This window comes from Solea senegalensis, linkage group LG4 (genome assembly GCF_019176455.1).
Source record: "Solea senegalensis isolate Sse05_10M linkage group LG4, IFAPA_SoseM_1, whole genome shotgun sequence".
In the NCBI taxonomy this organism is placed as follows: domain Eukaryota; kingdom Metazoa; phylum Chordata; class Actinopteri; order Pleuronectiformes; family Soleidae; genus Solea; species Solea senegalensis.
The window spans coordinates 14,390,302-14,533,498 of NC_058024.1; the positions used below are offsets into that span (position 1 = coordinate 14,390,302).

General features: G+C 39.9%; 4 protein-coding genes across 12 annotated transcripts; 2 read left to right on the top strand and 2 right to left on the bottom strand.

Moving 5' to 3' along the window:
• Positions 1–14,893: 14,893 nt before the first annotated feature.
• Positions 14,894–21,393, bottom strand: LOC122767622 (ADP-ribosylation factor-like protein 8B). The gene is made up of 7 exons (XM_044023012.1): positions 21,143–21,393; positions 18,375–18,455; positions 18,100–18,173; positions 17,502–17,595; positions 16,817–16,884; positions 16,420–16,490; positions 14,894–15,290 (listed from the first exon to the last, which is right to left on the bottom strand). The coding sequence occupies exons 1-7, from the start codon at positions 21,263–21,265 to the stop codon at positions 15,241–15,243; spliced, it is 561 nt and encodes a 186-aa protein (XP_043878947.1). The 5' UTR covers positions 21,266–21,393; the 3' UTR covers positions 14,894–15,240.
• A 387-nt stretch (positions 21,394–21,780) lies between these two features.
• LOC122768770 (N-acylethanolamine-hydrolyzing acid amidase-like) lies at positions 21,781–25,624 on the bottom strand. The gene is made up of 11 exons (XM_044024984.1): positions 25,349–25,624; positions 24,687–24,851; positions 24,173–24,296; positions 23,965–24,055; positions 23,479–23,564; positions 23,227–23,399; positions 22,864–22,926; positions 22,704–22,770; positions 22,582–22,610; positions 22,271–22,340; positions 21,781–22,140 (listed from the first exon to the last, which is right to left on the bottom strand). The coding sequence occupies exons 1-11, from the start codon at positions 25,531–25,533 to the stop codon at positions 22,120–22,122; spliced, it is 1,074 nt and encodes a 357-aa protein (XP_043880919.1). The 5' UTR covers positions 25,534–25,624; the 3' UTR covers positions 21,781–22,119.
• A 1,935-nt stretch (positions 25,625–27,559) lies between these two features.
• On the top strand, positions 27,560–31,116 carry LOC122768771 (zinc finger and SCAN domain-containing protein 21-like). Its single transcript, XM_044024985.1, has 2 exons — positions 27,560–27,907; positions 29,204–31,116. The coding sequence occupies exons 1-2, from the start codon at positions 27,640–27,642 to the stop codon at positions 30,001–30,003; spliced, it is 1,068 nt and encodes a 355-aa protein (XP_043880920.1). The 5' UTR covers positions 27,560–27,639; the 3' UTR covers positions 30,004–31,116.
• Positions 31,117–59,923: 28,807 nt separating this feature from the next.
• On the top strand, positions 59,924–120,978 carry nfasca (neurofascin homolog (chicken) a). Of its 9 annotated transcripts, XM_044022873.1 has the most exons (34): positions 59,924–60,177; positions 77,320–77,380; positions 80,914–81,084; positions 84,473–84,490; positions 85,214–85,319; positions 87,745–87,941; positions 88,380–88,502; positions 89,485–89,655; positions 90,485–90,532; positions 93,283–93,394; positions 93,516–93,700; positions 94,162–94,293; positions 94,562–94,705; positions 94,889–95,000; positions 95,100–95,266; positions 96,026–96,173; positions 96,499–96,623; positions 97,447–97,488; positions 97,938–98,039; positions 98,470–98,667; positions 99,284–99,354; positions 99,436–99,658; positions 99,849–99,964; positions 100,066–100,276; positions 100,498–100,620; positions 100,855–101,028; positions 101,417–101,443; positions 105,043–105,330; positions 105,965–106,087; positions 109,336–109,485; positions 110,594–110,722; positions 111,032–111,067; positions 111,625–111,694; positions 118,397–120,978. In XM_044022873.1, exons 3-34 carry the CDS (start codon positions 80,991–80,993, stop codon positions 118,623–118,625), a joined length of 4,194 nt encoding a protein of 1,397 aa, XP_043878808.1. In that variant the 5' UTR covers positions 59,924–60,177; positions 77,320–77,380; positions 80,914–80,990; the 3' UTR covers positions 118,626–120,978. The 9 variants fall into 9 exon arrangements, with proteins under 9 accessions (XP_043878808.1, XP_043878803.1, XP_043878802.1 ...); XM_044022868.1 differs by lacking the exons at positions 105,043–105,330; positions 111,032–111,067; XM_044022867.1 differs by lacking the exons at positions 90,485–90,532; positions 111,032–111,067.
• Positions 120,979–143,197: the final 22,219 nt, after the last annotated feature.

Here is a 143,197-nt window from a genome sequence, read left to right on the forward strand (position 1 = left end):
ACAGTGGATGCTCTGCATCTCAGCAGCTACAACGAGAGTAGTTCTTCTTCTTCTGCGGTTGAATGTACGCAACCGGATGTGTCCAGACTACTGCCCGCACCAGGAGGCGCTACGGTGGTGAGAGGAGTTGTTAGGATTTCAGATGACGACATCAAATTAAGGAAGTGCCGATCCGCTTCGCAGAGCCCAGGAAAAAAATACAACACTTTTCTCAGCAGTGGCTGAACTGTTTGTTCTGAAACTTTAGGGTTTCATAAACGAGGTAATGACGCAGATACACACACACAAACGCAGAGTTAATTGGAGCTTCCAGCCTATGTGGGCTTTAAAATAAAAAATAGATAAACTGATTTTTTTTATTTTCTTGAAAGTCACCATGATGCTTGCAAGCAATGGCACGTAACAGCTACAAGTGTGTTTCCTTCACGGGCCAACAGTCTGCAGGGACCACCCAGGAGGACATGTTAGTCTAATATTGTGTGTGTGTTTTTTTAACCACAGAAAAATTGCTGCTATGATAGTTTTTGTATTTCTGAATAGTCTGGGACTGTGTCTTGTGTAACTGTCTCCTGGGCTGCATATGGCTGGAGGACAGAGGTTTCCCACCCCTGCTCCACACTCTACTTTGTTGGTCATTGTTTGTGAATCTCATTAGTTTTGCAGATATTTAGTCATAAATCAAAATACAGGATACATAACCATGGTGCCATGTGGTAACCCAAGGGTTCACCAAAGTTATTACTATTCACCCCAAGGGAGACATGAATGCTTTACCAAATTTCACGACAAATCAAGACATTTCACATGCCACGTTGCTAAAAACGATCACACACGTAAAGGTAATTAAAGATTTGCAGACATGCCTCCAGGAGATACTGAGGATATTTCAATTATTTTGTCATTTATCTCTTCATTCATCTTGAATGTGTAATATTTTGTCAACTGACAAAAAAATCAGAGGTGAGATCTAGAGATGATATTCTGGATTCGATCTTTCATACTTGGCGCAAAACCCTGACGATACCACATAAACATATACAAGCTTAGAACTTATTTAACAACGGTACAGTATAAAAACATTATGTCAAACTGCGTCTGTACAAGTGTGGTGAAAATGAAATAATAAAGAAAATAAATAAACACATGTCACTTGTTTGTGGCTACTAAAGTCATTGATACAATGTGGATCACTTGCTTGCAGACAGTCAAACAAAAGCTGCTCTGTTTGAAACAAAACTTGAGAATGTGCAAGAGGCCCCGACATCACAAGGCTGCCCCCCTCACCCCCCCACGCTCTCCAATGGCTCATCAAAGTGAGAAAAAGGAAAGAACTCCGCTGTGGTTTCATGGCAAGCTGAAACATGGACATAGCCTTTGAGAGAATTTTTGAAAAATTGCCACCCTCGTCATTTTATCATTCAGACACAGAGGCAGCGCTGTTTAAAGACGTGATGTCTTGTGCACACGCATGGAAAGGAAGATCTTGTTGTTTGAGGGCACTCTGATCTATATCTATGTAATAAGAACATCCACACCTCGTCTGGTGTTATTACCACATGGCAAAGGATTGGCTCTTACAACACGCTGCATAATATCCAAGAGCTGATCAATCAATGCATCTGTCCCTTGGCGGGTGTGAGGCAGGCGTCAGGCCAGTGAAGCAGGCCAAGGTCCATGGGTGGCAGCGTGATAGACAGGAATGGGAATGGCTGGACAAGGTGCCTGGGAACCTTGCTCCAAGAGGATGACAGCTCTATAAGTCAGACCCTGATAAAGCAGTCGGGAGTGACAATCTGTGGGCCCCAGCCAACGCAGCGTCCGTCCTGCTCAGATAAAGTCAGACAGCCCATCCATCAGTCCGGAGACAGAGCGCTGGACCCATGCTCTCCTGCTTCAATGGAGTCCACTCAATGACCAGCTCCTGCAGGAATGCACAGAGCCTCTTGCTCTCAAGAGGCAGCAGTGGGAGTAACAAAGATGGCTGTGCACCCTCTCTCAAGGAATCGTGCATAAAGATTAGCGGGGCTGTGTGATACTTGTTAAGACTTCAAGGTGCCAAGTCTCTGAATGAAAGGGTGGAGAACGCTGTTGACAATGGCCGAAACACAACACGTCTCTATTGCTGAGAGGACCACCACGGCTACAGACAACAGGCCAACACTAGAGAGCCGTCATACCACTGTGAGAGAGCAAGAAGCCATGGAAAACTGCAAATGTCACATGATGCATTCCACATGTCAAGACTGCCCAAAAGCAGACAAAGCAAATGTCAGGGGGAAATGAAAGACAATTGTATTTCCATGTCATTTTCAGAGAGGGACGTGTGCGTGATACACATCACAGAGGAGATGCAATTTCAGATAAAAGCCACAGGAATGGACACACAGAACAAAAATCAGCAAAACTTAAGAACACGGTTGTAAAAGTTAATTATGCAATGCAAACATCTTCATTTGGAAATCCTCTTCACTGCCTCCACTGTACACACACTCCAGGAACACAGGGCCAGGAACTTGTCTGTGCATCGCTCCAATGTAAATAAAACCAATTTCACATCAACAAACAATCATTTCCCTCAATCTGTTTACTCTGAATTAGTTTAGAATGACACAGAAGGTTTGTGAAGGTTAACAACTGGGCTGAGCATGGTTGGATTGAAATATAAAAGCATTTTAAGAATTTTACAAGAGGCTATGAAATGCATTGGTATACCAGAAGCAATGCTTTGCTTTTGAATAATAATAATATCCCACTGCTTGCGTCATTGTTGTCGCTGCTTAATGTTTCTGATACAGTAGGTCCTGTGTTTGTTTAAATGACACCAGCACTGGCATCTGCTTTGTGTCTTTAACTCTGTTTAAAAATCATTATTATTATTATTATTATTATTATTATTTTATTATTGTTCTATTATTATTATTATTATTGTTATTATTATCATTATTATTATTATCATCATTGTTATTATTATTATTATTATTATTAATAACAATAATAACAACAATAATAATAATATTAATAACATATTATGGGAAAAATCCCCAGCAGTGAGCACATCTATCAAAGACACCAACCTCAGTGTGAAGCAGCTAGTGCTACACTTAGCAGCTGGGGTGCCAGACTTACCATGAACATGAAACGGAAAAACAGCCATAAAGAGCAAACTGCTCGCTTGGCTCTGTCCAAAAGTAACATAGCTCTCATAGCTTAATCCATAAAAATATTTCAAGTTTCAAAACAATGTGTTGCATTTTTATGAGGTGGGGACAGAACAATTTCTTCTTTCCTCCCTTGTAACACCAAACAATCTTTACACTTCCTTGGTATGGGAGTGGAAATCCACTAAAACTTGTTAAATAGTGACCATTTTGAAGTGGCAGTGAGGTTTTTGGACAGAGCAGTGCGTAATGTCGTGTGTTTCCACCTACTGGAACAGTTCGGTACAGTAGATATTTTTTAGGGTATCAGAGTAATGGTACAGTAGGGTACGGATGCAGCTAGACCCATGACAGTCAACTGATTGCCCGCAGTTCTCATACAAAGCTTGACATTTGTTGAGACAAACAGCCAAGAACCAAGCAGGAAGAAAGAAGCTGGATGTCCTCCAGTGTTTTCTGTTGTGTCGCGGCTCTCGGGGCACAGTGCATACCCCGCCTACCCAGTAAAGGTACTGTGCTCAGTCAAAACGGAAGCTTGACCAAGGGCTTTATCATTCTAAACCGTACCACACTGTACCAAACTGAACTGTACCCTGAGGGAAACACGGCTTAAATGTACATCTCATTTTTTCTGAAACATTTTCCTGAGGAGCTGATGGTCTCAATCACTAGTTTCATGTCAATTTTGTAAATGATGTTTCCATTTGTATAAAAACATGACTTGGATGAGTGGACACCAGTGTGATTCACAGCTGGTATCGTCGAATAGGTGCATGGTTTTAGGTGAATTTCTTGGTGCAAAACCTCGACATGGCACTCGTCAAACCACCAGTCTCGAGGCTATAAAACGGGAGTTCAGTTTTTTATGGGTGACGTGACTTCATCTGACGTCCAGATGATTCCAGTTTGTGTTTACTAAGGTCTCAGGAGTAAAGCTGCATCATGGAAACACATATCCGGTGTGTCAGTTTAGGGAAAACGGAATTAATGGAAAAATGGAAAATGGAATTAACCACAACTATGGTTAATTATGTGTTCCCATTCCCTAACAGGCAAACAAACGTTTTTTTGTTTGTTTTTTTAATTGAAAGGAATAAGGTATAGTTTTCATAAACAAATATGTTATTACCACTATTAACTTGTCACATTTTCTCCACTTGAGTGATGTAGTTATGTAGAAAAAATGGTATTTTTAGAAACCAACCTATTTTTCCTTGAACCCAGTGACGAGGCTAGATCAAGTAGATCAAACTGAAGCCACTTTTCTTTTTCTTTTCTTTTTTATCTGAAATGGCCTTTATTTGTGAATCTTCTCTGCTAAAACTGGCATCCATTGTATCCACTGAGCCTCTGTCGGATGTGGCCTGGAACACCAGCTTAATGTTTACCAAAATAAATGATCTCTAAGAAGTACCACCGTCATGAAAGATGGTGGTAATTGTGGCTTGGCACGACGACACAGAGTTGTCCTCCACCACAAATAGCAACTTGTCCTCATTTCAGCGTCAAATGTGAACGGCACATAAATGACATTCCTAGAAAACAATAGCATTCCAGTCCTGCTTCATCATGCTTCTTTACGGAGGGACCCTCCGCTCAAAGACATGCTGTGCACAAATGCTGTTGTGTAAGAAACCTTTAATCATGCTCTCAGAAATGCTTTTAACTTGGCAGCAGAGTGAGTGTGAAGGACACGCTAAATATGTCAAAGAATGTGATTCTCTATTCAGCTGCGATTGCCGTGCCTCATCTCTTTTCCTGTGTATCCAAACACTTTCCCCCATCAGATCATGTTCAAACAATCCCTTAATTAGATCAGAACACACAAAGGTGGTTGGGTTGTTGATGTTTCACGCAAAACATGGCAACAGAATTACTGACTGGAAAGTTTGCTTTGGAAGAACGTCAACGACAACATGCTAAGGCAAAACTGCCACTTGGAAACCACAGCCAGCAAGTCAGTGAAATGAAAATGGACAATCCAATAGAGTCGCATAGAGAATACTTTGTGGAAAACATGAATGTGTTACAGGGAGGAAAAGAGGACGTCATTGTGAAATTCAGCGTCTAGCGTGCATTAGTAAGACTTCACTGTCACACAGCAAAGTTTGCTGGATTTCTCTCTGCAGGCTGCTTGTTGCTGAGACGTGCGTATGTTCAGGCAGGTGGTTAAAAGTTGTTCAAGTGCTATTTTTCATGTTCCCGTGACTGAGGTAGCTTAGGCTACAGCTGTTTCTCATCAGCGAAAACCTCAGCCCCTCTCGTCGTTTATAATGGAGCGCAAAACCACAGGGGAAAACTGTTGCTTGTACAGTACGAGCAAGAATAAATCATGTTGCCCAAGAGACATCGTGTGGACATTTCCCTCATGTAATAAAAAAGACCACTGAGGGGAGAAAAAAAAGGATTCTAACAAATGTAGTAAAGGGGATTAAGCCAGAAGAAGAGCAGCAGATCACAGCCGGCCTCTCACAATGACTTCACATGCTAGAGGCATCCTCACAAATCACATTTCATCTGGAGCCATGCTAACTCCATCAGTGCTGCATACTGTACATAGTGTGACGCGTCTTAAGGATTAAACTATGATTGCTCCGACGCTGGCAAAATTGCAGGGGCTTTTTTGTCAGGAGACTATCCCTGGATCTGACTGGTCTTGACAAGGCCAACTACCTGCAGAGGAAGGGATCTGCCCATGTCAAAGCCTGGTTACCTGGTCTGAATCCAGCTGTCACTGTGTTCCCTATTCATGTGGCCTGAGGGAACATCTAAATCCTCATTAAGGCTCTTATTTAGAGGAATGGGGATGTTGGGAGTAATGCTGAACTCTTCCTGGCAGTCAGGCTCATCATTAAGCGGAAAAAGAACATAAAAATAAAATATCCCCTCGCAAAAGTCTCACTGTGTAAACCGAAACCCACACCTATAGGTCCAGGCATGAAATAGCAGAGTTAACTTTACACAGTGAAAATAGCCTGAGCCTTTAGGTTGCTACACTATTTGCGATACTTTATTTGGTTCCCATTGTTAATCTTTTTCCCCTGTGCATTCCAGTCTGCCGTGCACCATTTGTCCTGCCAGACTCTTTATTCACAACCCACGGGGTTTTCAGGCATTGATGACCTGAAACCACACTGACTGGAGGATAAAGGGACTCACTCGGCCCCTGTGAAGTCCTCTCAACACACTCATACCTGATGCTGCCTGCAAACAAAGAGCAGCAGATTCCTAAAGCCCACAGCCTGTGATGCTGTTAGCACACAGGAGGAGGACTTCCTTAGGGCTTTGGACAGCATTTATCAGAAAAGACACATTTTATTGTCACATATTGCTGTGTTTTTCTCTTTCTTTACAATTGTCCTCTGCAGTTTAAAGACCTCCCAGGGTCCAGTGTGTATGTTAATGTATAATTCAGTTTCATTGCAGTGTGAGACTCTAGAATAAGTATTGTTCACCGTCAACAATAACATTAGTCTTATGTCTGCCCATAAGCAGCCAGTGGCTTAGCCCAGCATAGAGTAGAAGTAGGTGTATGTTACAGGTTTAATATCAAAAACAAGTCAATCTTTCTTTGAAATTCATTTAAAGTTTGAATCATTGCGTTGTGTTGTGTTATTTGTTGGAGTCCTCTTTACATCCGCATTGCCATCAGTAAATACAAGTTGAAAAAAGAAGTGGTGTAGTGGGAGTGGAACAGCTGGGAAAAGCAGCAACTGATGGAACTGATACATCCCACCCCCCACTGTCCACGCTCTTTATATCCCCTGCAATATATTTGTGTGTGTTTGAAACTGGTATGAATGGTGCACTAATGGACTGGATATAATACATGAACTTAGTCCTGCAGTTGCAAAACAAACTCCCGTTGACTGACGCCATGTCAGATTTTGAAATCAGACGTTCCAGCAATACCAGCTGTAAATCACACATTGTCTACTCACTTATGCCATCATGTATTTCATACACATACAAGCATGATTTACAAAATTAATGTTATGTTTTACTGAAGAAGAAAACTGATTATAAATCAAGTGAGAGGTAGGCACATTTTCTATAGACTTTCATTTAAACAAGATTATTTTTGCAATCAGTCGAGTTGCCCCCTGGTGGCTAACTGCTACTTCCATCCGACCTCAACAGCACTTGTTGAATCCCATTTATCCTCATTTTCCACTGTACGAAGGCAACAGAAGCTGATCTGTTCCATTTTCTACTCTATTCTCTCTCTCATCAATGTAAACCCAAAACATCAATTGCCTGGAAAAACGCTTGAAGATGAGAAGAAGAGAGAGCACTGTGTTCACGCATCATATCTGAATCAAGGCACGTTTATTCCAATATTGCAATTCCCAAACCAAATACTCAAGCATCAAACAGCTTATCAGAATGTCCCATGTCACATGTTTTCATTACGGTGAATGTAGTATTTTAACCATCTTGTGAATGAATGAATGAATGAATGAAGTGAAATTAAAATAAAGTATAAACGGCGAGTATAGCAAACGAAACCTACATACCAGTACCTGTAAAGCTCACTCATTAACATGATTGTCGTTTAACCTATACAGTTTGTGGTTTTATGGGAGGTTGTGCTCTGGACTATTAAATGGCCAGATGGAGTGACTGCCGGAGGTGCAGGTAGACTAACTGTCTCCTGGCTCTGTATTCCACGCACAGATGTGACCTGTGCTGGGCACGAACACATGTACTTATACAGACGCCACACATATGTGATGTTGTTTTCAGTAACAATAATTGGAAAAATATTTGAAATAATCACGTGTGTTTCAAGGATAGAAGGATGAGAATAAAATACAAAGGCATGCGAGTATCAGACCACCAATATCAACATTTCCCTCAACATTCTATGCATGTGGGGTGACGGTAGCTCAGTGGTAAAGTGAGTTGTCTTTCATATTGATGGTTGTGGGTTTGATTCCTTAGTCTACATGCCGATGTGTCCTTGGGCAAGACACTTAACATCACATTGCTCCTGATGGCCGTTCTGGCATCGTGTGAATGGGTATGAAAGATGAGTGATAGAAAAATGTGCTATATGAAAGTGTGAGTGAATGGGTGTGAATGGGTGAATGGCAAAACTGTAGTGTAAAGCAGGTCTGAATGGTCATCAAGACTAGAAAAGCACTATATAAATACATAAAGAGAGCATTTATCATGTTATTACAGCACATTACCTCACAACCCAACAAATAGTAAACTAACACACTTCCAAACACATCAATAAAAACACCCAGCAGGTCTCATCAAGAAGGGAGCGAACGCTACAACAACACTAATGCTCTTTAGTTGCTGTACACACAGACTGATAAAGTTTTGATATCAACACACACACACACACACTCACAAAAGAACTGACCAAACCAGAACATTTCAAAAGTTCAGTTGTTCACATCCCCTGCATTGCCATTCAACACCACCGACCAAGTATCCTCCCTTGTTGAAAGAATTACACTCCCTACATCAACTTTTCATTAAATATACATAAATCCAACATGGTTTAATAAAGTGGATCTGCCTTAAAATGCACACTGATAAATACTCAATCTATATGTAAATATGAGGTACGTTGAAGGAGAGAGTAAAAAAAAAAAAAAATCAAAACGCTGGAAAATGCATTAGCTGGAGCCCCAGGAGCTGAAGTTATGATTTTTAATGGAATCTGAGGAGGAGAGAGTGTCAGAGCCGAGGCAGTGAGGTGAGAGCATGAAAGCGCTCACAGGGGAGCTGGCTATCTGAGAGGACGCCGGATGACAAAATGGACCTAAAAAAGATTACTCTCACTGAGTGGAAATGGAATTATTGCATTTGGAGGTCTCAGCAGCTTTTCTGCACTCCTACAACAGTCACAAAGAAATAACAGAAAGTCATGGTTTACATCAACTGAAAAACATAACTTTGTGCCGCTCAAACAGAGGTTTTCTGCTGAGGCTATGGGGTATTTTCTTTTTCCACTTCATACACCCAAATACATAACATCAACAGAAAAGACAAATCACAGGTGCTTAAATTCTGACTCAAAATAATAATGCTAACAGTCATACAGTACATTTTATAGGTTTGCTCCAATCTTAATTAAGCCAAAAAAAGGAACGCAGGCATACAAAAAAAGAAGAAGACAACATAATGTAAAAAAAATAAAAATAAAATAACCATCAAATTTAACTGGAAACAGCAATAGAAAATGACAGCAAGGTGAAACACTCACCTACAGTAGTAAGTGGTCATGTTTATCCAATCTATATGTCTATGGAGCCTTATTAACGACAGTATGTGTGCAAGCATGTGTCATTTACAGGGTGCAAATGATATGTGCCTCGCAGCTCCGTATGAATCATGTGACATTCCACACGCACTGATTGGAGCTAAATTATGGTCCTTGTGGGGATCTTGAATGAAGTGTTTGCAGATGCCCGTCGCCGCTGCCTCGCCTCCAAACCTCTAATCCCTACTCTGTAGTTTAACGACATTAGGAACAACTTATTTACGTCTCATAAAACAGAGGCTTTAAGATCCCGGGACAAATTGCCCAACACAGCGCAGCTGAAGATGAGAGGGGCTCTGATGTTTATTTCAATCACCTGAACTAAAAAGGACTTAGTGGTAAATGGAGGCAAATAATGGTAAATAAGAAACACAACTGACTGTGTCAGTGTCCAGTTACAGACATATTTAACATGTTCAGTAAACTTTGCAGTGTGGAAATAACCTGAATCACAACATGCATTATTATTACTACATAGTGAAGTTTTACAATAGTTATTATAGAGAGAAGAGAAACCTAACAGTTCACACAATGAGAACACTCGAAGAACTTTGCAGTGTGGAAATAACCTGAATCACAACATGCATTATTATTACTACATAGTGAAGTTTTACAATAGTTATTATAGAGAGAAGAGAAACCTAACAGTTCACACAATGAGAACACTCTGACAGAACCCGACTCGAAGATGTGCAGCCACCTGCCTCGACCGATTGGGGTGAAAGGAAAAATGGGGGACAGAGGAGAGGTGGGGGACAGCAACAGGGGACAGAAGAGAGACCAGGAGCAGATATATAACAGTTCAGTATCAAGTTACAGGTTTAGACAGAACAGTTCTGACATGTTTATAGCACTACAATGTCATTTATACACGCACTAGTATAGTTGGTTGCAATTTTGATAATAGCATAATAGTGAATACGCTCTGGATTGGAACAATGTTAAATGTAATGTCTTTTTGTCACATTTTAACACTAAAAAAAGTATAAATGCACTCTGGAATATTGGTAAATTGAATACTTTTAATATAAGTTTAACACTAACAAAGTTATATTTAACACTTTTGTGTAACTTTAATACTGCGGATTTTTGTTGTGATCAGCTGTACATATTTACATGTACTCCTTTTATTCTTCATTTTACATTCCATCACTGCTGCCCTTTTCGCGATCCTCTGCTGAATTGTAAATTTATTATCCTGCTGTTTCAAACATACCGATGCAGGTGCTGTAAATCTGACATGAAATGGCCTTCACCTTTACAACCACATGTTGGCAGCTTGGGGATTTAGTGAGATGCTGCGTGGGCGCACTGCAAATGCTGCGCATCATTAAAGTGATGGCTTAAATTCCTAAAAGCTAGTCTTATTATGAATATTGCAGAACTTTTTTGGGCCATCTCTTGACAGGGATAGCACAGGAGCTGCTCGTGTTTTCACGTGAGTAGGAGATTGTTTTGTATGTGTCAGTAGTAGAAATTGATGGGACAGAGTTAACAAATTACTTCAGAGGATAAAGCAGTTAAACATTTAAAGAGAAGGAGAGGACGAGGCAAAGGAGGGACAAGAAGAAAACATTACAAATGCCAAACTGCTGAAGAAATTCAACAAAAATCTCTTGCACTGCAAAAAGTTTATTTTGTAACTCATGCAGGTGACAGTGTGACCTCTAGTGTGCACATGCTGTTGTAGCTTTCATTTATGTTTTATTTGTAACTTCCCTTTACTATTTTGGACATATTATCGATTATCACCAATTGCTTGCCACTGTGTTTTCTTTTAACATCTTTTCACTATTGGTATATACATATTACTATATGTAAAACACATGTATTTTAATGTAGAGTGTGTGTACATTGTTGCTTTTTGTTGCACCCATTGTGAATAAAATCTATTTTGCTTAACATTTTTCTTTTTAAACTTTTGATTATTTTTTTTTTAAATCAGTTCTATTTATTCATATTTTAGTTAATAGTTTTCATGATTATTTATTAAATAATGAGGTGGAGGTGGTCATGTGGCAGTCACATGACTGGTCATGTGACATGGTTGCAGGTGTCCCAGTTGTCAAGGCTGCATCCTCTCAAGTGTGAATGTGTCACAGCACTGCGATGTGGGCTGTCCCGATTTGTCACATGAATCGTCTGTTACTTCTTTCACTGATGTGTCCTTTATGGTGTATCCTGCGTGGCTGACCATAGCCCATAGATGGCAGTAATGTACATTTCAGCCGCTTGTTTGTTTTGGGGGGTTTTTGGTAAAAACTGTAAAAATCAGGCTTATTATTCCTCAAAATGTAAAGCTTTTTATCATCTAATATTGACTACCGACAGGGACTTATTAAGTAACTGATTCTACATCCAAACAGGGTTTAGTTAATAATAATAATAATAAATATAGAGTTGCCTTAATAGTTAACTTACATATAAATGATTGTATAATGACCGCAGTTGTAGCCGTTGTTCATTAGATTTTTTTTTTTACACACAAACACACACACATATATGTGTATATGTATATGTATATATACACATATACATACATATATATATATACATATATATACACATATACATACATACATACATATATACATACATATATATACATATATACACACATATATATACATACATATATATACATATACATATATATATATACATATATAAATAATAAAGAGTATAATAAAGAGTGGTAATAAAGAGTGTTTTCTGGGAATAACTCCTGGTGAGCGGACATTTAATTGCTAACAGTGTGTAAGAATCAGATTATAGACCAGGTGCGATATGTTTATTGGTTTATTACCTCACTGATATACAATTGAGTGAGAGTAAAGTGCAGGTGTCCTAAAGCGAATGTAGAGTGAGACCAGGCCTGCAAAGACAGACATGTGCCACTCTGTAAAAGTGACAGCAGCTTTAGTCTGGAACTGTTTTTATCCATTAGACAGGGTGGCACTTAATAAACGGGGGAAACAGGGTGGATGAGGACAGCATGAACTCCACTGCAGGCATCATTAATTTCTTCTCTTTTTTTTAATGCTGAGGCTAAATTGCTATGTAGATGGGAGTCTAATTGTATCATTATGAGCTGCTGTTGACAGCTGAACGTATCGTCATTATTTAAGGCATCCTTCAAAGTTTCATTAAACTATGAGAGGGTGAATCATGCCATGATTTGCAATTTACAGCAGCTTCTGTAGTTTTGGTGTCAAATGTCAGTGGACAGACTGAAAGGTGTGGACAGTTGATGTGTGACAGGTGAAAGTTGCAAAACATTTACATTATATAATGAGTGTGTCGGAAATGGAGTGTATCTACATGAACAGTATGTCAAACCTTTGGGTCATTTCCTTGACCTCCACGCTACGTAAATCGTCAAGACACTTAATCCTGTCGCGGTCATGACATTTATAAACCACACATACACTTAAAAATTCCCATTCCGACACACACTTGCTAGGGGTCTCTGCTGGCCTATGGAATTCATCACCTCACAACTACATCTGTCCACACATTCTAAGCACAGGTCTGGCATACAATAAATGCCAGCAGCTGTTCATTAAATGCTACACTTCAGAAACGATATTAATTAAGATGTTCTAACTTTAACACAGCTAACACGGCACCAGCTGTGAGAACACAAGTCTGTTTTATGGCCTCCAGGTTTGCAACATGCTGTGCACTTGCTTTAACATTAGCAGAATAATTATGTGGTCCTTTTGTTTTTGGACCAAGAAACACTAAAGAGGTGTTGATCATCTACTGTGGGGTCTGGGAAATTCAGATCGTGGGAGTCGTCTGAAATGGGATCAGTTATGGATGAGGTTGTGTTGTGAGCTAGAACTCATTATCCAGCTTATTCACATTCAAGACTACACCATACAGTTTTTGAAGAGGGAAGCATGATCATAGTTCACCACAACTTGAAATCTCAGTGTGCAGATTTTTTTGTAACTCACTTTCAAATGATCCTTCCAAAGCCCTCTGCCTCCACCTAGTGGTGATAAGCTTGGCTGAAACTTTACAAACGAATTTGAAGACGACACAGAAGCTCCTTAAAAATAAAAACAAATTTATTAGCAATCACAGCGATAGAATGCAATACGTCTATAGGAGCATTTGTGGGAATAAAAATGCTAACTTCTTATTTACAAAGCTTGCAATTGAATGTGGATAAGCACATGCACATACAAATTGCAAATAGGCTATAATATTACACAGGTAACAAAGCTTTCCCCAGATTACCCCACACAGTCACCCAATTATACAGCCCCTCACTGCTGCTGTGGTCCCAACAATCGACATCTAAGATTACGGCGATCACAGACAGACACGGCACAACAAGTGAGATAAGTCGAGTGTGTGTGCACGATGGATTTGTAAAACAAGCACAAATAAGTACATAAGGCCAACGTGTAGTATTGTAGCAGAAGGGATAGCTCGCCTCGATCTACTGACACACTAAGAAATGTATCAGGGTGTCCTGGTCAAGCAAGGAGCAGATTAATGTTCAGTGGCTGAACCCGGGGAGAAAGCATTTTCTTGTCACTGCAAAGGAAAAGACGAGTCAATCGATTTGTCGCTTTTAGAGCAGCGAAGCTTTGTCCTTGAACTGCTAAGACTTGTTCAAAGAGACACCGGGATTCAGACCAGGGGTGAGGCGAGGCATGGAGCACATTAAGCATCCACCGCTCTGAACTATGAACTACTGCCACGTCACCTGCTTCCCCTTCGTCGTGACTGACACTGGCTTTCTGTTCTCCGACCCAAACACAACAGGGATTAGCAAACACGCCCAATGCGCTGTCCAGACAGATTCAAAAACAACCTGAGAAGTGCAAGCAAAAGCCGGCCCACATGTTAAGCTACATAACAGTCACAGGCTACAAGTGAAGAAAAAAGAAACATTTCAAAATGATCCAGCAGCCACACAAAATGTAACAGTTTCTCACATCGCCGTCATCCATTTTCTCATTTTTCACAATTTTGGTACAGGACTGTCATTGTATTTATAGGATTAGAGAACATTAGATGAATTTGTCAAGAGGTGGTCGTAATCGAGGGATTTCTGCTGTCTTTAAAAGCTAAGTTTTATATAATGGGCTTGAGGATGTATTCAACAACAACGGTCAGCTTGGGACTCTCACTCAGCCAAAGGCACTTAAATATCTCCTCCTGTTCCTCCTGTTCATCTGCCTCAAAAAGCACAACCATTCACATTCAACCTCTGTTGATCTTTACATTTGGTGTAAACTCTCATTAATGTCACTTAATAAAATAGACACTTCAATCTGCTAGCAAATAAACACAGGCTACTTTGCCATGGATTTATCACGGATTGCAGGCATTAGCTGATGCACAACCATCGTTGTTTGGCAATTAAATGTAAAAAAAATCACAATCTCTCAATGTCACATATACAACAAATGTTGACAGGCAACATGGGGATATTTGATTGTGGATTAGGAGGCACTCCATCCTAAATTGGATTCCTGCACTGGAGGAAACAAGAGGATAGTGAAAAAATAAACCAAGAAGCAAGTCTGTAATGACAGGCAATAAAGGCATGATTGACAAATCCAGCTCCTTGCACGGCGCCAAGACAATGTTTTGAGACTCCATATAGTTGGGATGGTGGTAGTGCTGTGCAGAGACGACGCATATATGGTAGTGTACTGGGTGTTGAAAGTAGTGAGCAAAGAGAGCGCTGGATTACTTCATGGAGGCAGTGGAGGGGATGACTGTTGAGGACCCATGACCATAAGAGGGGTGAGGCCAGAGCTGCAAGCTTCACCTTCAGCTTCTCCTGGACTTTGAGTGCTGGATGAGCCACTGCAGTGTGATGTCTTCAGACAGGAGAGGCAGATGTTAGTTTTGGCTTCACATAAGTATAATTGTGTGCAACGATTCATGCTACTGCTTACTTAAATTACTTCGTAATACTTTTATCGAAACCAATTCCGAACCATCCTGACTGAACATGCAACTTATAGTGGTATATCACCCCTTTCCTCTCCCCACCATTCTGTGCCCCATTTTTCCTTTCACCCCAACTGACCCGAGGCAGGTTCTGCCAGAGATTTAATCCTGTTAAAAGGTAATGTCTTTTCCTGCATTACCATGTAAAGTGACTTGAGATACTGCGTGATTTGATTTTGCACTGTACAAATAAAATGTGATTTGAAGCACTGCACTGTTCGTCTAATCTATTTAGTTATTCTGCTGTATCTGCTTTACTGATTCCAATATTGTTATTTTTGAATGTGTAAAACACTGGTATAGCAACTGCACTGCAGCAAGTAGCCATTATTGAAGTCTTTGTCTAGAGACACGAGAACCAGTTAATGATAACTGAAAATCCATATTTTAGGCCAGCTCATGCAGAATCATGACTTTTGTTAAATACTTCCAGACTGGGTGTGTGCCTTCCTTCAGTGTAATACACTGACGTTTGGGTATTAGTTCTTTAAATCTTATGTGGCATTTAAAGAGAGAAAGTAATTACATTTAATGTGAAGCAATGAACAACACTGATTGCACTTTAACTGAAAAGCACAGGAGTAAAAAGAAGACATTATTCTAGGAATACACTAATTGCTGCTTATTTTTGTAAACAAAGTAGCAGTTGGCACATCATTCATAGACCAATCTACGCCTGCTAATGGTGTGCAGATCATCTGCAGAGGTCTGCTACGCTACCGCACACAAGTATAAACAAGGCTTCCACCTCTGTTCGTTGAGACATACAGTATAAGTTAGTCAGAAAGCCAAATTGCCATAGTCAGAACCAGCAAGTGCTCAGTTAAAAAGACTTAGAAGTTATCAAGATACCACTTTCATCATGGCATGGTTCACTGCAGTGACAGCACATCTAACAAGTGTTGCATTAAAACCTCCTTGGACAAAACACCTTGATGTCTCCTGAAAAATCCTGATTTGCAAACCGTCTTCCTGAACCTCCCTTCGGATGTTTACCTATGTTGTCTTTCTCTTTGCAGGAGACAGAGTAGCAGCAGATCTCTCGGTCCTGAATGGCAGACAGGTTCCTGCAAACAGAAAATGGGGATATGTGAATTGAATATCTTGAAATGTCTAGAAATGAGACGCTTGATTTTCTTTTAAGAGCACAGAATCCCATCGGTATTACATGAGATCATTGAACATCTCATTAAAGTAGAATGTAATAATAACAGGCCACATTGTGACAGCTAAATATAGTTGAACTTTATAAAAACAACATTAAAATACAAAGAAATCTGACTCATGACACACTCGTTAAGAGTATGACAAAAAACATGAGAATTTTTCTGAAATACAGTATTTACTTTTGTTCACTACACTGGATTGTCAACATAGAAACAAAAGGACTCACATTTTCTCAATAAGCTGCTTCTCATCAAGTGCACTGGGCAGGTCTCGTTTGTTGCCCAGAACTAAAACCTGGGAAATGAAAAGGGGGAGAAATTCAGAAATTTCACTATATTATCACACAGTGTGATAATACAAGATTTCATGTCTTCACATGCTTCAAACTTTAGGGAATAGCATGTGGTGTCAAGTCACTGTAGCTAGAAACCTATTGATTAAACCTTTTCAAAACAATCGTCTCGTCCGATAAGATATTGAACTTTTTTTTTTTTTTAATCCCATATTGGGTTCAAATAACAACTGCAGTGTCATCAAGTCTGAGTCACTGCAAGCTATTAACTGCAATTGTTGTTACTGATGCTAATTGTGAGTTCAGTCACTTCAACAGCATCAAATGATGAACCATGTTGAGGAGAGACCACATGTCTCCTGTGCTTAAGTTTTAAAATTTATTTTAAAATCCTTTTAGTGGTTTATAAATATCTTAATATCTTTTTTTCTTGTTCTACGGGTGAGGACAAAGAACTTCAAGGAAACCGCATGTAGCATCTATGGTCCTTGTCTCAGTAACAGACGGAGTAGCCGAGCCACTACTCTATGTTGCATTAAAAAGTGCTGTTAGATTTGATTTCATGTTGAGGCTGAAATATCATGAGATTTAGGTCCAACAGCAGCAAGTTTCTTCTTACAGGAATTCCCTGTAGTTGTGGTTTGTCTAAAAGGTTGTGCAGTTCATTTCTGGAAGCTTCTATCTTGTCTCGGTCTGCTGCATCCACCATATAACTGCAAAGGAAAAATAAATAAATAAAGACCTTTACCAATGAAATAACTGCTGACATAAAATACTTGGCTGAAATATTCACATAATACCCACAAAAGTAAATAATGATAGCACTATATCACTAAAATTTAAATTAGTGATAATAAGTTTCAACAACGGATCATTTTTAAAACTGAAATCACATTTTGAATTGATGTAGCATGTGACCCAGGGTTTATACTTAACTGTCAGAAGTTTAAGTAATGATAATTCATCATAATTTTCATTCTTGTTGTGGAATGAAGTGCATTTAATATTTGTTTGGTATCTCACTGGACTAAAGCTTCACTTAAAAAAAGTTGATGAAGGAAAAAATGTATATTTTATATAATTAGTTTTCAACAAATTGTTTAATACCCATCCAAATGTAAACAGGATGATGAGCAATAGTGTGAAATTTCAGTGTATTTTTCAGTTCCACTTTCCACAAAAGCCCAAAGACTCGAGAGAACCACAGGAGAACTTACACGATTGCATTGACTCCTCTGCAGTAACGCTCCCACATGCTTCTGAAGCGGGGCTGTCCACCTATATCCCATATCTAAAGAAAAAAAGAAGCACAAAGTCAACCATACAGTTCCAATACCAAGCAAAAAAACACCCTGTGTAACCTTTTGATACCTTTAAAAGAAGCCAATCATTACAACATTACAACCGTACACTCTGCACTTCAGTCCGGCATAAAATTGATTGTCAGTTTAGAAGTGAGAGCATCAAGCTGGACCCTGACTTTTCAGCCTACCTTTATTGTCACATTGCCTTTAGTGACCTTCCGCATGTTGAAACCAACTGTGGGAATCATGTCTTCACTGAACTGGCCTGACTGTACAAGACAAAAAAAGACATTGTTAAAAACACATTAAGCATTGAACTGAGAAAGCAATAAAACAACAAACTGTTTGTCTCGGCTTGAGGGTCAAACTTTCTGCATTTCCATAACAAAATGGAAATCTGTCCACATTGTTTTTAAGTCAGTTTCATCTCACCCAAGTCACATGAAAAACCAAGAGGATGTGAACCACTTCAGTGCATGTTGACACAATGAACACAATTATCACAATAGTATTAGCTACTGGAAGACTTAAGGTTATTTGCCATTTATGTAGCATTGGCTTCCAATCTGGCTTTCTACAACCAGCCAGAGCTGTGAGTAAATGTTTCAACATTGTGTCATCCAATCATAGAGCCTATGTATTCTGCTTAGATAGGCACAAACAATGTGTACACATAAACAACGTGATCGGACATTGGGCAAACGTACAGTAGACAATTTGTGTGACTCATATTTGACATGGGCCTTGTTGAACAGCTATTGGAATGTGTGTGTCTGGAGGACGAGGCGGCACGTAATACCAGTTCACCTGACACGACCGCAACAGGGACGGGAGTCAACAGTGCAAAAGTGCTTGAAAGCTGTCTTCAACTTTAGAGCACAGAGTACACAACCATGAAGAAACACACATCAAAACACATTATAACTCTCAGGCGTGGCTGACCAAATAAGCAGGAGCAAAGCAGCGAGCTAAATTATCACAGAATATTCCAAGTCTGAACAATAAAACAGGACTGACAACATGCTGTTAACAACAGAGGAAGAACAAGCATGAGCCTGTGGCAAAACTAAACTCTGTGCAGACTTACGGTCATGACATTTAAAACCAGTCTTCAGTTATGAAGATGTGGTCGATGAGACTAAAATGAAGAAAATTATTTTCATGGTGAGAAAAGAATCCCTTTTTCTTGTGTAGCCATTTTATAGTGTCTAGGAGGTTTTTTTTGTTGGTGCCTGAGGACACAGATCAAAATCAGGTGAGCAGCTGATGATCAGAGAATCATCGAAATGGGGGACTATTTTATGCTTCCTGTAAGTTTTTAATGTTATTAAACCAAAATTTAGATTTCATTTAAAAATCCTTTGATTTATAAATGTACATTTTTTGAAGTAAAGATTTAAAAACAACCAGGGTTGACCAAAGTGCTTTACAGTAAAATAATAAAACAGTAAAAATCTCAATCGAAGTGCCCGGGTTGACTACTCGTATCCTGAAGTATCCTGAATAGGCCGGTCTTTAAAATTGATTTAAAATGTTCAATGTCCTGGGCAGATTTAATTTCCATGGATAAATCACTCCAAAGAAAAGGCACAATCGCCCAGAGTTTTTAGTCTGGATTTTGGCACATGTAAAAGCAACCAGGGATCTCAGGATACAACTCAGGATAGGGTGTGAAGGAGGAGGAGTTGCAAGAGGTTAGATGTGCCAAAGCTTTAAAAACTAATAGGAAGCTAGAGGAGGGAGTGCAACACAGCTCTTTTCCTTTTTTACCCTGTTAAAATAACATTATTTCATTCATAAATTATATCCTGTTGAGTTCTGAAATTCAATCCTACCATAAAAAGTGAAGGGATACTGGGTGGAACAGTGGAATCTGTTAGTTAAAATAGCTTATGTTAGTTATAGAGTTGCAGGACTTTCATGTGTCAATAAAATAATATTCAAAGGAGAAGTCCGCATTTGATAAAAAAGTAACCAGTATATTCAAAGAAATAAAGCACTGAACATATATTTTTCTCCATACAGTCCTATTACCGTAATATTATTTTTCTTATATATTATTCTTTATTGTAAAACATCTTTTGATACGATTCTTAGTTGGTTAGAGGTGGGTCAAACTATTGATTTGGTGATATATTCCTCATGCAATATGATAAGCAATACACCAAATAAAATATCAGTATTTTAATTAATAAATGAAGGTAAGTAAAGAGTTCCTGCCAGTCTCACCTGACTTAATGCACTTTGATTCACTGTGTCTTGCAAGTTTTTGATTATCAAAGAAACGTTGTATTGACTGTCTGTTTCTGTATCTGTTAAAAAATAAACCACGCATAAATGAATCGTGGACCATGTATCGCGTATGGTCTGGTATCGTGAGGTACCCTGTGATTCCCAGCCTGAGTGGAGTTAGTGTTAAGCACCACTACCTGTTATATTACTTCCCTTTCCTTTGCCCGTTTGTTTATTAATTGTAAAATCTGATAATAGCCTCTTACTTATTTGCACACCCATCGGCCCCAACATCAAGACAGATAACTACAGCATTGGCTCAAAGCTTCACAGGTTCCTTTACAACCAGCTAGATGACGTAGGTAAGGCGAGGGGTTTACTACACACAGCCGTTGTAAACGTTTGTCAACATGTTTGCTGGTGTTTGTGACACATATTACAACACGACCGCCCCAGTTTCATTATTAGCACGCGCGCGCGCACACACACACACACACACTGTCACAACTTTGTCATGTTAGCATGTCCAACAACAAACTACTACAGCAGCAGCAGCAGCGGGTGTGTGTTGTTTGTAAAGCAGCAGACATTATTTAGCCACCGACTCATGTCGTGTTGCTGAAAATGCGGAACTCTAAAGTGTCACTGTAACACAGACACAGTAGGAAAACAACAGCCAGCCTCAGGCCCGCTCCCCGGCTCAGCAGGTGTGCTAGCTTCTCACCGCAATCACATTGACGAATGTGGTTTTCCCGGAGGACTGCAGTCCCACTAACGTCAGCTCCATCTCCTCCTTCCAGAACAGGGACCTGAACCAGTCCAGAAGTCTGTTGATGAGGGCCAGCATCTTGGATGACACAGCAGTCGCTGTGGGCGTGTGGACGTAGACAGTCGATTGTGGAGTGGCTAGCAGCAGTTGAGTCTACACATGAAGTGGCGAGTTGCTTTGTCATGTCATGTGATCGCCTGACAGTCGCGTCTCTTCTTCTTCTTCTTTTGGATGTTTGTTTGATCCATTAGACGCTGGACTGGCCTAGTGCTGCCACCTACCGTCTGTATATAAATATTTTAAATAATACACTAATTAAGTGTGGAATGTGGCCATTTTAAGATACTGTAAAACAACTATTTTGTATGTACAATGTACAATCATCTTTACTTTTTTTTAAGTAAACAGAGCTTTTTACTATCGATCTGGTTTCGTTTTTTTGTTTGTTTTATACTTGTCTGTTTTTAGTCACTTGTTAATGTGACTTTCCCCCATGGCTTAATCAAAAAAGTCTGCATGTATAAAGCATACAGTATATGTATATATTTTTTTAAAAATAAAATACAAGCACTCACAGTTAGATAAAATGGTTTGTTTTTATTCATTTCTAGCTTGTATTTGCAGTGTTTCAGTGTTAGACACATTACATACATTAGATATACAGATCTGAAGGCACTCATCAATTCCATAACATTTTAAAATTCCATACCATACATAAGTTTTATACTCCTGACATGGTCCTCATCTCACCCACATAATATTAAGATCGGCATATAAAAAGAATTACAAATTGATTTTAATCAGTGCAGAAAAGCACTATGATGCACGCGGTCCATTCAACTCTGGTGGCAAAGCTGCATAAAACAGTGTTGTGCAGTCCAGTTACACATGGACAATGAAGAAAACAACCAGTGTTGTAGACTGCAGTCAGCTCAGTTACTCCAGTGACAGCCCTTGAAAGAAATTAGAAAGAAAGAGATAGAGAGAGTCCCAACATTTTCACTGCCATTGTTAATTATTCTACAATGAAATGACTGTGTATGATCAAACACATACAGTACATTTAAGATGTGCTGTCATTACCTGTGGCCTGATACGGGAGCTGTACTTCTGTGGGCTGGCTGCACTCATTGTTGTCGTGTAAACAGTGATTCTGAGAAGGATACAAAGAGATGGATGCACATACTGTACCTTTAAAAGATTTCATAAAAGAATTATATCATTTAGTATCAATCAAAATTGCTGTGAAACTCGGCTGTGGTTGTTTTGCGTGCCACCTGACACAAGTATGTACGTCAAAACAATGGTGTCAAACAAAGATGTACTGATTCCTGAGGAGAAGGCATTGGAGAACTGAAAGTGACCTGTCATGTGTTTTAGTGCACTGCACTTACCCATTACATACTGGAAACAGTGACAGAACCTGCAAAAGAACAATCTGTTACACATCCACACTTTCAGAAATGTGCACTGTAGATTTTCTCCTAGGTTCCCATGTACTTTTCTCCATACTTGCCTGATAAAGAGTATCCATGTTGATGTGATCCTCGCCAGTAGCATTCAGTGCTTTGTTGGCTATTTCTCTAAAGAAAAGAACATTTGTGTTATAACACTAGCAGCAACACGTGTGTACATACAATATATTATATTGTGTGTGTATTTGTGATATGACCCACCTTCGATGATCCCTGGTTGGAGGAGGAAGCCAGTGGTCAAAGTTAGTCTCCACTCTGTACCATCTAAAACAGGAACACACTGGTTTATGTCTGGATGCAGTTGTGTAATCACACTGGACCAAGGCTTGGTATAAACATTCAATTCATTAAATGTTCAATACTGTATTCATATCAATATCTGGACTTTAATACCAATTCCCGAAAGACACTTTTTTCAATATTTATTTTATAAAATCGGTTTATAAAAAAAATGATATTAGATTTAGTCATTTTTGCACACACACCAATTAGTGACAGTGAATTTGTCCTAATTTTTCAGTCGATACCACACTGGACTGGACTCAGATCCTGTATTTTCCCCACCTCCCATTCAAGGGATCCAGAGGCCAGATGTCAGCAGGTCCCGTTCGGTCTCTGGTGATGACGACCCCTTCCCCAGCTCGCACGCCACCCACAATGTAATACACCCCAGTGATGATGGGGATTTTAGAGAGACGTATGACTGCGTCCTGAAAGTCCTCTGCTTCCTCCAGTGTCTGCATCAGTTACACATTATTAATTCATTTAATTATACTGCAGTTTTCTCATTATACTCGTTTCCGCAAACCTACTCACCTCCCTCACCAGCCAGCTGACCGGGGACCTCCGCAGGAGCAAGGCAGACACAACATTCTTCCACCAGTTCCACCAGCGGTGGCTACCTGTGGAGAAACAAAGTAAAATAGTGCTTCAGGCGCTAACACTTAAAGCTACAGTAAGTTAAATTTGGTGAGTTTTGTTGTTGTTGTTAGTATTCTGTCTCTGTGTGGTATTAGTGAACAGAAATGATGTAACATTATTTGTATGCTGTTGCCTCTGTCTGTCTTGATATGAAACAAATTTCACAGAGCAAAACGCGGTCTAAACACCGCTATACTGAGACGTCGTGTGGAGCTGACAGGCTAGACACACACTGCACCTTTAAAATAATATCATGTCTTGTGACATAAAAACAATCCAAAAAAGTGAATCCTCAGTTCAGTAGTTGAGAAAAACACTAGGGAACTATTGGTCTATTGGTTTCTGAGGAAACACGACTATTGAGAGGAAGTGCGATCTTACCTCGTTGGTCTCCAGAGACAGTAAACTTGTTAGGACTCTGTCCCGTCCACAGTCCAACATAGCCAGCAAAGGAGGTTCCACGGTACTTTACCTGGATAACAACAAAAGAAGATCATATTGTATCAGGGGAAAAGAACTTCCACTGTGCACCAGCTTGCATCATTTCTTTTAAAAGTGCATGGAGGCCTGTTTGGAATGAATACGGTACCTCTCCATCCTTGAGGAAAACTACGTTGATCGTCAGATTCCTCAGAATAGAATGTGGATAATCAAGATTCCTGCCATGGTACACAGTCCCATTTGTGTCTTGAGCTACGATGCTGGTGCAAAATCTACAAATAAATACATCAGTAGACATTACTGAGTTGTGGGGTAAATCGGGTGAGCTTTCTTAAAGGACGACTCTAGGTTCATATTCCAAACAGGGGGTTGATTCCTGAACCTAAAGTTCTCATATCACCTAACTAATGTTTCAGAGAACCAGGGACAATTCCTTAACCTAAAGATTGCTGCTGTCTCACTTTAAAAGTGTTGCTATTATTATTATTCCTTCCCTCCGTCAGTCGAGACAGAAAACTAAAAGGCTGATAGGCTTAATCAGCATTGTGTGAACTTATGTGACAATGACATGAGGGTAACGGACATTTGTTTACATTTAAAAGTTACACACTACCGCTTTAGGCTTGAAAGTGAAGAAAGTGTTACAAAGAAATTCTACGTACGCAGATATTTCATAGGCAAAGTTGAGAACGATGACATCTGACAGGCTGCTTCCAAAGTTTGAGGCCATGCCACGGATCTCCCCGGCATAAGGTTGAGGGATGTACTTGTCCAAGGCTTTCACCACGGGGGCCAATGCATGGTGCACCCATTTTGGAACTGTGGAGCTGACAGAAATAAAAAAATTAAGTAAATAAATAAAAACATTTGTGTGTGTGACACTAACAGCAGACAAGAGCTTAGCCAAAAGACGACATCGCTGACAGGAGCTTTAATTTTTATCTATGTACAGTCTATGACCACCACAGATAATTAACAGAAATGTTAACTTAATTTGTTTTGAATTATTGGATGTACGTGGCTTTTTATTTATTTTTTGCTACTTTTTGAAATGTACACTGTGTAGAGCTGTAACTTTCAGAATGTTGTTGTATTGAGCAAAATGACAAACGAGTTATTGTTTACAATTACGTCAATTGAGATCACACTGAGAGTTCTTTTGCTATTTTACTATTTTGAAAGTGTCACTCTAGTATCACTCTAATGACTAACCTCTGCACACAGCTGACACACGTAGCATTACATGATAACGGAGACACAAGTCATCACAATCACTCCCACTGTGTGAGTGATTAGGTGGTAACGAGAGCAGTGGAGAACTTACTCAATGACCTCTGCTCCGGCTTTTTTCAGGAAGTCTACGTCAAAGATAGTGAGCAGAGATTTCCAGCGAATCTCTGGATCGTCATCCAGGCTGATGTTCAGTGTCGGAGCAGCGAACTCCGCCTGGCACAGACTCAACACTGCGAGGAGCAGTCCGGCGGCCAGCGGCATCGCACACCGCGCCATTTCCCCAAGCAGCTACCGTCTGCACTGCAACCCGAGCCCGGAGTCTGACACACATATATACACACACACACACGCTGCAGCCAGGGCGGAAGTGCAAAATAACAGTGTAGTTCTCTGAATGGCCACAAGAGGCTCTATTGACAGCAAAACTAAACATGTTTACAACCTTTAAACTTCAAGTTTGTTTAGACTGAATGACTAATTTGACCTTTGTACGACAACTGTACAATGAGTGATGTTATTAGGTCTTAAAGGGGTAGTCTAGATAGTTTGAAGTGTGGTTCATAAAACCACTCTTTCTTCACTGACTTGACTATTATTGATAGACATGTAACACTATAAATTGCATTAATTATATTATAGTTGTGTTGTTTACTCCAAACTAATGTCAGTCTTGTTTTTAACATTAGAGGTAGGTTATTAAAATTACAAAAAAATGGCCTAGTTTTTATTTGCATTTTCATATTCAAAGTGAAGCGCTATGTGTGACGATACTGACGGTAAATTGAAAAAAAAATGCAAATATACAACAGCAGGCATTGCATATGCTGCAAACTAGTGAACTAGTTTAACAGCCTTGGTTTTTAAAACTTTAGATTTAATACAGATACAGAAATTAAAAATAAATGTGGAATATTCAACTACAAAATCAAACAAAGTAAGTTATGATAAACACTACTTAGATATATGAATGTATATGAAGACATCTAGATTTCTTTAATATGTTAATATGTGTTTCTTCCCACACACCATTGGGGGCTGCCTGATGACACAATGATTACATAATTAAATCATTTCCTGCTTTAGTCTACAAACATGTTCACAAGTACATGTTCACAGCTTTTTTTTGCCATGAGGAAGCATTTCCAAGCTGGAACCTGAAGTTTGTAAACAGCTCACTTGCCACACCACGGTGCATCAAGAAAAGTGTACATTTCTGTATTATTATTGGGGATCCACATCCACAAGCTGATGTTCTGAATTCCTGATGATGATGACCCTCCAGGTTGGTGTCAAATGGAGCAGGATTTTGAGTAATCCTGATTCCCTTCACTCTTTAATTTGCTCCCCACCACCCCTAAGTAAATGATTTTGGACAAACAAGCCAATTGTTTCTGGTTGTCTGAAGATATGGTCTCAGTTCAAATATAAACAAGCACTAATCACTTACTCTATTTTGGCAAACATCAATTTTGTTCATCACTTACAGACTCAAAATCCATTTGTGGCATAGGAGAGGGGTTACGTCTGTGAAGGACCTGTTTAAGGAAGGGCACTTTGTTTCTTTTGAACAGCTAAAGAAGGACTTTAATATCCCCCCAGTCAGATTTCTTCAGATATGTGCAGGTATGGAGTTATGTGAAAACATACTTCTCTCTAGAGATTCAAGATTCATCTGTCAGTTCTTTTGGAGTCTGATGGCATTGGGAAATAAATTGTTTTTAAGTTGGGAAGAAGAGAGTTTTTAAGTCTAATAAAACATTAGGGTACGTGGATAAATGAATGTTTGAACATAGATCCAGTTGACAGAGGTGTGGTGTTGCAACTAGCCTCAGTCACATGTTTTTGGTTGTGCCCTAAACTTGTCCATTTTGGACAGGTATTTGAAGATGATTTTTTTCCTAAAATATAGCTATTTCAGGTATTTTTTTCTGAATTGATGAACAATGTAAATTTAAATTGATGTATTTGCTTCTTAAGAGCTCTATTTAACTGAAGCAAATGTGCTGCTTGTTAAGATTAATCCCACTTTACTTTTTTTGGTATGAGACTCTTTGACTTCCACTGCATTCCAGTGAAAAATTAACTCTTTCTATTAATTCTTAACTATTAACTTAAATTTTTTAGATGAATGCATTACACTTCCTACTGAACTGGTTAATTTAATTATTTTATTATATTAAAAAAGGGGGGAAAAAGAACTGTTTTTAACCCCTTTAGGTGACTTTCCTGTAATGTATTTGAATATTCGGTGCTGTGTAGTCTCCCGTCCAGTAGGGGTCGCGCCACACAGGTTCTCTGTGAGTAGTTGCTGGACGGAGAAGCCGGCGCTGCTTCTGTTTCCTGGTGAGTGGATGTAAACAGAAGGAGGACGTTCACCTGTGGATGGTAGCAGCAGCAGCAGCAGCAGCAGCAGTGGTAGCAACCATGAGCAGACTGGAGCTGTTGAACGTGTTTGTGAACGACAGGCTGGCGGCGGCCGGGGAGGAGATCGTCCGCGCCGTCAAAGACGCGCTGGTCGAGTATCAGAGTGAGATCCTTCGCTCCAAGGAGGAGAACGAGCGGCTCAGACGACTCCTGAATGTGGCCGTGCAGCGGCTGCTGCTGCAGCAGACAGGTGAACAGCAGCGGACAAGTGAACACCAGCGGACAGGTGAGCAGCAGTAGCAGCAGCAGCAGAAAAGGGCTACGTCCCATGAAAAACACCCCTGTTTGTTATGCAGCATGGCTGCTGTCAGTATTGTAGCTGTCACTCAGACACTCCTTTCCTGTATGACGTCATTTTAGATACGATAATGGTAAAAGTACAATAATGACAATGCCCAACGATAAACTGTCAATATTTGTCTTTGTTTAACAATCAGCAACATGATGACACTTGACATTCAGTGGCCACTTTATAAGATACACCTGTAAAATGCCTTGTCCATGTCAGAGGACATTGGCCAAACTTTTTTGTTTTGAAATAAAAGAGAGCTACAGTCCCCACATGTTGGTACTGATTCAGTGACTTTTGGATTGAAAGCCAACAGCAACGTATTAATAAATAGGCACTTGTTTCAAGAAAATCTCTGAACTCACAACACAATAACATCATGGAGCTGGTGGGCTACAGCAGCAGAAGACCACACCTGACACTTAATTTGGTATTATGTGTACCTACAGAAGTAGCTGGTGAGTGTATCCGATTGAGAGCTGTAAATTGTTATAGTATTTACATTCATCATAGTATTTATTTATTTTTTTTAAATGTTGTGGTTGTATGAGGTACTGTTGCATACTACTCCCCTGCACCAAGAAGCAGCCTGATACTCGGAGGCTCATTGTCACTGAAGACATGGCTGCCAGCGAGGACAACTTAAAAAAAATTATCAAAAGGTTAATTGACAAAATATACACCTGATGAAGTCTATATTTTTAAGAATATGTTTGTTGCTTTATCTCACTTTTGGAGTATCTGTTTTGACTGGTGGTTGAAGTCTGTGTTGCTTTCTAAACTGCTTATTTCTCACACCAAAGTCCACAGACTTATGCTGCCTCCATTAGTAAGGTAAATTTCAAATGTGTTTTTTCTTTTTTTTACTTAATGTTTGAAATACTTTGTTTCTATTTGCCTACATAACACAAACTTAACAAACAAGGCAGCAGTAGAACATCAGCTCCTGTGTGCTCTCAAGCTAAAAATATTGACTGTGGTGCGAGACAGTGAGCATTTTACACACTTCACTTTCCAGTCAGGAAAGTACAGAAATTGGTGAATCGCTGAAGCTCTTTGTAGTAGACTACTGTATGTTTGATACCTGATCAGATAAGATTAGCAGGTTTTTGAATGGCGTCAAGAAGAAGAGAACAGCGAAAACCAATGCAGGCCAGGACAAGATAGCAGTTGAGACAATAATATTTTACTTTATCTGCACCAAGAATGACTATGATGTTGTTCACTTTTCAGAACCTGTTCCCACTGTCCATCCCCAAGATGATGGCCAGCCCTGTGAGTGGAGGAGCAGTGTGGAGCTGCTGCCTCAGGTTAAAGAAGAACCAAACCTCAGAAACATCCAAATAGATTGTTCATATGAGGCAAGAGACTCAGAAGAAGGGAACTGCAGTCACACAGAGACAGTACAAGGGTCACTTCCTCTGCCAGCTGAGACTGTGTGCAGCAGACAAAGTGTCTCCCCACCTCAACTCACATCCCATGAGTTTAAGACAGAGGGCGACAGGAAAGAGCACTCTTCCAACAGCTTAGCATCCTCTCTGACTGATCACACAGACTGTAGCCTGGCTCAGAATGACTCTTGCTCCAGTGCAGCAAAGAGTCACAGAACTCAGAAAGCAGAGCACCAGGTTAAAGGGTTACTCTGCTCAAATGGAAAACAGAGTGTACACGTCCTGCAGATAAAGAATGTGAGATCCCTAAAGCCTCCGCTGCCTCGCGCCTCTCACCCAAGCCAGAGCATCCAGAGGTGGCACAGCTGTAAAGAGTGTGGGAAAGGCTTCAGCTTCGCCTGCCAGCTGGAGGTCCACATGCGTTGGCATACTAAGGAGAAGCCATACAGTTGCACGGTGTGTCGCAAGAGCTTCACCACAGTTAGCATGCTGAAGAGGCACCACCGCATCCACACTGGAGAAAAGCCCTTCCGCTGCCACGTCTGTGGGAAATGTTTCAACCAGTCGGCACACCTCAACACCCACTTCAGGCTCCACACCAGAGAGAGGAGCAGCTGGGGCCGAACATCGCACACCAAGTGATTCCGAGCAACAGGAAATCAATTCGTCAACTAATAATAACTTCCCGAAACTGTGGAAAATTGAAACTTTCTGGCTCACACAGTGTACGAAACTGGTGTTTGATTGTGTGTTATTGTTCAACATTGTTATTGTTGTGCAATAAAATGTGGCATACGACATTTTCAGTGACACTGATTGCACTTAACAGAACATATTTGTGCCACATTTTACTCACCTGTGTCATAGTCAAATACAGACAAAGCTGTAACAAATCACAAATACAGGCATTAATAACAATAAATAAAGTAAAAGTATGAACTTTATGAACTCTTTCTGCTATGACCAACCAGAAAAGGTCCGACTCTATTATTGTTATAAAGTATAACATAAATATCCCTTTTGATTTATATTTGACATCGTGCTGTGTTGGTTAGCACTGCTTCCTCATAACAAGAAGGTCAATGGTTTGACCTTTCTGTGTGGAGTTTGCATGTTGTCCTGAGGCCAGTGTGGTTTCTCTCCCACAGTCCAAAAACATGCAGATTGTGATTATGTTAAATGTGGACTCGAAACCGACCGCAGGTGTGCACGTGGGTGTGAGTGGCTAAAAAGGGTGACCTCTCCAGGATATCTCCACACTGCCTCAAACCCACTGTCGGCTGAGATTAGCTTTAGCTCACTCTGGGGGCTTTCATTTGCCGCAGCACAACACACTATGGTTTCATGTTTTATTTTTATTTTTTTAAATGAAGCTACACAACAGATTTCAACTGTCATTATTGATGGTTCAGAATCAACTAAAAGATAAATGAAAAGTATTTTGTTGTGTGATGAAGATATGGTGTACATTTGTGGACAATGAAACTGTTGTGGAAAGAGTCAGAGTCACATCCGGTTGCCTTACAGTAGTTTCATATGGAAGTCAGGTTATGTGACGTAAAACATCCCACTTGATTCCACGTAATGTCATAATTGCATCAGAAAACCTTTTTTAAAAAAGAAGAAGAAAACCACATTACAGTGTAATTTAGTTCAAAGCCCAGAAAAAGCGTTTTCCTATGATTGATGTCACAATCGCAAGGTCTTGGTCTTTCTTGGGAACAAGGATATTTTATATTAAAACACTATACTATGTGCTTTTGCAAGCGTTCTTTTTCAAATGACAACTCATTATGAATGATTAATGAGGTCTTTTCACCACATTTATTGATGCATTAACTCGCCTTTGTATCATCACATCAGCTTCTCGATGACTGGATTAACTAGACACAACACTATTGGGGATTTATGATATAATTTCAGATTCGACTGGAACAGATTTCTTTTGCCTTATATGATGTACATGATAGCTTGTGATATCTCATATAGACAAATATGTGGTTTGTGACTGGTGAAAACACAGCCACAGAATCACAGCAGGTGCTAATTATCCATGTCAGACTGTACCAAGTGGTCAGGGAAAGGAGAGGGGGGTCTGGAGAGGACTTTTTGTTAAGTTTGACCTCAGCTGACCTTTGCTTTGCTTATTTGTTTATTGTGAGCTCACTTTGAATTAGTGATAAGAGATTTGTACAATATTTGGTAAGGTAAAGTTGTAAATATATGAATTAATTAATAATTAATGTTCCACTGGACGTGTTTGTGGTTGTGGCGGGTTTGTGGTACAGACCATTTATGCCAAGAGGAAAGCTATAATGTCAGTAACTGGTGAAAGTACAAGAAAGAAAAGAGGATAATGTAGAAGACGAGTTACATGTTGTTTGTTTGTTGAGTTCAATAGAAAATTTGATCCAAACAAGCTCAGTTTGTGGCTCAAGTAACCGCCACAATTATGGCTCGGCCCGGGAGATACGACCGCCCACACACGCGGTACACCTGCCCGCCAACCTCTGGTGACGCTGGGTACGTATGCACGCAACGTCACACCGGGACTGAGGCTCAGAGAAAGTGGGAGAAAGTGAGAGAGGGGAGGAGTGGAGAAAGTCCACCACACACATATACAGAGAAAAATAGAGAGAGAGAGAGAGAGAGAGAGCAAGAGAGCACGCGCGCGCTGCACTGCACTGACAGGAAACACGGAGTCAGAGCTCCGGTAACGGCACCAGCGCTGAGGAGGCGGTTGTTTTCTGATGCCTCTGCGGAGCTGACGGTGCCCGGTGCTGCAGCGGGGGAGAGGAGCGGCGGAGCAGCGCGGGTAAGAGGACACTTTTTTCTACTTTATACCGTGACTCATCCTTATATAGCTGAAGCTGCCATGGCAGTGACGCATACCGGGTGGTGTCTCGGCTCTGGCCCAACTCTGTCCCGGCCCGGGTGATGATGATGGTGATTTGATAATGATGATGATGAAGAGGGGAGGCTGTGTTATATGACAGTGGCTGAGGAATGCTGCTGCAGCTCCAGTGTTGTCCACCAGGCTGTGAGCGTCTGTCCGCAGTGCTCATGGTGCACTCCTGGGCCCCCGCCTCTCTGCGCATCTTCTGGATGATGCTGCGGTTTTGTTGGATTTTTGCTGCTGCTGTGCACAGATTGCGTATAAAGGCACCAAAGTCCGCTGAGATGAGCGGAGCCAGGCTCTGCGTCTGCAGTGGCCTTTGTGGGACGTGTCATTGCAGAGGACGACATATGTTAATAGGTGGAAAGTTGGTCTTGTTTGTGGGAAGGCCCCAGGCTGCAGGCAGGCAGGTCTGTGCAGCACACAGGGTGAGTCAGGTCTCATCTCTGGGAGTGGATCACAGATTATATCACTGATGGAGGTGACAACAAGATCAAAAGTCGTCTTATATTTCCCATGTCATGTCACCCAGTGGAGTACACACATCTGTGTCACATGTGTTTGTGCCTGAGTGCATCCCACAGTGACCTTGTTGTATATCATCACTTGTAAATGTATGTATTCCTTTTGCTGATTTATTTAAAGAAGTAGAGAAAACACCCAGAGAGCCAGTCTCCACCATGCAAGGCAAGGCTGCTGTTTCTCACAGTGTCCCTACACTCTCCTCCTCACTAGCAAGGTTAACATTTAGCTTAAAACAATCCTAAAGCTGGACACTGTGATGGGAGAACAGGAAGATGACTCTCAAATGATCCAATATATTTGTCACACTCACCTATGCATCCCATAAGCGCCCTATATCATCACATGATCTGAAACTGAAACTTCAGTCAACCATTGTATGACCTTCTTAATTTCCTTTCTTCTGTCTCATGCATTTCCTCCTTTAGTATCCTCACCTGTGTCAACTGTAGTCCCAGTCGTATATAATATTGCCAGTTTTTTAGCTCATTATCACTTTGACGATGTTGTGTTTTCTTTGTATAAGACTTTTTATGACGATTGGATGTTGGTCAGGTTCACCCATTGTGTGTTGAGTTTGGAACTGTTGGGAAAAAGTCAGCAGTTTCAGAGTGTTTTCTCTTGTTGAGCATGTTGTGGTTATTTTACCTTTTTGTGGTTGATCTCCTACAAAACACTGCAATTAGAGTTTTGAATTGTTAAATTGTGTTTTCAGGGAATATCAACAATGATAAGCTTGAGTGACAAGTTCCAGTGTTCATAATTAGACTCCTCAGTCACCAGTGTCAGTCACACTATATAAATAATCCATGAAGTAAATGTAAATTATTCACACTTTTTATTTTGGAAGTGGAAGATGAAGTCAGCAAAAAAAAGAAAATGTGTAGTTAGTCTTCATATTGCATCATAATAACTTTACACTTATAAACTATGAATACAGTATATATATATATATATATATATATATATATATATATATATATATATATATATATATACACATACATATATATATAATATGTATTTATAGTGAACATGTGATCTTCAACTTTCGAATATTCGTGATGAGATAAGTGTTTACAATTTAAATTTGATTTTAATGCATTCTGGAACAGTTAGTGTCACCATGTTTGGCACTGAATGGGCTGATGATAAATCGTGTCTGTGGTGTTTAGCTGAGTGTTTTAATGGCCTGTTATTCTGTTTATTAATTCTCCAGTGTTATACCTGTTTTGTTCTTATTCAGAGGTTGTAGCCTGGATGTTTGTTGCTATGCATGTGAATCTGTTATGGAATGGTTTTCCTTGACATTGCTGCATAACATGTCAGGCCCTATTTTACAGCTATTTCTGTCTATTCTGGTTTCAAATGCAGTTCAGTGGTGTGATGTGAGACGGTACTGTCTCAGACAACCTCCAAATTACCTTCATCAGGATGGAGGGTCTACTGGTGGTCAGGGACTGAATCCACTGAGTCTGTCAGAGGAACTGAAGGTCAGACCAAACCTGAGCCCCGGTCCCAAATGGGACTGTTTTCCTCAAAGAGATGGTGTGGTGTTTTAGTCATAGTGTTCGTTTCAGCTTAGTTGTTCACAATAATGCTGACAAAATTAGCTGTGAAACAAAAAGAAAGGGAGAGCCTGGGAGAGAAGAAAAAAAATTGCTGCCTGCTGTAAGAAGAAGTAGATTTTTGTCTTGACTTGTCTTAAACCAGTGTAACTACCCAATGGCCCCTAGAAAACAAAACGAGTGGGTTATCTTGGTGATTTTTTTCCAGAGTTGCCACAGTGGATGATCTACATTTTTGATTTGGTGCAGATTTTTACACACTGGATGCAACCTTCCCATTTATCCGGGAAGCCTCTGGTTACAAGCCTAAAATACAATACATCCATGGGCAGCCCATCTTCATGACGTATACTAATATCCATCCATCCATTTTCTATCGCTTTATCCTCAACAAATGGTGCTTGGCCAATCTCACCTGACATAAGGCACCCTGCCCTGGACAGTTCAACAGTCCATCACAGAGCCACATACAGAGACAAACAACCACACAACCATTCACTTCGTCCAATTTACCTAAATATAACAAATGAATATAAACTATATCATATATGTCTGTTTTAAAATAACTGATTAAGCCTTTTGGATGATGATGTTTGAGTTTGGATTAAACTCTGTGGGTAACTGTTAACTTTCAAAATCACTTTGTATTATACAGATAGCTGGAGTTGCCTGAACATATTTGTATGAGTGTGTGTCTGTATTTGTGTCCGTTTATGTGACTATTTCTACATTTACCCTCTCCTTTTCTTATGTAATCCCATTCAAACTAACTGGATATAAACAAGTGAAGAATCCACATCACTCATAAAGGTAATATGGCTGGATACTTTTCTGTAAGTAAAGTCTGCATTGATTTGTGAAGTATCAGCTTTCTACAGCCTTTATGGGAAGCTTCTCCTTCAGGTCATTGAATCCCTGTCGCCATGTGAATGCAAGCAGGGCACATGCTGTATGTGAATGGATCTGCAGCCTCAGGTTAACACTTCCGCTCCTATATCCTGCTCGTCATCACATTCATTTCCAACTTTGCAGTTTTTCACATGCTTTATTTCTGAAATGCCTCACAATACAGACACTGCAGTAGAGATGAGATAGTTGATTGATGACATGAAACAGAGTAAGACTGATGTGAGCATGTATACAGCTTTGTTGAAACATCTGTTTAATTGTTAAAAAACAAACAATTATCAGTATGTTCTGCGTTGTTCCAGACAACATTATCTGTTAGCTCCTCTAAGTCTGATGTCCTGGTGCCACCCATGGTGTCGGGTATCTGTAGTTTGACTTTCTTCCTCCGCTGAATGATAGGAAAGGAAGCAGAGAGGCGTGTGAACTCTTTGGACATGCACTCGAAACTGTGTCTTCTACATCACCTCAGGCTGACAATAATGGTGTCAGAGTGCTTCAAACTCTTCTATGATGTCTCATCCCAATATGTTTGAAGGTCCTAACTCACAACCACCATAGTCTAGATTCAGTTTACTCACATTTAGTCCCCAGTCTCACAGAATGTGGTTTTGTATTGTCTTACAAGGCAGGAGAGTTTGAGAGAGATGAATATTTGTTACACAGATGCAGTTTTTGAAACGGCTTGAAATGGCACAGTGTTGTTAACACTGTTGTTTTAGGAAGGCCTAAAATCACTGTATATGGATTTTGATCGTGCCATCCCTAATCATTTAGTGATCTATTAAAACACATAACAGAACATTTTACATTAAATTCACATTCTGTACATCCCTAGACACAACTGTATTTTTAGGCTCAGATACATTGCTCCAGATGTGATTTATTACAGGGCTGCAGTGATTAATTAATATTTAATATTTAGATTTTCGATTCATGAAATATCAACATTTGTTTTAAATATTTGCCACATTTTTTGTTTGCATAGAACACAGAACAATCCATAATAGAACACATCAATTGCCTGTGTGATGAGCTAATTGTGTTGTGTTATTTCCAGCTTTGGTGGTAAGTAATAGTAATGTGTCTGAGGGTTTTCTCCGTTCTCAGCTTTCTCCCACAGTCCAAAAACTTTGGAGGATTTGGGGATTAGGCAAATTGAACACTTTTAATTGACCGTAGGTGTTAGTTTGAGAGTGTGGCCCTGTGATGGTCTGACGACCTATGCAGGGTGTACCCCACCTTTCGTCCTATGTCAGCTGGGCTTGGCACCAGCGCCTCTCTTTTGATTACACTATGCCGCAGTTCACATGTATGGCCAGCAGATGTCAGCATTGTAACACACAATGCATTGTACTGCATGTGTTCCTTTTACATTTGCAGACACACACTGATAGTCAGTGAGTCCATCCATGTCACAGTAAAAGTTTTGTTTGGTTATATTTATATATATATATATATATTTCCTGAAACTGCTTATTCGCACACATACAACATGTCATGACTCCATAGGTTTCTGCAGTGTGCTAGTGACACAGATGAAGATGGAACAACCTCATGGACATTTATTCCAGATCTCTCACCATAAGTTTCCTCGAGATAAAAATGAATTTTTCTGAGCAGTCAATCAATAGCCTTTTACAGTGGGTGTGTACAGCTATGCTTTGGAGTTTATATTGTTACAGAAGCTCTTCCACTCTGACCAGAAAGCACTCCTTATACGTCATTATTAGATTTAAATGTACAACACATTGGTGCAATAACAAATACCAGCCTTTATGAAGCATATACCACACATAGTGCAGCAGCTGCTTTTCCAGTGGTCACTCCTCCTGCTTCTCATTCACTGAAATGAGCTGACTTTGTGATATTATGTCTCCCTGTGCTATAGTTTCAATATGTATTTATACACTGAAAAGTGATGACATGAACAGTGGTGGATTGGTCTTTCAATCCGAAGGTCGACAGTTCAATTCCTGGCCCTGGTAGTCTACATGCTGATGTGTCCATGGGCAAGACACTTAACCCCAAATTGTTCCTGATGGCTGTGGTGAATGGGTATGAAAGAGCTGAGATAGAAAAAGGGATGCACATTGATGCACTGTATGAATATGGGTGTGACAATTGTAGTTTAAAGCAGCTTTAACTGGTCATCACTGGTCACGTGCTATTTACTGTCATACTAGAATGATTGTGATGGTTGTGAAGGGGAATGCATTTGCATGTAGGCAAGAGCAATAATGATAAAAACAAAAGATGGAAAACCAGTGTAAACCCTTCTTTCTTGAACTTAAACTAAGTAAGCTTCATAATCACATGAGGTAAAACGTGAAAGTGGTCAACTCTAGTTACTCAGGATTTAATATGTTCTATCAGGCAGATATTTGGAACAAATTGTTTTTTTTCCGTAACATATTTGATCTAATTGACCAAACTCAATTTTTCATTGTGTTAAGATTGATGTGTGTGTATATACTGCATATAATACCATATACTATAATATAATATAATATAAGTTGTTTTAATTTTCTTAACGTTCTTAATGGGGAGAAAACAACACTTGTTTAACAGAGAATCTGTTGTAAAATATTAAATGTAATTATGTGTTTGGGCATTGTATAGATAAACCTTTGTTTTATTGATGTTGAAGTAAATTCAACTTTCAATAGTGGACCCTTTTCTTTGCTGTCCTCAATTCTTCTCCGGTGTCTCTCAGGTTATCTGAGCTGTACCTGCAAGGCTCCATGGTTTTCTGCTTTTCAGCAGCTTCTATTTTTAAATATTTCCTCTGAGGGCAGGGAACGATGAGAGGTGAAACCGAGACGAGAGGGAAGAGATGAATGATGGGAAAGAGAAGAGGAAGAGACGGAAAGGAGGCAGAAGCACATACCAAGATGAATTAAAAAAAAGAAGAAAAAAATAATGTCAGTGTCTGGATTGAAGGCCAGTGGCATTGCACTGTCTGGTGGGCTGCCAGATGGAGAGGATAAACCGAGGATGCAGAGAGGCAGTCTTCGCCGCTCCAGGCATGAGTCTCCTCTGAGACAGCTGAAAGGATGAATAGAAAACAGAGGAACAGGGATGAGGGCGGACTGATATTATTGCATGTCAGTGCTGGGAGCTAATATTATATTTATGACCGCTGTCATTATCATAAGATTTTATAAGATGAAATCAAAATTCAGTGTGCCAGTAATATGCTCAGTGATCTTTGTGTCTAACCAGGTCTAGGAAATGCTGTATAGCTCTAATGGAGATTCTTGTTTTAAATGAACATTTCTACTGTAATTGTATTTTTAAGATTTTCTATTAGCATTTTCATTCCTTGGGTTGTTCGAGACTAAATGTCACACCATATGTGATGGTGGGTTCATTGGATTTTGTGAGTTGTAATGCTGTTATGAGGACATGTTGGTGAATGGGGCTTGCAAATGAATTGATATTGGAGTCTAGGGAATTCCTACAGGTGTACCCTGCTGATTGAAATCTTTAGTTGAACGACCGTTGTCAGGTGTTGCAACATGTGTCACTGGTATAACAGTAGTAAGAAATGTACTTGAATTGATTAAGTTACTAAGAGGTAGCATATACAATGTGGAACTCCAGATGTTATAGGGCCAAGCAACTAATTAAAGGCAGAGCCTGAGATATTGAGCCACTTAACAGATCAAGTGGAATGACGTGATCAGTAGCGTTGAAAGCTGCTGTTAAATCAAGGATAACTAAGACAAAGTGATTGCCACTGTGTCCCCCTCTCAGGATAACATTAGTTACTTGCATTGAAGCAGTACTGTGAGGAATACTGCTAATTTATGAATAATTAAGCATTTCAAGTCATACATAAAATAGTCCAATTGATTCATAACACCAGTAATCAACTTGCTGTGGATCATTTTTGTGCAATTTACTTCTATCACATATGGAAGCCTGTATATTTTCTGTAAGCCTGTAGGAAAAGAGAGGAGGAGAAAGGGCTATTTCTTTTCTCTGGCTGAAGGTTCTTGGATTATAAGAAGTAGAGTTTTGATGCTGATTGTTTGATGTGACGATGTGCTTTGATATTTTAACTCGCAGGTTTGATGTACCTGGACAAAATATTAAGCTAAAAGCTTCAAAATGAGAGTTCACAGACCACTGAGTGACTTCACACTGGTTTGAACCTGATTGTAATGAAATGTATCATACAGCAGGATCACAATGTTGTGTTGTGTCAGTATCTTGTCAGAACCATGTTTCTCTGAATATTTCTCCAGCAAATCCTGGGGGTTTTGTGTCTTTACTCGTATGAGTAGGAGAGCTTTCTTGACTTGTTGGGAGACCAGATGTAGAATGTAGAACGCTGCAGGAGACTGAGGCCAGAGTGGTAAGGAAGGTCATAGCTGTGCTCAGTCGATACACACTTGCAATCTGTAGCTACACCCTTGCCACAGGGTGTTCTTAAAATGTACCTTCTACAGGGTTAAGATGAGAACACATTCAACAGATCAGATCCTCTAGGTAGGAGCTGCAGCTGCGACAGATTTTATTAGGATAATGTTTGGAGCTGCTTTTGTTGTCTCCTCTTTGGAAACATTTAACTCCATCTCTTGATTTATTGAATACACATCCTCTCTCTGATTGTGAATGTCTTAAATATATTATGTCTCTCTTTTCCATATGAAGACAACTGAATGTTGATCACAAATATTCCCAACAACATCTTTAAAGTCTGTATTAGAATATTTTGTTTTTTATGGTGCAAAATAAGATGTCCACCTGGGAAGAATGATTACGTTTCAATTTGTGACGCATAATTGTGTTAAAATGAGCCAGAGGATGAATGACCGTGTAAGTTGATGTGTCATTGTGATAAATTCTGCTTATGAAACTGAAGCTTTTGTTTTCCACTATGTCTGTAAGGGTGCAGGTCTTTTGAGATGGAACTGGCTATGCCAATCAAAACCGAAGCAATGTTTAAAAACGTATTGAAACTATTTAGAATTTCTGAGGAGAAGAATCACAATTTTTTATGTGAATCTGTGAATCTGTCTATTAAGTTTCATACTGTGGAACCAAGGGATTCAACAGATCTCCTGAGCCACTGGGCACATGGAGTTGGACAAACCTGCCGCCCATCAATTAAATCAGCAAATAGTAACTCACTCAGTTTGTTTTTACCAGCTCCATGGTAGGACAGGAGAGAACTAGAACAGCCAGAAAATAGAAACCAACCAATAGTGTGTTCCCTCTCTTCTCTGTCCCCAGGACTAAAACTGTGGAACAGGGAATAATATTTGTTCAAGTTTGACTTTTTCCCAAGCCCCATATTACATTTCTTTTTTTTTTTGTTAAACTTGAGACCTGTCTCACTTATTTTATTGGTTGTCACAATACTTGATTGTGTAAATCCCAACTGGGGTTTACTGGGGTTTGTAACTGTTTGTAACACGCAATGCAAACACACATGCAGAGGAGGTTACTTTGCTCTCCCATGTGCATGTTTTCACTCTGTGCCATATGTCAGTCTTGAACTACTATACAGCAAGTGTTTAGTGTTAAAGCTTAAACTCATAAAACGTGATTTCACTGGCTACTGCCTATGCTGGAATATTGGCAGAATGTGGCTGACTGATCTCAACTTCCATTACATGCAGTGATAGCAAAGGGAGCCTTGGCTGCCAAATTCAGTGTGACTGAGCAACATTTCAGGTGATGCCTTTGCCATGTGCGTGTAAGTGCAGTCTTACAAGTTGGCAGCAGATCAAAACACAGATGGCAGACAACAGGACAGCCTACAGAGCACAACCGGGAACAGGACACTGAAAGGCAGGAATGACTTAGAGCTAACTGAGCACACGGGGCTAATTGGTCAATTATGTGACGGGTATGCAGAGATGACCAAGGCTGGTAATGTGTGTGTGTGTGCGTGTGTGTGTGTGTGTGTGAGTGAGAGGAGTCAGCTTCTGACCAAAAACAAGAAGCAGATGCTGTGTGTGTGGAGGAAATGAGCCCCATTACAAAACCTGCATGGTTAATCATTAAGAGACTCCATCCAACCATTAAGTGCAAATGTGGTTACTGTGCTAATCAATCTGTTTCTCTGTGCCTTTGGTCTCCCATAGCAACCATATATTTATGTTAGAGGAAACCCAAAGAGCAGTGATGCCTGCTGGGTCAAGATCATGACACACAGTATCCTACATATACGAGACATACATACACTGTTGATTATCAATGAAATAGATTTTTTTTTAAATGTCATGTACATATACTGACTGTTGAACCAGAAAAAGTAACAAAAACATGTATACGCGTACAACACTCAGTTTGTTAACCTTAATCAGCTTGAACTTTGAATGCCTCATGCTTTCTTGCACAACAGACTCTGTACTGTTTCTCCTCTCCAAAGCCAACATCCCAAATGAGCTATTGCATGAATCGTTTCTCCAGGATACACTTCCCTGCCAAACCATTCTGTGTAACAGTTGTTCACTGAACCTTGTGAGCCTAACAATTTCTCAGGGTTATAAAAACTTGGATCACACACACCATATAATCCTCTATATTGTTGTCAGTAAAGTTTCCTTTTTTTTAAATGAATTTGCATTGAATGTTTGTGTACTTAACATGGATTAGTTGCAACTTTTGTTTGTTTTAGTGAAACTTATTTCCCTAATGTACAGTACATATTTCTTCTTAAGTGATTATAAACATAAAAAGTAATATAATTGTTATTAGTATTAGTTACCATTATTGCAGCAGTTGTATTGTGGAATGTAATGAATATCTTCAGCCTCTAAGGGACTCTTAAGTTTGGGTATGGACACTTCACTAACTCTTGCACATTTGTTCATTTTTGTCATGTTTAAATTTGCCACATCATTAAGTGAAAAGTCTTTAAATATGTAACAGAAATGGAAACAATAGATAGGTATGCTGTCCCAAATATAAATGAAAATGCTTCAGAAAATGTATTTGTATTGAAAGTACAACATATTTCATTATTTGCTTACTCCTTCTATAAATGTATAAACCGTATACCATCTCACCACAATCATGACCAAACTGACGCGAATGCAACAACGTTCCTGTAGGTTCATGCTCATCACAGGTGCCATATTTATACTCCATACTAAAATGCAGTGTCGCATGGCACACTTATGGCGCACTGTGACCTGTTGTCAGTGTTTGACTGAACCATTCATTTTCAAATATCAGTGTTGAGGCAATGACCCGTTTTTCTTTTTATTCACTTCTTTTGTCTCACACATTTGAGAGTGAAATGAATAGATTCTGATGATTCTCTTAGCCCCGAATCTCTGCTGTAGCTCGGATATTTTTTCTGGAAGTTATCCTGAAGAGGGGCAGTATATGTTTAAAACAGTTGTGAGGTGTCAGCTGACCTTTTAGTTCTGTTCCACCCTGAGTGTAACTAAAGCTTAAAGCCTTCAGGGCCATTCTCACCATGCATCCCATCTGCCACTGCACTGTTTTCCTCCAGCTGACTGAGTGCATCTGCCAGGCAGGTGAAGAGTGTCTGCAATGAAAGGCTTTCCTCATTATCAAGCTGCACCACCTAAACTACTTAACAAAGGAGTGAACTGCTCACTATGTTAAGTTAACCCTGCAGGGCTTTCCCACTCCTGTCTGCTGTATGGATCACAGTTAACCCACCCAGACTGTCACCTGATATGATTGACACCTTTTGAATGCACACAAACACAGAGGTTTGTGCCGCTATTCCTATCAGGACACTACCTTGACTTCTAATTATTTGAGCCTAAACAAAGCCTTATCCCTAACCACAACCAGATAATGCCTAATTCGGACCTTAACCTAAATCCAATTCCAATCTTAGCCTGGAATTTAACCAGTTCCTCAGAAATGAGGTTCTGCTTCATTGGGCTTTGGTGTCCATGAGGGCGACTGGCCCTTACAAGATCAGTGTTTTTATGCCAGAAAAGGTCCTAAAGAGATGAACAACTAAGCCAAAGAAGGAGGATGGAAGTAGCCCCCACAAGGTGACTCTGAAATCCATGAGCCTACTCTCATTTGACTAATGACGTCTGATGTCTATGAATTTTTGTTTTTTAAAAACTGTCATACTGAGTTTTTAAAGGCTTCACAACAATAATGTCAGTTATTATATACCCTCTATGTTTTTAATCTTAAAAATAACCAGTTAATGGCCATCCCTAACCTTAACCTAACCACAGTTCACAGCTTACTCTCACAAAATCGATCAGTATGCTGTTCACTTGGACTGCAGTCCTTGTCCCAGTATACAGGCAATGGCCCTGCTGAAGAAAGTGGTTTCTGGTCTAGCATGCGGCTAGTTGTTATCAAATTGTTGAGTATTCCTAAGAACTTCCAGTTTAAGATGACAGAGCATTAAATTAAAGAAAATGTACTGGTCTGAATTTCGGTATGTTTTTATTATTCTTCTATTATTTCTGAGCATTAGCTGGGGGTTGGATCTGTGGTGCATACTCGGAGTGTCCAGCCCAACTTGGTTCTGACTGGTCTGATTGAATAGTAGTTTGACTCTTAACATGTGTTAGTCCAACTTTGAGAAATTCGTCTGGGCTGCTGTACTACTCTTTTAAGTCAGAATTTAGTCAGAATAACACCACTACTTTACTTGTCTAATGTCATGTAGATGTAGCAACAAAAACGTGTGTACACATGTAACACTCACAGTCAGTTTGTCATATGATGGATGCCAGTTTACCTTTAATAACTTAATGTTTAACTTGTGAAAATGGCATATATTGCTTTGAATAGTCCAGCTGGTCAGCTTGAACATTGGATGTGTCACGTTTTCTTGCACAACAGACTCTGTAGAAGTCCTCTCCAAAGCCAACATCCCACATGTGCTCTTCCAGTAATCATATCTCCAGGACACACTTTCCTGCCAAAATATCCCAGTGTTTTTGCAAACAACACTTTTTCACGGATATGTGACCCTAACAATCCACCAGGATCACACATGGTCACCAGACCTTCACAAAGCAATCAAAGCAAGTGAGAGTTTTAAAACCTTTAATCTGAAGTTTACACGTACACCCTTGTGAATCCTAAAAAAATCCCTGGTGATCACATCTTCACATCACTTTGAATGTTTGTTTGTACTTGATAGTGGTCAGTTGAAACATTTGTTTGTTTTAGTGGCATTTAAGTACATGTTTCTTCTTACTTAAATGATATAAAGAGAAACAAAATAATATATTGGTTTTTGTGAGTCACTCCAAGGATTTAAGTTTAAGAACATGATGTTACCAGGGTCTCATCTAACAAGTTCTGTTTCCAATGCCAACAAACTGTTGTGTGTCTGCAATCAATGCAGGTCTTGTTGTTGCATACATTAATGCCACATTCACTGTAGTCTGTCCATATCTGCAGGATACGCTACAGTACGCATACAATGCACTCACAATTCAAGCGCGCACACAATGCAAACGTACAATACATAAGACTCCACATACTGTGGTCCTTTCTGCTCACTGCAGCAGTTTGAATGAACCATACAATGTAGAGAAAGCACTTGTGTACTGTACTCATGTCTGATAGACAGTCGCGGGAATTTCTTTCTTAATTTTTCCGTTAGAAAATGAAAAAAACCCAACAACAAACGTATCATAAAAGGTGCTGCTTTAAAGGATTAATTCATTAAATTCAGTCGTTGATTCAGCAGTTTAATACAACATTTGTTAAAATATTCAAGTGACACTTTACAGTGGTGATGAATACATCTAAAAGGAGCAGTGGACAGGAACAATAAGAGACCGAGAAGAGGAGGGAGCATGTCACTGTCCAGTGTGTCGTGTTCTCTCTCTCTCACACACACACTCTGTCACATCCCCTCTTTCCTTTCAGCACCTCAGCAGATGGGCAGTAGTGCTCGCTCTCCCTCCCTTTCTGTCATTTTGTCTGTGTCTCTCTGTCTCTCTCTCTCCTGCTCTCAGTGGGGAGCAGTCTTTTGATACTTGTATTGGCCCTGCGATTCACATCTCCTCCCCTTGCCTCAGGGGCTCCCTCCCCATTGTCCCCATTGTTCTGCCTTGAAAGTGGGTTAAAAAAAGACGGCAGCCGCTGGACAGAGGGGACACAGAGCAGAGAAATATGGGGGCAGTGATCGAGAGACACAGAGACAAGGCGAGAGGGAAAGAAAAATTACCAAATCAAGATGGAGGGGAGGAGGTGTCAGAATTCATAAAGACCAAACGAGGAGATGATGAAATGAGGGGTGGGTCATTACAGTGCCTGTACATGTGTGTACATATGCACTGTACATAATTATGTATGAAGACGTGATGGATTTCAAAGGTTCAGCACCATTTTGTTACACTGTGATGAACAATTCCCAAGTTTCCTTCAGAGCATATCATGAATTTGAACACATTTTTGAAAAAAGAAGAAATGCACATTTTTATGTTTTTCCATCCATTGCTGTTAAGTGAATATTAGGCATTTGTTCACAGACATAAGCAGTGGCTGGAGTGCCAGGAGCTGGTCATGTTTTGCTGTTTCTCATCTAATATTGTAGTAGACATAATTGCTTCTTGCACTAAGTCGAGGAACGATGTGCACTCCATATCATTGTTCCCCGTTTCTGCTGTGTCTGCCTTTTTTTGTGCCAATTTTCTAGCTAAAGGCAGAAGCTGGATGGATAACTCAGTCATGTGATTTCAAAATATAATTGTTTTTTTTGCTGAATCTATTTCTATTTCACTTATTTTCATTTTTGGATATGCCAACTTTTCACCTTTATTTCACATTTCCCTCAAGTATAAAAACTTGAAAAAAAAATAGCTACTATGTTTCCATCAAGGTTTTTATGCACACATTTGAAAATAAGCATAAAAAGAGGGGAGTTGATTGTTGAGTCTCATCACGAGTTGATTAAACATGTTTTAGGATGGACGCTCTGTGTTCTTTAATATGAAGATGCAGTCTGATGATTAGATTTTCCACTTGGTTTAGACATTTTAGAGATAGTGCATGTCTTGGCTTGTTTGGGCTGCTCACAGCTGACAGCTCTTCATTAACAATTATGTGCATGGACAGTGCACACACACACACACACATACACACACAGTCCTCATTAGCTCTCAGTGTGTTTCTCCACCACAGACCTGATTTGTCTGCCTGATTTCCTTTTCATTTAACTCTATCACGACTGTGAGTATGTGTGTGTGTGTGTCTCCTCTGCCCTAGTTTCATTCAGACTGCATAATACAACACTCAACCAAACCAAATGACACCCTGTCTGCTTTGATTTGAAGCGCAAATTACCCTTTATTACAGAGTCGGTGTAATTTCTGTTCAGAAAATGACGTCCATTAATTTGTATAATGGTCTTTTGCATTTTTCCCAGCCTGCTATTTGCAGCTTTTACACACCCAATATCAGGACTGCCTTGTAGAAACAGCTTTTCAGTGTTGCTCAGTTATGCACAGTCATACTAGTCTGGTATTGATTCTGTGGTCATTGAAAGACGCTAACGCTCTGCAACATGTTTTCATCTTAAAGCAAACAACAGATGATTAAAAAAAGGCACCATGGAGTGTGATGTTAGGTGCTAAAGGTATGTTTACATACAGGAGTTTATTTGGCTCAAGAATGGCTGTTGAAGACACATGTTAACATGTTCATGTAGGTCCATGCAATAATAGCTCTCAGTGTTGCCCAGTAAAATAAATCCTCTTTCTATTTCAGTTTTGATGTGTGATGATTTAATAACTATACTATTTTATAGCTGTTATTTGTGTAGGTCGATACACAGTGACATGAACAGATGAGTTAATCTCATCCACACATTTTTTTCTATCCATTGCTTGGACCAGTATATTTTTTTGGGGGGTTGGGCACTCGGTAGGATGACATTCCCTTTTTTGACCTCACCTGCAGTGCTGTGATTGATGGTTTGTATTAGGGCTACAACAGTTATTCGTTTAATTGATTGCTAAATTCATTGTCATCTATTTTTGATAGTCTTTCAATCGGTTTGAATGTTTTTATGTTTTTCATCATGAAAACAAGCTTTCTGATTTTTCAGCTTCTTTATTTTCTGGTTTCATTACTTAATACAACAAAGAAATCATTAAAACAAGTCATTTTGGTTTGTAGACAAAACGCAAGACATTTGAAAATGTTATCATTTTGAGATTTTGGGAAGCAACGAACAACATTTTTCATTTTCTGACATTTTATGGACCAAACAAGTACTTGATTACTCAAGAAAATGATGGACAGATGAATCGATTATGAGAATAATTGTTAGTTTCAGCCCTAGAACAAGTGCCTGATAAAAATGGTATCTGTAAGGTAGCGTACACCTGTAAGGTGGCATACACCTGTGCCCTATAATAGTTACACTGCTGTATCTGACCGGCTGTAATAAACTATGAATGAATTTTTCATAGCTTTCACTTCTCTTCTCACATTCTCACAAAGCCTAAGGTGTTGTGGAGAAACTCATTCAAGAGTTTATAATGGAGAACCAGGCTGTTATTTTGATCACTGCTACTAAGTCATGCAGCCATAATCTGGTTCTACACAGAGGCCAAACATAATTCTATGATTAAACATGGTCTTAATCCTAGTTTAATCCCTGTGCATGATTACTGAAGTGCCTCATGTACATTAAAGAGACCATTGAGCTAATTTAGACTGTACTTGATTCATTCACTCAGCAGCTAATCTGATGACTAATCTGGTCACCACTGTGGTGATTTGTTGTCAGTCACAGGGGACTACAGTGTGTATGGGTCCACTTAGATGTGTTCACATCTTGTCTTCATTATGTAGTCATACGTGCGCAGGGAGTGTATCAGTGCTCTGAGTGACAGACGTTCATTCTGGCCTCAGGCATTGAGCTGTCATGGCAATCTGGGTTACATGTTCCCTCTTCATGTTCCTCTTGCTTTGAGTTCATCTCCTTTACTGTTGCATGCTTGTTTCTTTGATATATATATATTATTTGCCCCCAATTATTGCAGTATTGCATATATAATGCAATAATGTGTATATACCAAAGACACCCAGAGACTACAGAGTTGGATCAATAAAATAAAACGAGCATAGAAGACGGAGCCATGGGAGATTTGATTTTCTTGTCTTTGTGATACACGTCATGATAGGGGCCACAGCTGTCATCCGTCTTCAGTATCAATTTATCAATCAATGTGTACTTTTTTTGTAGTGGGTGGCCCATGGCCCATGGTCAAGAGGAAAGGAATTGGGCTTGTGACTGGAGGGTCGTAGGTTCAAATCCTAGGAGCAAGGCCCATTGCTCCCCAGGCACAGAACAATGCTGCTCCTCCACCAATGTGTGTTCTCTACTGGTGTGTAAAAAGGGCAGGTTAAATGCAGAGGTCAAATTCACTATCACTAGTTGGTGTGTGTGCAAAATTCTAGTTCTTGTCTAGGGAAATTTGTCCTGGACTCTTCTAAGATCTTATGAAGCTATGCATTTGTTATTGTTGTTAATTTAGTGTTATGTATTTGGCAGCTGGTTGGTTATAAATGTGCCACATAGCTATCGGGATGCACCCTACTCATTTTTCTCTCTAGAAGATCTTTGCTTCAGGCTAACTTTTTGAGGGTGAAGCTGATCTTGGAGAAACCAGGCTGTGTCAGGGTGAGACAGGGTATTGTACTTTTCTTGTGCAGTTTCCCAGAAAGCACACGGAAAACAATTTGTTCTTTTTCTGCTTTCAGTTAAGTATTGTATAACAAGCACAACACTTCACAGGAAACGTCTCACTGCTTTCTCTAATCCAATTCCAATTCTAGTCCCATCTCCATCTTTACCTCTACCAAAAGGGTAGTGTGTTTGGTCACATCTGTCTGTCTGTCTGTCTGTCTGTCTGTGAAAAGTACAACTCAAAAAGTACTGGTTTTGATGACATTTTGCAGAAATGTATGGAGGAAGAAATTATTCGATTTTCTCTAGGATCTGGTGAAGGATCAAGATATCTTGTTGACAATTGCAATCTTTAACAATTGTTCACCTTGCAAGATGCATAGCATTAATCACACTTCAAGTCCAGAAAAAAAAATGAAGACAGTGGGTAATAAATATGGGGAAGAGATCAAATAGGTCATCTGTCCTGTTCCTGTGGTCCTTGCCCTCCAATTATCCTCTGGACCTCTGTGTTTCAGTGTGTTTTAATTAGGATAGTGCAGGACATTGACTGATTTGATTGGACAGAGGTTCAGCCATAGTCCGAGTTGATGGCCAATCACCTCAAAGTTCAAACCCCTGAGGAAAATGGGTAGCTCAGATTGTCTTTGGATGAACGGTGATTGGGGCATTAAAATGTATAGACAGGAGCAGACGAGAAGATGAGCTGCGTTGAGAGCATGCATGAGCAGACATATTGGAGCTTCTTATAAAGGTTCGGTGGAGAGTTGTTTCATTGTACAGCCTGTGCTATAATGTTGAAGGTCAGTGGCTCTAAATCAGAGGCGGGGAACCTTTATTGAACTCAAGGCCATCTCAGTTTCAATAACATCCTGTAAGGGCCATGCTAAATAACTGAACACATTGATTACACTTACCTCTAATGAGATGGCTGGGACTGGGTCTCTCTGTTGAGGCATTTAAAGTCTGATTAAAAGGCTCATACAACTTCACAACTTTTCCCGTTGTGTCATCACATGCAAGAGAGATTGACTTCACATTTCTGTCTGGAGACTCTTTGTGAAACAAGAGTAACACTAATAGGGCTGTCTATGGCTGCTGAGGTATTTTACTTTCCATATCAATTTTGCATGGTGCTGTGAGAGATTTTCACTGAACTAATGCTGCAAATTGTATAACATTTTGATAAAATGTTAAAAATATCAATATTTGCATTAAAAAGATGCAATTTTTTTTTAATATGACCCCACAGTGCAACTCTACCTGTTCAAGTTAAAAAATATCCAGGTCAGAAACAATTTTTTAAATTCAGTGTTTGAAACCCTTGTTCAGATTTACTCAAATGACACAAACTTACCAAATTAACTGCTGCAAGGTAAAAAAATCATGATGTGGGAGAACGAGTCTTGTATAAAAAGACACAAACTGAAAATCTTTTGTGAGAAGCATCCGAAGGAACCTTCTTGTTATTAATTTGGCCTTGTTGCTCACACCTGATTTTATTTTGTATACAGTATAGGTTGTGACATCAGTTTTGACAAGTCTTGATCCAAGCATACAGAATCATTTTTTGGAGTAAACTTGATGTCAACCCATGTATAAAGGTGATTATTGGCCGACGGTGGTTCAGTTGGTTGAGCAGGTTGTCATTTATCCAGAAGGTTGGTTGTTAAATCCCTGGTTCCTCAAGTCTGTATGTCATTGTGTCCTCAGGCAAGACACTGAACATCACATTTAATGTTGTACTTTTTATTTAGCTTTGTAAGATAATTTCTGAGTCTTAGTCCTGAGATCAACCATACTTGTTAGTTTTACTTATGGACTTCTGTGTGTGTGCGTGCGTACACGTGCATACTGTATGTGTGTGTGCCCACATTGCTGTGGGGCTGTGTGTAAGGTAATCTGAAGTCAATGGAGCATGGAAGGTCATACTTGAATGCCAAGGTAGGGATTAGAAGGAAGTGACCATACAATCACTTCAGCTTGTGACCTTCAAAACACACAGGCCAGTGTTGACAGGTTAACAGTGTGTGAGTGATGAAGGCCACTCTAATAGACTCATCCATCACGTAATGCCATCAGTGTAATTCTGTTGCTGAGCCATCTTTAGTTCATTGAAGTGTGCAGAAGGAACATTTGTGGCAAAACATAACTATCTCATGTGTCATGGTTTTACAGTGAGCATCACAGTATAAAGAACCCCCCAAAAAATCAGTGTAATGGTCCTTTAATATTGCTACCGGATGTTATTATGTGGTATGTTATACAGTTGTACTTTTCACATTGGCTGGAAGGACAACTTGACTGTCATTACAGGGCTAGGCTAACTTTTTTGCAGCGGTTGCACTGGTGCAACTAACTTTTTCATTCACAACTTTGAGATGCTCCAACAATTTTCAACGCACAAGTTCTGTCGAAAAACAACAACGGTGTTACGGAAAATCTGGACCCTTTTGTAGTGGGTATATGGCATAAAGACTGCACCACACTGCTATAAGCATCTAGCCTGTCTCGTTTGTTCTCATTTCTGCTGCAGTGTGCACACACACACACACACAGTGTCTGAAATACCTGGATTACAGCCAATCAGAGGCAAAATCCCACCCCTCCTCTGCATTTGATTGGTTTTGACCCTGACATCATCCTGCCTTGTGTGTGAGTTCAAGTAAGTGTTGATAGAGAACACAGGCTTCATATTAAATGTTAGGCGCACCAGTGTGTAGAAAATAATTTCATCTCACTTTTGTAAGATTTTTGGAGCAACCAAAAATATTGACTGGATATTAAAACAGGATGAGATCATGATCATTTTTGTTATGTTTAAGTAACATTTTTAACAATTATGTGATTATTCAAGAAAATAATTGTCAGATTTATTGATGATGGAAATAATCCACAGCAGTTTGAGTTGAATTCGTTAAGGGATGTGTGAAGTGTTCATGCTGATGTGCTCTGTTCCCGATAACAACCATGGCTGCAGGTGTTTTTCAGAAGTGGGGGAGGTGTGTGTGTGTGTGTGTGTGTGTGTGTGTGTGTGTGTGTGAGAGAGTGTGAGTGTGGGTGTGTGTGTGATCCAGTCCTTTCACACAACTGATGTCTTTATGAACTGCAGCAGCTGTGCACTTACAGACAATTTAATCATACTTCTACACAGAGCGTTTTGATTTCCATGTGTGTTCCATTTCTAATTCTTTAGGTTTTTGTTTTGTTTTGTTTTTTATTAATGAAAAAACTCAAAGAGACGAAATCAGCCGGATTAATTCGGGCTATGCACTCCTCAGTTGGCATTCAGGTGAGACGTGCCCAGCTGGTCTCCACAAACGAGAATGGTGCTATGTGTAAAAGCTACAACACACTTTGTGGTGGCAAGTTTTAAGTTGGTTTTCGCTTGAGTTCGATGTGTTTGTAGTGATTTGTTTAGAACTAAAATGTAGAGACACTAACAGTATTGTACATTAAATGTAATTGTTATACATAACCACATACTCAGTAGACCTACAGTATGTGCCTATAAGAATGTACAATATCCTGACTGTTGTGTGTGAGAGTGTGAATTATTGATTGATGCAGATGTTCCACATGGCCTTCATGCCACAGATGGTCAGCCAAGTCATCTTCTCTTGTTCATATGTTGTCTTGGCACGTCATTAGACATGCAGGAGCTTGTACATGTTTGTGCGTGTGTGCGTGTTTGTGCATGTGTGTACATGTGTGCAGCTCTAATGGCTGCTGCTGACCAGCTGCTATCATAGACTATTGTAACACCAGACACCAGGACTACATGGCCTTGTGTGTGTGTGTGTGTGTGTGTGTGTATTTTTTGTGTATTTTTTACTGAGGAAGTGGGCTTAGGAGACTTAGGGTTAAATGAATGAATGACCCGTGCCTCCGCTTGGCCCCGCCAACTCATTAACCGTAGGAAAACGACCACACCTCCTGTTGCTGGAGACAAAGACATGGGGGATTGAAGTGTGTGTCTGTGTGTGGTGAAGCATGGTGGTTTCACAGGCTTTTTTTTGGGGGGGCGGAGGGTCCGAGTCTTAACAACAGGCTTGGCGCGCGCCAACCTTTATTTGACTTGACAATAAGGGAAGAAGTCTATACACACACACACACACACTACTGCTGCCCGGTCCTGCTGTCACTGTGTGTAGTCAGTTGTTCCCTGCCCCCTCATTGTTTCACATTTTTAAACTTTTGTCTTTATCATATCTAGCTACACTATATCTGAGTTGTATATACATGATCTCGATTGGAAGGCTTTGATGTATGCTGTGCAAAAACAAAAAAGCTATATTTGTTATCTTCACCAGGAATAAGACTCTACATAATATATTTAGCATGAACTAAATTCACACACGCTGTGTAATAAAGAATTAAATTAGACAATGCAAGTCCTGTTGTAGAGATTTGGCTCCACATCCATATACATTTTATTGTGCAGCTCTTCATTTTGAACCCATGGTACCCTGTCCTTTCAGATAATGCTTCAATATTCAAACAACATATTTGTGGTGAAGGGTTTGATAGAAGCCAAACCTCTCACTTTCTTTAAATGAAGAGGGCCATGACACCTGTGAGTCAGTGTTATCATGTATTGCTTTTGTTTCTTAAGGATGGGAGAAACAAAATGTCTGAAATATTTGTTTAAGGAGCTCTTAGCGGGTTTACTTTCTGGCTAACCGTTAGAATTTGTGTCACCGGCTATACTTCACAAAAGACTTTTGATATGTTGGATGTTCACATTCTAATCCGTCAAACAGTCTCCTCAGGAGGCGTCTTATTGTCCCAGATTCACTGTGCAGCAGGACAACGAGCACAAACACACTGGCAGAGTCATTAGGATCTGTCTGCAGAGACCAGAAGAACCATGAGTCCTGCAGCAGATGGTGTGAAACCTCCCCCCGACCACCTCATCCCAGAGCCTTGATCTAAACATCCTGGAGCCAGTCTGGGATTATATAAAGAGGCAAATTGTGTCTTTTCACAAAATTAGATTTTAGTATTTTGGCCTTCAATTTTATTGGACGCCCTAACATTGTGTAGTTAGCGTTTTGCTCTGTTGCTTCATTGGTAATCAAACACGGAGTCAAACTGGTGGTGTCCCAGTGGTCATCCATAGGGTCCACGTAGACAACCACAGAAATGGGTAGAAGACAAAATCTATGTCAAGAAGGTGCAGAGAGTATGACCCGGCCATACTTCCTAGATCCTGGACAGCACATGAAGTGCTTTACTTGAAGGTATAAGTATTCTGTATTCTATCAAAGAGGACTCTAATGTCACTGCATCACAGAGCACATGCATGTTGTACTCTGGTATTGATATTATGACTGACATTACAGGTAATGCAGATCTCTCTGATGAGTTTAACTGCAAAGAATGTGAACAAAAACAGATAAAATGCAGACTTCAGCGATGGAAATTCAAGTTTCAATTCAGGTAGTTGATGACTAATGCTTTCTGTTAATTGGCAGCACTTAGTATTTATCAGAGTGTTTTTAATTATTCATGTGTTTCAGCGACTACAGGTTATTTACATATTCTGTGGGGAAAAAGGGAAAAGCTCATCTTAAGGCTCTTTTCTACCACTGAGTTGTTTTCACTCCGCCTTCTGTCAAAGTGCAGGATTAAATCAGTCTGTGGCTTGTGTATTACACATGTGTGTAGTATTCATCATCAGTGTAGCCATAGCAACGGTTGCTTAATTACCGGTGTGTGGCTTGTTTATCTCCAGACAGTGAGCCTTTCTGTCTTCCTTACTGTCTGCAACAGCTGCTCCCTCACCACTCCCTGTCTCTCACTTTTTCTTTCTTACTATTTTCAAAGCTGTTTTTCTTCCGTTCAAGTTTGGTACACTGATAACTCGGTGTTGGGCACAGTGCTAATTTGTAGTTGTGCTACATAAAGGAGAAGGCTGATGGAGCGCACTGCTGGGTGACAGTCTGTCCGAAGCCCTGTTTCAGCACTTAGTCTGAACCTGTGTCGCTGGTTAAATAGGAGACAAAGGATGGGATATGTTGTAATGATGGCGGTCAGGGGTAGGCTGACGGTACAGCAGCTCCACCAGCTCCTCCCTCATGACTGAAGCAGTGTTGTGAATTAGTCTGTTGAGTCTGCTGTTGTCAGTCGTCCTAATTGTTCCAGCAGCCCACTGTGTTGGAAATGATCATGGCCATTACAGAGTAATAACAGACCTGCAGGTCAGTGCTACCAAGTCAGGATCACAGCAAGTTACCTAACGTATGACTAAATGTAATTCTTTGCTTTTCACTGATTGAAACAGTGAACAGAGACTTACCCAACTTTACTTCATATCATTCAGCGTGTTTAATCGAGCTAAATACATAGTCTGAGTCAGGTAACTGGACAATTTTCAAGTCCATAGGTGGCACTGTAGCTCTCGATAAGTTGATGTGTATTGAATCAGTTTCCTGTTGACCTTTATGTGACGGAAAAACAAACGGAGTCCATATACGAAATGGACAGGGAGGTGGACTGTGGTGCTGTGGTTCGTACCTGCTGTACATCGTGATACAAATTAGATCGAGCATGTGGCTCTTGTGGTTGCCGCCAAATGATTTCCGGCAACAGTACTGCAGTTTATATGTTGTCTCCTACTTCTGGGTCAAAGACCGGAGAGGAAATGTTGGTGCATTTGCAGAATGCCTGGTCCGACTCCAGTTCAACTAAGTGTAGACATGCAGGAGTAATCGGACTATGAATCACATTATCCAGTGATGTTAGTCCAAATTCACGTATTCATGTGACATTGAGAAAATCAATTTAAACATTAGTCCGACTAAAATCTTTTAAAATGCAATACGTCCTCTTCTGAGGTGGTTCACTTTTACACTGTAGGCTTTTTTTGACTTTTTTTGACTTGAAATTAAAAACTGCACACTGTGGGAAGGTTCAGAGTTCATTCATGTTGTTTTTAGATTAAAACACTGGGTTGGGTTTCTTTTATCCCACATTCACCCTTGTTTTTTCATTTCATTTTCTCTCTGTATTCAATGTGTGTGTGTGTGTGTGTGTGTGTGTTTGTGTTGTGTTTTTATGGACATCAAAGTGACCTCCCACGCAGGTTTTTTTTATCTCATGCATCCATTGTCCTCCTGCTGTCGCCCTATCTCGCTTTATCTCTGTCAGTGTAAATTTTTAAAGAGTTCAATTAGTGAGTTACCTGATACCGGTCACGGGCCAACTCATGTGTGACCATGTATCTGTGTGTTCGTTTGTGTGTGTCTCATGGGTGTTGTCGCCCTGGTGTAAATATCTGTGATGTTTCTGCGTCAAATGATAGGATTTCAGATTAGAACATTTTTCAGAGGTTTGTTGCAAACAAAAAACATAATTAAATGTTTTTTTAAAAAAGGAACATTTGATGTCTTGACATATCTTACGCTACAGTATATATTAGATGTCATATTCAAACTTCCCCATCATTAAAAAAATACTGTCTTGTTAAAGAAATGTGACTATAAAATGAACAGTCCTCATTGAAGCAAATGTTGTTATAACATACAAGGGATCTTGCAGAAATTATGTAGAAAATACAAATACCATAACACCAAAGATTGGCACTCACTGACAAAAAAAAAACCCCAACAACTAAGTGCTCATATGGCTAATGATGGTGTTTCTTAGAAGCCAAGTCCAAATAGTAATGGGTTCAAGAGATAAGTTGCAACTCTTCAGTGGAGTTTGGTGTCTTGTTAACCAACTTTCACAATTTAGACACATTATACACACACACATATATATATATATATGTATATATATATATATAAGTATACATATACATATATATGTACATAAATAAAGCTAAAAAAAATCTAGCAGATCACTAATCTAGAACAAGATGAAACAGTTCTCTCAGTTGCTTCAGAGAGGTCTGTGTTGTAGAGTTTGTGTTGAATAATGCATGAAGTCTGTCAAAGGATGTTTTTAAAACGGAAACAGTGCCTACAGGAAGATGTTTCTCGACCCTTGTCCTCATACTTTAGTATCTGTTATTTGAGATGGACACTGTACAAAAGTCACCGTCTGTCTCTCCTGTTCCATTTGACGTATTCTTCAATCCTTTATTCACAAGGCCTTAATGGTACAGTAGACCACATACAGTGTCAGTTCAACCCACGCAAACACACTCTCTTACAGTCTAATCGTATGTGACCCTGCAGTTACTAGTATTGAAGGAGCATGTGTGCGTGTGTGCTGTTCTTTGATTAGAAAAATAAAATCTCTCAGTACCCAGGGTGAAATCTGTCCCTCACACCCAGTTCAATAACGACAGGGCATGGCTCTACTCTGTGTGTGTTTGTGAAGAGCTACGGTGCACATGTCTCAGTGTCTTTTTGTTTGTCAGTTGCAGATCTGACCAGAGCTCAACTGACTGGAGACTATCTGGACAGGATTTGATATTGTCTTTGTATATGCATCTTTCCTGTGTGTGTGTGTGTGTGTGTGTGTGTGTGTGTGTGTGTGTGTGTGTGAGAGCACACGTCTTAAGGGTGTGTTGGGGTGTTAAGAATTGTCTTTTGTTGTTGGGACATGGGTTTTAATGATATCGAGGGTCATCTGCATGTCATAGCTTGGCGGTGGTTGGATTATTGATTGTTTGGGGCTGGACATTGAATGGAGCTGAAAATGCTGGCCAATTCGGAGGTCATTGTGCACACACAGACACACACAGACACACACACACACGACAGTGCACAACAAATTGATACATAAAAATAAAAATCTCCTTAGTTCAGTTTCGACTTTGCGGTGGGTTGGGGTGGGTGATGGCGATGGTGGGGGCTCTTGCCCTGAAGGCCCCTAATCCTCCTCAGTCCAACTCCCCTTCCTCCCATTGACCTTTTCTTTGTCTTTCCCTGCTTTAAGGCTATAACTCTATTTTTGGAGTTTTAACAGTTCAACAACTCTGCTTTCGATATATTCACACTGAACTGCGGTTTTAGGGCCCACAAAATTGAAATGCATACCCTTGGTAATGATGACACTTTTTCCTACCTTCTCTTCTGATTGGTTCTCATTAGTTGTGAATCAACTATTGACCTTTCACTTTTGTTATTTCTGAAACTAAGCAAACAACTGTAGAGGAGAAAATCTGCTAACCTGAGAGGATATGTAGTATACTGCATGTTTTCAGGGCTGTTAGTATGGAGACAGATTCAAATTTAAGTCTTAGAAGCTTTTTTTTAGTGTTTTACGGCAGTTGGCATCAATAAGGTGCTGGATTTAATCATTCATTCTCAGTTTTCCTTTTGCTCACATGCTTTGTCCGGATATGATACTAACAATTCAAAGTTTTGTTTCCAACTTTGCACAAAGTCTGCAAGTAAATCTATGCTTGTGAACTTGTCGGTATATTTTTTTAAATATATAATCTAGGGCAAATTCTTTTTTAACCACTGCTTATCCTCACTTATAAGACAGACAGGAAATGTGGGGACAGAAAGAGAGAGTCAAACGCACGCAGGGGCCACAGCCAAACCGTGTAAGTGGTTCATATTAGTCCCGAGGCCACTGTGTGATCCTTACTGGAGCTCCTTCTTGATTGACAGCTGCATGTAGTGACGGCACGCAACATCTCAATGGTCCTGTCCTTATTGTGGGGTTGCCAGGTTTTCACTGCCCCATATTTGCTCATTTGCGACTCTCAGTTGGACTTAAGACCACTTTGCTGTCTATCCATGTACTATAGATTATATGTTCTAAGTCTGGGTAAGGTATGAGTGCTCAATTAGTACCTTATGAGCAGTGTTTAGTATTATAATGCATGGTGTGTCTGTGTTTGTCCAAGTATTTTTGCTGTTTGCTTCCACCCATCCACCCACTTTCCTGACCTTTCTTCCTTCCAGCAACATCTCGTCCATGAACTCAAAACTCAGATAGCCTCCAGCTGAAGGGGGCTTCCTTTTCTGCACAGCATGCATGGACGACTCTCTCTCTCTCTCTCTCTCTCTCTCTCTCTCTCTCTCTCTCTCTGTGTGTGATTGTGGGAGAATTTCATGTGTGTGTGCCCGCATACTCTGCATTCATGCATGATTGGCCCTGTCGTCTCTGTGACCTGTGTGTGTTTAGCATGTGAATGTGTGTTGGAGCTTTTATGGGAGAAAATCCAATGTCAAATCTGTCCACCAGGGAAGACACTACTCCATAGTGACCATGTCAAAGTTTTAAGTAACTTAGAGTTGGGAGTAATGGTAACACCAATGCTTCTGCCCATTCATTTTTCTATCTTGAAATTCAGAAAGTGATGCATAGCTGTCATTTCAGCTGTGTCAATAAATATATTAACAAAGTCCCATAACAAACATAAAGACACAATTTTTCTAAATCTTTAGACATTTCAGTGATTGTTATGGGTGGTTGCCTCAAAGAATTCAGGGTTTAGATGTAATGAACTATTTATTTATTTCTCCTGATTAGGGCTGAATGATTTTGAATAAACGTCTAATTGCGATTATGTTGACTGAAATTGTGATATGATTTCTGATATCAGAGGTAATGGTCGTTTTTATGTCATTACTCTAATTTTTATTTGAAAAAAAACAACACATTTTAAAAGGTTACTGTGTGGTATTTTTGCAGGTCTGTGAGAAACAAAGATGTCTATTTCAGTCTGTAGAATATGATGTGTATAGGTAATATTTAATCTACAATGGACATTTTTGGTTCTGAGGTTTGGTTCTGTTTACTTTACCACATGGAAAACATTTCCTGGTTTAACTTTTACTGAGATGGACCAGCAAACGTTTTTGTGGCCATTACATTAAATTGGACCCAGCAGTGGTTTGACTTGCATTTGTTTGTGGGACAGTTGCGAATAACTTGTAATGCGTATGTGTGTGAGTGTGTTTGACAGCAGTGGAGCCGGCGTGTGTGTGTTTGTGTCTGAGGCTTATTAATAATGTATGAGGTGGGAGGGGTGAAGGAGAGGGGGTGGTGACAGATGGAGAATCAGTGTGAGAGGGAGAGCGAGAGAGAGAGAGAGGGAGAGCTCCGTGTGAGAGCACTGAGAGACCAGAGCGAGAGAAAGCGACAGAGAGAGTGAGTGAATGAAGAAGAAGAAAATGGACTGAATAAAAGCGATGCACAGAATCAACGGGATTTCCTACGTACTGACGCGATCGGCTGCTGTCGAGTCTCTGTGCTGGATTTGACTGACACCTGCCCAGTCTTTGTTTTGTCTGGTTTCTCTGTGATGCTGAAACATTGATGGAGGTACAACCAAGTCACCTGGTACGACTGTATACCTGGCTGCAAGAGCTGCACTGACAGAGGTACTGAGTGTGTGTCTGTGTGTGTCTCTGTGTGTGTAAGTGAGACAAAACCAACAGATTTTCATTTTTTTTTAGTATAATCTGAGCTATAAGAATGTTACATTCCTAATTAACGCCATTCTATGTGTTAGACCATTTACATTGTAGATTCTCACTGAAGGCATCAAAACTATGAAAGAACACATATGGAATTACGTAGTAAAGTTTTATATTTTAGATTCTTCAAAATAGCCACCCTTTGCTTTGATTACTGCTTTGCACACTCTTGGCATTCTCTCAGTGTGCTTCATGAGGTAGTCATGTGTATATGTATGTATATATGTGTGTATATATATGTATGTATATACATGTGTATATATATATATATATATATATATACATACATATATATGTATATATATATGTGTGTAACCTAATTTCTGAGGAACTGGTTAAACTGTGGTTAAGTTTGGGGTTAGACAATAACTGGTTAATGGTAGGGATAAGGCTTTGGTGAAGCTGTCCAAATGAATGGAAGTCAATGCAGAGTCCCTACAAGGATGGCGGTGCAAGCCTGTGTGTGTGTGCCTATGTGTGTGTGCGTGTGCGTACACGTGCGTGTGCGTGTGCGTGAGAGAGAGCAAGAGAGAAATAACCACTGACTCTTTGTTTAGTTTGGTCATTCACCATCAAAGACAGTCCTAATGGATAATACACTGTATCACACACACACACACACACACACACACACAGATTAGAATGTCCGGAGAAATATATCATGTCTGGTTTTCATGTCGGATGTTTGCTCACAGATTCTCTCTGTGTTTCCATTTTCCATTTCAACATGGTTGTGTATTCATCATTTACGTCATGATGAAAAGGTTCATATAATCACATAAACAAATGAACAATGTGACGTGTCCGCTGGTACACAGCTCTCATCAACTCTTGATATTTAGTGGCTTATATATTACTTGACTCATTAATCTAATAACATGAACTGATGCAGCGTTTTCATTTAGATTATACTAGATTATATGATCGTACAGTATCTTTGCTTTATAAGACTTCTAACTAGTTGGTAAGCTTATAGTGATCCTGTTTTAACTAACATAATCTCAAGCGACAACCCTGCAACACAGAGCAGCGGAAGCAACAAGAGAGTCTACTAGAGTCTAAGCTATCTCTGTGTGCTGAATGTCAGCAGCATATTTACATTACATTTACATTTATTTGTTTAGCAGATGCTTTCATTCAAAGTAAGACCTAAGAGCTAAATCACTTTAGGATAAAGTAGGACAAGACATGTGGTAAAGTAGTGCGCCAAAATAAGACCTTTAAAAGAAGGTGATCATCATGATTACTTTAAATGACTACATTTTATTTTGTGCCTGATCCTTTGTGAGATGTTGTTGTTGTAGATGTTCTGATATGATAAGGTCATATTTGAGTTTAAGATTATGTTCATGAGGCGGTGACAAGGTGCGAGGAGATGAGGTTCTCTTCAAGTGGATACGTTTTCAAGAGCTACTTGAAGACAGTGAGGGACTCTTCAGCTCCAACAGCTTTTGGCAGCTTTTTTCTTTCCACCACCGGGAAACCAACTGACTGTGTTGTGTGCAGCAATGACAGAGCCAGATGACATTTCTCAGAGGAACAGAGTGATTGAGAAAGAGCATAAGCTCATGTGCTTGAATTCAAGGCAAGGAGTTTAGGCCCGGGTGCCACTGCCAGATGGGAAGAATTAGACAGGCATACATGTACAGTGTGTGACAAATGTGTTGCTGACCTGCTACATCTTGTACACCGCTGTTGTCCACGTTGAGCGTGTCTGCTGCTATTTCTCTTTACAGAGTTCGCCTTTAAAATTGGTCTGTCACAAATCATATTCTTTTCAACACTCTAAATACTCCTCCTATGTATATATATGTACATATGTATATATATATGTGTATATATATATATATATATATATATATGTATGTATGTATGTATGTATATATATATATATATATATATATATATATATATATATATGTATATATATATATATACACATACACATACACACACTGCTCCTAACCTCTTAGAAAGTGTTTATGTGGGTGGGAGGATAATTTCTATCTTAATGAGGACACATTATAGACATAATGCATTCTCTAGCCCCTTCCTAACCTTAAAACTTAAGTGGACTAACCCCTTACCCTAATTCTAAACCTGGTCTTAACCCTAAGAATACCTTTAAAGTTGTGGGGCCCAGACAAAATGTTCCCACAAGGAGAAAATGACCTCACAAAGATGTAAATGCATGTACACACACAAAAACACACACACACACACACATGCAATAAGCAAATACAGTCCTTTCTTTCTTTGGGAGCATTGTCGATGAAAGGTTAATGCAACCAGAAAAGAAAAAGAGAGAGAAGCAGAAAAAAGAAAGACAGAGAGCCTCTAATGGACAACAACAGGCCTTTCACTTCAAATATTTGGTGAGGAGGTCTCATACTAACCATTCATGACTCTCTCTGTATCGCTCTCTCTCCTCCCCCGTTCTCCGTGGCCAAAGGGAAAAGATCAGAACAAATTGTTACTGTGTGATTTGCCCACGTTACACGGCTTTTTGTTTTCTAAAAAAATAAAAAATCTGTTTCCAATCATGCTGTTGTTGGGAAAAAAAGAAAACTAGCAGTCTCCACTTTTTGATTCAAGCTTCACACAACTGTACATCCGTGATAATCAGTGGATGATTGGGATCATAGGAGCACTTCACATTCTTACTGAAGACGCAAAGACAAACTCAATTTTACATTCACACTGTTGTTTCTCACTGTCATTTCACTGTTCGATGCTCACCACTGTCTCACAGCCTGGCAGCACTGGCACATCAGGATGAGAATGATTTATTCTCCTGGATGTCACAGTGCTACATTTGTGTCAACAAACCCCCATAAATATTGTGCTTTTCCAGTGGTTCCTTCCAGGCTGTAAATCAAACCAAGCAGTGACACAGTCATTTCTGTCTGCTTTTATATACAGTAACGTACAATCTACAACCAACCTGCAGGCTCTGTATTATATATGTTTTTAACTTGTCTCTGAGTGCCTCGTGTATACTTTTTAACTTACAGCGTATATTTATTGTTACTCTCTATCATAATAACAAAAGAGGACGTATGTGTTATGTTTGTGCTTTAGGGCGAGCTTCAGCAGTAGGACACGCAGCAAAATTAATAGCAATGAATAGTTCTATTAGTGAAAAATACACAAAATACAATTTAAAAAGAACAAAACAAAAAACGACTTAATATTTCCTTCATTAGGAAAGTTATAGCACAGTGGATGACGTCATCACAAGGTCACCAAAATGGTCTGTTAGCTTGAATATAACAAAAGATTTCTAACGTTGATGCCATCATTATTTTATAAATTTATTTATGTACAAATAAATGCTCACGACAACATTCACAGGAAAATGCTTACACACGTGTGTGTGTATGTTCAGCCTATAATGCACTTTCATGTAAATTATATATAACATACTACAGTTGGAATATTGCTGTGCCGCTATTTTTGTCTAATTAAGAATTTATTAGAATCAGCTTGGTGTAGCTGCGTGGGTTGTTTCATTTTCCATGTAGAGGGGTGTATATTATTATAAATAAAGTGGGATGTAAATAGTAGCAACAAAACAACATCAAATATATATTTTTTTATCAGTTCTCAGATGATCTTCTTCTCTGCTGCTTGGACTCATATATTATATAATCATAGGGATTTAGCTGTCCTAATCTGCTCAAAGTGTGTGTGTAACCAGATAGCATCGAATAAGCTCTCACCCGCAGAATATTCAAATAAAAAAAAAACATTGCATGCATCAGAAACCAAGTTCCTGTAATGAAAGCCGTGTTTTTTTAGCAGGAACCAGAGAGCTGCAGATTAGCTTCAGTGCTGATGCTTCATCTCTTGTGATGTATGCAAAATGGCACGGTGAAATTAAGATTGTGGAAACGGTTTGGTTAGATTTAGGCATGAAAACTAGCTGGTGGATTGAGGTCTGGGTGAATAGAAGAGATTGGTTTTTTTGAAGTGTGGTAAAATCCATGTCAGTGAATGGTGAGCCGTCGGGGCTGGTCGGGGCTCGCCGTCCTTATCTCAACTGTAGTTGGTTGTGAGGAGCTTGTGCTGGCCGAGCAGGATGATGCTCTTAATCACAAGGCAACAAACACTGTACAGTTCGGGCTCAACATCAATGCAGTGCTGCCCCAAAATGTCTGGCCGAGATTACATGTGAACCCAGACATGCTTTGTGAAAGTACAGACACACTATTTTTCATATTTGCTGACAAATAAAACAGCAATGGTTGTCTGGGAGATCAGGTTGAGTTCACAACAGGGAAATCTATTTTTTTTCTTGTGCAGCTACACTTTTATTGTGTTGTGTCTGCTTATTTTTGGATGGTTTATCACAGATCTGCATTACCCAGAGTGTACATCTGTGCATGGAAATAATGCAGTGAAATCTAGTATGGGATTGTAAAAAGAGAGCGAGAGAGAGAGAGAGACCAGGAGAGGTGAAGACACAGAAAAGCCTGATTCCAGGTGGAGATACAGATACTGTGCCAATAAGCTAGACACTTGCATTATCACTGCACAGGCATCCATCTGTGTGTTTGTGTCTGCTATTCTGTCTTCATATATTGCACAGTTCAGCTAATTCCCCAATGACTCCGTGGTATAACTGTAATTTCTGCCCAAATCATTTTCAAAGGAAATTATTTTTCTGAGTTGAATGGAGCTTTACGGTTATTAACAGCAACAGAGTCTTATGTGGTCGGGATGGATGGCAGAACATCACAGGCTGGGTTTAGGCAACAATGGAACTAAATTTACACATTAAATCTCGACAAGTACAAAATATAAGCAGTGGTGCTTTTCCCTCACCCCAGCATTCCTGTTCGATAAAAATGTGTCTGTGTGCATCCTCTCCTTCACCAACTGATTAAGTAGCTTCATGTGGATGACGGAGGTTCAAACTAAAGCTTATTTCACAGTCTTCAAAGACCCGTTTGACCTACTTCCCTGACCCGTGTTTTCAAAAGACGCTCACTGCATTTCCAAAACGTGGACATATTTTATCTCACTGCCAGGCAGATGTTCCCAGTAAAACAGGTGTGACGCAAGGGCTGCACGTCGCTTTCATTTGTGCGTACAATCTGATGCATAATTGAAATGAATGTATTTGTGCGCACAAAAGATGCTGCGCGTGAGTGATGATCAAAAGCGTGTCGGCTCAGAACCTCACATGTAGGCATTAGATCCCAGTGACTGACTGGACTCACAGCTGATCGCAGGGTGGCATAAAGTAGAGCACTAATGATGCAGAGTGATGTGGCCTTTAAGATCAGCTCTGTAAATAATGTATCGCAGTTAATGTACTGTGTATGTACCGCTTTAAAAAATGTGTCATAAATCCAGTAAATGTGATGAGGGCTGCCCTCAATCACAGCCTTCTATTTGGGGATGACTTGTTCTCGTGCACTTTTCCACTCAGTGACTCTCTTGATTGGTTAGTACTCTGGGCTCAGCTTGCCATTGGCCACTGCTCCACTCATTCGTGAAATGGTTCCTTTAATGTGTGACCATGGTTGCTGCAGGAGCAGGCTGTAGTTTAACTTCTGACATTTGGATTTACTCAATTCCCCAGAGAAGATTGATCAGGATTATCTATACTTTGGAATCTATCCATATTTTTTTCACATACACAGGTAAAAACAAAGCAGTTTCATGAGAATAATGCTATAGAATTCCACCTGAAATACCAAAAACCCATCACCAGAATGAATATGTGTGATAATAATGTGTAATTGGGAGTGACTGGTGACGAGGTATCGCACTCTTACATGATCGTCCATGAGGAGGAGCCTCTGACTAAGTGTGTGTCTTCTCCAAACTAGTTATCGAGTCATCCGGTTCCTTAATCGTCTTTATTCAGGAAGTAACAATATATTGAATTGGGACTGAATGGAGGGGAAAATAGCCTTCTTGTCATTTGATTTGTAACGTTAGTAAACATGAGGAGTTAATTGTCTAATTTGCTAGTTTCAGGTGTTCTTTAATAGTACATGATGTCAGTTTTGTAAATGAGTTAGAGGAAAACATAAGTGGAGCTTGCAACGTCTGCAATATATAACATAAGTATGGCTTATGTCAGCTTGGTTTCATGTTCACAGGTCGACCTGCTGACCCTTTACTGTAGCAGTGCTGTCTCTGCCATGTTTTTGATGTATTGTTTTTTCCTCCTCTTTCTTTCATCTTCTATAGAACACTGTTGCATTCGTGTAGCTCACTCGTCTGCCTGCATTTGTATCCCTGTATTTCTGGAGTTGTCGAGAGAAAGTTTGTACATGAGCTGCACAATATGTTTAAAACAAATCATAATGCAATTGGTTTGTCTGATAATATGATCTACAACTAGTGGATTTGGAATCGTGATGATCTGACATTTGTTGCACTTTACATGCGGACATACATTGAAAGGGATGAGGCAGGTTGATGATGTGCACACGTGTGCAAGAGGGGAGTGAGTGTGTGTCTGTGCTTATGAAATTACCCGAGCACTGGGTTAGTCTTTGGTGCTTTTGAAAAATCCAATTAACACCTTTGAGATATCCATCAGGTAACACACACGCCGACATGTCAGTCATTTCAACAGCATGGGGAATGGGCTTTCCTCTCTGTCTCACATGTGCTAACACAAACACACACGTTCACACTAAGTAGTTTTTCTATGAAGACAAGAAGAAAACCTGCTCTTTCACCGCTATAAATTAAACTCAGTATATTTTACCTTTCAACAAACAAACATCTCCAAACAGAACCACAGGGACAAATGATCAGGAGTTGTGGATGACCCTAAAATGATTTCAAATGATTTGAAATCGACCTCAAAATGGACGTAACATCATTTTATTTTTTATTTTTTTTGTGTTTGTGTGTATTTGTGTCAAAGTGAGGCTGCAGATGAGTGTAGCCAGTGTTCTTCACAGTGGTTACCTCAAGGCAGATGGGGCCAGGATAGCTATTTAGACCAGTTATGCTTAGAAACAGCACACACACATGCACACAGATGTCACTTCCATTTGTCTGCTATAATTGTACTATTACCAAATCTGTCTCTCTCTGTCTCTCTCTCCATCCAGTCTTTTCTCCCCCTTTCTGTGATGCATATGGCCCGTATGATGATATTAGGTCTGTAATTGATTTTGCGTGTCCCTGTACTCGGTCACCTCCTTTATATACATTAGTGATGTAGGATGATATGCATGTGTGTCACACAACTACATAAAGAATATTCTCCTATGTTGGCAACATGGGACTGTTGTATGATACAGTGTAAAGTACTGGCTTGATGATCAATGTCATGCTTTGTATTGGCACTTAACTGTAATTATCTTACTTCATTTGGCATATATGGCATATATATGTACTGAATGTACATATATATGTGTATATATATTTTTCTTTTTTTAAATGTAACCATGTAATATATATATGTATATATACATACATATATGTATATATATACATATATATATGTATATATATTTAGCTTTTGCTGTCCTGCTCTCTGTTTGGGCTTTTAAACCATACAAGAAACAATAAAACAAACAACACAGTGCTTAAACAAGCTTGGAGACTTTAAAATAGACACTGACAAAATCAAAACTGATTATATGACAACAATGTCTAAAGAAAATTGACAATTTAATACCAGCGATAACAAAAGAAAGAAACAATTATGAAATAAACCTAAAGAATGACAATTTTTAAGCGACTATGGTTGTATTCAATAGCTCCTAACACAAATCAGTAGGAAATGTCTGATTGAAATTAACCGTTCTCTCAGAATGAAGTTAGAGCAATATTGTGATTTCCTAAAACCCCACAATTAGATTATCAAGACTCTCCATAGCATCAAGTATCTGGTAGAATGCAAAAATGGCACATAGACAAAAAGGGAATCGACAGTATGCATGATGCGTCCTGCACGAGCCTCTTTATGACATATTAATGAAAGCCCTACACATGACCTCAGTGGTCCTCTGAGAAATCACACACATGTACATCACATTAATATATGTATGTACTGTATGTGTGTTGGTGTGTGACCGTGTCAGAAGAAGTCAAGTGTAAGTTGCCCTGCTTTTCTGAAGGCACTGTTCTTCAGTCACGTGCAGTTCATGAAAGAAAGAGTTTGTTTTTTAACCACAACATGCTGCTTGAAAGACTTGCCATCAGTTTTTATGTTTCACAAAAAAGTTAAGAGAGAGATGCTGTAAAGGGGGATGGGTCAAAATGTCAAAGTACTCCTTAATCATTTGGCATCTTTAACAATTTTTGTCTCCACAGACACCAGGAAATGAGCCTGGGTGTGGCTGTGGTTGAATGAGATGAGAGACCGAGACACATTCCTTATTAGATACATTAGTACATTAGAAGACTTATTTACTTAAGTCCATGTGACAGATGATTTGATTGATATTCTCAGTTAATTGATTAGTTACATGGTCCATAAAATGTCTGGAAATTATGATAAATGTCAGCTGATCTTTACCAAACCTCAAAATGAGGAGGTCAAAATTGAAGAAAAAAGATATTATGGACACAAAGAGGAGCAAAGAACACAATTAAATTAGAATGTTTATCAATTATTAGATAAGCTGCAGCCCAAAGTTGTTTTTCACTGTTATAATATGAAGGTGGTTCAGTGATTAATCCACAACATACAGACAGAACATTTAGCATGACATATTTAACTTGATGCTTTTATGTTTTCATCACACTCCCATTATCAGGGTTTCACATTCCAGTCAACATTGGTGCCATTATGTTGAATTAAGTACTGACATCTAACAGTAGCTTCTTCAGTACTTTATTGTCTCTGTAACGAGACAAGTTTAATTTGTGAAAAATAATAGAAGGATATTTTCAACACCACAGTAGCACACAGTTAGAGGCGGTGCCGTTCCAGCACAGTAATCCAGACCAACTGCACTTCTCTCTCACTTACAGTTCAGGTTGCTCTCATGACTTAGATGTGCCTTCAGGTACTGGCTCAGATTGATTTGTGTTAATCAGTACTCAGTAGTACCAACATGATGCAGTCAGTACCATTAAAAGTACCAAGAGTACCCTATGTTGCCTTGTATCTGACATGAGTCACTCTCTCAGTTTCTTCAAGTGGTGTTAAACAGGAGGAAAAGGGGAATATTTAACACAACACACTTGCATGTCTGTACTAAAAAACACTGCTAGACTCATGTTTATTCATTCACCCTCTCACTAAGTCACTTGGGAGCTTACAGCACAGATCGTGTGTTTTTCATACCCTTTGACTTTTGCTATTGTAGGCTGTTTTTTTAATTAGTTAGAATATAAAGTAAAAACACTGGCAGTTTATATGTAGGGAATGATGACAACATGTGTGAAGAATGACAGTGGAGTATGATTGTTGAGCTCAATACAGTCTCACGCTCACACTCTGTCACACACACACACACACACACAGGTGGATAAGTCGAATCATTAACCTACCCTAACCTAAATTCAATTCTAACCCTTGCCATAGAACCAAGTCTTAACCCGCCCAAAATCCTAAAGTTGGAGGACCAGCAAAATTGTCCTTTCAAAAATAGGCTTGAATATAAATTTGTCCTCACAACCTATTACAGGCATGTTCACACACACACACACACACACACACACACACACACACACACACACACACACACACACACACACACAGAGGGAGATAAAAACACATGATTGCACTTTTACACACACACTCAGACTCGTCAGATGTATGGCTTTGATAATGGCAAACACACCTCCAGCCCCACACTCCCGCTGAGGTTGGTTTCCCAATTCGCCCCCTACCCATCATGTGTCTCTCTCCTCCTTTCTCCTTCACCTCCTTCCTCCCCCTACCTCCATCCCTCTTCCCCCTTGTGGGGCTGTTGCTAAGGAGCCCTGGTGACCAGGGAGTTTTCTCATTGGTCGAGGAGGTAGAGGAAAAGAGGACTGATGGAGGAGGGAAGGGGAAGGGAGTTGGGGTGGGTATATGGGTAGCGGGTTTGGGGGATGGAAGATGAGTACAAAGTGAGATCCAGATGTTCTAATGAGGTGGTGGGCTGCCCAACCACAGCCAGGGAGGAGAAGAGGACAGGGAGGGTGGTTGATGGGTGGATGGAAACATAATCGGGAGAGATAACAGTTTACAAGTGGATAAAAAAAAGAGGAGGAGACATAAACTGAACAGAATGGACATGGGTCGGCAGTGAAAGACGAGATGTAGTTATATGGAGTGAGTTATAAAAGATGAGTGAAGTTTTGCTTTAGTAGACAAATATGATGAGATCAAAACAAAAGGGAGCGATGAGAAAAAGGGGGGAAAGAGGCAGAGACATTTAAAAACAAAGTGGAGAATGAGAGAGCAAGAGAGATACAGATTAAGTGATAGATCGAGAGAGAGAGAGAGAGGCGACTGCACCCTTTCATTTATTTCGGCTGGAACAAAGGAACATTACCTCTGGACACACACACACTGAAGCAACAAGCCATTTATCCACTGGTCATGAAATGAAAGGTTCAGAGTTTCTACACCGGCTTTATCTGACCAGCCTGCTCTGTCAGGCTTTTCATCCCGTGCTTCAGTTTGCCTTTTCTTTTGTGTTCAAACAACTCTGAAAGTGACAGAAAATGTTGATTAATAACTATTTTTGGTGTCTGAGCAGGAAATCTGTGTAGCTCTTCCAGCAGTGTCTTACTCTCTAAGGTTTGCTTTTGTTTAGTTTTGTTGTGTGCGCTCTTATAATCTCTGAAGTACCTCTGAACTGTTGTTTGGATGAATCAAATCATCTGAACATGTCACTTTTGCCTGTGTGAAGTCTCTGTGAACATTTTTCATTATTGTCCAATGACATAATGGCAAGGCAATTGAAATCTTGCTTGTTTGCAGATGAATTGATCATGGGAACGAATGCTAATTTAAACCAGTGGGTTCTCACAACTTTGATTTGAAGTTTTATTTTAGCTGTGTGTCTTTCAGTGCCAAATCAGGAAACACTGAAGCACGAAGTGATGCAAATGGACAAGTTGGTGTACCATATGACATGTCCTATCTTTTCTTTTAAGAAATCTCCCTTTCCATAGCCATGCACACCTGCACATGCTGCACTCAGCCTTGATAAACCATGTGCAGTGAAGCAGAGCTGTAGAGTTCCTGTCAGAAGGCTCTGGTTATGAGCAAACCTGCTGCCTGCTACTCTGTCTCGGCTGTCTGATGGTGTAGTCGTCATGTAGTTTACCATCAAATTACTCTGATGTACTTTATTTTGTATTAACAAAATGTGGTAATCGTTGCAGAAACATCAGAAATTGGTTAAATGTGGTGTTAATGTGGACTAGTGGATTTACATGCTGCCCTTGTTTTTTTTTTTAAATATGATTCTGGAAAACCATTTAAAGAACTGAACACTTTTGGGTGGCTTCCAGCTCCCAGTGGGTGGGTGTGGCTTTTGAGTGTGAACAGTTTGCCTGGAGGGATCACTAAATAGCCTCTTTGTATGTCATGAATTCATGATGTAATGTCAAAGGTGCGAGGGGATGTCTTTAGTGTGATTTGAATGTCAGTGGGAGGTCTTTAATATTTCAGATTAAAGACGGAGGAGACGGGTTCTTTGTTCAGCGATGTAAAATTGTACAAAATTGTCAGGAACCCTTTCTGAAAACACGCCCAGGTGTTTCTTTGTTTGTCTTGTATTGCTTTTGACCGGCTAACAGGCAGAGTAATTACATGAATGACAATTTATCTGTTAAATAGTCAGGAATTTTAGTGAATCACTCAGTACATTAACCAACACTTTAACATTTTAACTCAGCCAGATGCTCCACCAGAAATAACAGAAGAAGCCAGTGCACAGAAAAGAAGACAACAGTGAGATAAAATCCAGAGTGGTGTGTTTCTGGACTGATGAGGACACAGAGTTTATGCTCTGTCAGCTTAAAGAATTTCAGATTTTGAAGTAAATGGATGGTGAACAGATGCGGACTGGTGAGTGATGTTCTAACGACCAACGTGTTAACAACTAGTCCGTAGTTGTCTGTGACGTTATTGATCGACTGGGAAATGCCTAATACTAACAATTATGAAAGAGGTCATAACAATGTATGGAAACTGACTGAAACCAGTTGTATTACTCCACAATTCAGTAATTCATAGTTCCCAATCGTTCACATTAGTTGCAATAATTTTGTAATACACATGATGTATAATATACATATTAGAGGGGACTTGCAGTCCATTTCATTTTTGATTCAATGCTATGCATTACTGAAATAAATAGGTCCAAGTCAGTATCCCATTTCGTTTTCTTTCACCTTCCGTCCTCTTTTCCTCTTTGATGCCACATTGTCTGCTCTCTGTTCCTTTTCTTTGGTCTTGCTGCTGCTATCTCTCTGTCTACATCTGTAATTGCCTCCCTCGCCTTCTCTCTGCCTTCGTCCTGTCTTTGTCGGTGTGATGGGTAGAAACCGATGGGGGTAACGAACTGGTTACCACTTGTATTTCCTCTTCAGCTAACATGAGCTTGTCGTGGTAGTTCTGCAGAGGATGACTTGGTGCAATGTGTTGTTATTTTTCTTGTGTGAGACGTTATTCACATGTATAAAAACACAGTGCTGTGGTCACTCAGCTAGCATCATAGGAAATGGGTCAGCCTAATACACAATTCATGGCTAATATTGGTGTTTTATTAAAAAACCCACAACACCATAGGATGGAAATTGTTTGATTTGATATGTATCATTCTTGCAGTTATGATATTGGCTCATTTCCTGCTGTCCTTCAATGTGTCATGCAGTATAAGAGACCGTTTTCATTGGGGTATTTTGCAGCTAATAACAGCAAGGTAGCTCTGTTTCCTTTATAGGCACCGTGTACTACTGAGCAATGACAGTGACCTTGACACCTAAGCCTTAGACATAATAACCATTTCCTGGCCATGAGTATGATTACGATTAAGCACAAAAAGAATCCGGTTAGGAATGGGAAAATATCACAATTATTTTTTCAGGCATCAACATCATCTCCATTAAAAAACACACAATTTGTTATAATCTGTAACAAACTGGTTTCCAAAAACATAGAACAACAACGTATTCTCTCAGAGACCTGGTGAAATTAATAATAATTTATAACTTCTGATGACAAGTTACACACACACACAAGAAACAGGTGGATACATTTGCAGGTGTGTTTATATGAACTTTTGCGTGCACATGTGTTGCAGGTGGCCGTCATCATTTATTAAGTAGTCTCATAAAAGAGGCTGTATGGACACAGGAAGTGTTTCAAATCACATCACTCTAGGAACTCTGGGATTGATTTATCTGGGATCGAGCTGCAGGGCACGTCCCTTTGGAGCTGAAAACACACACACAAACACACACATAATCAACTTTGCATCCTCCCCCCTTTCAGTTATTTCATCTCTGTCCTTGTGTTTGACACTCACACACATCGTTTTTAAACATCCCTTTCATTCCCATTCATGACTTCTCCTCCTATTCTTTTCTTCAGTCTCACTACAAAATAAAACCAGTGAAGCTGCTCGTCCTCTTGCTGCTTTGCTACTTTGTCTCGTCTTCTCTCCCACTCTCTCTCTCCGTTCGCTCTTTCTCATTTTTCTATTAAAAGTAGGTCATTCTGCAACACTGAGCTGCAGCCCCTGCCAAGACTGACATCCACATACACACATGTATTGCCTGGCAACCGCGTCTTCACCCTGCACCCTCTTCATCCTCTATTCTCGTTCCCCCATCTTACCTTCCCCAGAGGTTGTGCTTGGTGTAAACGAGTGGCTTTGCTGTTTGACACCACTTTGTCCCTGTTCTTCAAGGGTCGGAGGGTTAGCTGAGCAGGGAATGAATGTTAATTATACACATACTGTACATGCTTTATAGTCAATGCCTGTACACATGTAGACAGTCAGTGTCACGTTCATTCATAGGTTTCATTCTTCTTCTGGTTACTAAGGTGGTAAACAACACAGAGCTCCTCGATCTCAGATTTCATATGCCCTCACAAGCACATAAATGCACCACAAGACATGGAACTGTGTGACCACACGGACACAATATTGTCGTGGTTTATCCAGTCTAAAGAAATGTCACTTTTCCAATCAACCGTTCGGTTCATTTTCTCAGAGGAGCTGAACTCAAAGGCTCCCAGTGAGGGAAGGGAACTGGGTTGATGTATTGAGCATATTTACGCTTTAAAAAGCATACAAGCAAAACTAAAAAGCTGTTATCTTTCTTTTTTGGTTTAAGAATTCCTCATGATGTAAAATCAGAGTAAGAAACAACATATTTACAAAAACCATTAGAGGCTTTAGTGGATACTGCAAACACAAATAGAGCCTATTATGTCTTTAGACACAAACATGAACTCCGCACCTCCCACACATTTTCTAATTATCCCATCAGTTCCTGACACTGGTTGTCACGGCAACCCTTTTAGAGGTAATTTACACCTAGGAAATCATATTACTGTCATACAGACATTCTCCCTCCTAAACCTCTTTAGCATGTGACCTGTGACCTGTGTGTTTGTGTGTGTGTGTGCAAGGACAAGAGAGCGAGAGGGACAGACAGACGGACATTTATCAGATTGTCTTTTCAGTGTGTGTGTGTGTGTGTGTGAGTTTGAGCACATTGATGCACAGGGTTGAAAGGACACCCACACCCACACACACACTTAGACAGACAGAGAAAGAGAGAGGGAGAGCGGTAGAGAGACCTTAGGGAGAGTCATTAGTGAATAGTTGAGTGCCTGACCTGTTACAGTAAATCAGCAGGGAATAGCAGGTGATAGACTGGACCTCAAACTACTCACAAACACACAGACACACACCGTGTCTGAAAGCACGACAGCTACACTGGGCTGTGTGTAATCAGCATCAATCATTTTTTATTCACTTTACACATTCAGTGTAGGCTTTTATTGTTCACATCCTGTTTGGATCTTTTATTTAGACACACTGTCATCTTTTCCCAATGAGTAATTTTAAGGAAAGTTGTTTCATATGGAGTCAGAGTCACAGTTTCGTCTTCATGTGAAACGAGTCATGTTTGGGCATTGTTTTGTTGCCATAGCGAGGTCAGGTCAGGTTAGATCAGGTTTAGCACTTTGTCTGAATTTGTTTTGCCCACCAACGCAGATAGGATACATATTTTTTAGTGAAAAATAATATATCTTTAATTCACGATTATCACGATAATAGAAATTCACCACAGTCAACTTTGAATCCTGATGAGTGATTGTATTGTTGATTGTTGATGATAGGATGAATGAGATAATGTTCAGGCACAACGTGTAGCTGGTCAGGGCTGGGGAAAAAAAAATACTTGCAGGCCCTCTCCCTCACGTCACAACTGTAAAATAAATGTTGACATGACACAATTTGCCAATGCATTCAAACCTTATATTCTGTAGAGAGAGGGCAACCATAACATTTCCCATGGGTTACAGAAAAAAATGGCGATATTGCACAAATGCAAGAAGGATCTCTGCTGAAAACATGGCACTGCAGGCTTTGACATTCCTCTCAAGTAGGGCATATAACTACCATACCCTTTTGCGAAGCACTTAACCTAGTTAAGCAGTTCTCCGTCGGATGTTTGATATGAGCCGTGCCATACTCAAATGGGAGTTTACTGTACTGTTCATATTCCCTGATCAGGGTAAAAGCTACGATATTATGCAACTTCTGGAAATCAAGCTTGTACAAGCACAAGACTTGAAAGCAAATCACTCCGCTCCTTCCACCCGTCCTCCTTCTCCACCTTCATCTGTGTTGTGTTCACTGTCAAAGCTCACAGACGAACAATGGAGGAGCCTACTCCAGTGATTTTGACCAGTACCAGCATCGCTGTCCTGTAATTTACTGCAAACAGTACAGCCAACAACAATTTTGTAAGTAAGAACACAGTCGAGTGGCAACGATGTAATGGAATCGTGATTATCAATGTCACCTCACAGCAAGAAGGTCACCCGTTTTCATGTTGTCCTTGAGTGTTATTGTGATAGAGTGAGGGTTAATTTAAGTAACTGCTAAGACTCGGCTAAAACGTTTTTCGTCCCGATATGTTGGCCCTGAGATAGACTTGCTGTTCAGGGTGTAGAAGATGAATGAATGAATGAATGAATGAATGAATGAATGAATGGATGACTCTGTTTAGTACTTGCATCCATTGTCATGTATTGTGATCCATGTTGAGTTGTGTGGTCAAGTGCTTTAGTCGCTGGTCCAGACACATTCATGTGCATTATTGAGTCCCTCCTTGTGAAGGTGTAAGCCCTGATGTGTCAGGATTGTTGGCTCCAGCACTGACCAGAAGGAACATGGCACACTTAGGTGGACATACTATATGGTTTGCTCTCCAGTATAATGTTTTTACTGTACTGACTATCTTGAAGATACAGTGTGTTTTACATTTCCACAGAGGATTTTCCTCTATTTCTCCAGGCAGACTGTGTGTTGTTGTGTGTGCGTGTGTGGAGCATCAACAACACAGACAAGAAGGATAAAAAAGAAAAGAGGGAAAGAGCATCCTGTGATCCTAAGGGCAGTGGCTGGCGCACAGACAAGTCCTTTTATGCACAAACATACAGTTGGAGATACAACACTGCTGCAGACAGTCCTAGGGCGTGTGTGTATGTGTGTGTGTACACTGTTGTCTGCCTCTTTCTGCGCTGCCCAGGCTAACAAAGACTAATGAGCAGTCAGCACATCTGACTTGAGTCTGCTCCTCAGAGTTAAGCAGCACAGTTTTGCTTTGTCTTCCTTCATTTAACCGTCCATTGTTATCCATTGCATGTAAAGTGGTTCATTTTGCAAGACTTACAGTCTCTGGTGTCCACATAATCCTTAGTAGTAGTAGTAGTAGTGGAACACGTAGTACTAGAACAATGCCTGATCGGTTGAACTGAAATTAGTAAATAATTAGTCTAATTTGTCATTTGTGGAGCAATTTGAGCTACACTACCCTGTAAGCAAGGTGCTAATATTGTTTTTTTTCTTCTTCTCTGTGTCTCATCAGGTTGGCTAAGTGGTCACAACAGTGGGTGGACAGACCAAGTGTCCACATCAACGCATGTTCTGTAAGTCCCTTTTTATGTATGCCTGCATTGCACACCCATATTTTGAGACTATGTGCTTGGTAGTCTGAGTTGCCTGACAATGACTGATAGATTGGTCTCATTAAATTGTAGAAATTGTAGGAATTGCAGCAGCTGCTTGGGACTGCTGTCTTACCTGCAGTATTTATGTATTATGTATTATATATGTAGTAGTGGAGTAAGTCATGTTATTACTATGGTGGAGTGCTGAGGATAATTGTGTCTGACAGTTGCAGGGTTATTTTAGGGATGTTTGTTGTAAAAGATCAGCAACATGGTACAAGGGCAATTCAGGAGTGAATGCCCTCAGCGTTGCCACTGAGTCACACACCTAAAATAGAATGGACTTTGAAACAAATATTGTATCATGTTGACAACTGGCAACCTGCATACAGACTGACCTGCTTCTCTGTTTGATTCAGTAAACCCACATTGTATTCCATTAGGTGACAGAGCTGATGCCTTTCTTTTAAAACCAGAAATACAATAAGCATCATAAGCATTCTGCAGCAGCAATGAAATCTCCTAGTGTTCTGGTAAAATTCGATGCAGATGTTTATGTTAACTGGCTGGGAACGCATTCAGTTTTAAGGATTTTAAGGACAAAAGCAAACAAACAGAATCCTGACAGAGTGTAAAACAAGATTATCAAAGATAAAATAGGACAATAAAAGAGCCAATTCTGCATTTTATGTACAATATGCAATCTGTTGTGTGAGAACAGATGATAAGAGTCACCTACACTCACACTGACATTCATGTTGAACATATCTGTGATATAAATGTGTATTAATAGTACTGGGTTTTTGTATGTATCATATGCATACAAGCATTTGTATGTTTGTGCATGTGTTTGAATGTGTTATCATAATATTAACCTCAGGCTGACCTAAAGTAAATCTGATCTAGTTCCCTTGTGTTTTATTGGTAAGTACGTCAAATGGCATAATCGATAGCTGTTGTTTCACATTTGTCCAAACCAAACCTACCAACTCCCCTTGTCCGCCAGATTATTCTGACATTGAACACAACTGATTCAGCAGAAACGTATGTTACTCTCTGCGAAATGTTCACGTGACTAAACATGTGGGACATGCAAAAGCTGAAATGCAGAGCAGAGTAGATGCTATGTTAATCTGTGTATATTATGGTATGTGACACTGACCCCGTTTCTCTCAGTCTATCACCATGTTTATGATGCGCTCTACCTTTATCTATCTCTATTCAGTCATTCATTCATTCATTCATCTTCTACTGCTTTATTGTCCACATGAGGGTCGTGCGTGCCAATCCCAGTTGACATCGCCAGTCCATCACATAGAGACAAACAACCATCCACTCACACACTCACAGCTCCAGTCAATTTATATTGTCCAATACACCTAATCTCCAAATCTGCATGTTTTTGGACTGTTGGAGGAAGCTGGAGAACCTGGACAATTAAGACATTAATGCTGAATCAGGTTTTGCTTCTTTAGGCCTATAATGGACTATTGTGTCCTTATCCCTTCCCTCTACTTTGTCCTCCTGTTGTTTCTGTGTGTGTGTGTGTGTGTGTGTGTGTATATGTGTGTTCGTGCGCAGTAATTAACAGAGATAGGGTGATACTGGTCAGGTTTCACACCAGCTGGTCTTCAGAGTGTGCTTTGTGTGTGTTTGTGTGCGTGTTGAGTGTCGGGGGTGTGTTTTCATCCTTGTGCAACCATGTAGTGTACCTCCCTCTACATCTGCATATGCGTGTGTGATTGGATTCTCTTTCCGCCCAACACTCAGGTCTTTGCTCCCCATGGGAAGATGAGCTATTTAATTGAATAGTGTAGGTTTGACATACTGCCAGATAGTTTGTGGAAGGTGTTTTGGGTGGCTTTGGATGAAATCTGACAACTGCCCTCAGGCCAAAAAGCTGTTGTGTCCCATCTCTTTTTGTCACTCTGTTCCTCTGCTCACATGGGATAGAGATATTAGGATTATTAAACTGTTTCTGCTTTCTTTTAAAATGTGAGCAAACATGACATCAATGGAATGCAATGGTCATTTACTAATTACTTTTAAAATGTCCAATTTAAAGGGGACATATTATACCCTATTTCCCCCATTAAAATATTTCCCTGGTGTCTGGTGTTTGTCAACAATGATTTCCAAGAATCTTGTAGCTACATCTCGATGGAATCCTTTTTAAATAAGATTTGTTACCAATGGATATTATAAAAGTAGATTCTTCAAATATTCCAAAACAATTTAGTTAAACACTGAGAGCCAAGACTTGTGTGAGATTTAAATTTATTTATATTTCAATATTTAGTCCAAGTGTATACGAGTAGGACTAGTGTGTTACTGTATGTAACATTTCCCACCCACATTTGAAAGGGCAGCCATATGGTGAATACCCCCCGCCACCACACTCCTATACGATTTTATTTATTTATTTAATCATTTTTTAATTCAGCCTGATGTCATGTAGTTTTGAGCTGAAGCCGAGAGAAGGACTAATCTTGGTGGGACATAGCAGCGTGCTGGGGACATGGATTAACAGTGGGCAGGTGGTCCTTGTATGATTGCCAGTCCAGAGACTTGGCTGTCATGTGGACGTGGTGGGGAGTAAATTAGAAAGCTTTGGCTGGTAGCTGAATATTTACACAAGCTGAAGAGGTGACACCAGTGATTGCAAGAAATCACTGATTTATCATCTGGTGTACCAACTCAAGGGTTGGTTTCAAATCTCTCTTTGGGTGCTTTTCACCAATAATCTAGTTACTGAGGCCAGACAATTCTCCGAATGAACAAAAATGTGGACTTAAATCAGAGTTGCATCTCACAAACAATCAACAGAACTAATGGAATATATGCAAAGCAGCAGAGCACAGTTCAGAGCAAACATCATGCCCTTAGTGGTGCGTTTTTGTACACAATTAGTAATTTTAATGTTGTGGCATAGTGTGTTTGAGTGTTTTCTCTCTTCAACAAGTGTTTTCTGTTTTCTGTGCATAAAACAAATACACAATTATCTAGTATTTGTCTTATAGGAGCAGAAATTGACAGATTGTTTTAATCATGATACATGTCTAATGTGTTTATCAAATGTCTTGAGAGTCAAGAAGGGTAGATAATGCCAAAACCGTGTCATAGTTCCATGAAAAGAAAAACACAGATTTTACATTCAACAACACATTTGTAAATTCAGATGAAAGAAATCTGAAAATATATTTGAAACACTAATGAGATCAGAGTAATGAGATTGATGGGGCGAGAATTATACAGCGAGGTAATTTCAGGGCAAATAATTCAATAATTCACCTCAGTCTAAGCATCAGTGCCACAGAGATTCTCCTCAGCTTTGTTTCCATGCTGGTCTCTCCGAGGAGCCTCTCTGGGACTCAGCTGTGAATGTAGGCCAGAGTTGACACTTTCTCTCCATGCCAGAATACATATAGAGTGCTACACACCCCCAATTTATATAGTACATATTCTGTACACTCTACTATTCCGTTTCCTAACCATCTGTCTCCGTGTCACAGGACCTTGGCACGGCTGTCGGAAGAACCGTTTAGCCAATCAGAAGAGGTGAGAGGCGAGGTGAGCCAATCAGGGAGAGATGTTGGGGCAGGGCGGGCATGTGGCCCTGGCTCGCCTCTCATTACTGCTTCTACTGTGGCGTGAAGCAACACTCATCGAAGTCCCACAAGACCGTAAGTCATCATCAGATCCACTTCAACTCCAAATGCTGCAGCAAATGGTTCTTTAATAAAACTTGTAAACGGGAGATATGATCAATAGATAATTTGATAGATAATAGATAAAATTTGTGCTTTAAGTTTCACCACTTTTACATAGGCATTGTTAACACACACACACACACACAAGCACACATTCTGTCCATTATGACATGCTATTAAAAAGATTCCACAGGGAAGCATAAATAGAAGCACAAATGAGAAGGGGAGAAGTTTCGTCTTTCCTCTCTTTTTTTTCCTCTCAATACACACACACACCTTCTTTTTTAGTGGGGAAACGCACACACGCACACAAAGATGGATGTTTCTCCATTGTTTTATGAAAAATTATTTTAAACTGAGAGAGCACCAAGGACACCTGGCTTGTATGCCCCACTTTCAGTGGGAAAACAGAAAGTGGGCCTTATTTATCAAACTGTTGTAGAAAAGATGATTGATGAATGTAGGGGCTTTTTTGGCTATGTATGTATATGTACACATACATTCACTACTCAAACATACAGTCTTGTATATATTTTAATGCAGAAATGTTGCTGATTGTACTTGCTGCCAAAACACTACACTCACTGGATTTGCATGTATGATTTCAGACACGATGTGAGATTTGATTGTTATCTCTGTTCTTGTTCATATTTATAAATGCCAGTTCACCGTATGCACAGTTTTCAGTTGTACATTCATTTCATTAATAAGGGTCACTGTCCTCTGTCCCACTGCTCCCCATGGTGCCCGCACTTTCTGTTTTTTTATGAGCCCGACCTTTCAACCCTGGCCTTAAGATGCTCTATTGATCCAAACACACACACACACACACATGCCCACACCCTGCCTAACAGAGAGAGCATTAAGGATGATACACTTAAAACCGTGTGACCTCTCCTGATGTGTTTTCCACATTGTCACCAGCTGAGCCAAAGCTTCATTAATATCATCTGGTCACTTCTAGAAAGGTCATTTCCACTTCAGTAAGGCACACATGACAATACAGCATTCATATCATGTATGGTGACTGTATTAGATATTAGAACAAATACAAACAAAATGTAAAATCTGACCTAACCCTAACCCATATAAAACTGTATCACATTTGACTCCAAATATCATCCATTTGCCTTAATAGTCATTAAATCAGTCAGACTTTATTTGTATAGCAGTTTTTGTTTAGAGTGCTTCACTGATGACTGACAGGCGTCATCCTTCCATAACAATGACCCCATAGGTCGTCTGTGCAGCAGCTCATTATGGCCTGTATTCAGGTTGTATTATTAGAAGACCTCTAGTGGAGATAGTAATTATGATAGGAGCAAAGGAGGAAGTCCATTGACATATATAGAGAAATCCGAGGTCAAAGGGCAGAGGTCAGGGTGGTGGATGGGTGGTTTGACAAAGCATTAGAATTTGATCATGAAGAATGATTTTTATATTAATTAAGTACATATTAAAACCACAACTATGGTCTTTGCTCAGCCTGATGTTATCGCTTGCTGTGCTGATTGATGTAAGTATCAAGTATGTGCTGTTGCCTTATGTTCCTCCCGCTGATGACACTGAGTCAACAAATCTGACAGTGATGTGACCAATTGGCCCCGCCCCCTCATTCAACACTCCCTTTTACTGCAGTCATTCAAAGCAATGGTCTGCTGGTGGACTGTCCCACTTCACCTGCTGCCTAAACCAAACCCAACCAAACAATGACCATTCATGAAGTTAAACGCTTGTTTATTGTGCATCCCATAGTTTTGGCATTGCAGGACGATAAATATACTATAATATAAAAATATGGTAAATACAGTATTTGGTCAATAGTTTTTACTTACAGAATAATAATAGTAGACTTTTCTTGTCTTGATTATCCACTCAAAGTGCTTTCCACCACAGTTTTCACTCATGCACTCCCACTCACAAGGTATTCATAGAGCATCTATATGCAGTGCTCTTTCAAACATCATTCACAATGAGGTACCAGGAGCAATTTGGTGTGAAGCGTCTAACCCAAGGACACATCGACGATAGGAGCTAGGAGATCATATTTATTACAATTTATGTGTGGAAGTCTGCTTCATAAAATTTTGAAATATCCTTCTCAGTTTACGCATCATTTTACCACAGGTTACATCAAGATGTTTTAGCACACTATTCTAAGAGTAAAGTGAATGCCTATTTTTCACAACATTATAAAGTGCATGTTGATCATTCACCACTTTCTATTGCAAGTTAAGACATTATTTGAAACAGAAAATAATGCTGTAGGAGAGATTCAACTCCTCAAGACTCCTCCCCATGTCGGAGCGAACAAAGGCTCCGCATGCTCTTTAGCTGATGGTTTAATTCGGTCGACAGAGAGAAAAACCCCCACCTGCTTGGTTTTCATTTGTCTACTTATCTGCTTCACAGCAAACCGCACTATTGACCTTTAATCGATGAGCACTTTCCACACATCCTCACGCACATGTCCACACACTCACATTAGATACATCTCCACATGCATATGGTGAATAGAAGCCCACTTAAATTCAGTAAATAGATGTATGCAGTTGTACAAGACAAAGTATTGACATTTTAAAACAAGGATATAAATGCGTACATCTTAATTCATCTTATTTATTCAAGTTTTTGATTTCTTTGTTTATTTATACAAATCTATTTGCATTATTTTAAATGAATCAATTATATCCAAATGTTACATGCTCTTTTTTCTTATTCATCTATTCTCCTGTTTAGGATTATTCAATTATGTGTCACTCTTCTTTCAACATGAATACAGGATATTACAGTACCACTGCAGGCTAGAGTAAACAGCCATGCTTATGAAGCTTTAAAAGCAATTATTAATGTTCTTTTCTTTTTTGTCTAGATGATTAATTGTCAACAAAACAACCACTGTGAGACTGTCAAAACACTGATATTTGAGTCAAATCTGACCTGTATGTTGTTTTTTTCTCTTTCTCACTGTTCACCTTTTGCTGATATGGGAACTCCTTACAGGTGAGTCACCAGTCACTGTGTCTCTGTTTCAGTCTGCATATCATATTATTTATATGACTACTAAAGCAGTTTCATAATTTCTAGTCAACATAATGTATAATGCTATGCCAGTGGTCCCTAACGGTTCCAGTCCAGATTTCCCTTCAATTTACACATCTACTGACATAGTTCCCATCAGACAAAACTCATCTACTCCAAAGTGGACGCGACCAGCTGGCAACCACTGAGCTTTAGCATGATAACTTATTTATTTAGAACTGATTTATAACATGTTGTGAATGTCTTTAATAGAATTAACACTCACATTACAATTTGTCCACTTGTCTCTTTGTGTTTGTGCCTTATGTTGGACTAACAGCAAAGATCCAGCAAGACAGTAAGTGTCCCTATAACACACCACTAATAATGTTCCTGTGCCTGTAGCTGAGAGTTTGTAGTGCTGCAGTATTATGTGTTTTATTATTAACTTAATCTATCACATGTGGGCAATATGGGATCAGCATCAGCATTAGTACTGTAAAATAGATTGTACAAACTTTGGAAACTCAAAATAAGGTCCCTTACAACAGATACAGTGTTACTTCAGACTATGAGGTATTTGCATAATAGTCAGTACATTATCTTATACAGCTGATGGTGCTGTGTGTGACCCCTGCATCAAGAACACACAGAAGAGGTGGAGACATGCTTAGTGAAAACATGGCTGCCAGCAGGGAAAAACAGATTTATCCTTTTAAGACAGAGAACACTTAAGCTGATTTAATGAAGTGTGTCTGAAAAATCCATTGGTGTCCCTCAGCATTGGCATATGTGTCAGTGTACCTCACACAAACTCACACACTTTAAGAACCTAAACACTTGAAAGCACACAAGTGTACACTTGTTGACCAAATGTATTGGTTTACTAAACCTTTCCCTTCTGATGTCTCCCCACTTTAGGAAAGCTGTACATAACTAACTATGAGTAGACTTTGTTGTCTTGAGCATTCTAATTGCACAGTGACAGGGCTGTGTGTCTGCATGTGTCTGGATATGTGTGTTCATACTGTGGACACAACCTCACTTGTGTCGCCCTCTCTTTGCCCCCTTCCTCCCACAGTGAAGCAGCCCCCCACTATAATCAAACAGTCAGGGAAGGACTACATTGTCGATCCCAGAGATAACATCATCATCGAGTGTGAGGCCAAGGGCAACCCAGTGCCTACGTAAGCATTATGCACACACACACACACACACACAAACACAAACACAAACATAAAGTGTTGTGTTTCCATGACATCAGAGGTCATTGCATTGATTTATATGCATATACATTACACATTCTCTTACCTTATCCTTAAATAACCTACACCTTGTCTCACTTAAGGTAACCTAAGTCAACCAAACCTACACCAAACCAGACCCCTACACCTGACCCACTCTTACCTACTAAACCTAACTTAATCTACCCCAACTTTCTCTCATAATCATGACTCATTTCATGATCCTAAACTATAATATTTCTGCAGAGTCGGAGCTGGTCATAACCATATTTCTCATGGTGTATAATCCATACTGTTCACTGACACTCACTGCCCTTCTCTGTGTTTGTTTCTCGCCTCTTCTTTTGTCTGTCCTTGTATCTCCTTGTCTGGCTCCATCCAGCTCAGTCCTGTGTCACACTGAGAGACTTATGAGGAGTGACAGTGTCAATCAAATTTGTTCTCTTGCCTGTCCTCTTCTGTCTGTCTGTCTGTCTGTCTTCCTGCCTGCCTGTCTGTCTTTCTCTCTCACACACTCATAAGACTGCAACGATTATTCAGTTAATCCATAAGTGTTTTTTCAATCATTAAAACAAGCCTTCTGGTTTTCCAGCTTCTTAAATTTGAATATGTTCTCGTTTCTTTGCTTCACATAACAAATACATCATTAAAACCGAATCATTTTGATTTGTGGACAAAACAAGACATTTGAGAACATCAAAATCTCCAGTTGTGGTAAACACCAATCTACATTTTTTAGCATTTTCTGACATTTTACAGACCAAACAAGTACTCGATTAATCAAGAAAATAATTGTTAGTTGGGGCCCTGCTCACACAACAACACCGTTTCATGTTAGCACCCATTCCCTGTTCACTTACGTCCCCCTTGACACAAGTGTCTTGCCTCCAAGCTGCTTTGCTGCCCTCTAACGAACCTTTAAACTCAACATGACACCTGCCTGCCTTCTACACCATCAGTGTCACAAGCTGTCAACACAGAGGCAATTAAAAGTGCTGCATAACATTCTCTCTTTGGGAAAGCAGAGTACTGCGTTCTACATGTACCTTCTTTTAAGAAAAACATCTCCTGTCGTAGTTGAAACACTTCCAATAATCAGAATACACTGATGTTCCTAACTACTTGCCAGGTTCATAATGATAAGTGTTTTTCTCACAGGCGATTCAGACATGATGTAGTCAAGTTCTGCTCCATTTTTCTTTCTTTATTGATGGCTATCAGGTCATGTTTTCAACAAATAACATAAACATTTGTTGAAAAGAACAAATTATAGGTGTGCTTAAGGAAGTGTAACCCAGCAACCTTAGTAGATTATAATACAGTTTCTCTTTCATCTTCATGTCTTCATCTAATTTCACATTGTTTAGCCCCACATACAGAAAAAAACATGCACATCCACATATTAAACCCATATTAAGATGTATGCTCAATCACATGTGCGCACATGCATTTTAAGTGCTATTCACACACCTACAGAAGTGGAGCAGACACACGCACACACACTGATGCTGGGTCTCCAGTGATTACATCAGCAGGGGTTTGACCAGCTCAGGACAGTGGTACATTGTTTTTCTGGAGACAGATTGGCTTTATATAAAGACACACATGCACTCATACACACAAACCGGCTCTCCCTTTCCCAGGACCGTCATTGTGCTCTCGTAATGCACTTAGTTGACTATTCATGCTCATGAAACATTCAGCGAAAGAGATCGTTCACGTATTCGCTCACAATTGGCCTCTCACTACACAACTTACGCCACAACACAGCTCTGGTCTCCGGCGCTTCTACAATGGCCCATTGTTTCATCTCAGTGCTACACTGCACCTCAAACACACAGACTGTAACTCGCTTAAAGATGACAGGAAGCATATTTTGTAAATCCACACTGCAAACTTAGTTGGTATATATTGACAGGTGGGGTCTAATCAGGGAGTCTCTGGATGTAGTCTAGTAAGTGAAGTCATTGTGGAAGTTCCTGAAACCTGTTGTCTCTTGGATGTCCACCCACTGTTTTGTACATAAGTCCATAGGAAAATGAGCCGATTCTGCCTCAGATATTTTCACTAACTAGTTTCAGGTCTTTTCCAATACAGCATGATGTCAGTTCAATCACTACATGTGAGCGTGGACACCCCTGCTCTTCTAAAAGAGCAGGTTACTTTTAGTTTCAAAACACCAACATGGTGGTGGACAAAATATTACTTTTTTTGAATATAAAATATCAAAATCCACTCATCCACTCAGACATTTGAGATTTTGATTGGAGGTTGAGTGGGTGGGGAACTAGATGAAACATCGGCACTTCGTTTTGGCAGAACAACTTCACATCAACGTAACACTTTCTCCCTTTGTTTCGTGTGTCAGGTTCTCATGGCGAAGGAATGGAAAGTTTTACAATATCGGCAAAGATCCAAGGGTGACGATGCGAAAGCGCTCGGGGACGTTGGAGATCGGTTTCCGTAGCGGAGGACGACCAGTAGACTACGAAGGAGAGTACCAATGTTTCGCCGCAAATGACTTTGGAATGGCTATGACCAACAAAATCCTCCTCCGGGTCTCGAGTAAGAACATCCAAAAGTTATAACACATTTTAAAATGGATAGCTTCAATCCAGCAATCTGATTGCTAGTGTTGTATATTTTCCATGTCATTTTACATTTTCCTTTTTTGTGTAGGACACTAACTATGTGTAATTGACAAACCTGATTGACTGGAGTCAAATGGAGGCTTTACAAAGACTTTTAAATGAGATTTTTGCCCCATTTCTGTGATAAAATGACAATACACTTTAACCTTTTGTGAGCTATTGCTTAACTTTGATCACTGACCACAAACGACTCACCAGTCAACTGTAAAGAACAATATTTACAAGCTCAGTAATGATTAGCACATGAGAAAATGTGTGCTTTGCTTTGTGCTGTGATGGGAATTGTTTTTCCCTCACAATTATATTTCTCACCTCCTTTCCTTCCCTCCTACTTCCCTGCCTTCTCCTTCAGAGGCTCCTCTGTGGCCAAAGGAGGTGCTGGAGCCAGTGGTGGTGACTGAAGGCTCCCCCCTAGTTCTACCCTGCAACCCCCCACCTGGTCTTCCTCCTCCGTTCACCTTCTGGATGAACAGTGGTGAGCATTAATAACACTCCAATGTTTACTCACACAGAGACACACACACACACACACACACACACACACACAGTGTATGTCTGGACATATCCTGCAGTTGTTTTATGCATAAGTGTCAGGACAGTGTGACGGTGAATCAGCATTCACCCTGAAACTAAGAAAGCTAAATGGAACTCAGCCATCACTGATTTGATTATTTAGTTACACATTTGACCTGTCAAAATGGCTGCTGTGCAAAGGGCCTATTTTGACCCTTAATTTTGATCGGCATCACCCAGAGATGAGGCCGAGCATTCACACACAGGGAACAGAGTATTCTCATTTATTAAAACGGATTCATCAGCAATATGGTCCTATCCCCCTATATTTACGTGTACTCCACCCACTCTGTGAACAGACTCCATGATGTGCACACAGTCTTACACTACATGCTCACATCTACCACAATACATTCCATCAACATGTCAGCATACTAATTGGTCCTGAGGCACTGTCTTGACAACCATGTGGCTCCTGTCAGTCTTTGCAGTTATAGAGTGTGGATGACGATGATGATGATGAGGATGTGTCTGGGTGTATGGTATAGGTAGAGTGTAGGGTTACTAGAGCAGAGCAGAATAGCAGAGTGAAGAAAATAATCTATGGAGCTATAGTGGTATTAAAAATGTTTTATGCTACTTTCATGATGATCAGTTGGCAGCAAACAGGAGGACGTGTGTGAATGGAATCATATACAGTTGATTTTGATCATAAAAATCAATAAAGATGGATTGGATTGGATAAGTCTAAAACAAATGGCAAGTTCATGTGATATCGACTGTGGTTCATAAAAATGTGTTTTATTCACAATGTATAGGAGGAATAATACACTACCTATCATTTTATTAGCAACATCATTGGTTGTAACATGTAACATTAACTTTCTTTCTTCCCGTCTTCCATTTCTCTCTGTCCTTGTCTTTTCTTTTCTGGTGACTTCCAGCTATGATTCCGATACCACAGGATAAGAGAGTCTCCATGGGATTGAACGGAGACCTGTACTTCTCCAATGTCATTGGTCAAGACTCTCACACAGACTACAGCTGCAATGCTCGCTTCCCCTTCACTCACACCATCCAGCAGAAGAACCCGTTCACACTCAAAGTTCAGAACAGTAAGTAGACAAGTTGCACACGTGCATGCACACACACATGGACCAATACACACACAGCTGCAGATTTCATACTGACTACTGCAGTCGTTACTATTAAGCACCAACACCACTGCAGTCAGTGTGGTCCAGTTCCCTCTGCTGTATGTGTTTTGATAACACACCATATATACAATATATCGCCATCTAGAGGTAATGACATGACATGAGAAACATCAGGTGTGAAACTTGTACCCCTACTCCTGCACATTTGAAAAATACATGTATGTGTTGGTCTGTCTACTTATATGCCAGTTACAAAATGTAATCAGGCTGTTTACAAATGTTTTTTTTTTGTTTTTTGCGTACCCCCTGCATCAGAGGTGTCAAACTAGGGACCTGTGGACCACATGCGGCCCCCCCAATCAATTACTTGCGGCCCACGACTGCTGCCAGCACAGTGATAGAAAGTAGACAGTACTAAATATGTTTTTTTAACTTAATTATATAATATACAAGTGTATTTGGTGTATTAATTACAGTTATCGACGTTATTATTTTAAAATTTAAAATTTTTGATCACTCCAAACACTGTATGACCAGAATAGACGCTCATTGGCCCGTAGGTCTTTTGAGTTTGACACCCCTGCACTACATCACTTTGCATACCTCTGGTACCCCAATTTGGGAATCACTGCTCTAGACAAATGAAGACATTAAATTTTGAATTATTTCCATGTAATGCAAAATCTGCTACCAACCATCACGTTCTCTTGTATTTTTTTTATTTTTTTTTTTTCTTGGACTGATAGTCAACTGTGTGTGTGTGCCTGTTTTGTTTTTGTTTTTGCAGAGGAACCATATAATGATACATCTTACAATGCTACTGACCCCTATGGTGGTGAGTCACTTACTGTTAGGACCGATCCACTTCCTGTCCACCTGCTCAATCATATCCTGCAGTAACTACAAATACTAACCTGCTGGCTCAGTGAAACTCAAGTTGTCCACTGACTTGATCTAACCTCCTACCTGGTTTCTCACATTTCCAGAGCTAGAAATAGCACACTATACTTAAACAAAATGCAGTCGATACATTTCACCACCTCTTGTTGACCCTCTTGTCAAAGCTTTGCTGCAAAACACAAGACGTAGTTGTCTGTTGTGGAACTGTGGATGTTGACTGTGATTTTTATGTCATTTTCCCAAGACTGTCACATTAACTATGCATCAAATTACTTAAGAGTCAAGGAAGAGAAGGCCTTTCTCTGAAAGTAAAACCTTTAGCTGGATGCTTTGTTTCACGTTCCTACGACTTGTCTGGTGCTGTGCTCAAGTAATATTCAAATGTGCTCATTTCATGCAAATAGTAAACAACCCTATTTGAACGCAGCATACATGGCCCAGTGCTCCCAGCTGTTCTCAAAAGCAACAAACAGACTGACGGCCTAAACAGAGGCTATTTAATAACAAGTGTGAGATAAGTTTCTATTCAAGACGTCAGTACACTTGTATTTACATAATTAATTAAGTTCTAATTGAATACCTTTGTTTCTTAGCATCTCATAAGGCTAAATTGAATGAATGCATATTGGACCTTTAAATCATAACATCTGAGATAAGTTGTGTGCCTGTTTACACTGTAGATATGTTTTAAATGAAAGCTTATGCTTTCTCTGATCCTAATATGTACTCACATCAAACCAGTCTGTACTCTGGTCTCTCAGTGTTCAGTAATCACACCTAATGAATAATGATTTTGTATTTAACAAACAAATTGGCCACAATGCAAGTGTATTGCAAGTAGATGAAATGAGGTCTGTATTGATTATGACGTGCAGCTATTGAGCGAGTCCATAGCTGGAGGGATTTGATCAGCTGAACTGGCAGCATATGTGGTTGTGGGTGAAGTGATATGCCCCTTCGGGAGAATATATATGCTGTGTGACAGTGCCAGGCTTGTATGTTTGAAGCCCAGGAGGAAAAAAAGATACCAATAAGGCTGCAGCACTGAGAGGAATTAGGTCACATGATGAATATTCAGTCTGGATTCCTGCTGTGGTCATTAATAGTCATATATGTATGGAAATAAGGTTTCCCACCCCCTTCCTCTGCGCTCATGCGCAATTCAATGTAAGTGTGGGCAAATAATGAGGGCAGCTGTCGAAGTGTTTACACCACCACTCAAACACACATTTATGGGCACATGCTTGCTACTTTCTTCCCAATATCTTATGAACATGCCTGTCTTTTATGATGGGGTGGGCTCTCCTGATTCATCAGCACGCACTTTGGTGTTTCGCCGTTGACTGTCTGCGGCTCCCTTTTCTGTGCGTTTCCTCTTTTCATGTTTCTTCTCCTTCCAGTGTAGTGACTGATAACAGATCTACTCACCCACTCTCTCATGTCTGTGTGTCAGTGGAGAAGCTGATCACTAACAGATGCTTTAATCCCACACAGGCTTCATCTGCATCATAAAAGAGGCTAATGCTAATTCAATCCCTCTCCCTTCCCAGCAGGCTGTAGCTTTCCCCAAACTGGATTTGGTGCCCATGAACAGCACATTTGTTATGATTTGGGCAGCCTGGATTGGTGCTGTTCCAATGATCAAAGATCTAGAGGAATGAGGCTGTATAATAGAGGAGCATTTTAATTGGTTCAGTCTGAGGTGTGATTGCAAATAATTCTGAATTATCATTGCCAATGCTGCATAGAATTTGATGTTGCATGGGATAAACCTAAGCCCAAGCTTAATGTCAACCCAGATTCCTCTCAGATTTTTACAGCTGGAGCATAATTCTAAACTCATTCTAAAAAATGATTGGGGGAGACATTGTCTTAAAGACACCAAATGGTAGAATTAACACAAGCAGTCACACACTTATTAAAATTAGACTTAATATAAATGAGGGTTGATTTTTTCAAAATAAAAATGCTACCCATCACATCCATAGCATCTTCATATTAGTGACCAACAATACTTAAGCGACGATGGCTCAGTGGTAGAGATTGTCAACTGGACAATTTAGGGTTCGATTCCTGGACCCACTAGTCTACGTGCCAATGTGTTGTCAAGTTTAAAAGCCATGTTAAGTGTAAGCTATTTTAAGATCATTTGTTTGTGTATAAACTGCTCACTCCCTCACATCAAATTCCATAGACACACACAGGTTTTGTGTGCGTACCTGAGCTATCCCCTGCTTTGTGATCCTCATCCACCCTAATTATAAAAGCCTGCGTCATTCTAAAACGTCTACTCATGGCAACCCAGTATATGTTGCGACTGAGTCTACGTTCATCAATGCCATGACCCTAAATCTACTTGAATTAGACTTCAGCCTTAATAGTAGTCTTTGCCTTCTCTGTTCCTTTGGCAAACACAAAGTGAGATCAATGGCCATGCTGTTGTTTCTGTGTGTCTTAATGATGACTTCCTGCGAGACATTAACCCTGTTTACAGGACAGAGAGATCCAAAGCCTGGAGGAGACGGAACACAGCCACAAGGAAATGATGAGAATAATATTGTTAGATGTGTGTCAGTGCCAACAAACCAGATGTTAAGCCCCTTGAAGCAAATTGTAGACATCTTGGATTAGATTCTGAATGTTTTTTTTGTTTTTTTTTAACTTCTCCTCTTTCCTCGTCTTTAGGCCGTAAAGTAGTGGAGACTACACCCATGTTCCTCACCCCGTCAGGCACTGAGAGCTCCAAGATGGTGCTACGAGATGAGCAGCTGCTGCTAGAGTGTATCGCTGCTGGACTGTGAGTTCTCAGAAACACACAAACACACACACACACACTGCAATAATAATGTGACACAATGGTGAAATAAATATTCTGCCATTCATAAAAAATCTGGATTTGTGTTGCTCCTCCTCTACAGACCAACGCCCACCATCAAGTGGTTTAAGAAGGGTGGGGACCTGCCAGGACACAAAGTGAAGTTTGATAAATTTAACAAGACCCTGAAGATTGTCAGTGTGTCAGAGGAGGATGCTGGGGCTTATGTGTGCATGGCTAACAATCGTTTAGGCAGCATACGCCACACCATCTATGTCGAAGTGAAAGGTGAGGTTTTTGTGTTTTTATGTCTCCACTCCGGTGAGTGTGGCTGCAGGAATTTCAATTTCAGCTTGCCTGTTTGTCTGTGCATGTGTAAATGGTAATGGCCTGCTCTTGCCCAGTGCCAATACAGAGTGGTTTAATAATAATAACAACTAATACACAAAACTGATTGATACTTGTAAACCTGAAGAAAAAAAAACTCCTTGAGAGGATGATTTCAAATTAGACAAAAATGTGCTATTGGACTCTATTGACTTTGTAGATTTAGGCCAAACATTAGGTGACCTCACAAAAGCTATATTTGGCCTCTTGCACAATAAATTCTTAAATCAATATGCAAGTCTGGAAAAAACATGTTGGAAATTGGTTATTCTGTATTATCGTACTCTACTGTATTTTTAAATAGTAGTATATTAACTTGTGTTTAAGTGCACTGTGCCAACTTTACTTTCTTTGTTCTTCAGCGGCTCCTTACTGGCTAGACAAACCTACAGACCTGGTGCTTTCCCCGGATGAGAATGGGCGGCTGGTGTGTCGCGCCAATGGGAACCCTAAACCTACCATTCAGTGGCTGATCAATGGACAGCCTATAGAAAGTAGGTGTAGTTTAGAGGTATACAGTATGTATCAGCTCCACATCAGTAATCCAGATATTTTGGCTTTACTTTTGGTTGCTGCCAAGTCATCCATTTTATAGATTTCCTCTTGTGTTTGCACTTAATATCTTTCAATCGCTAACTGTTATATATATATATATATATACATATGTATAATATAATCTATTATCCAGTGTCTTAAAGCATAGTCACATATACAATGACCTTTTCTTCTCCTCTATTCTCCTTCCTCCTTTCCTGATGTCAGCCTCTCCCCCCAACCCCAGCACACAGGTGTTAGGTGACACCATCATCTTCCGCTCAGTGCAGATGGGAAGCAGTGCTGTCTATCAGTGCAACGCCTCCAACCAGCACGGTTACCTGTTGGCCAATGCCTTTGTCAGTGTTCTAGGTGAGACTGATTTCAAACGTGGTGATCATCTGTCCACCGTAGCTTTGCTCTTCACCAAGTCCTAAAACCTCTGTTAAAACATGACTGTGGGGATTGTAGTTAACTTCTTTGTATTTTGCATCAAGTACAGTCCTTGGTAATTATGAAAAAGTTGATATGTAATCCAGATTCCCTCTCCTGTAGACATGCGTCCGAGGATGCTGGGCCCTAAAAACCAGCTGATTAAAGTTGTTGAAAACAATCGCACCTTCCTGGATTGTCCGTTCTTTGGTTCCCCTCTGCCTGAGCTTCGTTGGTGAGCACTGCTTGCTTTTTATATTAATATACTGGTTTTGGTATCATGCTTCCAGGTAAAGTCCAAGGTTGTGTTTTCATATTCTCTTATCATTTGCAGGTTTAAGAATGGACAGGGCAGCGGGCTGGATGGTGGTCAGTACCGCGTTTACATCAACGGCACGCTGGAGATCAAAAAAGCACGAGCAGAAGACGAGGGTACCTACACGTGTGTGGCCAGCAGCATCCTGGGCAAAGCTGAGAACCAGGTTCGCCTGCAGGTCAAAGGTCAGACATTATGTCACTGCTGCACTCTCAGCAAAACTGTAATCACCATCAGTACAACTACAAGGCAAGATATTGACTCTGTAACCACACAGGATGATAAACACATCTTCCTGTGTATGTGACACATGCAGAAATCAGCTCCAGCTGGTTTTTTAATGAAATGATTCCCTTACCTTGTGCCAAACAGCTTGCATTGTTGGATGATGTGCAAACCTGCCTCATCCTCTGTTTACAACAGTAAAAACCGATTTTAACCACTTAGCAAACGGCTCACCATATAAAATCTACACCACACACACACACCAAGGTCCATAGAGAAAATCTGTGTGTTCAGCTTGCGAGGACATGGGCATCATTGGTCCGTAGCTGCTACAGCTACATTGCCAGACTTTGAAAATCCTGAACTGCTACATTAAGGTAGAACTGAACTGAAGTAAATACCAAGCCAACTAATCTAAGATAACTTAATTTGATCATTTTCTGAATGGAGCTCACTGGCATCATTTTCCTGTTTTACAACAAAGTTAAACAGGATTTTCTATGAACAACCTACAGTGTAGTACAGACTATTTCAATTTCATTCAAATTTAAAGTCCAGAAAAGTTTTTTAAAGGGCAGACGCGACTCATTGGTGTGAGTGGGCCATTGTTCTATGGTCTATGATGTCAACCTTTTGACACTTTCTACCACTACCTCTGCTTGTGTGATTTAATATATTACATGTGTTTGTCTCCAACCTCACCAACCTGTCCGACTCAGAGCCGACACGTATCGTCCGAGCCCCTGAGCACGAGTCGGTCACCAGGGGATCCACGGTTAGTTTCAGCTGTAAAGTGAAGTCTGATCCCAGCCTGCCTGTCACTGTGACCTGGACCAAGGATGACAAGTTTCTCTATTTTGGATGGAGGTATTGGCATTTAAAGATGACCTTAATTCATTTGAATGAACTCTTATAGATCTGTCAGGTCAAAACACCACAAACATATCAAGTTCCACTTATCTGCACAAATAATTGAAGTAACTTAACATTGAAGAGTCAGAGTTCCTTTCTTTGCTTAGTGCTTCATTGAATTGTACAGATTATATTTGTATCATTTGATCACTTGTTGTCAGCACTCTCACCGTAGCCTGTCTTTTTTTGAGTTTGAGTTTATGTTTAATACACTTACTTATCTTTAAACGAGGCTGTTATGCACAGTAACGTTTCATCATTGACTGTGTGTGTCTCCCAGGCTGAAGAAGGACGATGACTCACTGACCATCAACAATGTGAATGAGGGTGATGAGGGAACATACACCTGCACTGTTAAATCTGAGATAGACCAGGACTCTGCCTCTGCCCGCCTCACTGTGTTAGGTACACACACATTCAGAACAATGCTGGAGAAAACCTTGTGCTTCTGTTGAAAATCATTGAAAAAGCATTTCAAATGCTACTTTAGACAGAAAATAATTGAATTAAAGTTGAATAATTAAAATGTATTTTCAATTGTAAAATCTTTTAAACGATTGTGCAATTGAAAACACATTTTTATTCTAGTATTGTAAAATTAATGTGATTTATTATGTTATTATTGTATTCATTATGTCTTTACATATACATATATACTCATGATTGTAGCACAATTTCATAGATATTTGAAATTGTATAAAGTAGCAGCAGGAGTAAACATATTAAATTTCTTGTTTTTCAAATACTGCACAGTTATAATCAGAATGTTTGATTTTAGTGGTTTATGTTGTCCCTTCTTCACACTGTAGTGCCGTCAAATGGAAATTGTGTGCATTTCTTTGTTGATGCAAATTACTACTTACTGATGTAGATTAACTTTAACTTCATGTACTGCTTCTAATCTAACAGTTTGCAAGCAAAGTGTTGAGACACTGTAGTGTCAAAGTGAGGTTGCACTGCAGATTGTGGTAATTGTTTTGACTTGTCAATGAGTTAATAATGAATTTATTCAGATCTGATATTAACATTAACATCATGATTGAGTGATGTGGTCATGACCAGGTTCAGTTTTTAGTGAAGTTCACAGATGAGAATTGAAGTGTGCAGTTAAAAAACAAAAGAGGCAGAGATTTGACAGTTGTGCTCCTTTAATACTGATTGGTTGGTAGACTAACCCACTATCTCTAACCTTTATACTCACTTCCTGGTCCTTGATCCTGCCTCACAGAGGAAGCCTTCAACCCCTCAATCTATAGTGCCTTGCCTCCAGGTAACACACAGCTCAGGTGGAAATGTCTTTGTCTTTTCTTTCCCTCCTCTTGTTTTTTTTCTTATGCTATCTCTTCCTTTTACAGTGTTGTAACTCTCTGTCTCTGTGTTATTACAATAATATTTCATGTTTTTCTCATAATTGTCTTATTACACAGTTTATCTTTTATGCATGCACCGCAATCCATCCTCAAATCAATTTGTCATTTATTTAAAGTACAAATTCCTGAAGTATACCCAGCGAACCTAGAGGAAAGATTCAGACCTGGAGACTTAGATATGTTGTACAAAATCTGGAAGTGTGTTTTAACTCAAGACTGAATGACTGATCACTAAAACTAAATGACATTATGCAGAATAAGCAAAGCGTTTGTAGCATGCAGCATGTGTGTGTACTCGTATACAGTATCTGCCATGTGTCTTGTCGACTCATTTCCTGTTTCTCCGCAGACCGCCCAGACCCTCCCATGGATCTGGAGCTGTCAGACCCAGCAGCCCGCAGCATTCGCCTCACCTGGATCCCTGGAAATGAGCACAGGAGCCCCATCAGAGGTCAGTGCACACACTCACATACACTGTCATTTTATGATCGCTCTCCTGGTCATTTAATTGCAATAGTTGTCTTGTAGTACAAGCACACATACGAGTTATCTTTACCATTATTACCACTATTGTACCATTGTACCTCTATCAGTAACAGGGGCCAATTTCTAAGATGTCACTCTTCTGTCACTGTTAGCAGGCAGCAGCAGTCAATACTCGCCGCCACAGAAATGGTGGCTCCACTAGATGGTGCTAGATCTGTACATAAAATCCTAAATCTTTACAATGCTTAAATGCAAAAAACATGAAGCCACAGCTGAGAGTGCGAGCTAGAAGAGACCCAGAGATCTTGGACAACCTTCTGAATTCATTTAATAACCTTTTACCCCCGAGTTACAGGTGTTGTAACAATAAATGTTCTTTGTGTGTGTCTCTGCAGAGTTCATGGTCCAGTTTGAAGAGAACCGCTGGGAGCCAGGCAGGTGGCAAAACCTGTCCACTTACCCTGGGGACCTCAACTCTGTCATCCTGCAGCTCGCCCCCTTTGTCAACTACCAATTCAGGGTCATAGCAATCAACTCAGTGGGGCAGAGTAAGCCCAGCAACCCCTCACCCAGATACAAGACCAGTGGAGCTGGTGAGAAACACTATGTGTTCATATTTGTATAAAAACAGAGAATGAAGTGTTTCCCACCCTTGCCTTGGCTAAATGAAACTTGTCTGCCCTCTGATCAGGTATAATCATACTTTTCCCAAAAATTTGATTTTCTACATCAAGGACAATTAAAGGTCCATTATGTAAGAATTATTGACATCTAATGGTGAGACTGTTGAGGGAAACAAATGATGACTCCACTCCGCTCTCCCACTGTCTGCCATTTCATTCGTCTTCATTGGTTTATACATTGGGTTTTTGTTGGCGGAGACATTCGTCTTTGTTTACAGAGTAAACTTCTGCTTCAAAACGCACATTCATCAGACCTGTTGGTAATATGGCGCACTAGATGGCAGCCTCCATAAAGCAAGTAAAGTACACATAAAAGTCCTGTAGCTATGAAACCAAACTATTTCTTATTTTAAAGCTATTAATACATTGAGACAGTAATACTTTTGGGTAGATTATTCATTTACTGCCAATGAAATGTTCCACACTATACCCTTATACTCTTCTGATGGAATCTTGAGATGGTAATTGTTGATATTTGATTGATGTTGATGTTTGAACCAAGTGAACTTCATCTTTTTCAAACAAGCCCCGGATGCCATTCCCAGAGGTCTCCGAGGATGGGGTTCCAAAAACGACAACATGGAGATCACGTGGGAGGTAAAGCATGCAAGCGGTGTCTGATGGAATCCGTGTTTACAGTCAGTGTGTGCTCACAGTAAGGTTTTGTTTGTTCTCCAGCCTCTGCTAGATCTGGAGAGAAATGGTCCAAACCTGCACTATAATGTGTGGTGGAGGCTGAAGGATACAGAGGAGGAGTGGAGTAATGTGACCACGGAGGGCACCAAACATGTTGTCCACAACACAGAAACCTATGTGCCTTATGAGATCAAAATCCAGGCCAGAAATGATTTTGGACCAGGACCGGAGTCTAATGTGGTCAATGGATACTCTGGAGAGGACAGTAAGTAGAAAAACACTTGATATTACAGTTCTGCAAAACAGACAACACAGATGTTGAATCATGTATAATATAGATGATGTTACTTTGTTGTCTGTTCATGACGGAAAAACAGAGGCAGAATGATGACATGAACGAAAACAAAAATCAAAAAAACTAAAGCATGTTGTCTGCTCCTTTTTTTTGTGTTCAGAGCCCACCGACGCTCCCAAAGACCTGCGGGTATCAAAAGTCAACAGCACTGAAGTCAACGTCCACTGGAAATCTGTGGACCCAAGCTCTGTCCTGGGAGAGTTCAAAGAGTACAGAGTGAGAATGCCTGTTACTGTGATACGTTCTCCTGATCCTCCTTCTGATAGCTACTCTTTTTAATCCCAATAAACGCTGCTTCTTCTCCTTCCTCCTCCCAGTTGTATTACTGGCGTGAGTCCAGTCTAGTCCCGGGTCTGTCGGTCAGGATGGAGAACAAGACCAAAGGCTTCTACAGCACCATGCCCGAGCCGTCTGCCACCCTCACTGACCTGGTGCCCTACTCTAAATATAAGATGGTCATGGTTGCGGCCAACAATCGCTTTGAGGGTCCTCCCAGCAACCCAGTGGAATTCACCACCAAGGAGGGAGGTGAGGATGCCAGCTGCTACATCCAGAAGAAGACACTGATACTGGTCATCATGTAGTTTCAAAGACAGACCACTAATAATTTATTAGGATCCCCATTAGCTGTGCCCTAAAGCACTGATACTCTTCCTGGGGTCTATATATTATGCAGGTTTCCAGAGGGATATTTAGAATTTAGAATTTGAATTCTATGATGTTCTTTCTGTTCCAATCATTGTGTTTAGTTCCTGATGCTCCAAGGTTCTTCAGGATCAACCGCAGGAGTTTTGACACACTCTACTTGGAATGGGACAAACCTTTGGAGCCCAACGGCAATCTGATTGGATACCAGCTCAAGTATCAAACAGGTGAGCTGCTCTGGTTTGTCAAGAACGAAATATTCAGACATCATTTTTTAGGAGCTTAGGCAGTTCCTAAATGAAGAAAGACCATGATAATTCCCAATACACAGCAGTCTAGGAAATCATCCATTTATAAAAAAAAAAAATAAAAATACAGTATGTGTGTATGCTTCAGCATGTAAAGTAAGAAGTAAGAAATCTATAACTACTTGCGTTGCGTGTGTGTGTGTGTGTGTGTAGTCAATGGTTCCAAGGTAGTTCAGTCACACCTGCAGACCTTTCTTCCAAATGCGACACACTTCACCTTGCGCATGCCGGACCGATCCGTCCACTACAAGTTCTTCCTGTCAGCACTGACTCAGGTGGGAACAGGCGAGGTCTATGCTGAGGAGTCTCCACACTTTGCGAATGAGGGTGAGTGTTTCTACATTTGATCCTCTCCATGCCATAGTTACAGCAATTAGCTACAAGTTTGTTTTCAAGAATTAAAACTGACCTTACAAGTTGAAAGGGTCAGAATCTACCCACTTTTAATGTTTTAATGTTTTATCTCTTCAGCTTTTTTGATATTGTCCCCTGAGGTTTTGCCTTTCATCATATATGGCACACATTTTTTTGTGGTTCTCACAACACTGAACAATAAATGTTGTGGCTAATTTAACTTCAGAAACATTTAATGGTTAGATATCATTAAGGTAAGAGAGAGAGAGAGAGAGAGTGTGTTTCTGCCAATCTTGTTGTCCCTCCCTCTCTCTCTGACACCTCTCCGTTCTCTCATGTCTCTTGTTCTTTGTGTTGGCAGAAAACGTTACTGATACTACAGGTCTAGGTAATGGGGAATGAAAAGCACAGTTTGTCTGCCTGTCAACCCCCACACCCCCCCACCCTAACCTTCTGTCCATCTCTCTGTCCATCTAAACACTTGGCAGCAGTGCAGTCCATGTTCAGTTCCTCTCCTGCTGTCCAGTAAAGTGCAGCTCTACCACCCCCTGCAGCTCACACTGGCAGACTACAAACTGCTCCATTTGCTTTAACCCCTGTAATGTAGCATGTGGTTAGGAAATAGAGTCAGACAGGAAAATCTTTAGATGGATTTGTTGCCAAGTTATATGCAGTTACAACAATGCACAGGCACAATTGATCCTGTATTAATAGGTTTGATTCAGAATGACAGGAATAAACATCAAAGTTACTGTATAGCACTTTTAAATATCTTACTACAACTTATCTCACCAGTTAACGAATAACTTAACAGATTAATTAATTGACTACAACAGGATAGCATACAACATGCTATAACCTCCAAACAATTACTGCTTATTTTTGTACGAAAAAGGCTAACAAACAAGCTGGTACATTGCTACATTGATAACTAATAAATGTAGACCGCACCAACAGTAACACATATTTCACAAAATAGTACTTAAACATAAACAGAAGAATCAACTTAACTGTTAAACTGTTTCATAATGATAGTGAAAGCTACTCAGTCTGCCTGGGCTTCCTGCAGGGGTCATGGCCTAGTTGCTTATTTAACCTCACTGTCCATTTTGTGCAGCCTTTTTCACAACCACCATAAGGTTTTAATGTTTCACTCACATTGGCCCGTTCTGAGTGTTGAATACATGCCTGTAGATTATTATAATTGTTATAATCATTCTTATTTTTAACAATAACAGAATTCAACATTTTGCTTGAGGTATCTAAAATTACTGTAAGTTTGAGAACCTCTGTGCTAGCTGACATTGCATCAGTATAATTATCCACACAGTCACACACCGCACTGTGATTCCTCTGTGATCCTGGTCTGAGCTGCCGCGAGATTTGATCGTACGCTACGCCAACGTCCATATTGATGGTTGTCGATCTTTGCGTGGAAATGAGCGCATATTACACCCAGTTGTTTGTGTACATTTGATAAATTAGGGCCATTGAGTACAGGATCAAGGCGCAATAGAGATATGGCCCCTACCTTTAGTCTTTTAAGATTACAGAACTATGTAGAAGTTGTTTGTTTCCAAACCCTATCACCTCAATACTGAGGGAGAGAGCTTTTAAACAAGAGTTCAGTGTGTCATGTGAGTTTCTCTAGCAGGATAAATAAGGGAATGGTTCAGATTTCCCAACTATAAGCTTCTTAAGAGTAAAATTTTAAGTTTAACTTTAAATATAGAGCTTTAAATCTAATAATAAATACATTTCTCTTCTCTGAGAAACACATTTAACACTGCATTTTGGCAGCAATGTAACTTATTAGTATGATAATGTATGATAGGTACTTTTAGGTACCAAGAGCCTAACAAGGGGCCTTTTTAATTGTGTTCTTAATATTACAGGGAGCAAATGCCATTCACTCTCACTTTTACTTGTACAGTACAGTATATAAAATCCAGATGCAGATGCGCAACCTCTACTCCTGATGATTCAGCCTCCAGAAATGCAAGTAAGAGGACCTTTGTCCAAGCATTTCTTGTAAAAGGTTTGTTTTCATCAGAAATATTTGAGCAGGTGTTATGTTAATATACAGCACTTTAGGATATTTTTTGCGATTAAAGTGTTTTATCCTATCTAGATTAGTTTAAAATCACTTTTGTAATAATAATAACAACAACAACAATAACAATAATAATAATAATATACAGTACATATAATATCCATATATCTACATCTGTAAACTACCTAAAATTCTTAGATTTATTAAAATTACGACGCAATTTAGAAAAGGCTCTAACCGAGAAAATCTGACAGAGTCTTTGCTCCTGGACTGAACTGCTGTCTACAGTCGCACACTGTTTTTCTTTCTTTTCTAATCTGCTTCCTTTCATCTCTATATCTTTCCTCATTGTGTAAACCTATGTTTGTCTGACAATGTGAACTGTCAGGGATGGAATATGCCCACTCATCGCTGGCTTTAAATGCCTTGATTCCCATTTATACTTTTAATTTCATCGTTACACATACACACCCTGAAGAGGTGCGGCAGCATCTTCCCATAAGCCCTTTACTCCCGCTTTGACCCGAGCCAGTCCCTGATGGTGCACTTTTACATTTCAGCATCACTGCCTCTTCTTGTCTGCTATGAGACACAAGTTAGTCTTGTGTTGCAACTTAGATTTTCGGCCTGATGTCATTGGACATAATGTCATGATAACGCTGCTGGTGTGGGAGTGAGTGAATGATGAGACAAGGTGCATGTCCTTGCATTGGAATGTCAAGAATTGAGAAACATTCTTAGAATGACTGTGCCGTGGAGAACAAATCAGCACATGGCTTGCCTGCTCTCGTTCTTGCTTTTTCAATGTTCATGTCACTGCCATCTTTATCCACTGCTTGTGCACTGAGTCAGTACACACTGGGATTTACAGGTAAGGTGGCTTGAAAGTTTTGGCTCATCTGGCCTGTGACACTGCAGCTATAATGGCTCCTTACATTCTGATGTTTCCTTCATCCTGTCCTACTTTTGTTTTCCCCCCTCACATGATGGTTTGAAGGCATGCTTGGCATACAGCCTGGAAATACAAGCATGTTGTATGAGGGAGATGTTTGGGGTGGGACATTTGTACTGGGACACTTCATGGGCTGGGGATGATCTCAACTTCTCAACAAAGGTACAGTATGAGCTGAAAGTGGAAATAAGAGAGGACGGCTATGGTGTCCACAAAACAGGAGAGACAAACAAATGTCTCTCAGAACTCTTTGAATCACTGTAATGGCAGATAAAATATAATGAACATGATAATCCATATTATATTTTTTGTGTAAAAGAGGTTCTATAAATATAAAGTCCTAAAACTTTGAACTCAGTAAATAGAGTGGCACTAAACGGGTTTGGAGTGACACAGGAGTGGTTATTCTTCCATGGAGTTCACCATGTTGTACCACCATCTTTGAACAGTTGCCCAGAATAGACCAATAAAATGTTGGAGCAAGCCACCTTGATGCAAAAGATATTCAGTTGGCTGCAACATGCAGCTTTACATGTAGATGCCACTAAATCCTGCACACTGGTCCTTTAATTCCACCGAGGTAACATCTGATGTCATACTTATGAAGTATTGAGTCTCCTGTCTGTGGCTTGTTAGTGGCCCTACTGTCTCCTAGTGAGTTTTTCTATTTGATCCTCTGCAAAGAAACATGGTGGCAGATATGTAATATCAGCATTTGTCCTCTCGGTGGCAGTAGCATCTAAGTGTATGCAGCCCATTGACGGGATGAACATTGTGATCATTTGTTGACTGATGCTGACTCAAGTCAAGTGTGTAATGTGCTTGCTTGTAGGGAACTCCCTGTGTGTTTTACCTTAAGGGCTCCACTGACTTTCTCCTCTTTGTGTGTGTGTGTGTGTGTGTGTGTGTGTGAGAGAGAGAGAGAGAGATGATTCTGTTGATTTGTCTAACCCTCTGCTCTCTCCCCCCTCCTCCCTTGTAGTCGATCTTACCGACGCCTCTGTGGCCTCACGTTTCACTCCTACTCCTACTCCTCTTGCTTCTCTTCCTCCTACAACCATCACGCCTACAACTATTAGCACCTCAACTACTACCACTCCTACTACTACAGCCTCTACTACTACTACTACCACTCCTACTACTACTACTACTACTACTGCTACTACTACTACACCTTCTACTACCACCACCGCCACTCCAACTGAGGCGACAATGACCAGCACACCTCCTGTGCTGGTCACCACCAGGCATACAGATCAGAACGTGTTGGGTACATGTTATTGCCCCATTGTGGTTTTCTACCCTCTTTTTTAGTGTTTTAGTTTGCCATAACTGTCCATTTAAGTCATGGATAAAATTGCCTTCTCCCACCTGACGAAACAGGAAACCACATTAGGGCTGCATTCCGATAAGCTGTGCTGTACCTGCTGTTAAAGAAAGTGGGGAATTACTTCAGAATATTGGAATGTAGCCAGCAACTGTCCTCCTGGTCAGGAAATGAGAATCCAGACTTCTTTTATCATGAAATGAACATTGATAATTTTAACACTCTTGGAGAGTGCAAGCTCTCCTGTTTGTAGTGAGTGAGGATTGGGACTGAGTTCACCATTTTATCTTGGTTTCTTGGTTCACTCTAAACCAAAAGAAAACATTGCAGCTTTTTTATGACTTGGAAAATGAACACTGGAAATGTTCTATCGAAGAATTTCCTGTCTATGTTCAACAAATTCATACTTACTTGTTTTTGGTTTTCAGTGGACCAGGGTCAGCATCAATCCTTATCAAACTAAACTAGTGGTAGCACCATAGATGGCTCTAAATGAAGCCCTGTTTGTGACTGTGCCCTCTTTGCCCCTTGCCTCTGACCTTTAACCCTTTACCCCCTGACCCTCCCTTTTGTGTAGTGGTCCCTGGGCGGAAGATCTGGAATCTGACGGTGGAGCCTAACAGTAACTACGCTAACGTCAGCTGGAAACACAACTTCCCTGCCGGCAGCAGCGAGTTTGTGCTAGAGTTCACACTGGACAGTAAGAAACCAGACCAAGCCCATGATGCTGCCAAATCCAAAATCTCTATCTGACCTTAGTCATTAGTAAGTTAAGAACAAAACAACCACTTTAGTTAATAGTTGGAGTATAAGGAGTAGGAGTAGGCATAATGTCAAACTTTAAATTAAATTTGATGTGAAATAACTTGCATTTTAAAATTGCACAAATCAGTATTTTATATCAGTAGTGAGTCAAGAGACAAAAACATTTCATTCAGTCAAATTCAAATGGAGGTTATCACCAGCACTTGTAGGTCTCATCTCCAACAACAAAATATGGACATCCAGACTTCAGTGACTCTTCAGCAGCAGGTCTGGAAGGTTAAATTGTGCTGTTTCTCTTTTACCCTTCTGGAGAACTCCTTCAAAAAACAAAACAAAGTGAACCAAGTAACGGAAAATATAAGAGTCTTCTGTTTGAGAAAAAACAAGCCTAGAGAGGAATGAAGATAACATGAAAGGGAAGAGGAGGACGTTATATATAAACAATACATAAATAAAGGAGCTGCAATTTTGCATTTTATCTAATTCGGTGTACCACTGCAGCTCTATAATCAAACAGAATAACCTCCAGCAGCTGCTGTGTTGTCACCATGTTGTTTTTTTTCTCCCCTTTTTATTTAAAAATGTATTATTTGTGACAAAAGGTTAACTTACTTACTTACTATTTGAACTTGGCAGAAAGTACAACACACTAGTCTGTGTATCTCTCTCTTTCTATCTGTCTCTCTCTTCCTGTCTTCCATCTGTGTTCTCTCTCTTTTTACGTTGTAAAATGTTAAACATCGTTATGTTACGTTATGTTACATACTTTTCCTGTGCAGTCCATCAAAATGGTTTTCTTTCAGCTCTCTGCCTGGCTTTGAATCTCTTATGTTTGATCAGTTCTGTCACTGGGCTGCTTGGCTTGCTTTCCCTTCAGTTGCTTTAATGTGTTGCTTCAATGCTTCCATAATCACATACCTTTTTTGCTATGGATTGGGCTTTCACTCTTCTTGAGGACGTTTGATTTAAAACATGTCATCCTTCCTTTGCTGCTTGAGCATGAACAGCAACATTTATGATCTCTGATTATGTGGACAGAAAGAGGGGAGGATGTCTTTTTCATGTACTCGGACAGAGGCGTAAATTCTTAATGATGTCTAGATGTGACTAGATAGAGAAAAGTGAGAGGGAGGGAAGAGAGGGGGTTGATGAGACTGATCTAATGGTCTCTGCCTCTACCACACCCCCCACCCACCCGTCCCCCGTGTTCCAAGGTCAGGCCTGAAAGCTTTGACTCTAAGGAGTGGCAGAGAGCCCCTAACACCCCCCCACCTCCCAGCATCTTCCCATCATTCTCCCTCTGTCTTCCTGACTGTAATTGAAGACTATCTGCAAACTAGCGGTTGGCTACAGGGTGGTTGATTGAACGTCCATAGTCCTTGTTGGGGCAATGTGTGTTGCAACGTTGGCCCTTGTCAGTGTTGATGAGAGTCGCGAGGGAATATTTTTTGACAGGAAACTGTAGAATTTTTATTGAAGATGATAAGATGCACACGGATGATGTAACTAAAGAAGTACTCTCCTCTGACTTATTGTCAGTCACTTGTATGGCCTGACATTTAGCATTCGTTGTGGTGTGAGCCACTTGTTTGTTGATATTAGCAGATTAGCTCCATTCCTACACAAAGTACAACAAATCACTCGCTACTCACTGCTTTAGTAACAGTGGGCAGAAGTCAGCCACCGATGTTTACCTGTTACTGTTCTTTAGAGTTTGAAAAAGGTCTCATTTTTCTTAAGTCATTTTACGATCTGTTTTTTTATTGCCATTATAAAACGTTTAACGCATGAAAAATCATCCATACTGCCCCTTTAAGGACACTGCTGTGTGGTTGCCCTGAGGCAGTGAGGAATGTTTAATCCCAATTGTACTTGAAGTACATTTGTCTGTTTGGTGGGATGTCTTGCAGTGTTTGTGTAATTGGTTGTTTTGTAAATAATTGTTTTAGGAATTCTTGCGTGGGGTCCAGTCATATGTGATGTTTCAACTGAAAATGAAGCTGTTCTCTTTCTTCTTTCTTAGGCTGCATTATTTTTAATTTGCATGTGTTTTCTTTAGTCCTTCCCCTGGGACACCATGGGAACACTAACCCAACTTTATAATCACCATCTATACTTAAAAGAATAAATATCAGCCGTGACCATTCTCATAGCACTTTACTGTCTAATTTTGTAAAAAGAACTGGCATGTGTTTTTTTTTGTCTGTGTTCTTCTGGTTTAAGGACTGTCGGTAAATAGCATGGCTTTGGAATAAGGGCTGTTGGATGACATCGATGTTGGTCAATGGTGAATAGCATGGCACATGATGTCACCACCTTGTGCTGCCATTGTTTCTCACTGCCACCTCAGAGTCATGCTCATAGCTTGGCCTTGACATGACCAACTCTTCTTTTTGTTTGAAAGACAGAGGTTGTTGTTGCTGTGTAGGCCTGTGATCAACTGAGACAAACAATGCTTTGCCACCATAGCCCCTTATGTTACATAAGAGCAGAGGGAATTCTGCGGTTGTCAAATTCAATTCAACCTTCAATCACCATATGTCATGGTTATGCCTTAAGGACCGCTTGCAATGGACTTTTCTCTTCTTCTTTGGCTGCAGTTTAGGTTAGATTTCTCTCGAGCAGTCATTCCCAGAGATTGGGTTAGAACCCACGGATGGGTCACAGGAAATTAATTACAGAATTTCTTTCAACCTTTTAAAAAGGATTCCTTCACACATGCATAAAATGAAGCTATGATTCAGTCAGAGATGTCACAAAAATGTGTCCTTGTCACAATTTATTTTATGAATTAGGTCGTGAAAGGTCTTCTTCAAATAGCAGGTCCCCATAAAGAGTTTTACCTGTCACACTAAATTTAGTCCCAAAGCCATAAACGAGGAGAACGAACCTGAGTAAGTCAAGTGAAGGCAGTGTCAAAAAATGACATCCAATCCATGAACAATAATGGTTCAAAATACTAAATTATAAGACCCCTATGCATTTGTACTATGGACAGGTGAATAACTTTATCATGGGGGTGGGCACTGCATTGTTACCAGTCTCAATTCACCTTAGTAATTCTGCCATTACTCCCGGCAAAACTTTGTGACGCTGTCACTTGGAGGTGCAGGCACAGGTATTGTTGTGGAATGACGGCCACACCCCCAGGTGTGTGATTGGCCCATTTCTTGTGTTTCCAAGGCGACAAGACGGTGAAAGTTGTATCAGTGAACCAACAGCCCCCTGTTAAAGTGGCGGATCTGATCGCAGGTGCCAAGTACCATCTGAGAGTTTACTCCCATGAACTCAACAGCATCAGCAGCAAATATGTCACCTTTAAGACCAAACCAGGTGAGACCACACTAGGCGAGATGCAACCAGGTTTCTGGCCAGGGGAGCTGCTCTGGCTGTAAGTCTGGTATTAGTCCACAGTAAAGTCAAGTTCACACTACACCACTTTCAGAGTTGGAGGATCACTGTGTATCCCACACCACATGATGTGCTGTCATGTGATCTGGAGTCTTTGCAGAGTCACTGTGTGTTTAGTTCACACGACATGAGTGACAACACCAGGAAGAACTGTCACAAAAAGCACAGGCGATGATGCACTACATCATGCTTGATCGAGTTTGGTTTCTTGTACACGAGTCGACTGCTGAACATTTTACTCAAGCAATGTTTTCTGTGATCTCTGCCACATTTCCGATGTTGCGTTTCCTCTCTGGGTTTCAGCTGCCATCACCCCATCCTGATCTCCTATTGGTTGGTGTTCCTTGAGTCGTTGCAGACTTGGATCAAATTTCCATTTAGCTGGAAATGAGATCAGGGTTTGTGATGCATTGCGGGATCATTAGGAAGTCTTTTTTTTATACTGTGTCTTCAGTGACTGCTGATGATAAGCCAGTTAATGATTAGACACGACTCTTCAGTGAGTTGGTTATTGGGCTGAAAATTGTGTAGTGTGAACTAGGCTTGGCCCAGTTAAAGCTTGATGAGTTCCCATGATATGCATGTTCTACCAACACAAAACTTTATCATGTAATATATTATTGAGGTGTGATTTGAGGTGTATCTTGTAATTTTCTACACAACTGTCATATTCTCTTCTGACAAGTGGCTGCATGGTCAAATGACAAGAAAATGGTTTACATTATTCAGTTTTTTCCACAGATAACATCATTTTTTTGTCGCAACACTTCTTTCTCCCACATTGGTCAAATTAAAAATCAGTGTGATGGAAAAGAAAACCAACACACGATGTTGTTGTGAATGGGATTTTTTTGTCTTAATTCATCCTGGATATGAGATACACGGGATATAATAGAACAGTGCTTGTGAGTTGTTAAAGTTCCGCTGAATGCTGTGCGACGTGAACAGATCTGTCCAGACTCACCGTGGTCCACAGAGTCACTCACTGTTTCTGCTTCCTCTCTTTGCCCCACCTTGTGTATGTCCTCAGCCTACATAGACCAGGTGGACATCGCCACTCAAGGGTGGTTTATCGGCTTGATGTGCGCCATCGCCCTCATCATACTCATCCTCCTCATCGTCTGCTTCATAAAGAGGAGTCGTGGGGGCAAATATCCAGGTTAGTCCAGATTTTCGGCCCTTGATCCCTGTGAGAGCACCGTGTAGTAGCTCCTTGTATTAGTGTAGTAACTAGTGGATAATTCCTACAAATATTCCCTGTCTTAAAATAAACTGCAACATATTTAAAATTCTTCCTTTCTTTTGTGTGTTTGGCTGTTTTGTTTGAATATCATTTGCATATTATGTTTGATATCCAGGTTTTAGTCAGTTTTTGTGATCATATTATGTTGGTCCTAGTCTATGCCCTTTGATTATTAGATGCTCAGTCAGAGTGGTGTTCATCTTTTACAGTTTCTATGATATTTAGGTGGCGCCTTTGTGACTGGTTTCGCAAAATATCTTGGTAGGTGCTGAACTGTGATGCTATAAAGCTCAAGAACTAACACCCAGTGATGAATTAAGTAAAATCAATATTAAAAAATACTAATGAGACATACACTGGGATTTAAACTAATTCTCTGTACTGATTGAAGCACTGACGCACCTTAAAAAGGCTCAATGTTAAAATCTGAACCAATGAAGTGTGTTTGTTCTAAATGCATACTGCAGTTAATCAGTAAACAAAGCATGAATGAATAGGAAAAACTCACATTTTTCAATTGACAGTGATTGAATTTATAGTCTTCACCAATCATCTTGTTTCATTTTTATTAATTTCTTACACACTAAACTAGTGCTATACTTTTACCATAATGTATTATGTAATATCAGTATGCACTGAGGACAAAGTGCTCCATAACAGTTTAAAACATGAAGGCTGAAAACAGATAAATGCAACTAACCAATATGTTTGAACCTAACTCCAGGAAGGAACTCTTTATCGTGTGGATTTCTTTATGTCAAAGTTAGGAATTACAGCAAAAGGCTAAAAAAAAGTAACTGTTGTTCTTGTCTCTTCAGTGCGTGACAAAAAAGATCTGCCCTTAGACCCAGTGGATCACAAAGACCAGGATGGATCGTTTGATTACCAGTAAGTATACATAAACAGATCACTGGTCACTGCCTGTGGTTAGTGGTTAGTGATAGTGGTGTTTAAGAGTTTTCGGCAGCAAGTCATGCAAGCAAGGTGGAGGGTATTTGTCCTAGAAATTCAAATGAGAGGAGACACTATCAGTATTGAGAAGTTCAACTTGACCTTTGAAGTCTTTCAAGTGTGCTTCTCATTGGTAATGACTCAAGGTGAATAGGACACAAATGCATAGGGTTTGTTAATACACTTAAAAAAGCCCAGTTCATTGACCAAAGCTTTTTAAAAGTAATGTTTTGTCTATGACACACTTCATTTAATGCTTTAATTTCCTCCCTGTACTTAGAGTTGTCCTTACTTAGCAGGTAGCATTTATGACAGTGGATTGGTCTGAAAAGACAGATAAAAAATCATAGTGTGAGATTGGCTGAACTGAAAAAGAGAACAATTGGATCACAGACAAAGTCATTGAAAACAGAAGATAGATGTTTAATGTACCACATAGGCCCTGTCCAGACCTGCTATTAATATCTATCTATTAGATCTGATTGCAAATGATCAACTTTAAGTTTTTCTGGCATTAACATGTTTTGTGGACGTGGCTCTTGTGACCATCTCGCTTACTTCTTGCTGTACAAAAGACGATGCATACACTTTATTTATGCTTACAATGATGTAACATAACAGTATTTTATTCATTAGAGCGGCCACGTGTAAATGTACTTTAAGTTCACTTTGAAACTGCAGTAAGGCGTTTTTTTTCTGTTCCATTCTGTTGTAAAAAAACTGGGTCCACACAAACCACCATGTGGTTTTTCAAAGTGGATCTGAAGACTCATTGAGGACACATTTAGGTGCATTCACACCTGAACTTAGAGCTGTTCACTTGTATTCAGATCACTTCGGACGGATGTTAATACCAGGCCTGAAAGAGGTATTCCTTTTCCCTTCCTACCACTCTTTAGTTCTTAAGAAGCATACTTCGTTGTGTTCACTTGTTGTATTTCATCAGACTATCATGACAATAAGTGAACATGAACAGAATGTGTGTACTGTGAGGATATACACTGTTGAAGAAAATGTGTTGGTAAGTGATGTGTCTTTTGTTCCTTCCAGGTCCCACTGAGCTCTATGGCCACTTTCACTATTTTGTCACACTTTTACTTAACTCATGTTGCAATTAACCTGCTTTTAAATCAGATATCTCTTTAACTGTACCTTTTCTAACTGTGTGTGTGTGTGTGTGTGTGAGAGTTTAACTCTGATGTGTAAATGTAGACACTCTTAATAACATCACTGACCTCGTGTCCCACTGACAGCAGTAGAGTGTGAATGCCCACATACCAGCACACATGCACTTAGAGCTAGGATTTAACCCATTATAGTGTGCAGAATATTTATATAAATCATAACTCATACATACATAGTGTACATTTGAGTAAAATGCTGCAGCTACAAGTATATAAAAAAGAGTCTCTGAAAGCATCACAATTTAACAGATTGGGTCATTTCAGTGTTACTGGTATTTATCATCACATGAGTAATGCTTGTGCTTAATACTGTGATTCATGCTGCACCACTGTGTGAGATCCTGCTTTGTTTGTTAATCAATAACAAGTGTGACATCAACACACACACAACCCATCTCTTACAGTCAAGGTCATCACTTTACTCTGATTCTGACCCTGGTGCTAATGCACCCAGCCATCTTCTCTCCAGCTCTCTCTCTGTCTGTCTGTCTGTCTGTCTGTGTGCATGCCAGGATTAACATGCATGTACCACGTGAAGCGTCTCTGTCCTCGTCCTTCCTGTCTCCCTCTGCACTCCCTTCTCCACTTTATCCTCACGTCTCATCCCTCTCTCTTCCCCACGCTGAAATGGGTCATCTGTCCCTGACAGGAACGAAAATGAAAATGAAAACGAAAACGAAAACGAAAACAGGTATTTTGGTCTCGGCACGGCATCTCTCTAAGCCTGAGCATGTCAGGTGGAGCAGACGTTTCCCCTGAGCATTAAAGCGAGGGGGGGCTATATGAAGTGCAGCTTGGTTTGGGGAGATCAAACAGGACAATCAGCCTGCATTGTTGGCTGTTTGGTCAGAATGGACTGTTTTCATTCACAATGTGAAATATATCAGTAGAGTGGGCCTGCTTTAGCTTATAACGCATCATTTGTACAATGTTATAGGTGATGCTGGGAGTTGTAATTAACAAAGAGGTGAATGTGAAGCAGCTGAGGGCCAGGCCCCAGTTTCCTAGGGATGTCAAACTGTCAGTCTTTAAAACTAATAATCACTTCATCTGACAGCACAGCCAAGGCTCCTGGCTCCACGATGGTCACGTGACATCTAAATAATGCAAAAATGACAGTAAAGGAACACTTGAGTGAGCGATCACCGAACATTAAAGCCGCTGTCAGTGAAATGCTATTGTTAAAATATATTAATCTACAGTGTTTGGTCAGTCAGTACAGTTGTAGCTCAGTTTTGCCATGTAATTTGACTTATGTCCTTGTCCCAGTATACAAATCCTAGTACTTAATCAATTTATTTAATCATACGTGTCTTCCTCTGCTACACTAGGAGGCGACATACCACATTTCAGCTTGTTAATATAAGGTGTTTTTCCAGTGGATCTATTAACATTACCAGGCAACTGGTAGGTGAATGTATACATGCAGTATTGGTTCAAACCTAAATTGCATTATCTGGGTTTGTAAAATGTACAAAAATCGCAACAAAGTTCAAGAATTTTACTGAAAATCTAGTTGATTAAAGTGACTTTGAAAATGAATGCACTGAATAACAGTGCATGACAGTTTTACCACCGCAGTTAAATGTTGTTCGTTTAATTCATCCATTTATCTCCACCACTTAATCTTTGGAAGGTCTCCATTGGCTCTGACCAGTCCCAGCTGCTATTGGCTGAGGGGAAGGGTAAACCTTTGACATTTTTCCAGTCTATCACAGGCCTATAAATGTGGTAAGATGTTGCTGTAAATTTCAGCAGCATGCACCACTTTAACAAAAACACCTTGGTACTTGAGTGCATTGATCCAAATGTGGCATGATGGTGAGGAATTTGTCTGCTCCCATATGCATATCAAGCTTTTTAAGGTTCAGCTTTAATAGCCGTACAAGGAGACACCACAACTCAAGGAAGCCATGTGAGTGTGTGGTGTGGGAGGTCTTGGGCCTTTTTTCGATAAACTTGACGTGTTTTTTACCCTTCTCGAGGTTAATTGCATTGTTTTTGTCTTCGTTGGCTGACATTTAAAAAAGCATCTGCCACCAGGCGCACAGGGCTGCATGGCAAAGGAAATCAATCAGGATTGTAGTGAGGGTAGAGGTGCAGGAACAGTTTGACACCCTGAAGGAACTGGTGGAGGCAACAAAACAATTGAAGGACATTTGGAGGTCAAAAGAAGCAACAGACAAGTCAGACAATTTATTTTTTATTTAACTCCAGGATCCTTGAATGTTTAGGGGCGAAACTAAACACCATTAACTTGGTATAGTAAGAATTCATATGGAGTTTTACAGTGTACATTCAAATAACTATTTGAACTATATTGTCAACGTTGTACAACTTAGTTAATGATTAAACTCAAATCAGATGGGTCAGGAAGGACAGTAACATCAGACATTCATACAACTTGTAAATTGAAAGAAAAGGTGAATAAATGTCAGAACGGCTGCTGTGCAACATGAATATTGTTTTACCCATGATGTACGTATTAATCTCCTGTCACAGCTTTGTTTCCATGACAATAGGTCTGCTGAGTTCAGCTATGGTGCTAGTGACATAAATGTAATTTCCAGCCATTTCCACTAGGGTATACACACACCCTCGTGCGCACATATGCACAGCCAAACATTTGAAACCACACTGAGCGTGCGATGAGCTAGGACTTATATATGAGGACTGAATAGAATGTGCGATCAGATATTTATGCATGGAACCAACATACTGACACAGACACCTTGAGCATGTGCATGGGACCAGAACGCGTACGCAATTCTCTGCAGACGTCATCACATTTCACATGAGCTCAAACCTTCAGTTTTAACGTGAAGCAAAGTGGTTTGCATTTGAACAGATAAACTCTTTTCAGACTAAGCATCCACTGTTTGCGAAGAAGATTCAAAGATGTATTTGCCACATGCATTGTACGAGTACAGCAGCAGTGAAATGAAATTGTGACTTACGCTGTTTACTGTGCCATTTTGACAGGTCACAGTGGAAAAATCACAGGCGTAAAATGATCCATTTAATGATGCCGAGTCCCATTTCGGTCCCTCAGTCACAACGTGACTGTGTTAAGTACCTCCTGTGCTTTTCCTGCTCAAATGTGTCAAAATGGCTGCTGTGCAAATGGCCCTTTAGAGTAACAAGCTGGTATTACAAGTCTGATTGTGTGACTGTTCAACTTTCCTGCTCCATCAAAGTTCCTTATGCCGGTTTAGCTGTGTTCAACACAGTTGTTAGAACTAATAAAAAGTCAGATGTCGTTAAGACTGTATAAGACTCGTTAGCGATATAATTTTTTGACATCCACATTGATTTACACAAGTTTTTTTTGAGCATGTTTTGTTATCTATGTGTTTCTGTTCTACCCATCAACATTATGTCTGTGTGTTTTGTCTCTTCTTTTGATTTCTTTTCCTCATTGGTCAAAAGGTCTCTCGAAAGGTATGAAAAGATGTATTCTTATTGATTCCACTCTAAGTAACACTCACTAACTATATTATTCTGGTTTAAAGTGTAAAGTGTTTTAATGTGTCCCTGCTTTGGTAACATCCTAATAAATCTTAATCATCAAATGTGCTTAAGAGTGTTTTAACCGATCACTAAATAAAAACCAACCCAGCATGGATTAAATAAATATATCAATAGATATAAGTAAAACAAAAGCACAGGCTTAACTTTCTGACTCTTGTCATGTTTATCTGTTCTATTCAGATTGTATGCAGATGGATGATTTTATGCCTAGCTCAAACTCATTCCCATCCTCTAAATCTCTTCCTTCCTCTTTTACGCAGAATAACAGTCGCCTAATCAGATAATTGAATCGTTCCTGACTCTGCCCACTTTGATTCATGAGGTATTCTGAAGTCACTGAAGAAAGAAATCTCTCTCTTACAGCCGTCTGGCTCAGTGAAGCTTCTGGTGCCGTATGGCCAACAAATGGCAGCAAGCTTGCAAGTGTTCTGGGAAAAGTCTGTTGGGCTGATTTATGTAATTTGGAAGAGGTGCAGGCTTGTAGCTATTCATTAGTAGTGGCGCATAATAATGTGTCCTTGTGATTAATCCTGATACTCATGCTTCTCTCTGCCAGCTAATGTGTTTTACACATTATTGACCTCTGCATCTGAGTTACTGAGGATGCCCACACCTGAATAGATGTACCCACTGTTTATTATGTTAAGGAAAACACTTATCTTTACATCATTGTACGTCGATGCCGCGCTCCCTGTGGCATAGACATTTCTGCTGTTTTGTCTACACTCCTAAATTTCCTCTGTAGGTAAGGTCTGCACATAAACACAGGTAAACCTGTTAAAGAAAGGGTGATTACCTCATTTCTTATTATGCCTGTCTGTGGTTATCCTTCAGTGAGTTGTTTTCTACTGTTAAAACACTGGAGATAAAAACAGCTACAATGGATGTACTAAAATTCAGCACTAGTCATTATTTACTTTAATAATCAGTTTCAAGTTTGCTGGCCTGTTCCCTGCATTATCCACGTCACATTACAGTCGTCATTCATCTCTTCACACTCTCACACGTCAGGATGTGTTTGTAAAGCGTCCACTCTTCATTGCCTCTTGTTGCAACCTTGAGTTGTTGTGTTCCGCTACCAGATGTCAGTGTTGTGAGAGTAAGGGGCCATTCAGATACGGCGCGTGTATTCTGGACGCTACTCGAAAAACAGACGTGTCTCTACAAATGTCATACCATGTTGGCGTCACTTTCATTTATGAGCATGCTTGTTGCAACAAGTGTCCAGAAGACGCTGCATTTGAACAACCACAGACGTTTTTAGACAGTTCCTCTCAATGGCCCCCCTACGTTTGCTGGATTTGAATCATGTCGGGCTACGATCATCCTGCATCTGACTTGGTCAGTTCTACTCTTTAATTATGAAGAAGTCAGTAGAAGTTTTAATCTGTATCTGTGCATCTCTGTGTGTGTGTGGTTCCCATATAGAGTTTTAGCATGCGGCATGATAATTCTCAGAAGCAACATATTGTACATATTATTTTCCTACCGTGGGCATCTAAAGAATATGATGTTTGATTCATGAGCGGAGAAGAAAAGAATGTCTCATCGTTGCATCTTTCAAATGCATTCCCTGCTGTCATGCTGCTGTCTTGGTCTGAAACGGGAAAAGCCCACAAGAGTTTAGCTCTTTGTCCCTGTGCATGACATTCTCCCTACATCCAGTCAAAAATTAGCTATATGTGTAAGAGGAATGAATGCAGAATATTATTATTTAAACAAACAGTATATAAATATTAATTCCAGTCTGACCAGAGTGACCTAAACATTCAGCCACTGTCAACAAAAAAAGCTGAAAAACCTTTTTTTTAACATGGTACCCTAACCTTTCACTTTCCCCTTTTTAACATGTGCCAATGACAGGATTCCAAACGCTCGATAACACGCTGCAACCTGCAGCTCTGCTACTTGTTTACCTTTGCAGCAGCGACGAGGACAACAAGCCTCTGCAGGGCAGCCAGACTTCACTGGACGGCAACGTGAAGGAGAGCGACGACAGCCTGGTGGACTACGGTGAAGGCGGCGACGGCCAGTTCAACGAGGACGGCTCTTTCATTGGTCAGTACACGGTGAAGAAGGACAAGGATGAGACGGAGGGCAATGAGAGCTCTGAGGCCACTTCACCAGTCAATGCTATCTACTCGCTGGCGTAGCCCCCTAGCAGCACATGGGGGGGGACTTAGCGGCCCCTGCTTGATTTGATGGAGACCACAGCACCACACACCAGACACAAACACTCCCACACATGAATATATTAGTCTATGAAACACAATAAACGCAGAAGAATTGGAGCAGGGCCTTGTCTGGAGACTATGTAGACCTTCCCACTGATCATGAACATGAAGAAACAAGGGAGTGGAATACGACCACAGGCCTTTACTTTATGTTTCCAGCTCTTAAGAAAATGGGTGATGTTTGGAAAAAGTGGACAGTGCTTGTTTTCCTCTGCCCTCTGCCGGCCCTTTACCCACACAAACTTGACGTGTGCCTTCGGGGCAGCTTCCAGTATGTGGAGGCATCAACAAGTGTTTGTCTAGAGATTTTTCTTTGGTTTGTTCCTGCTCTGAACATTTTCACTGCTTTCCTTTCGGATACACCCCTCATACCTCTGAATACTCACTCACACACACAGACACACACACTCGCCCCCTATTGCAACATATCAGCTTGTTACCATCAATCTCAACTGGATGCTGGCAGATATGTTTATCATATTGATATTTATGCAGTGAGAGATTTGAGTTATTCCACAGCTGGTAGACAAGTTATTGAATCTTACTGAATGCTGTATACAGTCTTGGCACACATTTTAGTGCCCCGAAAAACTATGCACTATCTCACCTCCTCAAAACCACTTTGGGTTTAATCTGGTAAGTAAAAGTACATTTGAGTTTTGTTTTTTTTTACCACTTCCAGCCTAAACTCATATGCTTTCATTCACTTTGCCTTGTCTCATATGGTAGACATGATGTTCTTACCTCTAACCATATGTTAAAGTGCAGACGTAAAATGGCTGCCGTGATGGCCGACGCCATTTTTGCCACAAACAACAGACGTTGCTGTCATGTGTTTTGAATCGTTCCCATGTTTAAAGGATGACAAATGATATTTTGCAGTATCTCGAGCAGGAGCAAGGAACACCAGTTGTTGGTGAACACCAGTAGACCACAACCCAGGGAAATCTCCGAGATAGCATGTAGGCTAATGCTGCACACATGTCCAATAGGACAGTAACATGTTGACAGCTGGAGCTGTGAACCTTAAATTATTATTATTATTATTATTATTATTATTATTGTTATCATTATATTGGTTTCTCATTTATTAACAACATGAAAAAGAAAGCAGCCTGTGTTCAGTATGTTTTATTGCAAAGTTATTAGTGATCTGATGATTAATTGTAATTAGTTTAAAATGGTCATTCATATCACTCTATGGGCAGCATATTATCACTTATCAACGTTGACATTGGTTTGACATTAATTGGGTTCAGACCCCAAAGTATCAACACAATATGCCATCACGTTAAAAGCTCATTGTCGTTCTCTCCTGTGGGACATGAATGCAGCATGAGAGGATGGAATCCTTAACGTGTGTTCACACTAAAATTTTGCATTGTTATTTACACAAACTGAATGACTGGATTGTAATTACAGTCTGTGTTTACTTGACCCAAACAGCCAGTGTACACACACAAGTTGAAAGGCCAACTGTATGCACTAACCAGTTCTTTCTGTTTTTTGTTTTTTTTGTTCTGTACACCTCGTTCACGATTTTCTGTTGTTGACCCACCTTTTTTTTAAAATCCAAAACCGCCTTTACCGAGGAGACTGCACCTCATTCCTTCCCCTCTTTTTCAATAAAAAAAAATGACCAAGCATTACAATGGAAAAAATACTGCATTTAGAACCAAATAGGAGAAAAAAATGACAATATTTACAGCATGGAAATATATACATTAAATTTACAGCCAGTTTTGAAATGAAATGCATAGGCTGAATTTTACTTACTCGCAGAGGATGTAAGAAAAAGTAATATAGTTTGAGTAACAGAGTTAAGTTTTTAGAAGTCAACAAGCTCAGTATTCCACACACCCACTATCACGTTGTTCATGTCGTCAATGAACTGATTTTCAATAATTCACTCATGTTTTTTTTTTGTACTAAAATCTGGTGTCTAATTGAAGTTATTTGCAGGTCAACAGGGCAATTAGACCCTCCAGTGCTAAACACATAGATACATAATTGCAGCTTTGTTTTACATTGCATTTTAAATATGTATTTTATATTTGTATTCATGATATTATGTTGATAGTATTAATATATTAGCCGTTCATTTGATTATTGTTATATACACGTTTCTGACAAGTTTATTCTAGTTTTCACACACCAGAATTAGCCAAAGTCGAGATGTCTCCAGAATCTGTCGTCCCACTGAAACGTATGTACACGATATTTTTGTAGCAGCTGGCTTTTTCTGTAAACAAAAAACGAGTCAAATACCTGTCATCGTGTCGACATGTTCATTGTGCTGCTCTTCTTGTACTCATGTTGTACTACTGTTACTCTGTGTTGTTTTCTCAGATTTGTGTAACATAGCATTACTACCACACAGGAAATTAACACTATTATTATTTATTTATTTTGCATATACTCTGTACATGTAGGTCTCTTGTCTTGTATCTCTGTAAATATTTCATAGTAGAGAAAAAAAATGCTTTATTTGAACAGAAATCAAAGATTCACACATTTGCGTCCACCAAGCAAATAGGACAGGTGTATCTGTAATGTAGCTTTGACTAACGTTTGCACTCTACGAGAATCACCTCTCACTCTCTGTTGCCCTTTGCTTTGATATTGTAATATATGGTACTGGCCGTGACACGCCAGTCATTTGCTTGATAATGGTTTGAATTCTATATTGTGAAAGAGGAATATGTTAGATTCTCTACGATGTAAATACGTCCTGCAATATCCCATTTGTAGCATTTGTTGCAGAGAAACTGCTAATAGGCCTAAACACGTGCATTTACTGTTGGAAGTATTGGAACAAACCTTCTTCTTTTACACTGTTATTTCCAAGACTGTGTCCATTGATTCTTCCCATAATGCCTTTAATGCCCATAATTCCACTGTTGCATAGCTGTGTCTCTTTTCAGAGGTCACCTCAGACGCTAAGATTCTTGTTTTCATGTCCATTCTGGTCCATATGACATCAGTCGGCCACTGTCCATAAAAGTCTGTGTGCAGCTTAAAATGTTTTCAGACTATACATTTTGTACATGAGAGAGTGTCCGCCCATTTATCCGTCCACTATATTGTAAACAAATGTTTGTTTTTTCATGTCTGCTTTCCACCCTGCAGTTGCTTCCATGTCCAATTTCACAGCAGGGCCTTAATAATGGAAAACCCGAGGCCTTTTGCTACTTTTGTGAACCTTCGAAGGCTTTGTTTGGTTAGAAATGGAACTAGGCTTTTGTCCTTTATGCAACCACGTGCTTCATTTTTATTAGTTATGATTCATCTTTCTCCTGTAGTGATCTTCTCCCTGAATCCCAATTTGACAAAGTGCCGGCCTGTGTTTGGTGCAGTTATTGTCGTTGTGATGTGATAACAATCCAATCATGATCAGCAGCACTGCTGCTAATCCCTGAACACAAACTGGAACTTGGAGTTAGCGTCACTGCTCACTGCAGGTGGAAAACAGTGGAAATGAAACCAGTTAGTGGGCTGGAATTTTGCTGTCAGCTCTCATTATAAACTGCAGTGGCTTCTTTATACAGTATGTCATATAATTTCATGTTGATGTTGCCTGAATGCACCATTTAATACATACACATACATTTAATACACGACTTGCTGTCAAACGATTTTCAGTTATTGGGGAAGAATTCTTTCCTCATTAGGAAGTATTTTTTAAGTGTCTTTGAAAAGATTCAACAGTCTGCAGACTTCAAATAAATGAGAAGTTCAAGCCGAAAGTTAAAAACAGTGTATGCCCTAATGAGAGGTGGCCATTTTTGCTTAGCACTTCCAAAAAAAGAGATGTCAGATTCCCATTATTTCCTCCTTTACAATCCTTCTGCCGAGCCTTTTAAAGCAATACCACGTGTTTTATTCAGTCGGGTGTTTCCTCCGATGCCATTGTCATATACAGTGTGTTCACTCTGGGGCTGTGTAACCTTGGTGATCACAGTGGGGCGTTAATTTGAGCAGCGAGCACCACAGGAGTGCAGTGCTGACACAGAGGGAAAGAGAGAGCACTGAGCGATGACTGGAACATATAGGTACAAACATAGGTCTGACCCCCCCCACAGGTGCATCACAGCGGGAAATGTTGCAAACCGGCTGTGTAACAAAGAAGAACGGACAACTTTGCATATTTGCAGAGGCGCAGCCTCCCCGCCAACCCCACCCACCCCCAAGTTTTTTGTATACATCGATTTCAGGTGCATACAGAGCTGTGTCTCTTCCTACCGTCTGCATTGTCTTTCACGGAGAGAAAAAAACAAAAGTGTCACCGTGTGCAGATTTACTGCTTCGCTGGGTTTTATTTCTAAATGCTGCAAAGTCGAGAAAATCCACCGGTGCACACACGATATTTTGCAACTGCTTTTTTTATTTTTTTATGACACGTGCTGTATGGCTCTTTTTTTTCCGATGGATTCTCACGTTTGCATTTACTTTTCACCATGTGTATCAGAGCAGTAAAACTCTTGCTTCGGTGAGCTAAAATTACAGCTTTTGTAAGGGACATCTACTCAACAGAAAAATTGCATAAATATATTCACCATGTATGCGTGTATGATGAGATGTTGCAACTTCTGCTAGCGACGCTTTCTTTATAGTAAAGGTATCTTCTTTTCTCTACTTCCTGACTGCTGGTCATTCTGTTCATCTCTTTTCCCCTCGCAAATGTCCCAAATCGATTCCATTCCACTTCACAGGGGCTCAGTTTGGTTTGCTATCTGGTTGAATTTGATTTAATTTAATTCAGTTAGGAATATTTGTATTCTTGTGTAGATATGGAAGAGGTTGTTAAGCTCCGGGCCAACTGAACAGAAGAAAAATATTGTTTTAAAATGCTACTTAATGTCGCTGTTAGGGCCAGCATGTACCATTCACATTACATATCCACAGATGCGCATGTATGCCTGCAGGTCTCTTCATTTCTTACCAGGAGTTTGCCGTCTTTTGTGTTTTACTGTATGCGAACTGTCAAACTGTAGGCATGCTCATGTCCATTTGTCTACAAATGGACCTTTAGGGTTTTCCTTTTTTTTCCCTGTTTTATACCTTTATTTGTTTGCTTGCTGCAGTTTTGTTGTTCCTCCATTTGGCCAACTATACCGTAAAAAGGAGGGAAATAAACAATTTTGGACTAAAGAACACTTTTTTTAGTCCCCTCCTTTTTGCAAAGCTCGAGCAGCCTTCCAGTCAGGGTTACAATAATATAGATAAGGGTTATCGAACTATTATGTCAATCAGCCCAGACATAGTAATATAGTGTTACATTATACATGATCTGGCCAAGTATTCTCCAGTAACAATCAATGACATCGTTTCTATGCTCTGCTGCACCAGAAGCCTCTGTGCATTACATTTAGATAATGGCGAACACTTTCATCTCTCTATAAATCGTCTAACTCTTCCACATAATGTCTGAAAGCCTGCATGGTAAGATTTTGATGTCTCATGCAGGTATTTTGTCTAAAAGCTTTTACACCTCTGATCATTTTTTACAGTCATGTTTGAGGCCACGGAGTAACCAAAGCAGAACTTTATAGTCTATTGATTTATCCCCTGTATCCTGGGATAAAGTGGATTACACCGTTCCCATTAAACCGTCACGGCTACTCAGCTCGTTTTACATGGACAACAAACACAAAACCAGCTCAAAGATTAATCTAACGCACTCTAGTAGTAAATCTAGTCCTGGCTCTGACACCGAAAGAGAGAGAGAGTAAGCACAAGGGAGTGGCCACTTTGGTGGTGACATGTTTTATTGAAGATGGCCTGATCCATTTTGCCACGATCCCCTCAAGGCTGGTAAATATTAATGTTTCAACCTTGCGTGGTTGAATATTCCCTCCATCTCGTACATCAGTGGGTAAAAAGCCATTAGCAAACCAATACATGGACTGGCGGAGTGGAGCTGTGGCAAACATGACTGTGGAAGTGTTGGAAAAAATTATTACTCAAAATAAAAGAACGACTCCCAGACACAATGTTTCCAGTCAAAGGTGAAGAAAATGACTTTGTGAACGGAGCAGAGAGCAAGGGCATCTGTCATAAATTAAGGCGTCATAAATTCATTAAGTTCAAATTAAATGTCGGAGATATTACATTTGCCATCAAAGTCATTACTCAAAACCTTTCGTTACGTCTGCCTGATTTCATCAAGGTGTCCGCTTAGTATTGTTGTACAACACTTGGCTCAAATTGTGAACATTGACAGTTTATTCGCGTGTTTCTTGTCCTCAAACGGCAAGACAATGACATTGACATGATGGGGAAAAAGCCGTAACCCAACTCTCAGAGAGAGAAAAGGGAGTCGATGCTCCCATCAGTGGAAAAATAAAAACAATAAATGGAAAAAACACAGTAGGGCAGTTTTAATTTAAATTAGAATAACAACTCATGGGGGACATTTTATATAATGATGAAGTTTGGAGCTGTGAGTGTAGTATATAACTTTACTGTCGTTTGAATCTGGCTCTCCAGAACCATTTTCCACTGATCAAAAGACCTTAGCTCATGGTGCCCATCCCAGCTGACAGTGGAATAGCAATTATAAGAACTATTATAATAATTTGTTCTTTACATATCTTAACATCAGGAGTAGCTTTATCATATATACGTATATAATATTTATTTCAATGTCATACAATATTCTGTATGATGTATTTACCTAACCTACAGTCTACAGTCAGGAGATGCCACGCTGTCAGATGGACCTTGTGAATCTCCATCCTGACATCCTGACTTGCTCCAATAACTCTATTGTACTTCAAGGTTCTTAGTCTGTCTGTCTGGATGTGAGCTGTGCCAGCAATCGTCTCTGTTTTCTGATCTGTGTGATATAATATTCATATATTCAAACTAGGACAACTGAGAGTCACCGACTGAATCATGTTTTTTTTGATAAGCGAATTACTTCACACGAAAGTTTTGTTTTCTTCTTCATCATCGACGCACTCGCCAATTTAATCTGGTAAGTGCCGTGGTCAAGTCCTTTGTTTTTCTCCAGATATGAATCTCTTTAAGACAAAATCACATTTGAGACTCTGCCGCTGGACAAGGACAGGTCATTGCCAAAAAACATCTCCAGCTCTCCTTCCCCACAAGCCGGAAAGTATTATTTATGTCTGGACCTGATAATTTAGTAAATGCATCAGCTTGGCAGACATTTTCCTGCACTGAGGACCGCATTGCCAATGAATTGGCTTACACCATCTATTGTCATTGGAATGAATGGACTTTCCGTGGGGAAATGAAAATCACATCTTCTCTGCGGGTGACGGTCTGCAAGCCAAACAACTCAGCCAGACAGTGTGTAAAAAGACAAACGATGTGGGAATTCTGCAGAGACCATTGATTTATTATGAGGCCTAAACCCGATTCTGACCGAGGAGCGGCGAGACGATGCCTAACATACACTCTCACAAATGACTTGCACACGTGTTCTGTAGAAATGCAGAAAAGCTATTAAACCAAAACTAAATTACAAAGACCAAAATCAATAATCATTCAATTATTCAAAATTCTAGGACGTGGGTGACAAAGTTAGCCTAAATGAACTAACTGTGTCATGAGGCATGTACTGTACATCTGTCGGTATTACTAAATCATTTAACTCTCAATTAGGAAGATAAATAAAAGATACCAAGAAGAGCTGAGTGACGTTCACAACATCTATTTATTAAAATATTTAATCTGCATTAAAATAACTAAAAACACACAGTGAATTTTAGAAGTCAGTGATTTTTTCTTCTTCTTCTCTCAGCTTCTCCCTTCACTGGTCGCCACAGTGGATCATCTGAAGATCTAAATATAATCTCTGGACACTAGAAACAAGACTCTGGATGAATGGGTGAACGTCATATACTGTATATAGACATTTTGGACAGTTTGTGTTTTTAGATTTTTGTGTTTTTTTTTTATTATTTTGCAGTTTCTCCTTGTGTGTGCAGGTTTTACTCCTTGTCTTTTCTCTTGATTGTCTTGTGCGCCCATAATGTGATTCAGCCGTGTCTTATTAGTTTCCCCTGTGTTTGGTTAGCGTCCCTGCCTCCCTTGTGTATTTAGTCTCTGTGCGTTTGTTGGTTCATTTGTTTGAGTTCAGTCAGTCCTGTCTGTTTGTGTTTGATTTTGCCATGTTCTGGTCTCTTTTCCTGCCACTTTGCTGTTTTACTTTACTGACTCCTTCCCCTCCTGCTTTAGACTGTTTTGATTTTTTTTTTTAACTCTGCATTTGGTGTTGTGAGAGAGGGAGAGAAATATAGTGTAGGGGGAGATGGAGGCAGTGAGCAGTGTTTCTTAATCCTGGTCCTTGGATGTTTTAGATGTTTCCTTGCTCCATCACACCTGATTCAACAAGGAAACATCTAAAACAACATCATGTTTTTCAGATGGTAAGGAAGAAGTGGACCTACAATCTGATGTCTATGTCAGTCATATCTTGCTCTCCTGGAAGCAACACTGTTGATGGATTATAGAGTACCAGTATCTTCTCCGTGGATCTTAGTTCCTGAAGAAAAACATAGACGCTTCCTTCCCTTCGTTTCTCCTTTCTTGCTGCCATCATATCATCATATTGTCATTTTTTCAAATGTTTGCATTAATCTCAGCCCACACAGCAGGTCATTCGTCTGCGTTTCATTCCGATCAGTCAATTAGTCGCGTCGTGTCATTCATTTGCCTTGAAGTCCACTGCATCTCCGTCCATCCTCGTCCAACAGGACACTTCATCCAGTGTGAGGAGATCTGATTAGCGGGACTCAAGCTCCTTCCTGTATGAATGCATCGGCCTGCCTTTTAGCCATCAATCTGTGTTATTTGTCATATGTTGTTCATTAGTCTTCGGGGGAGAATAATAAAACTCAGTGTGTCATGCCATTAATGTTCATTTGCCAGTGGGGTGAGCTATTTAAGGTGATGTGGTGGCTTTAAAGGCACTAAGCCTACACCACAGGCTCAATCTGTCAGGATTAAATTATGCATGTCGCTTAAGACATCTGTTCAAAGCGAGGGGGGGAAGGAGGTGAGACAGGCCAGACCTGATCACACATACTGTACTGTACAGTATGTTTGCTCATTTGTATTTGCTAATATACATGTTAAATGGTTTTATACTAAGACACTGTTCACTCATCTACAGTGTCTGGTCAGACTCACAGACTCACAGAGTACATGAGAAACCATGAGATGTGTAAAAACTCTCACTTGGCATTTTAGCTCTGCACATTTTCCTCTAAAAGTAAAGGTGGCAGGATTTTATGATTCCATAACAACTTTTCTTGCATAAATTAAATCATTTTAACAACACTTCTTCACATGAACGGTTCGAGCTGGTCTGTGGATTTAAATATTTGCATGGATAGAAGCCTGATTTATACTCGCACATTTAAATGGCTTAACATGGCAGGATTTGTCTGCAATATTGTAAATGTAATTTGTTTTGTTTCTCAGTATGTAACACAGTTATTTGTGTTTTTTTTCACTGTGCCACATGATCGTACCGTGCTGCTTTTTGGCACCATTCTGCTGGGTAGCACATTGGTTCCACACCTAAAATGGTGGAGCTAAACACAGTGCAGTCCTTTGACAGACTTTTTAGCTTATGCAAAGGAATTAACATGCTACAATACAACACCCTCAAAATAACAGTGGCATCACTCCAACACAACACATCCATCAAAATAAATGGCTTTTCTAATTATCTCTTAGACACCACAACCATGTATTACAATGGAGAGCTAAATCAATTGTGTTTCTCACTATTCACACATCTGACGCAGGGAAGTAAGTAAGTAAGTAAAGCTTTATTTGTATAGCACCTTTAAAAACAGCAATTTACAAAGTGCTTTCACATACATAATAAAAATACACAGAAAGAAAGAGAGCAAGAGATAACACTTTATCGTCTGGAAAATTGATAAATAACAAAATATCCTTTAAAGCAGAAAAGACACCATTGAAACACATGCTATCAATGGCTTTGCTGCCACTTTTAATATGTCTGCATTGTAACATGCCTCTGAAAATGTTCCTTCATAAACCCTGTCACCTGTTCTTGCTGTTTGACGTTTTTGTGTTTGTGTGCTCTCCACACAAATGACACACGGTATTTTAATGTGTAGCCATGACGTCCAGGAATGCTAATGCCCTTCAACATCATATATAACTATATAACTTTGTAACACAGTTATCAAGTTATAAACTGGGCTTTAAAAAGCTTGTCCCTCATCACTACGGTCATACTTTCCTCTTCCCATGTACCCTGTGAAAGCTGCTCGTATTCCCTCTGTCTGTGTCGCGCTCACCTTCAGGACCAACCTTTCTAATACACCAATATTTCAACAGCAATGTTTACACAGCATATATTGATTTAAACCTACGCTGATGAAGATGTGTTCGAGGTGAGTCATGTGGAAATATTCATTTCATCAGGAGGCTGTGATGCATCTTAAGTGTGAACCACTTCATCTCTCTGTCACCATGAGCATCCTTTTCACTTAACCCCTCTAACCGTGCTCTGCACCTGCTGACACCCGATGTATCATGAGCCATCCACACTTTTGTTTGGAGGCATCACTTCCCAGCTCTCTCTCTCTCTCTCTCTCTCTTCCCTCTTGTCACATGTTACCTGGATAGGACGTGGTCTTTAGTGGTGTTAACACGTTCATGTTTTTTTTCCACACTGAACTGAGGGAATTCGTTTACAAATCATGAACGTGAGTGGCATTTACTAAACGATGTCTCCAGAGACATGGCGAAGCGCGGCTGGTGTTTGTGGTGCATATTCTTCTACTATACTGAAGCCAGTGTGTTTGCAGCAGTTTTATGAAAAGAATTAGCTCAAACATTGAGCATATGTATACACTTAATGTATACGTACTGACTGGCTGTATAAGGGGTAAAATATATTCTCAATCAAACGTGTTATTTATATTAAGGCCATTATCAAATGAGTTCATGCGATGCTGATTAAGTCTATCAGCTCTGTGTATACACACAAATGTTCCCTCAGTCAGGTCTGATAGTATTGCCTGACACAGCATACAAATAATGTGTCTGCTCACAAAGACCAAACAGAGACGGAATAATAACATCAACAACAACAGAATCACTAAAGCGCTTAAAGAGATTTTAGATAGGAAATTATCTAAAATTAAATAAATAAATAAATAAATAAATAAATAGTAAGTAAACTATGACATTTTTTGGGAACTGTGAACTTAGATCAACAACTTGAGCAGAAGAAAACATGACTAAAGATGCAGCAGGTTTTAAGATGAACCCGGGCCTCGGAAGGTCAGCTGAGATGACTTCATCAAGAATAAATGAATATATAAAAAAAACGCCCTGGATTTGCCATTTCAGAAAACCAATCTACTGGATCTGACACACTGTATGAGAGGAGGAGGGGTGTGTGTGTGTCTGTGATATGAGCTAATGGCTTTCCACTGGCATCTGGCTCTTGTGTATACATGCGGCTCATTAAGGAGTCACTGTGAATCCCCCGAGAGAGAGAGTGAGAGGGTGAGTGTAATACAGGGTGATGCGTCACACAACAATGACAGCAACCCCAATATTATCTCCATTTCCTTTGACAGCAGGAAACTGTGACCTTAGTGTTGGCTATTGCGATGTCAGAGATTCAACACTAATATAATAATCCAACTTCTATTACATGTTTTTTTATACTATAAAATTATAAAATATAAATGTGAACACCAGGTAAAAACATTCACTGTCATAATTTAGAACAAAAAGGACAGACATTCCTCTTCATTTTTTTCATATTGAAAGTGAGGAGGGAATAATATTTCGTCATCTGCCAATTTTATCGTTGATGGATCACAAGTTTATTAATTATTATTATTTATTTATTTATTTTTTTTAACTTGTTCTTGTGTGATGAGATTCTCAATTTCAGGGGACAAAATTGTCTTGAACTGTGAATTGTCCATAGGTTGCATAGAGTCACTTGTATGGCATTAGAAGCCAATTAGGGAATTTTAATCATTGCTGATTAATCACCTGCTTTTTAGTTTGTGTGCTTATTTATCTGAGTCACACTACTTAATAGTTTTCTTTACACTACTAAAACCCCCTCGACACACACTCTGTTGCACTGGGTGACTTCAGCTCCATAAACACACCAGTTCACAGTCGTGTCAGGAAGTGTTCACACTCGTACACTTTATTGTGCTTTGCCATTTCCACCCATCAATCTACACTATTGTCCTCATGAAAAAAAATCAAAGGTGGTGTAAAACCAACCTCCGTCTACGTCTGCTCCTCCTCCCCACATCCTCTCCATTCCCTCCACTCCTTGTTGAGCTCCTTAGTGCTGCATGGCTAACAGCGCCTCAGTGAGCAGACGTCCAGCCCAAACACGAGTCCCAGCTGGGAATTGCAGTGTGTGCAGTCTGTCTAGCTTGGTATAGGACGGAGGAGCTGGAGGGGAACGGGCACAGCAGGAGGTGAGGGTTAAAACAAGCACATCTTTTATTAATTGGAGGGAGCCTTTTGAATGATCTTAAATTAATCATTCACATGGTACACTTCATAACTGTTGCTGTCACTTCAGGTTTGGTTTGGTTGTGTTGGGAGGACAGAGGGGGTGAGTTAATTAACATCCAGGACTTTGTTCACGCTGCTGTGTAGTGCATTCTATTATCATCTAAAAAACTCAAACCCTTGAGTTTTTCTTCTCGGGCAAACGTGATGTCAAATAATTAACTTGGCACATGAGGGCTGCTGGGTTGTTGGTGCCAATCCCAGCATAGGGCGATATAGGTTACACACTGGACATGCTGCCAGTCCATCACAGGGACAGGGATGAACAATCATTCACTCACTGTCATGAGTATGTACCATTATAGCCACATGGCCCAACTCCTCTCTCATGAATTTGCTAATTCAGATTTTATTTGTATCAAAAAGGATGATGAGGAAGGATCTCAGGCAAACAGGGAGACCACAGAGGACATTCATGGCAGTTGGGAAAGAGAAAATGAGGACAGTTGTGGTGCTTTTCCACTACATAGTCCCGGCTCAACTCGCCACGTTTAGTTTGTTTTTCCATTACTATAGTACCTCCTCAATGTGGGTGGAGTCATCACTGCACGGCTGCATGAAACTGTGACTGGTGATTTGTAAAGCAGTTGTTTTCAGTGTAATGAATCATTAGAATCAGTTCATTAAAAACATTCGTGCATGACCGGAGCACAGACTCTGTCTGACACAGTCAGGTTTGTGATGCGGCTCGCCACTGCTGATCGCCAGCTTTGCATTGTTTGGTTTGATTCTTGATGCTTCTTCCAGTGACGGCACTCTGACCGATCAGTGGCTGGCTGTCTGACCAGTGTCGTGCATAGTATCGGCTCAGCTCACTTGACCGCCAGAGCAGGTACTAAAAAAAGCACCAGGTTCCAGGTACTATTGGTCATGGAAAAGCAAAAAAAAAGTGCCGTGTCATGCCGTGCCGTGCCGTCCCGAGACTGTGTTGTGGAAAAGCACCGTTTGAGTAAAAGAAAAGGACACAAGGGATAGTGCAAGATGGAGGCAGATGATTCGCTGTGGTGGGAGACGTCAAAATAGAGTTGTCTGTTAGCAAAGTTTTGTGAATTCACAGAAAAAGCATAGGTCAGCAAGTTACATTCAAAAGGTTTTCACTCTCTGAGCCAAGTAAGTACAAAGACTGAAGTGAGCTCTGAAAAAAGTAGGACCCTTGTTGGTGCACCCTCCCTGGGGAGGTATTTTCTGCAGGGGTCAGAGGTCAACAGGTTTCGCTGCCAGTTAGAAACTGTGATTCTGCAAACGAGTGGATAAATGCAGCCGTGCCTGACACAGGGTGTGATTGATTATGGCACTAAGTATTCATTTACTTCTTTATTTCCTGAAATATGTTCTGTATTGACCTCCTAAATGTATATAGGATTTCACGATGACTTCAAAGGGAACAATGGGACAAAAAGGGAGTGCCATTTAATGGACTGTCCAGGCAGAAGAACAAACACAGCCAAAAAAATAACCTTCTCAGCAGAGGTAAGAAGTCACTCTGGTTCCATTCTGGACAAATGTTAAAAAATTCAGCATTTCACTTTGCATCAATCAATTGTTAAATGGTGCATTTAGGCATCCAAAACAGAGACTGTATATTAAAAATGGTTCCTAAAAAGAAGTCCGTTTGAATGAAAGTCTATCGCAAAATGAGTCTACTTCTCATTTGATTTATAACTTCAGCACACAGGAGTTAATTGTCTCAGTCACTTCATGTTGCACTTGATCTATTTTGTAAATTATGTTCCCATTTAAAGGGGAAATAGATGACATAGAACAGCACATATGAGTGGGCAGCACTGTGATCAACTGCTGGTATCATGATGTTAGAGGAGCGGAAGTTCTGCTTGCCCAAACCATGTTGCCAATATTTACAGTATGTGATCAGTATGTTTGTTTATAGATGTCAAAAGTCTTTGTTGTATGTGGTTAATCATCATAACAGAGATTCAATTTTGATTATCATGGACCACAATCAGGAGCTGCATCCTTTGGAATGTGTGTTTGAAGACTGATTGCACCCCATTGTGGCAACGATGCTGGTCCATTGACTGCTATGTTCACCGTACATGCAACATAACATCAGAACAGAGATGAGAGCTTACCTTGGGTCATTACATCCGTCCTTACTCATCTGGTAAGAGGAACCTTCATCGTAAACATTAGTCTTTAACAACCTGAGGATGACACTCAAAAATCAACTGTTTTTTGATGTGATCCTGCAGCTGTATGGCAGACACAGTACTATCTCATTCATGATGACATTTCAAGCCTTAGCTTCTTCTCACACTCAGTCACTTACCTGGTCCTTAAATCAGTGATGTTTATGGGTTGAGAGTCTTGGTGGGGTCATTGACATTCAGTTGATTACTTATCACTTTTTGGCATGACCCTCCTGACCAAAACTGATCTGTTCAGTTCATCATTCACCAAACATTTAATAATAATTATATTCAATAAAGCTGGTCTTTTTGTATATTAATGCATAACCTTTTCCACACACTCAAGCTCTCACCATCTGAGCTGTTCAAACACGATCTTATGTTGACAATACCATATTCGTTACCTGCTGTCATTACTTTTTTAAGCTGCTCAGAGTTCAAAGAATTGTCTCTCTTTCTACTGAAAAGAACACCCACACCACCCAGCTTCCAACATCACCTTGATGAGCCTTTCTCTTTCATCACATCTCAGACTCTCCATCCTCAAATGACTCCTCTCCTCCTCTCTTCACTCAGGCACATATGATTTGCCGCCTGTACACTCTCTCTCTCTTTCATCCTCCCCAGAGCTCAGCATGTGAAGCTCTCAGGAGCCCGAGGTTCATATGGGAGCTGAGTTACTGTACTTTCATTCTGTCACAATCTGACAGAGTGAAATCAGGTATAGTGTGGATGGAGATGGAGTGTGCGGGTGTATATTAAAGAGAATGTTCACAAATCACAAGGTGACCATCGAACAAAGCTTGTTTAATAAGTATAAAAAGCTGCTATGAATGATGAGAGTATGAAGTATGAAGGAAAGTTAACACAACACATTTTGTTATAAAACAGTAGACTTCAATTTATGATCATTTATTCCCTCTTACCAAGTGGCACCAGATTGTGACGTCACCCCTAAGAGTTAGAACTCCTATGTTTGTAAACATCAACTTCTATTGGATGATACCAGCTGTCAATCATACTGTCTACTCTTATCATAACATCATTTATGATGTGGCCTCAGGAAGCTTCCTATTTGGCTTCAGGAAGAACCTGGAAGACATTTGGTCAATGTCTATTAAATACTGAGGTAAAAGTCATTATTGTTACTCATGGTCACTGTTATTTCCTGTTTCCCATGTTATTCTTTGTTGTTTGGACTTGCTTTTTCCCCCCCAGTTAACATCCTGTCTTATTTTTCCCCTTCCCGGTGTATCCTGTTGTGTCTTCTCTGATTACATGCCCCGCCTTAATTGTTGTCACCTGTGTCGCGTTAACTCACCTGCTCCATATAGCCTGTGTTTTCCCCCCTGTCTCTGTTTGCGATTGTCTCGCTTCGCTCACACACACTGTTGCTGTTACCTTTGTCTGTCTTGACATTCATTTAATTGCTTTCTGTGTGCAGCATGGGAATGTCCAGGTGACACAAGAGCTAAACATGATATATTGAGAACCACAGAGAAACTTGTGTTGAGCTGATGGGCTTAATCTACATTTTTGTGAACTCACTTGACTGGTTTGGATGTAATTGTGTTTTTTATTGGAACATTAAAGCTGCCATAATGACACAAGAGTCCGTCAAAGTCATCAGTTTTGCATTTCAACTGCAGGTGCTTCTTCTGGAAACATGACCTTCACTGCTTCAAAGCAGTCCAGATGTGACAAGAGGTTGAATTAGTATTTATAAATCATTGGCTTTCAGCTCAATAGATAATGAACTACACTCTATCCATCTCTGTGTGTGACATTTCAAGATGTGCACACACTTAGACAAATCAATGCCTCTGCCCCTTATCCTCTCTATATCCAGATAACAGGATTTAATGGGGCTCGTCCCCAGAGACCTATTTAGCATTACTTGTGATGGGTTTAGAATGTTGTTGTTGTTGTAGCGGCGGGGTGTCTGCTGCATGTTAGTTTTGTGGCAGAAACCCTGTCATAATTGAATCAGCATACTTGATTGACAGGGCCACATCACAGTATTAATCAGTGATTTTACCCTGCAGGCCATTTGCACATGGACACAGTATGACCAAGGGTTACATCTCAGTTACTCCTCATAGGAAATCAATATGCACCCAGTCAGTGGACAGACAGCGTGTCTTCTTCTTCTGTCTTACATTACAACCTCATGACCAAACCCAAATCTTGTACAAGCACAGTTTTAGACTTGTGTCTATCCATCCATTCATTTTCTATCGCTTTATCCTGCACATGAGGGTCGTGGGAAGGGGCTGAAATAGGGTGATAGGCGGGGTATACCCTGGACAACTATTCAATCATACTCTCTTTTCCTTCTGAAAAAGTTGATCTTGTATTAAATGCAATCAACAGAATTATATATTACTATCTCCCCTAGCTGCAGGATCCAGATCCAGATGCAAGGCTATTGTTATTAGCAGTAGTAATGTTGTCATTATAATCATTATCATGCTATGATGAATGCTTTGATGAATCAGTATATTTTTCGGAACAATTTATGCTACTGCTTATATAAATTACATTGTAATACTATAAGAATATCACAACCAATTTAGAACTTAATGCAACTGATATACCACAACCTGTTTCTTTGTCTCTACCTCACCCTTTTTCTATTACCCCCATTTGGCCAAAGCAGATGGTCACACATCTTTGAGCTTGGTTCTGCCAGAGATTTCCTCTTGTTAAAAGGTTGTTTTCTCTCTCTACTGGTGCCAAGTGCTTGCCCATTGTCTAGATTCTTTGGGATTTACCCTAAACAAATGCAATTTGATCTGATTTGAATTGGTAGTTCTGATGCCTTGTGTGCATTCATTGAAACCTGACTGTATCTAAACCATTCTGCCTCCTCCACATCCAAATATCACACAGAGAAGAAGAATTAGTTTGATATCAGACAATACTTACTTTCTATTTGCAGGCTGGGCATATTTTGGATGTCTGACGCCACTGTAGTCCTCTCTAAACACAAACGACTCACCACTTATCCTTCCAAACACCGATGCCACTTAACTTAATTGTAAAGCAATGCCAAAAAACTACTTTGGGGAATGGAAGGCAGAAACTGAGAGCCAAAGTGGATTGCATTGTTATCTGAGAAAATTTAATTTTGAATGGGCAGAATATCTCTTTCCTGTCAGGGGTTCAGATGAGGAACAAGGGCTCAGAAACCATCTGGCAAATCAAAGGAGGGCAAAGTAACGGGTGTGTGTGCATGTGTGGCTGCACTGCCAGACAGTGAGTGATCCTGAGAAACGGTTTATCCTCAACTGTGAGTGATTTTAGGTTGTTGGGATGGTTCAGGAGTGTGCTTATATGGCCCTGGGAGGCCGCCTGCAGTATTTTTCTGTTTTCTTTTGAAATGACAACGTATATTTAAATGTATTCATATTAATTTGTTGCAGCCTCCGTCATGGACACCTTGTATTTACCAAAATGTGTCACTAAGCAGTGGCCCAGCAGAGAAACAATGAGGCTGAGAGTTTGTTAGGATGATGATGAAGTGCTGAAACTTCTCCAGGGACCAGGGTGCAAATTGTATTTTATGAAGATGCTATCGTCATGTGCCTCTTTCCGTGCTTTGTTTACACTGTGCATGGCAGCAGGGAGCTGAGACAGTTGGATGGAAGTGAGGGTGTGAAAACAGTGTTTGTTAAGTGCTTTGCACTGTTTGCACTGCTGAATATAACCTCATTTAAACGCTGCAGAAAGAGATAATCAAACTGTGTTTCCCGCAGTTGGAACTAAATGTTCAGTACAATAACTTTTTTAGTTGATATCTGGCTCAGCATAACACATTCAAATCTGAGGGTTCTGGATTCTGTTGAGATTTCCACTACTGGAAACTAAAAATTCTACCCACTCTGTAGAAAAAGGGTAAAGAATAATATTTTTTTTTTAAAACAGCACATTTTGGGATTGGCTCAGTGTTGGAGACAGCACAGTGCAGTGTTCTGAATTCATAGGTTATCATACAAGGTCTCCATTCTATAATTAAAATAAAAAAATACATCTTGTTTTGTCTTTTGTGTACGATCTTTAGTGCTATTCAATGGACCCTGTAGAAAATTTAGACTGTCTAGAACCGATCACTTCAGAATGAATCTCCAGAGATTGTTTAAAAATGGATAAATCCTACAATACAAATGTCTGCACATGCCAGAATTTCCTCCCCAGTTCAGTTTCCAATTATTGTCTGACTGAGCCCAGGTGAGAACACAGCAGGGAAAGCCCTGGATAATTCACAGCCCTGCTGGTGGTGGAACCCAGTTGTGAAAGCTGCTTGGAGGAACGTGTCAAGAAGTATAACAACATGCCTTTAAAAGCAAACTGCTACAGGAAGGAAAGCAAAGCTTGTCTGAATCACAAAATATGGCTGTGGCAGCTTGGTGGATGTTTTAAGAGGTAACTAAGTGTATTTAAAGGGTTTGTGGCATGACGGATGCACAGCGCATGTGGTGAGAAATGTGTTTAAAACGGGACACAACACTGGAATCATAACACTGACATGTTGGGAGCTGCACGGTTCTCTGTGTCAAAGATAATGTTTATGTCTCGTTTATGGTGTTTACTTGAAGATGAGAGTCTACAGTATCATCTTTTACTGACACCCCCCATCAACTGCTCGTTAAATGAAAGTTTTTCTTAATAAAAAAAGCACACTGAAATTCAGAAGAGAAGGATTAAAACAATGCTGAAAATAATTATACTGTCCCAAAAATATAGTGGTAAATTTGAACTTTCCTCCATTAAAGTTGAGTTGGACAGTGTCGGCAGAATATGTTGGCCTTAATGCTCATTAATTCTATGACAACCTCTCAACGTATAAGTTAAATCAAGTCATCTGAGAGGGAAAAAAAATATTTCTGCACCTCCTCTGGGCTGAATCTTGCCCAACAAGGAAGATTATAACCAATCATAGTTTTGTCGAGGAGTGAAAGTGGACACTCCTGGCTGTTCTACTGCATACCGGTCACTTTATTGGAAAGATTTCGATGTAGCTCTGAAAGCTACCCAAAAAAAAATCTATATAAACAAAGAAATAATCTAAAATAAAGCCAGATAATAAAAGCACAAGAGCCACAATCCTAAAACGTGAGCTTCTTTCTGACATTTCATGCCTAATGAAGCTTTAAGGAAGATTCAAAAAAATCATAGTGGATAATGAATATGCCTCTTAAAGTAAAAGGCTTATTACTTTGACCGAAACACAATCATTACAATCACATAAGAGCTTCAAGTGTAAAAACAGGGATGACGTGAGAAGAGCACATACAGTAAATCTCAGCTGACACTGATCGTGGGGTCAGCTGGATCTGTCTGTCTTCAAGGACTGACAGCCCACCGAGGTCGCCGCATAGCCGCGGGCTAGCAAAGCCTCTCAGGTTTCCCCTTAAGGCTTTTAGCCGTCATTAACATCAGCAGTATTGATTGTGTTGCTCTGAGCAACAGATGGATGCAGCCTTAAGGGAGAGCAGAGTTGAGCCAGTCTGCCACTCACCACATGGGTGGTTAATATACTGTAAAACGTAAACAGTGGGGGACTCGTTAATCAATAGAGGCGCCAAAGATGGTGATAACTCATGTGGGTTAAATAATAAGATCAATGTGGAAGCTGACTTTTCTGAACCAATAGTACGAAACAATGAGTGTGATGATGTGGTGAGATCAGGACCGAGACATGAACGGTCACTATGTTACATGCCACCACAAACCTCTTCACTTATAGGTAATAATTATTTTTTCAAACATTCGAGAACTGTCACTTTACAAATGTTGACATGACACATATGAAACGTTTGTTCCTGCTAAATAATCAGCATTTACTAATATAACCTGTAAAAACTGTACTAACAGATAAATAGATAAATGTTGATATACAGTAGGCAGAACAATTATAAAGGTTATAATTCAGTAGTTAGTAGCTATTTTTGATGGTTTAATGTTCAAGTTAAGATGTTTATGATGTGGTAAAATTAATTTAATTATTTGCACGATTGATACAAAAGGGATGTTTACGTGTCATAGCGATGCTGATGACTCAGGGGAAACTAATCAACAACACAAAGTGTCTCTGTCCTTCAGTCCAAGTGACGTTGATGTTCTTGAACTTGTAAAAATTGCCCCTCACGATTGTGTGCGCAGCTGCATGTGTGTCTACGTGAATGGGGAGATGTAACACTGTGTAGAGACAGGCACAAATAGTGCTTGAGGGAAAACAGTCCATTTACAATGTCTGCTACTTTCTGCTGGTGGATCGATGTGTTCCTTTCATACCTCAGTCCTTTTCATGAATTCAAGCCCTCGTTTGTGCAACAGCAGACGCTGCATCCTGAGTCATAGACAGTCAGGACAGGATGTCTGCTCCGAGAATGTGTTAGAGACCGAAAATGAAACATAGGTCAAACGGCGCACCACCAAAAAACCTCCATTTCACCAGGCTGACAGTATAGACAGGCTATATAGTTATAAAGCGAAACAGTCCCTAATAGGTATAGGCAAGCGGAAACATTGCACATTTATATCCATGATGCACTGCAAGACGTTCAGTTTTCCTGTAAATGATTTCTCGAGCAATAACAGAGTTTCCATCCGTGTCAGTGTAAAAACTAATGTCACCGGGGAACAGTTTGTTTGAGTGATGTCATGAGAGAATTATTTACACACTAATGATGAGTGTTTTCACTTCACATCAGCTCCGTCACTATTGTTTCAGCCTGTTGAAAAGCACAATACAGCATTTTCATTTGTTGATAGTCATTTATAAACTCAGTTTACACTGCAGCCTGTTGTGTTCTGTCAGAAAAAAAACATTAGCATTTTACTGTAGTCCAAACCAAGGCATCTGTAGAGTTTGAATGTTAAATCGGTTATTGAGGTAAAAATCATAGAATCAGTTAATTTTAGCAAAAAGCACTTGGGTGATAAGAATATTTATTATCACCCCATCTCACAATCGTTTTAGGATTGATTTTACATTTTCATTGTTTTTTTTTTAAAGCTCTTAATGGTTTGGCACCATCTTAACTCTCAGAACTTCTTTTTCTTCACGCTCCATCCCGAGAGCTGAGGTCTAATAACAGACTGCTTTTAGAGATCTGACCTTTTCTGTAGCTGCCCGTAAAAAAATGTAACATTTTAAATTGCTTTTAAGATCCACCTCTTCTCCTTGGCCTTCACCTCAGGATAAAAATAGTCAACCTGGATGCTTCTGTGTAGTTTTTATCATTTTATTATTCTATATACTTATGTTTTACACCTTTTATGATGCTGTGCCTTTAACTTTGTAAAGCACTTTGGTCAGCCTTGGTTGTTTTTAAATGTGCTCTAGAAATAAAGTTGACTTGACAGTCACTTTGATTTGCACACGTAAATTCTGTAAGTAACATCATTTTAGCTCAGCGATGTAAATGCGTTCATGTCAGTGGTTTGCAGAAATGACATCATGCGATCATCCTCGAGACTGGGTCGAGTTCTGCAAGGTCTACTTGTCTGAAAACATCCACTGATACTGAACAGAGCAGAACAGCTTTTTCCACTCAGGAAAAACTAGTAATACGGAGTTTAATTTTGCGACTAATTTGAAATAAATAAACAAAGTAGGTGGAGTAAATGAGTGGGTGTCACACAAAGACACCGCGGTCTGGAAAGTTCCATGCGTCATGGACGCTTGATACATTCGTCACGATGGTATTTCATTAGGTGACATACTGAATTCATTTGCTCTTGCTGCACATCACTCTTTGTAAACCTCTTTTGATAAATGTGACACACACACACTCACAGAGCACAACCAGCCTGGTGAGGATGACATGTGACAGTTGGTGGATGATTTGTGGACAGTGTCGGGCTGACATGTGTGCATGCTGAGCCCAAATGAAAATGAATAGGATGGTGGGGTGCACAGAGGGCAGACGGGGGAGTGGAGTAGCGGTGGCGGGGCGGGGGGTCGGGGTCGGGGTGTATCGAGTAAAACACACACAGGCTTGATTGGATGGAGCTACTGTGTCTCACGGAGGGGTCACTAAATACCCAAAGCAGACGCAGTGAGGGAGGCAGTATGATACTTTTCTGACATTTTATTTACAGCACATTCATGTGTTCTGGTAACAGTATATGGAAATAGTATGGAAGAAACATTTTGGTTTGGTAATGATGATAGTAATCATGTAATATCCAGGTAATAACTTGGTAATGTCAAAACTGATTTTCATTACTTTAATGTATTTTAAGATGGAGCAGTATTTATTTATTTTTTACTGTGTTATACAGTTTTTAATGTAGTAATTTAAGTAGGGCCGATCCTCTAGAGGCCTAGTGCTCTGATCTTCACCTCGGCTCGTCCATGCGCCGGAGCATATTTTGCCAAACAGAAAATAGAAAAAGGGGCTGTGTGCAAAAACATGAAAACATGACAATTCCAATGACCCATTCATAAGACAGATAATCAACCAAACCAAGTTCATATGAGCCAAAGTTTGTTAGAATATTTAGCACATAGTAATGTTGAATTAAATATTTCATATTTTCAATTTAATCTGTTTATGTTACATTTCACAATGGCCAAAAAAGTTCATAAATACTTGGAGGTCGGTGATGAGGGAGCAGAGAGGCATGTGTGTCAGAGTGTGACTTGGAATGTTTTGTGTACATCCATTCTGTTTTAACCTTTGTTTGTTTACTTGTATTTATTATTATTATTGTTATTATTATTATTATTATTGTTGTTGTTATTATTGTTATTATTATTATTATTATCAGTATGATTCTTATTATTATTGTTCTTCTTCTTGTTATTATTATTCAGAAATGATATATAATGACTGGTTTATTTATATATATATTTAAATCCACATGAGCTGGCAGAATAACAGTTACACCAAGACAAACAATCTGTGACTTCACAGTCTCTGATTCTGAAGGTGTTGTGGAAGTTGAGACCCGGACAGTCAGTGAGACGTGAGCGCTAAGAGGCACAGAAGGGAAATGTGGCACTTATCTAATACAAGCGTTAAAGAAGTGGGCAGAGAAATTCATTTTGAAACATGACAAGCATTCAGTGTGTATTGATGTCATCTTGTGCCTCATTTAACTCATTTGCCTGTGCCCTGATAAAATAAATAAATAAATAAATAAATAAATAAATAAATAAATAAATAAATAAATAAATAAATAAATAAATAAATAAATAAATAAATAAGCAGTGTGACTCTGGAACAACTGGTTTCAAATGTTTCAGAGAAAAGCACAGGAAAACAGTCTTTCATGCTCCTGACAATCAAATTTAGCAGAATTCTGCCCATGAAATATGTGCATTCGTGAAGCTACATATAATATTTACAGCAGCGTAGTGACTATCAGAGTAGTACAGAATAATTAGGTGAAGTCAGTGCATTCCAAAATAACAAAACACAAAAAAACAAAAAAAAAAACAAAACATACATTTAAACTAAAGGGAGAACACACCTAGAGACATGATGCTAATAAGAGGCTAGAATATGTCAAGACTCCCCAAAATGTGGAGATGATACATGGAAATATTATTCAGAGGCTTTTGTGAGTTAATTAGGTCACTACTATGTTATTGAGATGCAAATATGAACAGGCTGTATATAGTAACACATGCAGGGCAGGGTTTGTTTTTCAGACAGACTAAACTTTTAATCCAAAATTACAAGTGCTATTACAGTCTCCAGTCCAGTTCTTATCCTACTATGATCATTCAAACTGTTTGGGTGAAAAAAGACCTGT

Excerpts from the sequence above, each read along its gene's own strand:
- LOC122767622 (XM_044023012.1), bottom strand. The coding sequence starts at position 21,265 with ATGCTGGCCCTCATCAACAGACTTCTGGACTGGTTCAGGTCCCTGTTC. Across the intron at positions 18,456-21,142 it reads CATTCGTCAATGTGATTGCG|TCAGGCCAGTTCAGTGAAGA; the intron begins GTGAGAAGCTAG and ends TGTCTTGTACAG. Across the intron at positions 16,885-17,501 it reads CACAACTACAGGGAATTCCT|GTTTTAGTTCTGGGCAACAA; the intron begins GTAAGAAGAAAC and ends TTCATTTCCCAG.
- nfasca (XM_044022873.1), top strand. The coding sequence starts at position 80,991 with ATGTTGGGGCAGGGCGGGCATGTGGCCCTGGCTCGCCTCTCATTACTG. Across the intron at positions 99,659-99,848 it reads TGGATACTCTGGAGAGGACA|AGCCCACCGACGCTCCCAAA; the intron begins GTAAGTAGAAAA and ends TTTTGTGTTCAG. Across the intron at positions 99,965-100,065 it reads GAGAGTTCAAAGAGTACAGA|TTGTATTACTGGCGTGAGTC; the intron begins GTGAGAATGCCT and ends TCCTCCTCCCAG.
- LOC122768770 (XM_044024984.1), bottom strand. The coding sequence starts at position 25,533 with ATGGCGCGGTGTGCGATGCCGCTGGCCGCCGGACTGCTCCTCGCAGTG. Across the intron at positions 24,852-25,348 it reads GCCGGAGCAGAGGTCATTGA|CTCCACAGTTCCAAAATGGG; the intron begins GTAAGTTCTCCA and ends TATTTCTGTCAG. Across the intron at positions 24,297-24,686 it reads TTTGCCTATGAAATATCTGC|ATTTTGCACCAGCATCGTAG; the intron begins GTACGTAGAATT and ends ATTTATTTGTAG.
- LOC122768771 (XM_044024985.1), top strand. The coding sequence starts at position 27,640 with ATGGTAGCAGCAGCAGCAGCAGCAGCAGCAGTGGTAGCAACCATGAGC. Across the intron at positions 27,908-29,203 it reads AAGTGAACACCAGCGGACAG|AACCTGTTCCCACTGTCCAT; the intron begins GTGAGCAGCAGT and ends TTCACTTTTCAG.